The 133,112-nt window shown below is 52.8% G+C and overlaps 6 protein-coding genes and 1 long non-coding RNA gene across 24 annotated transcripts in view; 3 read left to right on the top strand and 4 right to left on the bottom strand.

The window, feature by feature from the left end:
• Positions 1 to 12,039: 12,039 nt before the first annotated feature.
• Positions 12,040 to 49,002, top strand: DTX1 (deltex E3 ubiquitin ligase 1). Its single transcript, XM_082416492.1, has 9 exons — positions 12,040 to 12,890; positions 29,594 to 30,272; positions 44,826 to 44,887; positions 45,261 to 45,422; positions 45,701 to 45,762; positions 46,393 to 46,551; positions 46,646 to 46,807; positions 46,898 to 46,987; positions 47,700 to 49,002. The coding sequence occupies exons 1-9, from the start codon at positions 12,632 to 12,634 to the stop codon at positions 47,922 to 47,924; spliced, it is 1,860 nt and encodes a 619-aa protein (XP_082272618.1). The 5' UTR covers positions 12,040 to 12,631; the 3' UTR covers positions 47,925 to 49,002.
• LOC309639381 lies at positions 19,331 to 29,959 on the bottom strand. Its single transcript, XR_014251626.1, has 3 exons — positions 29,874 to 29,959; positions 28,419 to 28,504; positions 19,331 to 20,062 (listed from the first exon to the last, which is right to left on the bottom strand). It is a non-coding gene; the product is annotated as an uncharacterized lncRNA (long non-coding RNA).
• A 1,001-nt stretch (positions 49,003 to 50,003) lies between the features above and the next one.
• On the bottom strand, positions 50,004 to 79,338 carry RASAL1 (RAS protein activator like 1). Of its 4 annotated transcripts, none has more exons than XM_082416477.1 (21): positions 79,132 to 79,338; positions 74,944 to 75,000; positions 72,297 to 72,410; positions 72,077 to 72,138; positions 67,617 to 67,746; positions 65,456 to 65,537; positions 65,179 to 65,310; positions 63,303 to 63,391; positions 62,926 to 63,043; positions 62,638 to 62,791; positions 62,195 to 62,259; positions 61,809 to 61,921; positions 59,549 to 59,741; positions 56,512 to 56,649; positions 55,807 to 55,951; positions 54,451 to 54,623; positions 53,175 to 53,312; positions 52,952 to 53,087; positions 52,100 to 52,220; positions 51,055 to 51,131; positions 50,004 to 50,793 (listed from the first exon to the last, which is right to left on the bottom strand). In XM_082416477.1, exons 1-21 carry the CDS (start codon positions 79,194 to 79,196, stop codon positions 50,654 to 50,656), a joined length of 2,442 nt encoding a protein of 813 aa, XP_082272603.1. In that variant the 5' UTR covers positions 79,197 to 79,338; the 3' UTR covers positions 50,004 to 50,653. The 4 variants fall into 4 exon arrangements, with proteins under 4 accessions (XP_082272603.1, XP_082272602.1, XP_082272605.1 ...); XM_082416476.1 differs by having other exon boundaries at positions 61,809 to 61,954; positions 79,132 to 79,233; XM_082416479.1 differs by lacking the exons at positions 67,617 to 67,746; positions 72,077 to 72,138; positions 72,297 to 72,410 and having other exon boundaries at positions 61,809 to 61,954.
• CFAP73 (cilia and flagella associated protein 73) lies at positions 79,335 to 100,708 on the top strand. 8 transcript variants are annotated; one of them, XM_082416500.1, is made up of 7 exons: positions 87,699 to 90,805; positions 92,364 to 92,568; positions 93,392 to 93,496; positions 93,826 to 94,026; positions 94,545 to 94,766; positions 95,051 to 95,209; positions 99,531 to 100,708. In XM_082416500.1, the coding sequence occupies exons 1-7, from the start codon at positions 90,750 to 90,752 to the stop codon at positions 99,606 to 99,608; spliced, it is 1,026 nt and encodes a 341-aa protein (XP_082272626.1). In that variant the 5' UTR covers positions 87,699 to 90,749; the 3' UTR covers positions 99,609 to 100,708. The 8 variants fall into 8 exon arrangements, with proteins under 8 accessions (XP_082272631.1, XP_082272626.1, XP_082272628.1 ...); XM_082416502.1 differs by having other exon boundaries at positions 87,701 to 90,805; positions 92,364 to 92,472; XM_082416505.1 differs by lacking the exons at positions 87,699 to 90,805; positions 92,364 to 92,568 and adding an exon at positions 79,335 to 79,413.
• Positions 100,709 to 100,849: 141 nt separating this feature from the next.
• DDX54 (DEAD-box helicase 54) lies at positions 100,850 to 121,591 on the bottom strand (the record flags this gene model as incomplete). 2 transcript variants are annotated; one of them, XM_082416474.1, is made up of 20 exons in its annotated part: positions 100,850 to 101,461; positions 103,486 to 103,598; positions 103,888 to 103,992; positions 104,569 to 104,682; positions 104,771 to 104,913; positions 106,041 to 106,244; positions 106,847 to 106,920; positions 107,007 to 107,237; positions 108,055 to 108,189; positions 110,351 to 110,561; positions 111,725 to 111,856; positions 111,935 to 111,996; positions 112,106 to 112,227; positions 112,915 to 113,010; positions 113,136 to 113,177; positions 114,294 to 114,343; positions 114,464 to 114,652; positions 115,254 to 115,324; positions 118,561 to 118,690; positions 121,381 to 121,591. In XM_082416474.1, 20 exons carry the CDS (start codon positions 121,552 to 121,554, stop codon positions 101,229 to 101,231), a joined length of 2,631 nt encoding a protein of 876 aa, XP_082272600.1. In that variant the 3' UTR covers positions 100,850 to 101,228. The 2 variants fall into 2 exon arrangements, with proteins under 2 accessions (XP_082272600.1, XP_082272601.1); XM_082416475.1 differs by having other exon boundaries at positions 103,507 to 103,598; positions 121,381 to 121,554.
• RITA1 (RBPJ interacting and tubulin associated 1) lies at positions 121,508 to 126,813 on the top strand. Of its 6 annotated transcripts, none has more exons than XM_082416512.1 (5): positions 121,508 to 121,597; positions 122,343 to 122,421; positions 122,837 to 123,202; positions 123,838 to 123,876; positions 125,738 to 126,813. In XM_082416512.1, exons 3-5 carry the CDS (start codon positions 122,892 to 122,894, stop codon positions 126,243 to 126,245), a joined length of 858 nt encoding a protein of 285 aa, XP_082272638.1. In that variant the 5' UTR covers positions 121,508 to 121,597; positions 122,343 to 122,421; positions 122,837 to 122,891; the 3' UTR covers positions 126,246 to 126,813. The 6 variants fall into 6 exon arrangements, with proteins under 6 accessions (XP_082272638.1, XP_082272634.1, XP_082272637.1 ...); XM_082416511.1 differs by lacking the exon at positions 121,508 to 121,597 and adding an exon at positions 121,615 to 122,106; XM_082416510.1 differs by lacking the exon at positions 121,508 to 121,597 and adding an exon at positions 121,615 to 122,106 and having other exon boundaries at positions 122,280 to 122,421.
• A 1,331-nt stretch (positions 126,814 to 128,144) lies between these two features.
• The window catches only part of DRC10 (dynein regulatory complex subunit 10), a 23,136-nt gene continuing 18,168 nt past the window's right edge, over positions 128,145 to 133,112 (bottom strand). For both annotated transcript variants that reach the window (XM_082416496.1, XM_082416497.1), the window contains exons 3-5: positions 132,171 to 132,404; positions 130,430 to 130,501; positions 128,145 to 129,072 (exon numbers count right to left, since the gene is read on the bottom strand). In XM_082416496.1, the coding sequence (XP_082272622.1) occupies positions 128,734 to 129,072; positions 130,430 to 130,501; positions 132,171 to 132,404 (645 nt within the window). In that variant the 3' untranslated portion in view covers positions 128,145 to 128,733. The remainder of the gene's footprint in view (positions 129,073 to 130,429; positions 130,502 to 132,170; positions 132,405 to 133,112) is intronic.

Below are 133,112 nucleotides of genomic sequence, written 5' to 3'. Positions count from 1 at the left end.
TAATAACTATCATGATTTCAAAGTAGTGATAAGTCAAAGATTATTGTGTTTAGCCACTGTGATTCCAGGTTTGTCTGTTGCGGCGGCTGGCATTAAATACCCTGACACCTTCAGACCCCAAAGTTAGAAGAGAGCAAAGCACACTGGTAGAGAGTAAATGATGGGCTGTCATGCCTTCAATTAAAAACAAAAAAGCGAGCTAACATGTACTGAAGTTATTATGAACCAGACATTGTTCGGAGCACTCAACATTCATTAAATCATTTAATCCTTGTACTCCACACCTAGGGGACAGGTATCTATTATCATCATTCCCATTTTACAGATGAGAAAACAGAGCTACAAAAAAGTAAGGTAACTTGCCCAACATCACACAACTAGGAAGAGCTGAAGCTAGGATTTCAACTCAGACAACCAAACTCCAGGGCCCATGTGTTCATTCCTTACCTAAAAATGGCAAATGCAGGATCCACTGAAATGCTGCCACTGGGGTGTGCAAGGCACAAACAGGATCTGTCAGTGACTGCAGCCACAGTGAAACTGCTGAGGAGAAGGGCAAAGGAGCAATGTAGGGGCTCAGAAGTTCTCAGTCACTCCTCGGCTGGGTAACTACGATAGGTTGAATAATGTCTTTCCAAAGATGTCCACATCCTGATCCCCACAAGCGACAAATATGTTACCGCACATGGCAGAAAGAACTTTGCAGATGTGATTAAGTTAAGGGTCTCGACATGAGGAGATTGTCCTGGATTATCCAGATGGTGGGCCCAATGTAATCACAAGCGTCCTTAGAAGAGGGAGGCAGGAGGTCAGAGTGAGGAAAGGCGGTGTGATTGGAAGATGCTACACTGCTGGCCTTGAATTCAGATACAGGAAGGGGCCACAAGCCAAGGAACGCAGTGGCCTTTAGGAGCTGGAAAAGGCACAGAAACAGATTCTCCCTTGAAGACTTCAGAATGAACACAGTCCTGCCGACACCTTGACTTTAGGATTTCTGACCTCCTGAACTGTAAGGTAATAAATTTGTATTGTTTAAAGCCACTAAGTCTGTGGTCATTTGTTACAGCAGCAATAGGAAATGCATATAGTGGCCTTGGGCAAGGCTTTTTGACTTTCTGGACCTCCAGAGCCTCATCCATATAATGAGAAGAATGGTATCTGTCTCCCTTGCCTGTGGGGATACTTAAACAAGACAATAAATGTGAAAAGGCTTGGAAAGTATCCTATAAATGAGGATTGAATTTTCCAACCCATTTCAGGATACCCTTGGCCTCTCTTACTGGCTTTTAGCTTTGGGGTTGAGAGCTCCTCCTCCTCCCTCTCTCCTTCCACCCCCACTCCCTGCTGGGGAAATCTGCATGGTCTCCCGCCTGCAGAGTCAGCTTCTAGAACAGCAGATGGCTGTCCCAGTGTCAGAGGGTTGGCCAGAGCCCAGGCTGGGAGGCCATGGGACGGAACCAGATTGTCACATCAGAGAGGACAAAGGCTGGTGGTGGCCACTTCCTCCTCTGCAACTGGGCTGCCCTGTCTACCTGACCAGCTAGGGTCTCCCAGTTAGCCTGTTAATCGTCAAGGGCACTGGGCAAGCCATGAAAGCTAAGCCTGCAAAGGAGACCCAAGCCAACTCTCTACACACTTGGTTTCCTTTATCGGACTCTTGCCTCTACCAAGTTTAAGTCATCCATTGGTTCACTCCTCAGCATTTAGGGAGCATCGAGTATACACCAGCGCTGTTGGTTGCCTACACAGCAGTAATTCCTCTATTTTCCCTTGCTACCCAAAATCATCCACCTGGTCCCAGGGGATGAGTCTTGATTGGTCTAAGCCAATTCTGGCATCCTGTGTCCCCTTTCCAGTGATTGGTCTAGAGGTGGACATGTGACCTTATTCTGGCCAATTAAACATAGAGAGAAGTCTGCTAAGGGATTCTGGGAAGACTGTCTTCCAGTCTATTCCCAGACTGTCTATTAAGAGAGAGATGGGCAAAGAAAAGACCTTTTTAATCTTCTTTTCCCTGGCCACTGCTCTGGACAGTATTGTTGTCTGAGATTGTGATTTCTGGAGTTCAGCAGCCATCTTGTAACCTTGAGGTGACAATGCTAAGGCTGAAATATCAACACATCTAGGACAGAAAAGCAGAAGGATGAAAGAACCCTGATAGCTGGGATGGGTAATTTTATGTGTTCCCTTGGCCTGGCTATAGTGCCCACATGTTTGGTTATACACCAGTCAAGATGTTGCTGTGAAGGTATTTTTAGATGTGATTAGCATTTAAATTGGAAGACTCTGAGTAAAGCAGATTACTTTCCATAATGAGGGTGGGCCTCATCCAATCAATTGGAGAGAGAGAGATAAAGAAAGCAAATATGGTAAAATGGTAATATTTGAAGACTCTGAGTGAAGGATATACAATAATTCATTGCATTCTTTGCAACTTCTCTTTAAGTCCAAAATGAATTTTTTTTTAAATAATTTTCTTTTTATTTATTTATTTATTTTTGGCTGCATTGGGTCTTCATTGCTGCGCATGGGCTTCCTCTAGTTGTGGCGAGCGGGGGCTACTCTTTGTTGCGGTGCGTGGGCTTCTTATTGCGGTGGCTTCTCTTGTTGCAGAGCACAGGCTCTAGGCGTGCGGGCTTCAGTAGTTGTGTCTCACGGGCTCTAGAGTGCAGGTTCAGTAGTTGTGGTGCACGGGCTTAGTTGCTCCACAGCATGTGGGATCTTCCCGGACTAGGGCTCGAACCCGTATCCCCTGCATTTGCCGGCGGATTCTTAACCACTGTGCCACCAGGGAAGCCCCCCAAAATGAATTTAAAATAAAAATTTAAACAAAAAAGAAAAAGAAAAAGGGAGCCAGGTACAAACTTGATTTGTTTGATACAAATGCCTGAGCTTTCCTTGGGAGCCCAGGGTTGGAGTACCAGCTCCCAGAAACCCAGAGATGATCTCAGGTCAGTCACGGGCCCTTTCATACTCAAAACCAGTCCTTTTTCAACAAAGGTGGCATGAGGATTAATCCCTCTGAGCCGTGAGAATCCTTCGCAAACTGTACAGCATCACATACACACCAGGAGGGAGAGTTGTGGTAGTGATGCTTTTATTACAGCAAATACTCCCTCCCTCATTTTTACTTTGGGAGGATTTGGATTTTCATAAACAGGATTTGCTGGAAGCTATGTGTGCCCATAGGAAGGCAGAATAGGACACTGGCTTCAAATCCCGGCCACTGTTTAGTGGCCATCTGACCTTGAGCATGCAACTTGAGTTTTCTGTGCTTCAGTTTCACCATCTGTTAAATGGGGATAATAATATTATATCTCATAGCATTGTTATAAAACTTAAATGGGTTAAAATATATGTTAAAAAGTGGAGGACAGCGCCTGGCACAGGCATAATGCTCTGTGACCACTAGCTGTCTTCATCACCACCACCATCACCAAGGTTAATAGGATTGCTGTCAAGATCCTGGGCTGTAGAGAGACACACAACTAAGTTCGAGCCCTTGATGTAAATATTACTGGCTGGTGACATTAAAGTTAGTTACTTGTCCCTCCAACCTCTGTGCCTCAGTTTCCTCATCTGTAAATGTGGATGATACTAACACTTTCACTTGCTAACATGAGGATTAAATGACGGCAAACGTGGAACCCACTTAGTCCGGTACTGGGCCCACGTAAGCCTTCACTGAATGGTCAGGAGGAAAATTACCTGCAACACCCATGAGGATGGTTACTATCAACAAAACAGGAAATAACAAGTGTTGGTGAGGCTGCAGAGAAATTGGAACCCTTGTGCACTGTTGGTGGAAGTGTAAAATGGTGCAGCTGCGGTGGAAAACAATACAGCGGTTCCTCAAAAACTGAAAGTAGATTTACCAATTGTATTAGTCAGTCCAGGCTGCCATAACAAAATACCATAGACTGGGGGGCTTAAACAACAGAAATGTGCGCCCGGAAGTCTAAGATCAGGGTGCCAGTTTGGTGAGGTTCTGGTGAGAGCTCTCTTCCTGGCTTGTAAAGGACCGCTTTCTCGTTGTGGCCTCATGTGGCCTTTCCTCAATGTGTGAATGAAGACCGGGAGAAGAGAGAGAGAACTCCGTCTCTTCCTCTTTTTATAAGGCCACCAGTCCTATCCGATCAGGACCCCAATATGGCCTCGTTCAACCTTAATTACCTCCTAAAAGCCATGTCTCCAAATAGAGTCACATTGTGGGGTTAGGGCTTCAACAAATGAATTGGGGGAGGGGGAGGAGACACAAGTCAGTCCATAGCACGTAAGATCCAGCAATTCCACTTCCGGGTATAGATTAGAAAGAATTGAAAGTTGGATCTCAGATATTTGCACACGCATGTTCATAGCAGTACTATTTACAATAACCAAGAGGTGGAAGCAAACAAAATGTGGTGTGTACGTACAGTGGAATATTACTCAGCCTTAAAAAGGAAGGAGATTCTGACACAGGCTACAGTGGGAAAGAATCCTGGGGAAATTATGCTAAGTGAAATAAGCCAGTCACAGAAAGACAAATACTGTATGAGGCCATTTATAGGAGGTCCCTAGAGCAGTCAAATTCATAGAGACAAAGTAAAACGGTGATTGCCAGGGCCCGGGGGGAGGGAGGAATGGGGAGTTGTTTAATGGGTATCGAATTTCAGTTTTATGAGATGAAAACGTTCTGAAGATTGGTTGAACAACAATTTGAATATGCTTAACACGACGGAGCTGTATGCTTACAAGTGGTTAAGATGATAAATTTTATGTTGTGCGTTTTTACCACAGCAAAAATAAAATGAATTACCTGGAAATCCCTCCAGCATTAGAGCAATGACCCAAAATAGGCCACCAGGGGGCGCTATGCTTCCATTTCAATTCACAGCCCTCCCCACCCTTCCCACCCCGGGACGAAACTGGCGGTTTCTAGAGGGGGGAAAAATGCACTAGGATCCTGGAGAAAGTCAGAGCTCCTCTCTGCTCCCCGCCTTCCCCAGATGGACCAGCTTTGCATAAACCCCAGAGCTGCACCGCATCCCTGCCACATGCCCGCCACAGCCGACTCTGAACCCCGTTCTTTCTCTGGGCCCCTTCCCTCCGTGCTAGAGACACAGCGGGTCCTGGATGGAGTGCGCCCACCACGCCTAGCTGCCCGCGGGCCTCCAGATTGCCCAGGGGCTGGAGAAGAGGCAGAAGTGACAAGGACTCGCCTGCCCCCAAGTTACCCAAAGATGAGGGGACACGCCAACGGAAATGAGTCAGAGACCTCCTATCCCAGGTGCAGGGGCTTCACCGTCAACCAGACATGGGGTTTTCCCACTCGGCTGCTCACTTTGTATGTCATAACCTCCCTGGGTCTCAGTCTCCTCATCTGTAAAATCTATATTAATACCCAGGAGGATGGAAAGAAGTTAATAAAATCCCTGATGCTTAAAAAGCACTCAGCGGATGGAGTAATTACCATTCCATGCCCCGTATCTGATGCCGGCCTGGGTCTCCTCCCATCTCCGGGTGGTTTTCTACTGCACAGCATCTACTTCCGAGTTTGCACTTATCTCTTGAGAAACTTCTCCTGGAGTAACCCTCACCATGGTCTTCTGGACCAGACAGGGTCAGTGATTTAACCAGGTAGGACTCACTGGGTTGCAAGTAATAGAAACCCAGTTAGTTAAACTACCTCAAGGAAACTGAAGTGTCTCATGGAATCCAAGAAAACTATCGAACAGCAAATTGCTGAGAAGAGCAGATCCAGGATCTGGGCTCTTCGGGGAACCCTGGACCATCCTCCCTGTCCCCTCCCCAAAGCCTGCTTTATTCTCTCTTCCATGCAGGACAAGTGCCCACACTCCCTCCCTCCAGCCCACGGACCCTGCTGCCATTCCTAGAGCATGCCAAGCACACTCCCACCTCAGGGCGTTTGCACTTGCTTTGCCCTCTGCCTAGGACACCCTTCCCTACATCTCTCCTGTGGTTCACTAACCCCTCCTTCAAGTCTTGGCGCAGATGTCACCCCAGTGGCGCCTTCCTTGATTAACTGATTGAAAATTGCAAACTGGGACTTCCCTGACGGTCCAGTGGTTAAGATTCTGCACTTCCACTGCAAGGGGCTCCACTGTAAGGGGCGCGGGTTCAATCCCTGGTTGGGGAACTAAGATCCCACATGCCAAAAAAAAAAAGAAAGAAAGAAAATTGCAATCCACCTCCCACCAGCAGCATGCTCTAGCCCCTCTCCTGCTTGCTTGCTTTTTTTCTTTAACCCAAGTTCACAAAAAATAAAGAGGGGGTAATCATAACCCTTGATTCATAGCCTACTCTCATCAGCATTTAATTATTAAATTTAATAATATAATAAACACCTGTGAAACCACCACTCGAAACAAAAACTATAGCCTGGACAATAACCTACATCTAACCAGATGGTTCCCCCTGCCCCATCATAATCCCCTCACCATAATCTTCTGGACAGCGCCCCTATTAATATTCTCCCATGTAATTCCTGGTGTATATGGGCCAGCATTTCTCCACGGTGCACACTTTGGAGTAGAATTGCTGGGTCGTAGGATACATACATGCTTGGCTTTAGGAGATAAAGCCAGACTGTTTTCCAACATGGTAGCACCAATTCACATCCCCACCAGCAATGTTAAGAAGGCTTTATTTTTCTCCACAGCACTTACACTTTCTGATATACTATGTATTTTACTTATGTCTTTGCTTACTGTCTATCTCTGCCCTCCACCCCACTAGAATGTCAGCACCAGGAGGGCAGAGGTTTTTGACTCTTTTGTTCATTATTGTATTCCCAGTGCCTAGATCAGTGTGTGGCACATAGTAGATGCTCAATAAACATCTTCTGATTGGATGAACAAGCGGATGGCCCAAAACGAGAGCTGAGAGCTCATACTATGTATTATCGGCCAAATTACCTGGGCTGATTTAACCCTCTCTCAGTTTCAATCGCCCCAATCCAGGAAAGGACCACTGGCCAAAAACTACTGATGCCAGGACCCCCAGTCCAACTAAATCAGAGTTCCTGAGGGTGGGGCTTGGGACATGGATAGTTTTTAACCACTCCCCAGGAGATTCTCCTGTGCATCCAGAGTTGAGGCCCAGAGCTCTAAAGTAAGCCATTTGTCTCACTCAGAGATACTCAGGCCCCACACAAGTCCTGCTGGATCCAAATTTTAGGGTGAGACTCAGGGATCTGTGTTCACCTGGCAGCAACCCCACAACCTGGACATGTGGCCATCAGAGCAGCTCCCACCCTGGCCACTGTGACTGTGGACGCTCCTCGCCCACCAGGGCCAGCTGTGTATGTTACCATTCTGGGGTTTCTCTAATTCCACCACCAGTTCTCAGCTGGCAGCGAATGACCTTGTACCACTCGCCACCCCACCTGCATCCTGCAGCCCGGAGGAAGTCCCCTGTTTTCAGCAGAACGCTCCGAGTTCCAGGGGCCCTGTTTCAGTCCCCAAGACACCCAAACAATCTTTCTTGCTCTGTTTCTTATTTCCCACTTAAACTTTCCCCCCGCTGCTGTAGGAAAGGTCACAGCTGGTCCACGCACCAGGATGTAGGGAGCTGGAGAGAAGAATTTGGAAAAGTCTTAACTCACTTGGCTCCTCGGGGTGGAGGGCAGGGGGGACATCTGCCTCCCAGGACCCATGCCCCGATTATACATGACCTTGGTATGGTCTTCAGGGTCACCCATCCTGTTCCATGTCCCAGAGAAAACGGTTCCCACATCTTCACTTCTCCCTCTGGGGCACTTAGCCCAGCACCGGGCATACAGTAGGTGCTCAATAAAGTCTAGTTACTGTCAGGCTCTTTCAGACACAACTCAGATTGCATTAAATCCCCTTCAGTAACTCCCCATGGTTCTCAGGATAAAAATCCCAAACCCATGCTAGGCTCTGCATGGTGGCCCTGCCCACCTCGACTTGCCCCACACTCACCCCTGATCCATTCTCAGTGGCCACTCCAGCCTCCTCTCTGTTGCTTTAACACACCAAGCTCTTTCCCTCCCCTGGGCCTTTGCACATTCCTGCTCCTCCTCCCACTGGCTTAGCCACATTAAGACTATGGATCCTTCGGGGAGTAGCTGAAATGTCACCTCCTCTGAGAAGCCCTCCCTGACTCCCTAGACCTGGTGGGACCCCTGGTAGAGGCCCTCACGATATCCTGAACTTCTTCATGGCTCTTGCAAAATTTTAATCATACTTTATGTGATTCTTTGATTCACAGCTCACTCTCCCACTAGACTCTGAGAAACAGGAGAGCAAGAACCATGCTATTTGGGTTATCTCTGTGTCTCCACAGATAACCTAGTGCCTGGCTCATGGGCTGGGTCTGGTATTTTTTGGGTGGATAGATGGACAGATAGATGAGTGGATAGATGGATGGAGGGATGGGTAGGTAGGAGAAAGGGAGGGAGGGAGGGAGGGTACTTGTACAGCTGAATGTACAGATGAATGGATGGATGGATGGACGGTTGGGTGGACAGATGGATGGACAGGAGAACAAAAAATGAGTCATCTCTTTCTGCTGTATTTCCGTGCTGCTATAATGGTGCACGTGAACATCCTGGCCAATGCTCTTAAGGGCATCAACAATGCTGAGAAGAAAGACAAACTCCAAGTTCCTTTAGGTCAGGCTCCAAAGTCATCGTCTGGTTTCTAATTGTGATGATGAAGCATGGCTACATCAGCAAATCTGAAATCACTGGTGATCACAGAGCAAGAAAGTCATTGTGAAACTCACACACAGGTTAAATAAGTGGGATCAGCCTCGGATTTGAAGTGTCACTCAAAGATCTAGAAAAGTGGCAGAATCATCTTCTCCCAACTCACTGTACTGATGACCTCAGCTAGTATCATGGCCTCGAGGAAGCAACACAGAAACACACAGAAGACAAAATCCTGGGATTCTTCTACTAGGGATGTCATACACACATACAATACATTTTAAAAAGAGTTCATGATGTTTTGCTTTTCTTCTATTGGCTTCTCCACTGGTGTCTGAGTATCTCCCCAGTGGATTGTGAGCTCCTTGGAGGCCAAATTCCTTTCCCCTCCTTGGAATCCCTTTCTCCCAGGATGCCTGGGGAGCAGGGCTTTGTACTTCCAGATGCTCCACAATCCAGATGAGAGGGGCCATTAGGGCCACGCTGCACCAGCTCCTCAGGTGGTTGCCATTCATTCGTCGCTGAACAAACACCATGGCAGTATGGTGATGTGGGTGGTGCAAAAGGGTTTGGGATTCAAATTCCAGCTCTGCCACTCACTCCCTGTGGGAACTTGGGCAAGCCACCTCACCCCTTTGAGCTCCAGGAGATTTTTTTCTACCTGTAAAATGAGGACAATATTACCTACCTGCAGGACAACTGTGAAGAGGCGCGAGCATTATGTAAGTGCCTTGGCACATAATAGGCACTCAATAAACGACAATGCTTATGTAATAAACACCAGCCAGACCACACAAAGATGAATAAGACACAGTCTCTGATCTCATGGATGTCTCACTCTAGCAGGGACAGATTCCACTGAAGCGGCTAGTTGTGATATAGGGTGTCACATCAAGGTATGTGCAAAGGAACACAGAGGAAGATGGGATGAGTTCAGAGAAGGTTTCCCGGAGGAGGTGACATTTAGTCAGACCTTAAATAGCATTATACAGTCTGGAGTCTTGGCGGCTTCTTTCCAACTTGCTGCTAAATTTCCATGTGACCTTGAGCCAGTTTCTTCTCTACCCTGAGGTCCAGATCCCCTTCTGTAAATAAGGTTGTTCAGCATCAGCTCCAAATCTTTTGGGTCACAGCCTCCTTTGAGAAAAATCTGATGAAAGCCAGAGCCCTTCTAGAAAAAATGCACAGACATATATGTTTGCCTGTAATGGGAGGACGGGGCTCGTGGACCCCTGGAAAGCCATCGGTGAACCCCAGGCTAAAATCCCAGAGCTCAGCCATCCTGTTGGAGCGGTAGCACTGCAGAGTTGGCTCTATACAGAGCCTCTGTCTTTAGCCTGCAGCAGGCAGAAGCAAACAGAGTCATGCCCAACCTGGAAAAGCCCCTTGAGCACTGGACAGCAGGAGATTGCAGGGGCCCTGGGGCGCAGTGTCGGGGGAAGATCACTCCAGCTGTCTGGGGAGCCAGAGTTCGGTTCTGGGAACGCTCCCCTGAGCAGTCTGCCCCTGACCTTGCCTAGTTTATCACCATCTGCCCTGGAGAGGAAGAGGAGCGTGGGCTGCTCTGGACAGGTTCCCAAACAGGCCACTGACCTCCGTCTGCCACCCAGGCTGGAGTTCCCGGACGTATCCTTCATCTTCCCTAATCTAAACACCCGCAGGCCCCGGGTGGTCCATCCCCCTCCAAGATGATGTGTGTTCTCAGTTGCATTCAGCCTGCCAGAGGAGGGAGAGCTGGTCATCCCATTAACACTTGAGCTGCTGCCACCACCTGCCTCCTTTTCCATCCAGCCAACCCTCACTGAGCATTTATCGAGCACCTGTTGTTTGCAGGCATCCCTTAATGAGATGACGGAGGGCCTACCCTTACCTTCCTCCAAGGTCTCTGCCTCCTGGCCCAGGTCCACCTCACCCTCCTGGAGGCAAGATGTTGTTGCCATCCCACTTACCTGGAGCGGGTTAGTTGCCTTGGGGAAGTGGGCTCTGGGCTGGCTAATTGGGTACTGGTAGGAGAATCAGCGCTGGGTGCTGTCTGGGCACTGCTCTAAGCTGCTGTGTGATCCTGGGCCTATTTCTTACCCTCTATGGGCCTCAGTTGTCCCATACTTACACTTCAGATTCTACGATTCCCTCTGCCAGCCCCACCTCACTCCTCTCCCCCAGAATAGTGGAAGGAGAGAAGAAGCCTACCCTAGAACGCTTTAAGATCTTTCTTTAAACAACCTCTAGATCTTATTCCATTCCTTCAAGCATTTATTGAGCATCTATTCTGTACCAGGCCCTGGACTGGGCAACTGGAATGTAAAGATGACTAAGATTCAAGCAGGCGTTCCAGTGGACACCCCACTCCATGCCTTGCACCCTGCTGGGGTCAGGAGGCCTCGTGGGGTCCCAGGTAGGCCTAGCCGAGGATATGGGGCGCCCGGGGACTCGCGTGTCAGCGCCGCTGGCGCTTAGGGCCGCGATCTGTCTCCTCCCCTTCCTCCTTCTCCGCCCCCTCCCCCTTCCCTCCCCTGAGCACGGCCGAGGCCGCCTCCCACCCGCGGGATCCCGGCGGCCGGCAGCAGGCTCACGCGTCCGTCGGTCGGCGGGGTAGTCTGTAAGCGTGCGGAAAGCCCAGCGCCCCGGCGCGCGGCCTGGGAGGGAAAGGGCACGGAGGGGGGACAGCGGCTCCCTCCCACTCCGGGGGGAGCCCAGGAGGCGGCGGTGCTGAAGCGTGAACCGGAGAACGAGGCAGAGCAGAGGAGAGGCGGTGAGAGCGCGGGGTGCTTAGGGACCCCACCCCCGGCTCCTCTGGGAGGCCCGCGCGCGCTCTGGGGAGGGAGGGCTGTTCCCCCAGGGAGGGAGGCATAGACGATCCAGCTCCCGGCTTCGCCTCCTCGGTGACGCGACCCCTGAGGGGCCCCGGGCCGCGCCTGCAGCGCCGCGCATCCTGGCACATCCCCGCGCACCCTGCATCCCTCGCCGGGAGCGGGCCCCGGGGGAGGGGAGCGCTCAGGGAGCTGAGGAGGGGGCGCAGCAGGCGAGGAGTTTCGGGAAATCGCGCCCCCGGCCCCAGCCCTCCCTTCAGGCCTGCCCCAAGGGAGCGCGACCAGGCGACCCCCTTTAGCCCCCCTTGCTGCCCCCCCCCATCGGTTCCCCATTGTTCTCAACCCATCGCTCTCCCGGGAAGGGGGGAGGGGGTGCCGCGCTCTATTCTTAAAGGGCCCTCTCCCCTTCTTGTCTCCTGGCAGGTCGCGAGCACGAGTGGGGTGGGGCGTGCCCACGGGCCCCCGCCCCCCTCGTCCCCCAGCCCAGCTCCGGAGCCAAAGCCCCGGCCGGAGGGCAGGGAGTACGCGCCGCACCCCTCCCCCGTGCGTTCTTCAGCCACCCAGGCCTTCCAGGACGCTGTGGATCGGGGACAACGGGGACAGGGACGCCCCCTTCAGCGGGAGCCGTCGGGGGGGCGGACCTGAGACAAGGCAAGCAGCCCCACTGGAGCCAGGCGCAGGGTCTGGGACGCAGTGGGGAGCGCAGAGGGCTGGCTGGGCGCTGCAGAGAGCGGCAGGCTGGGGCCGGGCCTCCTGGTGACAGGCCCTGCGCGGCCAGGAAGAACGGGAGACCAGCGGGAAAGAGCCCGGACCTAGAGTAGAGGCGGCTGCTTCACTCCCTTATCGGAGCCGAGGGAACCAAGGAATCTAGAGCACCGTTTTCCCCATCATAGGAAAGACACTTGCTCTCCAGAGCAGCACCTTTATCTGAGACGGCTCTGCCGGGAAGGGGTCTTGGAGCCTGGAACACCACCCCACACTCCTTTAACTGAGGCCTCTGGGCCTCAGAGAGGGCCGGGAGTTAGAAAGGAGGCCGGAGAGTCCTTGCTGCCCCCCTGGGGAGAGAGGAAGTTCCCCACCTGCTCCCAGGCCCAGGAGGAGCTGGGCCAGTAATAGTAGGGTCCTGGCCCCTGAGGCGGCAGCGGCCATGTCACGACCAGGCCAGGGTGTGATGATGCCTGTGAACGGGCTGGGCTTCCCACCGCAGAATGTGGCCCGGGTGGTGGTGTGGGAGTGGCTGAATGAGCACAGCCGCTGGCGGCCCTACACAGCCACCGTGTGCCACCACATCGAGAACGTGCTCAAGGAGGATGCCCGTGGTTCTGTGGTCCTGGGGCAGGTGGACGCCCAGCTGGTGCCCTACATCATCGACCTGCAGTCCATGCACCAGTTTCGCCAGGACACAGGTGAGTGGACTCGCTACCCTCCCCACCCCACCACCACCATCACCACCACAATACCACCTTTCATGGCGGGATGCTGAAATGCCCCCCGGCATCCCTGAAGAGGGAGCACAGAACTGCGGAAGGCCAATCTGCTGATCCAACCCCCTCCCCCCAAAAGGGACAGTCTAGCAAAGTCCTGCTGAAGACCTGGGTTCCAATCCAGCCTCTCATATTAGGAGTGGGGCTGTTGGCAAGTTACATCACCTCTCTGAGCCTCAGTTTCCTCATCTGCAAGATGGATGGGTCAATGTCTCTCACAGCTGTGTGAGGATTCAATAAAATTGTGCTCACTGAGCAAAGAACCTAGAAGATCATTAGCGCTCAATCATCATAGTAAAAAGGCTTTTCATGCACTTCCTCATTTGATTTTTTCCAACTGTTACAGCCAGTCTTACTATTATGTTAGTGGTAGTAGTGGTAGTAGTAGCCATCCCATTTTACAGATGAAGAAACTGAGTCTCACAGAAGTTGAGTGATTTAAACTTAAAGCTGGGATTTAAGCCCAATTGATTTCCAGAACCAAAACTCTTAACTGGTATCTTATATTGGCTCTAAGTATTGGTATTGTTGGGGTGATGTGATGGTGGTTGTAATGATGGGGGGGTGAGGGTGTTGGTGGTGTTGATGGTGGGGGGGGTAATGATGGAGAAGATAGTGTTGGTGGTGATGTCAGTGGTAGTATTGATTGTGGAATTTGTGGTGGTGGTGTTGATGGTTGTGTTGGTGGTGGTCTTGGGAGTGGTGTGATGGTAATGATGGAGAGGATGAGGTTGGTGGCAGTCTTGGTGCTGTGTGATAGGTGATGATGGTGATAAAAATGGGGAGGTCCCACTCTCAGCATTTTTGTTTGCCACCACTGCGGAGATCTCCCTGAGTCATTGTTGCCTGGTGGTCTCTACGACAATCTTGGTGGGCAGTGGGGAATGGTGAGGTCCTGCCTCATGGAAGCTGCCAAGGAATCCTTGGCATGTTCACCCCCAAGGACCAGCTGATGGAGGTTTGAGGGAATTACAGTGAATCCCTAGATGACAAAACTGCATGTAGCAACCTTGGGGACAGTAGGACACTTCCCTTCTCTCTTAGAGCTGGGCTGTCCAATATGGTAGCCACTAAGCCCATGTGACAATTTAAATTTACGTTTAATTAAAATTAAGTAAAATTTACTTCCTCGGTCCCACTAGCCACATTTCAAGTGCTCAATAGCCGCATGTGTCTTGTGGCTACTGTATTGGACAGCATAGATCCAGAACATCACCATCACCAAAGAAAGTTCTAGTGGATAGCTCTGCTCTAGAACATTGCTTGGTGCCTACAGGGTGGTCACCAAGTGTGGAAACACAGGCAAAATCATAACAGATGGTTTGTTGATGTTACTTTTCAGTACGTCTGTGTTCCAAAACACCAGGTATTGGCAGCAGTCACTGGTGGTACCAATCGTTCATTCACGCCATCATCGATTTACTGACCTCCTGTTGTGTGTCAGACCCCATAATAAGCCCTAGAATACTGCAAGGAGCAAGACAGCCAAGGTCAGGGAATTCCCTGGTGGTCCAGGGGTTAGGACTTGGCGCTTTCACTGCCGTGGCCCCGGTTCGATCCCTGGTCAAGGAACTAAGATCCTGCAAACCACGCAGCACGGCCAAAAGAAAAAAGAAAAAAAAGACAGCCAGGGTCCTTAGTAGCGGTCTATTTGTGGAGGACCTATGCTGGAGATTCCAATGTAGTTGTCAAGCAAGCAAACACATAACCACACAGATAATCAGTTGCAGATCTGAGAACATGAAATAAACTTGGTCTAGGAGTGGTCAAGAAGGCTAATCTGAGGAAGTCAGGTTTGAATAGAAATCTAAAGAATGAGTGTGGGAGACACTGTTCCCATCAGAGGGAACAGACAGTGCAAAGGCCCTGTGGTGGGAAGGAGCAGAGTACGTTCAAATCCATTGCGTTTGGAGTGCAGTGGATGAGGGGAAGGTGGTACAAGATGAGGCTGGAACAGGCACCAGACATACAGCACTGGACAGCCGTGAAAAAGGGCTTTGGATTTTATCCTGAGAGTAGAGGAAGTCACCATTGAGTCCTGGTGCCAATCCTTCCAGAGAGGCAGCGTCCCTGATGGTGAATTGCTAGGCGTCCCCTGCCCCATTCTCTCTGGTTTATCCCGGAACCGTCTCTGGTGGAGGGCAGGCGTGTGGCAGCAGGAGTGTGTTTTCTCCTTGGCTCGGTGGTCTGCATTCTGTAGGTTCAAAGCTAGCGGTGGGGGGGGGGGGGTGCGGATTTTCCAGGGCGTGACTTATGGTCCTCAGAAGCAGCGATAGCCCCACCCGAGGTTGCCAACTTGGCCACTTTGCCCTTGATCTCCACACCTCTGTTCGGGGCTCCTTTTCTATCCCCACACCCCCACTTGGGCTCCTAACTCCCCAAACTCCCTCCATTCCCCCTTTCAGCAGGTCCCTTGCTCTCAATGGCACCCCTCTTATGGGTCAGCCTCGCTGGATCCCCCAGAAGTTCAATTTCAGTCGTCTTCCCACTGCCCCCTCCGGGAGCTGCTCACTCCACACCTGCCCCCTGTTTGCCGGAAAAGGGAAAAAAAAATACTCATCCCTCCACAGGCTCCTGGGAGCCTGCCAAGACCCCCCAGCAAGGGAGGAAGGCCTGGAAACCTATGGGGCCGGCAGGGGACCTAGGATGCCTGGAAAACTGCTAGAGGGAGGGGCAAGATGTCTCCCACCAGATGTGTTATAATGTGATCGCCCACTTCTCCCAGGAGCAATACGAAGTCAAGGAAGGACATCTTGTCCTCATAGTTAATGGTCCAGGAAAGAGCCTCAAGCAGGCGTTGTCACCTGTCCAGACCTCAGTTTCCACATCTATGAAATGGGCAAGAGTATCGCTTTGCTAGCAGGACTGTTGAGTTGATGGAGAGAACCACACAAGTTATTTTATCCCACAGACCTTAACTAATTACCCACCATGTGCCTAGCATGTGCTGAACACTACAGATGCATGAAAGATGAGTCGGAGATCCTAAATCTTGAAGATGGTGGTACACAGACACACACACACACACAAACAATATAAAGTTGTAAAACCCAAAGCTCACGTGTATGTACTGAAATGAACACAACCTCTCTCTAGATTTTCTAATTGTAAAATTCTTGATAGGTTCATTGAAGCTGAACTTTAAGTTTTTGTGGGAGGTAGCAGCATGCCCCAGCACCCCGACTTTGGAGCTGCAGACTTGCTGATAAGGTCAGATAGTAAATAGTTTAGCCTCTGTGGGCCCTACAGTCTCTATTGTAACTGCTGCTATAGCTTAACTCTCCTGCTGTAGTTTGAAAGCAGCCAGACAGTATGCAAATGAATGAATGTGTCTGTGTTCTGATAAAACTAGTTGCAGCCACTGACATTTGAATTTCATATCATTTTCACGGGTCATGAAATCTTTTTTTTTCCCCAACCATTTGAAAATGTAAAAACCACTCAGCTCGTGAGCTGTGCAAAAGCAGGCAGCGGGTGGATTTGACCCGTGGGCTGCAGTTCACCAACCCCTGCCCTAATATGTTCTTAACCTGCCCATGGGGTAGGACAGCAGTGGTGCCACGGCATGCCCAGTGTGGCCTATACAGAAATACTCACCTCGTGGCGTGTGCCGAGGTGCACACGTGTGTGCATACACGCACACAGCACCAATCTGCTTGACCCACAAATGCCCTGTCTATATGCCTGTCATGCGGCCAGCGGAAGAAAGCCCAGATGTCAGGCTTGGACCACAAGGGAAGGGCCAGGCCTGGTCCCATGGGGGCTGCTGTTTGTTCAGCTGGTGCCCCGTCACCTCTCCCCTGCTGGGCTGTTTTCATCACTCTCTACAGGGGGTGAGGTTCCCTTTGAAGCCCAGCAGGTCTGGAACCCAAGTGGCAGGGATGCTGTGACCCTGGTGTTCCTTTCACAGGCATATGACCTAACCAATTCCTAGGCAATTTCCAGATTTCTCCCAGAGCTCACATGGCTGGGGGCAGGGGGAGGGCCACCTTTCGGACTGACTGGTGACGCCCATTCTCTTCTCCCACTGCTGCTGGGGGCACTTATGGCAGCCCTCTGCCCATTCTGTAGATGGGACAGCTGAGGCTGGGTGAGGCCAGGCTGGGGACCATCCACAACTGCTGTCCCCACAACTCAAAGCACAGTTGTGCCTGGCAAGCTGTCAGGCTGGAGTCACAGGTGGCAGCTGGTTTCAGCACCTTTCAAGCCTACATCATCCCTTCTCTGGGTAGCTGGGGCTCCACTCAGCCCTGGTGCCCTTATGGGAGCATCCTGTCTGAAGACACACTTAGGCTGTTGGAGACCAGGTGGGGCCACCCAGTGGGAAGAGCAGCCATCACTGGGGAAGGCACCGCCAGAATTTAGACTCCTAGGCAGGTCATTGTATCGATGGAGAGACAGAGGCCCAGAGAGGGTGAGTGACTTGCCCAAAGTCACACAGTCGATCACTCTTCTGGAACCCAGGCCTCTCAGACAGGTCTCAAGGTGGAGAATAAGGTGACATTCAATGCGCCAGCTGAGTCCCCTCCCCCTTCTCCCTTGAGAGCTCTGACTTGTTGCCAGATTGTGTACCAAAGCAGGAACAGCCTGTGCAACCCCAGAGGCCTCCAGGGCCCAGCTACCCGGTTACAGGACCCCTTGGGACCCTCTCGCAGACAACCTGGAGGGCCCCAGGGGGCTGGGCCTGACACCAGGGGCAAGAAGGATGATGTGCATTTGGACTGGGAGGGGTCCGTCCACTGGTGGCCGCAGGTCCAACTAGTCCGTACGTGGGTATCACGCCCTGGGCTGGTTCCTAGGAACTCAGAAAGAAGGACAAGACCCCTGCCAAACTGATTTCAGGGTCTAGTGAAGTCAAAGACAAATATCAATACGTATCATGGGAATGGAAGTTGAACTCTTGGATTCAGATATAGATCTGAATTCCAGCCTGGCCCCTTGCTGGCTGTGTGACCATGGGCAAGCCGCTTAACCTCTCTGAGCCTCAGATTCCTGCTCTGTAAAATGGGAATAAGAATAGTCCCTACCTGAGAGGATTATTACCGTGAGGACTGAATGAGGTAATGTAGCTAAAAGCATGGAGAATATTACTTTGCTCATAGCACTCACGTTCAAGCAGGAAAAAGATCTAAACACCTCATAGGAGAGGTACAGGCTGCCCTTGGCCAAGTGATGTGGGCAGTGTGTGCCTGGGGCTTCTGAGAGGGAGGACTTCCTGGAGGAGGAATCTTCCAAGAGTCTGTACGGTTTGAGGAACACTTCTGGCTGGAGGAAACCCAGGCCTGAGTGGAAAACGGAGGCAGTGACAGAAGTGGGAAGAGGTAAGGAGAGGAAGGGAGGCCTCTTGAGTCCCACCGGGCATGGCTGGGCTGCCAGCTGTCACCCTTTAGCGGCCAGGCCCCAGGGGACCCAGAGTCACACTGCGGGACCAGCCTCATTAATCATGGGCCCTTGGAGGCCAGAGCTGAAGCAGGCTGGGCAGGGGCTGACGCAGGCCCGTCCTGACCCATGTTATACATAGCAAAGGTGAGGCTCAGAGGGTGGGGATCCACCTGCCCAAGCTAGGAAGAGATAGATCAGAGAGTCAGATCTAGGTGGTCTGTGGCGCCCGCCCTGCGCCAGGCCCGGCTGCCCCAGCACCTTGGACAGCGCCACCCACGGCTGGACCACTCCTGTGGGGTGTGGGTGTGAGAGATCCTGGGTCAAATCCTCCTCATAGCCTCTTCTCTCTCCTCTCATGTACCCTGCCCCTCCTGCTCCCCTCTCCATCCTTTCCTGCTCTCTCCAACCACCCCCCTCCTCATCGGTCCAAGGGAGCTAGGGTGTGACCTAGAGACGAGGGAGGTGATGGAAGCTGTGATGCGGAAGTGTGGGGCTGGAACAGGGGAGGTGATAGGGAAGGTGATGAGAGCCGTGGAGGGGGGAGGGGCCGGGGAGGTGATGGGGCCTATGACTGGAGCTATTGATGGTGGGGTGGAGTTGCAGGTGTGATAAAGGGGACCGTGATGGGGAGGGTAATAACGGCTGTGATGGAGGGTAGTGAAGGGGGAGGCATGGGGGTTCTACAGAGGGGGTGATGGGGGATGTGATGGGAGGGTAATGAGGAGGGGCCAGGATGGGGAGGTGATGGGGGCAGGACTGGCCACAGTGGAGCTGCCCATTCAGGCTGTGGGCAGGGGGATCCCTAGCTCCCGCCTCAGTGTGGTATTTTCAGGGTATGGAAGGTGCCCAGGGCCCTCCCACGCCTCCCTCCCCCCACATCTGTGTCTCCCTGGGCCTCCCTCCTTCCTCTCACTCCTGCATCACACCCAGTGGTGGCCACTCCGCAGCACAGCCTCCAGGTCCCAAGACAGTTGCCCCCCCATGAGTCCCCCTGGCCTCCCAGTCCACAAAGGCACCCCACCAGCCGCCAGCTGCCCTTGGCTGATACCAGCTGAGAGCAAGGGGCCCCAAATCTGGAACTGGCTGCCTCAGGGAGCCTTGTTGGTGAGGCCCAGGCTCTAGATTCCCTTCTTCGCAGCTCTCTGGTAACTGTGGGGTGCGGTGAGGGTGTGACGGGGTGCTGGCTTTTGACTTTGGGTAAACCACACTCTCTCCATGGGCCTCAGTTTCCTCCTCTGTAATATGGGCCCAACAACAGGAGCTATCTCATGGGATTGTGGTCAGTATTAATTTGTTCATTCATTCAGCAGGAATTTAATGAGCACCTACTATGGGCCAGACACTGTCCTAGGCACTAGGGATGCAGCAGTGAACAGGACAGATACAAATCGCTGCCCTCAAAGCCCTTGTATTTTGGTAGGGGTGATGGGCATGATACAGGAGGCCAGACGCCGAGGAGGTCCGGGATATGGGGCTGTTCCTGATCTTTGGGCTCCAGGAGCAGGCAGGCTGGAGACTGAGTCCCCCCCCAGGTCCTGTGTAGCTGCATCCTTGCTCTGTCACCCTGGCCAAGCACCTCTCCCTCTCTGGGCTCCTCCCATCGTCCCTCTGGAGCTGCTCCAGGCTGCCACCTCCACCTGCCTGAATAGGAGTGGCAGGCGGGTGATGGGCGATGGGAGGGAGTCTGGCACCGGGCCGTGGAGCTGAACGCCCTGAAATGCAGAACAAAGGAGGAAGCAATCAAAGAAGGCAGCGCTGGTGACCGGGACAGTCCTGCCAGCAGCTGCAGTGTAACCACCTCTTCTGCCGATGACAGGCTGGGCCCCGCCGACACTGAGCCTTTGTCCCCTCTCCTGCCCACTGCAAACAGAGCACGCCAGGCAAAGCGTAGGGTTCACCTGAAATTGCACATTATGGAGCCCTCCCCAGGTTCCTCTCTTCTAGGGAACAAAGGTTCACTCATGCCAAGGTCTTAGTCACCTGGGGCTGTGAAAATAAGAGTCAAGGAGCCTGGGGTCAAGATCTATCTCTAAGTTGTAGGTGATTTGGACAAAGCCCCTTTCGCTTTCTGGGTTCCAATTTCCCCATCCAGAAAGAGGCTGAAAATTCAGATGCTTCCAGGGCCCGGGCAGCCAATAGAAGTGTGTGCAGTGGCTGGGAAGGCAACAGCGTTCAACTGTTGTTCTCTAGTGCCTGGTACACAGTAGGCACTCAGTAAACACTTGAAAACATGAATGGAGTGACTGTGACTCAGCTTCTGCTAACTGTTGCCAAGAAGACCAACCCTTGTGGCTGCCTCTTTGGATATTTGGTGATTTTTGAAATCCAGACTTGAGTGAGCCCACCCCAGTTTTTAAATGCCTGGTCATTATATTTACAAGATGTAAATAGCGTGGCGCCCAAGACAAAATCAAATTCACCCTCAACTTGCAATCTCCAGCCTAGTCATTTGTAGTACTCAGGTAGGTTCACTTGTGTGTATTTGGTCATTCATTCATTCACTCACTCATTCATTCATTTAGCTAGCATTTTCCAAGTACCTACTTCCCTGCGCTCCTGGCTACGGAGGGATGCTAAGGTGGCTGAAAGCCAGCCCAGCCTTTGAGAGGCTTCCAAGCTGGAGGGAAGAGACGCCTCAACACTTAGTGAGCTCTGGGCTTTAATGGCAGTACTGCAGGTGCAAGGTGCTATGTGAGTCCCAAGGAGGGAGTGACTCTCCCTGAGGATGGCAGAGAAGATTTCAAGAGGACAGTGCTTGAGCTGAACCATGACAAGTGTGTAGGAGCTCGGCAGGGAGGGAAGTGGGGTGGTGTGGGTTGAAGGACATTCCAGACAGAGGGAACAGCATGTGCAAATACACAGAGGCATAGCCATGCGTGATGTGTTCAGAGAATAACTAGAAGTTTGGTGTCGTTAGAGTGTGAGGCTGTGCGGACAGCTTGTAATGGGCCTTGAAGATGAGCTAAAGGGCTTAGGCTGATTCATTCCTAAGGGCACTAGGGAGCTATTGATGGGTGTTGGGCAGAGGAGTGATGTGGTGGTCAGACTTGAGTTTGTGAAAGATCCTCTGGCTGCCTTGGGAGAATGCATTACAGGGTGCGAAAGGTGGAAACTGGGACATAGGACGGAGTCTGCTGCAGTAGTCTAGGCAAGCAGTCATGGTGGCTTGGACCAGGGTGGTGGCAGTGGAAGGGGGGAGAAGTTCAAATCTGGCTGGCTTGAATCCTGGCTTAATAACTTAGCTGTGTGATTTGGGTAAATCACTTCACCTCTCTGTTTTGGCAATTGTACAAGGCAATGATAATAATGGTACCTGTTCTGCAGAGTGTAATGTGGATTAAGAATTAACATGTGAAACACTTAGAGCAGTACCTGGCACAGAGTAGACCCTCTGTGAGTGTTTACCATCATGATGAGGAGGAGGAAGAGGATGTCTATTTCACAGATGAGGAAGCAGAGGCTTGGTAGGATCAGGGCAGTTGCCCAACACCACTGAGGGCTCCAGGAGATAGAGGACTCTCTGCTCCTTCTGTTTCCTACCCTCTCATTTCCGTCTCTCAGCTGCTGCTGCCGTGCCTGGGGGTCTGAACCCGAGTGTGTTGGAAGCTAGGTGACTGGGAAGCCACACACACACAGCCCATAAAGTGGGCAAAGCCAGCTTGCAGCTGCCAGCGGCCTCCAGAACGAGGGCCTTTTGAAACCAATTTGAAGGTGGTAGCCTCTCCGAGTGCCGTGCAGCCCCTCAGCCTTCCCCAGGCAGGGCTGGAGAACCCCTCCCCTCTCCTGCCCAGCTGCCAGCAGACCCTGGGGAGCCTGGGCCAGCTTCAGATGTGCAGAAACCGCTAATGGGCCGTGGCTCTGTTGACAAGTCCCCTGGGAGAGTTTGGAGGGAAACAGAACACTGCGGGATTATTGATCACAGGGCGGGAGGGAGAGGGAGGTGCCCCGGGTCCACAGACTGCAGTTCGAATCCCAGCCCAGCCACCACCCCCAGGTGGACCTCCAAGTCCTCCCAAGGAGCCTCAGTTTCCCCATCTGCCAAATGGGGCTAACAATAGTGCACAAAACCTCTAGGGCTATCGCGAGGACTGGAGGGTGCACATAAGCCCTTGGCACGGTAGCTGGCACAGAAGAAATCGATAAAGCAGGATGGCTATTGTTACTGCTGTCAGGGAGTTGGCCAGCCACGCAGATAATCAGTCGAGGGGTTAAGGGAGAGGGTCGCTATTCCAGAAGGCCATATAACAGTCTGGGTTTGAACCTCAGCTGTGTCCCTTACTCACTGTGTAACCTCCGTGCCTCAGTTTCCTCCCCTGGAACATGGGCTAGTACAAGTGGAGCAGTGAAGGGAACGCCTGGAGCCGGGTGGCCTTGGGATGGCTTCTGGCTGGACCACTTCCTTGCAGATAACCTTGGACATGTTACTACCCTGCTCTGTGCCTCTATTTCCTTGCCTCTAGAATGGGATGGTGAATTCCCTGGCAGTCCAGTGGTTAAGACTCGGCGCTTTCACTGACGGGGCCTAAGTTCCATCCCTTGTCAGGGAACTAAGATCCCTCAAGCTCCGCAGCGCGGCCAAAAAAAATAAAATAAAATGGGATGGTAATATCCCTACCTCATAGGGCCATTGTGAGGATTAAATGAGTTCACATGAGCCTGGGCCACAAAAGTGTGTTCTCTGAGCGAGAATGATGGTTATGATGACTTCTGGGTTGGGGAAGGAATCAGGAAACTACCCCATTGGGGCCTGGCCTCCAGTGGGTGTTGAACTCATGCTTAACCCACTGCCCAGCCCCCAATCACAGGCCTCAGCCAGCAGCGGGACTCCCCCCACCTGACAGGATGTCCCATGACTGCCTCCCACGGGCCCCCCTTCCCGTCAGGGTCTGGGTGCCCCCAAACTGAGGTCACTTCCCTCCGGGAAGCCACCCCCAGAGGGAGTGGTTTGTTGCTGGGCCTTGGGACTGGCTCAGAGCAGGGAGGAACACTTTGGAGGCTAGAGGGGCAGAGAGGAGGGCTCAGAACCCTCCCGTCTCTCTACAGAGTCAGCTTTTTCTTAAAGCCAAAAGCTGGGGGGCTGAGACACCCACACACCCCACCTTCAGGCAGAGGGGTCAGATCAGGACCACGTTCTCCAGCCAGAAATCTCTCACAGTGAAACAACTGAGGGCAAAGCTGAGGTAGTGAGTTCCCCGTCGCTGGAGGTATCCTAGGCTGGGCTACCACTTGGCTGAGTTAAACCCCTTAGAACCAGTCTAACCTGGCCTTTCCTTTGTTCCGTGAATGAAGCATTATCCCCAACCCTCCCAAGATTTCACTCTTCTGGGACCTCAGTTGTCTCCTGTAAAACGGGAATAATTCTGGTCCCTCCCTAGAAGGAACCGTGTGAGGATATAATGAGATAGTGCAAGGAAAGTGCTGAACACAGTCTCTGGCACATAGTGGGGACTCAGTAAACGTTAGCTTTATTGGTATTGCTGTAGCTGTTGTCTTCCCCCCGCCCCCCGTCCCCCCTCTCTGCTCCTCCGTCTCTTGGCCTAGCTCTCTCGTTCTCCCTGACTGTCCCTGACTGTCTCAGTCTCTAAGCTTCAGGATTCTGTTTCTTTTTTTTTAATATTTATTTATTTATATATTTATTCTGGTTGCACTGGGTCTTAGTTGCGGCATGCCCGATCTAGTTCCCCGACCAGGGATCGAACCTGGGCCCCCTGCACTGGAAGCGTGGAGTCTTACCCACTGGACCACCAGGGAAGTCCCAGGATTCTGTTTCTTTAAGTCTCTCTGCCCCCGACTCTCCTGTATCTGCCTTAGCATTTCCCATTTTGATCTCGGCCCTCTGTGCATGTGTGTCTCTCTCTGTCTCTGTGCCTCTCTCTCCCTCTTTTTTTTTTTTTAAGATTTTTTTTTTTTATGTGGACCAGTTTTTTAAAGTCTTTATTGAATTTGTTACAATATTGCTTCTGTTTTATGTTTTGGTTTTTTTGGCTGTGAGGCATGTGGGATCTTAGCTCTCTGCATTGGAAAGTGAAGTCTTAACCACTGGACCGCCAGGGAGGTCCCCTCTCTCCCTGTCTCTTGCTCCCCCCACCTGTGTCTCGATCTCTCTTTGGTTGTCTCTGCCCCAGGCATGAACTGGTCACTGGCTGCAGTGGCTGCGGCCATCCCCACACCCGGTCCCCAGGGGCCCAGCTCCTGCAATCCTCCAGCTGACATTTGGCCAAAGCCCCTTTCCCCTCAGTTCAGCTGGAACAAGATTGGAATTTTTCAACCAAACATTCCTAAGAAACAAAGGAGGGGGTAGGGGGGACAGGGAACAAAAACAGACACAGAAACAGGCCCAGAAATAGTACGTGCTTGACACAGGTTCCTAACTGCCACGGGGACACCGACCCTGGTGGCCAGCGCAGCTGGGTGCCCGTGAGGCCAGAGAAGGGGAGTGGACCCAGCAGAGCCGGTCCACGTTAGAAAGACCAGCCGTGCATCCAGGCCACCAGTCTGAGGCCCTTCCCATCTCCCAGGCTGAGGAACCTCCAGCCTCATCTTAGACCCATTGTTCTGGCCGAAAATCTAGGCCAGGGCCACTGGGGAAGAGAAAAGAGTGTTTCCGCCGCTGCTCCCTTGGAAATCTCGAGATCGCAGCCCAGGCAGGTCACCAGGGAACCAGCTGGCCCCACTCGGCCTGGTGCACGGCCAGCGTGAGCTGGGAGGTGGACGGACAGGCAGGCAGGCAGCGCTGGGCGCTTCAGGGTGCAGGGCCCAGCGGGGAGGACGGCAGCTGCCCTAATTACTCCAGCTCGCCAGGTTCCGATCTCGTTTGAAAAGGACTCCAGGGACGCAGCCTTTAATAACTACCAGTAAACAGGCAGGAAAATCAATACCTGCTAAATAGAGCCCTGGAGAGAGGTACGCCTGGGCTGGCTGGCCCTGAGCTGGCTGGGAGGAGCTCCCAGAGTCCTTTGTTACAGAGCTGGCCAATGCTGACCTTTGGAACCCTGTCCCTCCTTCCCCGGGGACCCCTTGTGCACTTTGGCCTCTGCTCCAGTCTGCACTCCCTCTCTATCAAGACCAACCCCTCCTCTTTCCCACTCCCTCTGAGCCCTGACCTATGCCAAGTAGGTTGCCTGTTTCAGTTGCAGATGCCTCATTTGCGCCTTGTGCCTAGTGCTGGGAACAAAAACATAGATCTGACCTGGTCCTTGTCCTCCTGAAAGTCATCAACCAGTGAGGGAGATTAAGAACAAAAACAAAAAACAAAAAAACAAAAAACAAAACAAAACAAAAAGAACCAAAACAAATCACTTAATGATAGTGCAAAGATATACATGCAGTAAAAAGCTGCATGTGCTAGCTATAGCAGCAGAACGGAAAAGCACTTCCTGGAGGAGGTGGGCACGTAGAGGGTTTTGTTGGGTGAATAGGAGTTTGCCAAGTGACCAAGGGCTGGGAAAAGGTGAATGTGGGTAATGTATATAATAATAACAGCATCTTAGCTAACATTCCTCAAGCACTTACTGTAGCCAAGCACTCTGCCAAGCATCTATGACGTGCATTATCTTACTTTGCCCCACAGTAATTCCTTGGGGGTGGGTATTAATACCCCCATTTGACAGATGAGGACACTGAGGCTAAATGTGGAGCCAGGACTGGCACATGGCCTGTGAGACTTCTGAGCTGTCTCTCTCAACCACTTCACTCTGCCCCTCCCGCCCCTGACCCTGCCCTGCCCAGCTCAAGACTTGGCACACAGAGGTGACTAAATATAGCAAGTTCCCACCCCCTGCCTTCCTATTCAGGGGTTACACCTTCCATGTAACACAGCACCTCAACCCTTAACTGGGAGGCTAATGGTGGTACTTTGGACACATCGGACCTGAAGATCACCTGTCACGAGCCCTCATTTTGCAGATGAGGAAACTGAGGCTCTGAGAGGGGAAGACCAGGACTCAGGAGCAGAGTGGGAACAGGATCCCAGATTTTCCCTCTAACTAATCCCCTCTCAGGCCTGCCCTGGAAGAACACCGTTGTCAAGGAAAAAGTCAATATTCGCACGCTAAATTAAAATGATAAAAACAGACTGGAGAATGAGGCTGCCCTGGAGGCCTGGGAGGGGGGTAGTTTTCATTTGATTGACTGGCACATTACAGGAGCCCGGGGACTCCACGCCCACCACGCTTCTCTCATTACAGCTACAGCTCTGTGCCTCGACTTCCCCAGCTCTCGGAGTCTGGGTGGTTGACAGGGAGCAGGGGATAGCCCGTAGACCTTGGGATTCAAACAGAGGAGAGAGCAGAGGACTAGCTGTTTCAGCCCTGGGTCGGGACCCAAGTGAAGGTCAGATAGAGTCTGTGCCCAGGAGAGAGAAGCTTAAACAAGGCAGGGGAAGGAGGGGGTCCTCATCCATCTGGCTGCAGATTCCAGGGCCAGGCACCCTGGGGTCGTGCCAGTTGACAGTGGAAACACTCCCCATGTAGGGAGGGCCCACTGCATGCTAGGCACTGTGCTAGGCACAGGGCATAGAGTCAGGAGTGAAGCAGGCAAGATCCCTGACCTTGTACGGGGGAGACAGAGAGTAAAGCAAGTCTGCAGATGACTGTATCACGCAGGTAGCACTGAGTGCCAGGAAGAGAGATAGAGCAAGGGAAGAGGATGGCAATGGAGGGCAATGGAAGGGTGGCGCTTCCAATGAGGGGATGTTTGAACAGAGACCTAAAAGAAAGGAGGGAGAAAACTGTGAGAACGTCTGGGAGTGGCTAGGTCATATTCCAGGGGGAGGGGACAGCAAATGCAAAGGGCCTGAGGCTGGACATTGCTTCAGATGCTTGAGGAACAGCAATGGGGCCAGGGAGTGAGTGAGAGGTGGGCTTTATAGACCCGTGGGACTTTGTAGAGGCTTTATAGACAATGTGGTGCTTTGTAGGTCATGGCCAGGACTTTGACTCTGACTCCAAGTAAGCAGGGAACCATGGGAGAATTTTGAGCCGAAGGAGAACGTGATCTGACTTGCATTGAATGAGATCCCTCTGGCTGCCGTGTGGGGAAGAGACGACAGAAGGCAAGGACAGAAACAGTGACCAGTAATGAGTCTACTGCAATAGTCCAGGCAAGAGAAACACAGTGGCTTGGACCAGGTAGATTTGGTGCGATGGGGAGAGGGAGAAGTGGTCAGATGTGGGATGTATTTGAAGACAGAGACCACTGGATTTACTGATAGATTGGACGTGGGGTATGACATGAGAAGTCAGGGATGGGTCCAAGGATTGGGGGTTTGGGGCTTGAGCAAAAGGAAGGATGGAGCTGCCAGTAACTGAAACAAGGAAGGCTTCAGGAGGAGCAGGTTTGGAGTGGAGGAAGATCACAGCTCTGCTCTGGCAGAGCTGAGTTTGGGAAGCCCATTGGACCTGCATGGGAAGGTGCAGAGGGAGCAGCTAGATACACAAGTCTGGCTCTAAGGGGAGAGGATATTGGAATCATCAGAGTAGAGACACTATTTGTCTTGATGGATCCTTTTAGCAACCTTATAAGGAAGGTCTGCTTGTGCCCATTTTAGAGATGATAAAACTGAGGCTCGGAGCCATTGAGTCGCCTGACCACAGACACACAGCTGGAAAGTTGGGCAGGTGGGGCTTGAAATGAGGTCTGTCTGCCTCCCAGCCCTGGTGCCCCACCCAGACCCTGTGCTCTGTGGCCATTCTCACCAAATCCTCCCAGCAGCCCCGTGTGAGAGGGGAGGGGTGGCTCATGGATTATCATCACCTTCATTTTCGAGATGGGGCCACCGAGACTTAGGGAGACTTAAGGGACTTGCCCACAGTTGAGGAGCAGTCAAGTGTGCAGCCTTCCTGCCAGTGTGCCACGTGAACCAAAAGAATCTCTCCACACTGGCCCCAAGGCACAGAGCAGGCTAAAGGCACTGAGAAGTCTTGCAGCCTGGACCTTGTTCATCTCTTTTTAACCCAGTGTCCATGGAGCCTTGCTCTCAGGAAGCATCTAGAATTGGGAAGCATGGAGCAGAGGTTGGGAGCCAAACTTCAGGGCCCCTGTTTTTAAAATGGGAGCATGAATACCCACCTGGCTGGGGTCGTCACGTGGTTATGTTCATTTTGAATGACCGCTCAGCACGAAGCCCTCCACAGAGCAGACAGGCAGCATGTTTGCTAAAAGAAGGAACAGATAAATGAACAGATGCGTGAAAAAAGGAATAAATAAGTGGATGAAGGAATGGACCAATGCAAGGATAGCAAAAGGCGTGAAAGAATAAAATAACTGAACTCAGAATGGATCAATATCTGAACTAATGAATTCATTCACACATTCAGCAAATATCTAGTGAACACCTACTGTGTGCAGGCGCTGGGGATACAGCAGTGAATAAAACGAAGTCCTTGCCTTGTGGCAGTGACATTCTAGTGGGAGGAGACAGACAGAAAGGAAGATATATATGTAACATATAAAGTATACCAGATGGAACAGGGAAGGAGAGAGGGGAAAGGAGGAATGTGGAAGGGTGCACATTTTTATATAGGATGGTCGTAAGTGAAGGAATGACTGAAATCATGGATAAAGTTGCTGAAGGAGAATAAGTGCAGGTATGAATGATGGCAGGCATGGGTGAATGAGCTAATGAGAGAATTACTGAATGAATGAACTGAGGAATACATGAATGCACAAACCAAGGCATGAATAAAGGAATGCACGAATGAAAGAATTAAGGAATGCATAAATGAACTTGTGCTTGAAGTAATTAATGAATGGATGGACTGATGAATGGATTACTGAATGAGTGAACTAATGAAGGAAAGAAGGACCATCAGTGTCGGCACGGTCGTGGCCTCTGTTGATCCCGGCTCCCACCCCAGGCTCTGACTCTGCTTCCCACCCCCCTCCTAGTCTAAACAGCCCACACCCCCTTCTCCCTTCTCCCCCAGGGCCTGTGATGGACCACTGCTTCAGTGCCTGTGTTGACCCTTGAGTGGTGGAGGCAGCTTGCGTCCCCTGCCCCCCTTGCTGACTTGCATCCCCGTCCTGACACCCCGCTTCTTTGCCTTCCACGCCCCCCTCCCCGGGCCCGTGCTCCTCTCGCCCCAACCCATATGTGCTGACCCTCAAGCTCGCCCCTGCCCGTACTGACCCTCCACCCGTGCTGACCCCGGTGTTGTCCCCCGCCCCTCCGGCCTGTCCCGATACCCCTGGCCGCGGATGTTAACGGCCCTCCGTCCTGACTCCCGTCCCCCTTGTGAGCACAGGCACCATGCGGCCGGTGCGGCGCAACTTCTACGACCCGTCGTCGGCGCCGGGCAAGGGCATCGTGTGGGAGTGGGAGAACGACGGCGGCGCGTGGACGGCCTACGACATGGACATCTGCATCACCATCCAGAACGCCTACGAGAAGCAGCACCCGTGGCTCGACCTCTCGTCGCTCGGCTTCTGCTACCTCATCTACTTCAACAGCATGTCGCAGATGAACCGCCAGACGCGCCGGCGCCGCCGCCTGCGCCGCCGCCTGGACCTCGCCTACCCGCTCACCGTCGGCTCCATCCCCAAGTCGCAGTCGTGGCCCGTGGGCGCCAGCTCGGGCCAGCCCTGCTCGTGCCAGCAGTGCCTGCTGGTCAACAGCACGCGGGCCGCTTCCAACGCCATCTTGGCTTCGCAGCGCCGCAAGGCGCCCCCCGCGCCCCCGCCGCCCCAGCCGCCGCCCGGAGGACCAGCGGGCACGCTCGCCGTGCGCCCCAGCGCCACCTTCGCAGGCGCCGCGCTCTGGGCCGCGCCCGCCGCCGGCCCCGCCGAGCCCGCGCAGCCCCCCGGCGCGTCCCCGCGGAGCCCGAGCGCCCCCAGCGGCGCGCCCACCCCGGGGCAGAACAACCTCAACCGGCCCGGGCCCCAGCGCGCCACCAGCGTGAGCGCGCGCGCCGCCATCCCGCCGGGGTAAGCCGGGCCCTGGGCGCAGGGGTGGCTGCCCTCTGGGACAAGAATTACAGGAACAAAGAATTACAGTAATTATAATAATCACAAGTAATATCTAGCATCTATGAAGTATTCGCTTTGTGCCAAGCGTTAACTAAGCACCTTAACCCTCATTTATCTCCAGGCACAAGGACCATGTGAGGTAGGGAGCGCCGTCATCCCCAGTTTACAGATGAGGAAACTGAAGCATGGGGAGAGTTAGTAACATTTCCCAGATCACACAATTCACAGTGATGGGTCCATAGCAGCAACTATAATGGTGTACAGTCCATGTTTACTATTTACTAAACTCTTCATCTACACCACCTCATTTATTACACACACACACACCCCAAATTTCCACCATGCCCCTGTTACAGACGGGGAGGCTGAGGCTGGGAGAGGTATGGCACCTGCTGAGGGCCGCCCAGGTGGAGGGCAGGGTTTGGAATTCACACCAATTCCAGGATGCTGTGCTGTGCTGTCTTCGAATTTTTAGAGGGTTTCCACCCCTGCCCCAGTCCATACCCATGTCATGTGGAGGCTCAAGCAAGCATTAGGCCCTTGTCCAAAATATTTCCCCTATAGGCCACATCTAAATAGCACCGTCGCTTGGGGCTAATACTATGATTTTCAAGCTGGGCTTTAGGGACTCCTGGGGTGACCCGAGATAGTGGCAGGAGAGGGTGGTGCTTAAGAAGTCAGGCACACAAGAGCCAGCCTCTCTGCTCTTGTTTTAACCAGAGCAGCCCTTTTTGGAATCTCTTTTGTGGACTGGCTTTCCCAGCAGGATTTCACTGAGGGAGGGAACCCGGCTCATACCAGTTTTGGAAGTCCCTGGATTAAGGCATCCAGGCCCCCCCCACCGGGTTAGGGACCCAGTGAGGCTGTCAGCTCCCCACCCTGGAGCCCAGGTTCAGTTGATCTCAGCAGAGGACCAGGCCCTGAAGTGGTGGGAGAGAGAGGGAGGAGCAAAGACCTTGACCTTGAGATAGACCAGAGGGAAGAGAGCAGGTGGGGTGTGGGTCGTGGTGCCCAAAAGGAGGAACGGGCACCAAAAGTCAGCTCTGCTCTTATCCCTCTGGCATGGCCCAGGAGAGCGACCGTGCTGATCTGACCTCAGCAAAGGTCAGGCATGGAGACAACCTTTGAGGTCACCGTATCCAGGTCTCCCCTTTCACCAACAGAAACTGAGGCCTGGGGAAGGGAAGGGACCCTGAATTAGGCTGCCCTTCTGAACCTTTGAGAGTCTGACTGCTTGGGTTCAGATCCCCTCTTGGCAGCCACTTCTGAGCTGTGAGATCTGAGGCAAGTCCCTCCCCTTCACTGAGCCTCAGTTTCATCATCTGTCAAATGGAAGCTGTGTGCCTCATCATAGCACCTACATCGCAATAGTCCTGCAGTGGCAGCGGGACTACCACTGTTATCCAGGGGGCGGGCTGGTCTGGGGGGCGGGGGAGCTGTGACTTTCCATGGGAAGGACTGCAGCAGCCACCACCTGCCAGCCTCGTCCTCCCTCCCCCTCCTTGCCACTTTCCCCTCCAGGTCATTCCTCTATGGCCCGACCGTCCCAGTGCCCACAGAGAGGAGCCCTGAGGAGGTCAGGGAAAGCATCTTGGGGAAGCATTGCGGGAGGGACTCACCCATCTGGGGATCACAGACAGGTATTCACTGTGGCTCCCTGTAAATTGCGACCTGGCTCTGGCTCCCTTCTGGAAAGAGAGGGCTGGAGGGCCCCAGAATGACAAGAAGAGTAGAACAGCAAGTTGGAGTAGATGCAGGAGGGGGCAGAAGCGGGAAAGTCCCAGGGGCCTTTGCAGCAAGAATTCAAGAACCTTCTCTCCGGGGCTGTATTGTTGAAACCCACTAGTGGATTATGAAATCAGAAGGTTGTAACCAGAATTTTCCGGGAATGGAATGGAATAGAATCGAATAGAAAAGAAAATATTGGCATGTGTCATACATAGCAACAGTAAGAATTGTTCCATGAACCTTTTGCATGATTTCTACATGTGTTTAATGGGTCACCAGGTGAAATGAATTTCTTAGTCACTGGTGAAACTTTTGAAAGCCACTGTTTTAGGGCGAGCTGGGAATTACTCAGTTTTAATTGCTCAGTATCGGTTCTCCAAATGTGTACTGTGGGTGCATGTTTACAGAGACCAACAAGACAAACAGGGTCCAAACTGCCAGACATACAGTCAGCAAACGAGTAAATGAACACAATTGCTGGAGAGAGAGGGAAGTGCTGGGGAAGGTGGTGGGATGGGGTGGTGTGGTTGAGAGGGAACGGGATAGTCAAGGCAGACCCCACCGAGGAGGTAGGTAGCCGGACCTGGAGAAAGGCTGTTCCAGACAGAGGGAACAGCATGCACAACTTCAATGGGGCTTAAAGGACACGGCGTGTTTAGAGAAGGGCTAGAGGTGTGGGGAGGCTTGGAGTGTGAGGTGCCAGCGAGAACAGAAAAGGGCATCCCAGGCAGGGGCAGTGCAAGTGCAAAGGGTCAGGGGTGAGAATGAATCCAGCAGGTTCTGGAGACTGCGCAGGGATAGAGGTGGAACGGCAGGGGCTGAGATTTTTTCCATGTTGGGGGTACAGAGCCAGATTGCAGGGCCTGAGGTGGGGCCTGGGCTTGGTGCTGCCCGCAGTGGGGAGCTATAGAGTGTGCTTGAGCTCAAGAGGGCTCTGGAGAGAAGAAAGATTTCTCCCTGGGGGTGCTGATCATTAAACACGTCCTCCTCTGACCTGCCAGCACCCTGCTCTCCCCAGCCATGTGCCCTCTACCCAGTCTGTATCACTCCCCCTCCTCTTCCTGGGAGCTGTTTCTGACCCTCTCTGAGACCAGACATTGGCCTGGAAAGGGGACATGGGGGACTGATGGGGCTCCCTCGTCCCTCCCTGGCCATGTAGACCCTGCCCAGTCTCACCCCTGCCCCTCTAATAGACCCTCCCCAGCCAGACAAGCCTGGGTGGAGGCCCCCCCAACCCTCATCTCCAAGGAACTCCAGCTAAAAATACCCCTGGTTCAGAGTGGGGGGGTGGGCACAGGACACGTGGAGTCTCCTGCTGAGTGAGGGGAGTGGGAGGAAGGAGGCATGGGGATGGCAGACCCTGGTTCCTCCAGACTGAAGCTTCCCGTTGCCAAGGCAACTGAGGCCCTGGTGCAGCCTATGATGGGAAAGGGATGGGGTCTCTGAGGAGCTAGGCAGCCAGGCCCCCCACCTCCACCCTGATCCCCAAACCCCACAGAGCCCCTCATGGCCCTTCTCACGGTCTCTCTGCCTCTGTGTTTATGTCTGTCATTGTGCCTGGGCTGCCATAACAAAGTGCCACAGACTGGGGGGCCCAAGCAACAGAAATGTATTGTCTCGCACTCTGGAGGCTGGAGGTCTGAGATCAAGGTGTCGGTAGGGTGGGTTTCTTGTGAGGCCTCTCTCCTTTGGCTTACAGATGGGCACCTTCTCCCTGTGTCTTCATATCATCTACCCTCTGTACCTCTGTGTCCAGATTTCCTCTTTATAAGGACACCAGCCATATTGATTAGGGCCCAACCTAATGACCTTGTTTATAACTTGATCACCTCTTCAGAGATCCTGTCTCCAAAGTGTCCGGGGGTTTGGGGGGCGTTAGGACTTCAACACATGAGTTCTGGGGTGAACACAATTCAAGCCACAGCAGTGTGTCTGTGACTTTCCTGTTACAGCTTTCTGAGTCTCAGCCTCCCTTTCAATCTCTCTCTTTCTCCCTGTGACTGTGTCTCCTTGTCTCTGTCTGTCTGTCTGTCTCTTGTTCCTTCTCTCCTGCCTTTTTCTTTCCCTCTCATCAGCTCTCTCCCTCCCCTGCTCCCTTCTCTCCACCCTCCCTCTCCCCTGCCGAGAGAGGTGCATGGCTTCCCCTCCCTGGCCTCAGTTTCCCCATCTGCCAAATGGCGCTAAAATCACCCCAATCCACACGTTCTGACTCAGCAGAGCTGATGCGCGTGCAAATGCATTTCAAATCACCGCACATGATCGGTGTGCAAGGGAGGGGTGAACTCTGACATCATTCTTTGTCATCCTTCTCACCTCCCATCCTCATCTCAGGACGGAGGTCCAGAGAGGGGCACTGACTTGCCCCCAGGCCACACAGCCATTGGGCCAGAGTGTCCCCCTGGCCAGGGTTTTTTTCCACTCCCCCTGTGACGGGGCGGGAAGCCAGCTGGCGGCCGGGGCCTGGGGGACAGACACACAGGGGTGGGAAAGATCCGCCCTGTCACCTGAGAGGGCAGCATCCAGCACTTTGGAACACAGCTGTGGGACAGACTCAGAGTTTCCAGCCCACGTGGTGGAGGGGAGAGGGAGGGGGACAGCTGCAGGCCTGTTTCCGTTTACTGAGCGCTCAGTATGTCCCAGACTCCATCTCACGGCTTTTACATGCATCGCCTCTCTTGATGTACACAGAAACCCAAGGTGACAGGTCCTAGTATCCCCATTTTTCAGATGACGAAACTGAGGCTCTGAAAGCCTGGCACTTGCTCAAGGTCACGCGATTAGAACTCTGATTCAAAAACCCCAGTCGGCCACGGTACTGGGGTACCCCACCCCCCTGGCTGCCCACTCCATGTTTCCAGCCAGGGTCCCAGAGACCTGGCCCTGATTCCACAAGGTGTTGTGGAGTCCAGGGAGTAGATGGACCCACAGAGGCTGAGTTTGAGCCCAGCTTCTGTGTCTCCTCTCACTGTGTGACCCCAGTGGAGCTCATTGCCCTCTCTGGTCCTGTTTTTGCACCTATGAAGTGGGGCTGGCAACAAAGACCAACATGAGGGCAGATATCAGAGTGCCTGCATTTTCAAATCTGCCCCTAGCAGTGGGAGAGGCGGCTTTCCCCTGCCCCTGCCCGTACATCCCTATCAGACGAGTACGATGTTGCCAACCTAATCAGTGCCATCGAGATGCCATTTGAGTTTTTTTTTTTTTTAATATTTACTTATTTATTTATTTATTTTTGGCTGCGTCGGGTCTTAGTTGCAGCATGTGGGATCTTTTGTTTTGGTGCATGGGCTCTTGGTTGCGGTGCGCGGGCTTCTCTCTAGTTGTGGTGCGCAGGCTCCAGAGCGCATGGGCTCTGTAGTTGCGGCACATGGGCTCACTAGTTGTGGCGCATGGGCTCAGTTGCTCCGCGGCATGTGGGATCTTAGTTCCCCGACCAGGGATCGAACCCGCATCCCCTGCATTGGAAGGCAGATTCTTAACCACTGGACCAGCAGGAAAGTCCTGCCATTTGAGTTTTCATACCTCTGGTTCTTAGCCTGAGAACCTCTTCCTGTTTACTGGCCACCAGTGATTCCTTCTTTTACCGATCACTTGTTTATTTCTTTTGCTTCTCCTTCTCTTGGGCTCTTTACTGCTTCCTTATTGATTTGCAAGCGCTCCTCCTGCATTAAGGGTATTAACCCTCTAACTATCATCTTGCCCCAGTTTGCTGTTTCTTTTTACCTTCTTTATAGCCTATGTTTGTCTGCTTTTTAATTAGTTAATCTTTTTATGTTCAGCAACTACTGTGTGCCAGGCACTGTTTGGAGCCCTGGAGATACAACCATGAGCAAAACAGACAATCCCTGCCTTCCTGGAGCTCACATTCTAGTGAGAGACAAACAATAAACAAAATAAATAAATTCTAGAATATGGTAGAGAGTAGTAGTGATTACAGAGGTAAAATAAAGAAAAGAAGGGGTGTAGGGGGTGGTGGGAGGGATATAATTGTAAACAAAGAGTTCAGAAAAGGCCTCACTGAGAATATAACATTTGAGAAAGGATTGAAGGAGGTTGAGAAGCAAGCCACGCAGAGAACTGGGGGGAGAGCATTGCAGACGGAGAGACCAGCTTGTGCAAAGGCCCTGAGGCAGGAGCGGGCCTGGTATGTTCGAGGAGGCCAGTGTGGCTGGAGAGGCTACAGGGGATGTGGGGTGGGAGAAGAGGTCAAAGATGAAATGGGGCCAGTCCTGCAGGGCCCCGAAGGCTGTGCTGAGGACTTCGGCTTTTACTCTGCATGGGATGGTAGCCAGCGGGGTTGGGAGCTGGCGCCAGGCTGGCGTGACTTTGTTGTCACAGGTTCAATCTGGATACGGAGAATAGGTGGGGAGGTGGGCTTTGATGTGGTGGGTGTGTTTGGGTGTTTTCCTTCTTCTTTTTATTTCCTGCAGTGATTTTACATTTATGTTCTAAAGAATCCACATTTTGTTTCTCCGGCTCTTTCCTGGGTATTACGTTTAAATGCTTCAAAAGTAACAAAGTCCCGAAAGGCACAACATGCAAAGTCTCACCCTCACCATGTCCTCACGGGGCCCCTGGCCTGCCCACCCTCCCCCTTTTCCTGTCCTGGCTGGAGTGCCTTGGCTGTCACCCTGCCTCTCCTCTCGCTGGGCTCCCCCAGCGCCTCACCGCAAGGTCAAACCAAACTGCCCCATCCCCCCGCCCCCCAGACCTGAAGCACTTCCTGCCCTGCTCCCTGGGAGGCCAAACCACACACTTCTGTCTACGTGGCTGCTGCCCGGGCCGCCGTGGGAACCAACCGACAGCCCTCCCCTCCCCTCCCTTCCCTTGCCTGGGCTCCACCCCGCGCCGACGGAGCAGGGAGACCAGGAGGGTGGGGGGGGTGACACGGAGCCCCCAGGCCTCTGAATAAACCTGGGCCCTAAATGACAGCCACCCCTCAAAATATCGCTCTAGGGGGACTTTAGTACCGTCGAACCCCTAGGAGTGGACGGGGTCAGGGGTGAGAGGTCCCATTTGACAGAGGGGAAACTGAGGCCCATAGAAGCTCAGCAGCTTGTTCAGGTGGGCGGGGGGTGGGGGGTGGGGATGGCTGGAGCGAAGAAAGGGGAAGCGAGCCAGGCCACGGCAGCCGTTGATGGTTTGTGGCTTTTGCTGGACCCATGGGGCACCCTGTCTCCCCGGAGCTTGCCGTGACGTTCTCAGCCCTCAGGCTCTGCAGAGCGGTTGGGGGTGCAGACCTGGCTGACCCCGGACTGTGGGGGTCAGGGCTTCAGGTACAGGACGAGTGGGCACTGAATGGGGGCAGGTGACAGGAGTAGGCCCAAGGAACAGGGGAGGGGGGGCCCATGCGCTCTTCAACTTCCTTCTCCCCATGACATGGCGCTCTCACTTCTGCCCCCTCCTCACCCACTTGGACCCAAATGACTGAGGCCTGAGCCTCCAGAGGCTCCCCAAGGGGCCATGGGGTAAGTGCCAGGTGTCTGGAGAGCACCTGAGGCCAATCAGAGGACCTGAAACCACCATCAGAGAATGTGACATGCCTGGGGCCTGCCAGGGGCATGGAGGAGAGGGAGAGGACAGGGAGGCCAGCCTAGGTTGTGGCTTCCTGCGTTTCTGGGGTCCTGAACCCCCTTGTTGCTTGGGACAGAGAGGAGTGGCCAGAGCAGGCAAATGTATCCACTCATGAAGCCCTCCAGGCCTCCCAAACCTGAGCCAGCTCCAGGGTCCAGGTCAAAGGCTTTGGCCCACCTGTAGGGCACAGAGGGCTCAGAAGGCTGGCTCAACTCCAGATGTTGAGCACAGGTCTGCCTGGTGGGCTCAGCTCTGGCCTCTGACTCAGAAACTCCAGGCCCACTAACCAGCTGGTTGACCATCGTGAAGCCACTTCCCCTCTCTGGGCCTCATTCCGATCATTTGCAAGATAAATGACAAACAGATTTCAGTTCATGTGCTGGCTCTGCTTGAATGGAAATGACTTCCTGGAGCACTCTTGACAAGGATTCTGAAGTTGCATTTTAGCGTAGTGGAAAGGAGTGCTGGGATTTACTGGTGATGCCTGCCATGGGTGCTAGATAGGCAGTAATGGTACCCATGTCATGTATTTGCCATCCCTGCTCCAACCTTGCCTCTGGGCGCACATTTGGTGTTAGAACTACTGTTTCTTTTTCTTTTCCTTTTTTTCTTTTTTTTTATTAACTTTTATTGGAGTGTGGTTGCTTTACAATGTTGTGTTAGCCTCCACTGCACAACAAAATGAGTCAACCATACACATACAGATATCCCCTGCCTTTTGGACTTCCCTCCCATTTATGTTACCACAGTGCACTAGGTAGTTCTATACAGTATGTTCCCATCAGTTGTCTATTTTATACATAGTATCAATAATGTATATGTGTCAATCCCAGTCTCCCAATTCCTCCCACCCCACCCCTTTCCCCCTTGGTATCCATACATCTGTTGTCTACATCTGAGTCTCTATTTCTGCTTTGCAAATAAGATCATCTATACCATTTTTCTAGATTCCACATATATGCATTATTATACGATATTTGCTTTTCTCCTTCTGACTTACTTCACTCTGTATGACACTTTCTAGGTCCATCCACATCTCTACAAATGACCCAATTTCATTCCTTTTTATGGCTGAGTACTATCCATTGTATATATGTACCACATCTTCTTTATCCATTCCTCTGTTGATGGACGTTTAGGTTGCTTCCATGTCCTGGCTATTGTAAGTAGTGCTGCAATGAACATTGGGGTGCATGTGTTTGTTTTTTTTTAAATAAATTTATTTATTTATTTATTTATTTATTTATTTATTTATTTATTTTTGGCTGCATTGGGTCTTTGTTGCTGCACGCGGGCTTTCTCTAGTTGTGGCGAGCGGGGGCTACTCTTCGTTGCAGTGCGTGGGCTTCTCATTGCGGTGGCCTCTCTTGATTTTTTGAATTATGGTTTTCTCTGGATATATGCCCAGTAGTGGGATTGCTGGGTCATATGGTAGTTCTATTTTTAAGAACTACTGTTTCTAAGCACACCAGGCACCCCTCTGAAGAGACCAGAGAACTGGTAGACCGATTCCTTAATTGGCTCAACTCCTCCATTCAGTGCTAACTGAGTATCCATTTGCACCGAGTTTCATCCTCAATCCTGGGGTCAAAGGACTGGGTCAGAAGCTCACAGTCTGGTGGAAGAGATAAGAGTGGAACCCCACAACTAGGAAGCAAGACAGGAAATGTGTCCTCAAAAAAAAAAAAAAAAGATAAACACAGTCCCCTGGGAATTCAAAGAAGGTGTGGTTATGTATTTGCCTGAGGTCGATCAGAAAAAGCCTCATGAAGACAGTGACCTTTGAACCTGTCTTCAAAGGGAAGATGTGAATTAGGAATAGACAGTATGGATAGGCAGGGGAAACAATGTGACAAAGGTACACAGACAGGAAAGGGCAGGGAACAGTGTGAGGAACAGCAGCTAGGAAAATCTCCCCAAGTTATCTCATCCTGCCTTTGAACATTGCCTCCCAGCCAGGGCAGGTACAAGGCATCTCTCTTTGCTCTTCTGTGGCAAAGGAAAGAGAGGGGAGCCAAACACCCTAACCCTCTTTCCCAGACTTGTCCTGGGGAGATTTTTTTCCTCAGATAACAGCCTCCTGCCTCAGTCTCTGAGCCAGGGTGAGAGAACTTGGTTTCGTGTCACGTGGCTGAGAAAACAGACTCTGGAGTCTGACATCCTGGGCTCACATTTGGGCTCTACCACTTACTGGCAAGTTACTTCATCTCTCTGGGCCTCAGTTTCCCCCTCCGTAGAATGGGGTATCACAGACTTGTTGGGACGATTAGATGAGGGAGGGAAGGTCTACAACAGAGTCTGAGACATAGCAAGCTCTTGGAATTATTGACCCCTGGCCCATCTCTGTGTGGCACATTCACTGAGACAGTTTTCAGGAAATGTCTGGGTTCCCCCAAACCTTGCCATGGAATCTCTGCCTTGAGTTGGATGGGGAGCATTTCTAGGAACTTCTTAGAGAAGCTTTGCTCGTGCTATTCCCACGCATGCCCACTTAGTGTGCTCACTTTAGAATGAAAGTTGGCACAGAGTCTCCGAGGGCCTAAAGGCTACAGAGGGGCTTCTCTGGGGCAGCTGCTTCGAGGCTCATTTCCAATGTGTGCAAAAAATGCACGGGGAGACTGCGCCCGGGCACGTGAGCGTGAGTCATCGGCTTGGAACATCCCCGCAAAATCCAGTCTTCCTTCCTGCCTTCATGCAACAAGTGTTTCTTGACAATCTACTATGTGCCATGTACTCGCGGTGATGGCGGGTGGTGAGGAAGGTCTCTCTGCCGAGGCAGCGCTGAAGCAGACCTAAGGGAGCCACTCAGCATCTGCGGGAAAAGCCTTCAGGCGGAGGGCACAGCAAGTGCAAAGGCCTTGAAAGGGCTCAGCATTTTAGAGCAGAGGTGTGTGGAGTAGAGAGATGGAGGGGGTAGGAGATGAGGTCACAGAGGCAGGGAGGGCCTGGTCATGCTGAAGACTTTATAATATCAGGCTGTGATTAATGCAATGACAAAAAACATTAAGTAAGGTAAGGGCAAAGGCAGAGGGCTTCTCTAGAATAAAGTGGAAGGGAAGATCTCTGATAGGGTGATATTTGAGCAGAAACCTGTGTTAAGTGAGGGAGCAGAGCATGAGGATAATCTGGGGAAGAGCATTCTGGGAGAGGAATCAGCAAGTGCAAAGGCCCTGGGGTGAGGATGTGCCTGGTATGTTTGCAGAATGGCAGGGAGACCAGGGAGGCTGGGACGGAGTGGGTGAGGGGTGAGCACAGGAGAAACAGAGTTCAAGGGGTAGGTACTGGCTATACTGCATATGGTAAAGAGGTTGGATTTTACTCTAAGCAAGGTAAGAGCCACAGGGGATTGAGGGCAGCAGAGGAACAGGATCTGATGCAGGGGTGGGCAAGGCAGCGGGACCCATCCCTGCCCTGGGGCAGCCAGGGCTGGCTTCTGGTCAGAGCAGATTTCAAGACCTGAAGGATTCCTCTGACCCTTTGCCAGGCAGGGCCCCAAGAGGGTGGAGCAGGGAGTGAAGGCCGGCCCCACTTCCGGGAGGCCTGTGGGCAGCAGTCTCCTGTCCAGGGCAGGAAGATGTTCTCACTGACTCGGAGGAAACAGCGCATCCCACATCAAAAAGGGGCCTGGGTGGCTCCCACGCTCTGGTGTCGTGGGAACCCAGCTACCCTGGGTTCTCGCAGGGGGCCCGCAGATTGAGAGAGGCTGGGGGCCACCTGGGGACTGTCCCCCAGCTTGCCGATGGGTAAATAAAAAACAGCCCCACCATCACGCCCCACTCACAACCCTCCTCCCAGGAGCAAGACTGTCTTTTGTAACCCAGGGCTCCGTGGTTTTTAAAGCGTGCCAGAGATTGAAGGGCTGCTAAGATCTAAAATATTCCCTTTCTGGGGTCCCTCCTGCCTAACTCCCTGGCCAAAGGCTCAGCAAGACCAGTGTCATGAGCTGGACCAGACTTTGGGCATTATATAGACCTGGGGTAGCCAACTGTCCTTGCTGATTGGTAGAGGTTGCCTAGAGAGCTGTGCTGATGATTCTGCTTGGCTTGAGAAAGTGCTGTGATGGATTAGTGATGTCTGCCACAGGTAGGAGACAAGAAGTGGTGGTACTCCTACCAAATACTTTTCTTTCCACCATTTTACAGATAGCCCTGGAGAGAAGGAAGGATGGTTTCTCATGAGATAGATGGGAAGGAAGGAATGGGATGGGAAGACCTGGATATGTAGAGGACCTTAACAGTGTGTCTACACTAGAAGTGTTTTAGGGACTTCCCTGCTGGTCCAGTGGCTAGGACTCTGCATTTCCACTGCAGGGGGCATGGGTTCAAACCCTGGTCGGGGAACTAAGATCCTGCATGCCTAATAATAATAATAATAATACACTAGAAGTGTTTTGAAGGACAGTTCAGGAAGAGGAGAAGCTGGAGGTGCCTCCATGCTTTCCTGTAAGAAGATGGGGAGGGATGAGATTAGGGTGGTAATACCCCTGCAAGGAAGGTCCTGGAGGATTATGACAAACCCTGGGAAGGGGCAGATGGGTACTCAGCCCCCATCCCTTGGGTCCCAGCAGGCTGCTGGAAGGAGAAAATTAGGACACCTCCACTCTCACCCCTGCACCAAACTATGAACTTTATGTGTTTTAACTCATTGAACCTTCACAAGACTCTAGCCCCATTACAGATGGGGAAACCAAGGCACAGCATCTTTCCCGCCTCCCACACCTCAGCTGTCCAGCCCCTGGGGGCCCCCAGGGGTACCTGCCCTCCGCTGCACCTCCCTCAGGAGCTGTGTTCAGCAACTCTGGGTCACCAGAGTGTTTGGTGACCCCGATGTCTGCTCCAGATGCTGCCACCCCCAGTCAGAGGGGTCTGGGAGGAGTGCCCCGGCCGAGCAGGTGTAAGCCCGTGCCGCTGGCAGCCACAGAGTGGACGGCTGTGTGCAGTGCGTCTGTGTGTGTTACTGTGTGTGTAAAGTGTAAGTCCCCCAGCCGAGTGTCTACCTGTCAGTGTTGGGGAGCATGGGTCATGGTGTCTGTGTGTCCCCACGTGCAGGTGGCAGGGTCCCTTTGCAGGTTGCAGACTGTTGGGTGCTTGTGAGGACCAAGGTGCCTTTACCCCGAATTTGGGGGAGGGGCGGCTGTGGCCGGGCTGGACAAGTGTGCACGAGCTGGCTTCTCCTGTCCAATTCAGTGTCCTCATGGTGTGCGCACGTGGGTATCTCTGTGTGTGCTGTGTTCCCTGGAGTGTGTGTGTACATGTTTGTATGGTGTTCTCCATGCAGAGGTGTGTGTATCTGTCTGAACCTGTGTGTGTTCATGGGGTGTTTTCCCTGAGGTGTGTCTCTGTGTACCTTTGTATGTATGCGTGCATGGTGTGTATTGCCTGGTGTGTGTGTGTTTGCATGCAAGTGTGTGTGGCACGCTCCCGAAGTATATGTGTGCCTGTGTCTGTATCTACGTACAGGGAGGGGGCTTCCTGGATTGTGTGTGCATGCCTGTGTGTGCGTGTATCTGTCGTGTGTTCCCTGGAACATGTGTGTACATACGTGGGGGGCATGTTTTCAGGAGTGTGTGCCTGTTTGAGCAGTGTTCTCCGTCTATGTGTGTGTGTGTGTGTCCTTGTGCATTTGGCGTGTTCCCCAAGTATACATGTGCATGTATATATAGCCCATATTCCCCAGGGGTATGTGTGTGTGTGTTTCTGGACCCACTGCAGCAGCATGAAAACCTGCCAAACGTACCATTTGCTTAAAGACACTTTCCAGCCAGCTTCCTGGTGCCGACTGTACCTGCTGGGGCAGGTGTCCAGGCAGCACTGGCCAGGCTCAGACCTGAGCAGGCAGGCAAAGGGGGCTGCAGCAGCTCCTTCCCCAGCTGTCACTGCCCGCATCCCTTCCTGCACTTGCTCCTGGCACATCCCCAAGCCCCTCAGGCTGCCCCGTGGCTTTTATTACACTCCTTCTCTTCATCAAAACTTACCCATCCGGGGTTCCATGCCCATCAACAGGAAGATACCAGTTCATCCACAAAACTAAGCCCTGAAGTCTAGACTCAGGCGGGCACACTGTACAGATCACAACAAGATTTCTCCTTCAGCCCTCCCGACAATTTTATAGGTGAGGTATTATTGTCATCCCCATTTTACAGATAAGAAAACTGAGGATCACAGAGGTCAAGTGACTCTCCCAAGCTTATCACTGCAATACTTTCATGGTTTCCTATCCAAGATGGAGAGAAGTTACACCGTAACTTAGTGGGTTCAGGTGCAAGAGAGGTGAAATTAGCCAGGATTACACAGCGATGGTAATGATGGTGGTGATGACGGTTAAAGCTATTAGAGTCTTTATTAGGTACCAGGAATTGTGCTCAGCCCTTGACATGTAGAATTTCATTGACTCTTCACAGCAAACTTAAGGAAGGTGCCATATTATCCCCATTTTACCGATGGGGAAACAGGTTTATGAGAGGTGTGATGATGCGTCACGTGTCATCCAGCTGCTTAACGGTGGAGCTGAAATATGAAAGTAGCTCCGGATGATTCCAAAAACCAGACCTCTTTGGAGGGAAGGGCAAAGAGGGGAAGCAGGCTACATTTTCCTAGGGCCTCTTCATTTGAAGAGGTGACAGCGCCTTAGTCACAGGAACTGACATCAGTAAATATTCCAGAGGGGGGAAATGTTCATCATCAAATGTCTTTGGGAAACCTGGATTTACCATTGCTAACCATATTTCCTTATGCAGGACTTATCAGAGCCTTTAATATGCCCATATGTGTTGTGAATTTCCAAGTGGGAGACAGGGAAGTGTTTCCTAACTGATTCCTAAATCCTTCTTTCCCAGAACCTTTTCTCAGTGCTCCATATAGCAAAGTTTGAGAGCAGCTAGAATGGCTCAATCACAAATAGTTGGGTTTCAGGCATAGTGGCCAATGAAAGGGGGCAGTTGGGAGCCAAGTGCTCTCACCAGGGACGAGGCCAGCTGTGGAGCAGGGGAGGGTCAGTACTAAGTCTAGGGGTTCATTCCATCATCACAGGGGCGCATCCCATAATAGAAGGATGTCAGAGTAGGAATGGAGTTCCCTGGTGGTCGTTCTAGATAACTGGGATAGGCACAAACGGGTCAGAGTACGGCCAGGAGCCAGAGCCAGAAGGCAAAGCAGAGTCCCCTGATCTTCTGGTGCGGGGGGGCTGCAGCCTCTTCTCTTCTCCCCTCAGGGTCCCTGCGCTCCCGGTGAAGAACTTGAATGGCACGGGACCAGTCCACCCGGCCCTGGCAGGTGAGTCCAGTCCAGGACGGGAAAGAAGGGCGGGGCCCACAAGGTGGCAGCCCCACCTCTCGGCCCCTTGGCTTCGGCCCCTTGGCTTCGTCCCCTTGGAGGGCGTGGCCAAGAGGACACACCCCCTGCCTTTGGGCCATAACACTGGGGTCCATGGGGCCCGCAGAAGGGACTCCACTTGGCTTCAACCTTGGGTGGGGGCTAAGTGGGCGGGGCCCATCGGGCACCCCACCCACCCATCTGAGGATTCCTGGGCTTACCAGGTGGGCGGAGTCTGGGGAGAGACCCCATGGGTCCACGCGACGTTGGGAGAGCAGGGCGGGCGGGGCCTGGATGAGCATCCCGCGCCCTGACTGTCGCCGCCGCCCCCCAGGGATGACCGGGATCCTGCTCTGCGCTGCGGGGCTGCCCGTGTGCCTGACGCGGGCCCCCAAGCCCATCCTGCACCCACCGCCCGTGAGCAAGAGCGACGTCAAGCCCGTGCCAGGCGTGCCCGGGGTGTGCCGCAAGACCAAGAAGAAGCACCTCAAGAAGAGTATGCCTCCCGCGCCCGATCCTGACCCCTGAACTTGACCCCACTAACCCTTGACCGCAACCCCTCTGGCCCTTCAACTCCAATTTGGTCTAAAGACTTGTGACCCCATTCGCCATCAACTCCGATTACATCAAACCTCAAGCAACCCTTGACATGTGACTCCTGCCAGCCCTTACAGCTTCTGACCCCACCCCTCTGACCCCTGACCCTGTCCTCAGCCAAGCCCTCAGGACTAGACTCTGGGTACCCTCAAGCCCACCCCCACTCTGTCCTTGCAGGTAAGAACCCTGAGGATGTGGTTCGAAGGTACATGCAGAAGGTGAAGAACCCACCTGATGAGGTGAGCCCCTAGGGGAGGGTACCTGTGCGGAGGACAGGCAGCCTCACCTCCAGAGATGGAGAGCCCAGCCCTCACCTCCTCACCTGGTTCTAGCGTTACAGTCTCTTCTCCCGGTTTGTGGGTTTGCCTTCTCACTTTCTTTACAGCGTCTTTTGATGAACAGAAATGCTACGTTTAACAGAATCACATTGATCAATCTTAGTTTTTGCAGCTTTTTTTTTTTTTTTTTTTTTTTGGCTGCTTTGGGTCTTTGTTGCTACGCGTGGGTCCTCTCCAGCCGCAGCGAGCGGGGGCCACTCCTCGCCTCGGTGCGCGGGCCTCTCACCGCAGCAGCCCCTCCCGTTTGCAGCTTATTTTTACCCATATTTTCCACCAAATGTGTTTAAGTTTTGCTTTTGATAGTTAAGCCTTTAATCCGTCTGGAGGGGGGTGTGAGCAAGCCGTCTCTTCCTCTGCATGTATCTGAATTCAGTACCTGGGGGTGTCCTTGATAGATGGGGACCAGAGAGGGGGCGGTCTCTTGCCCTTGGGGGATAGGGGGTCTGGCCCCCGCCCAGGAGCAGCGCTGACTGGGGAGGGGTGTCCCGCCCTCCCCAGTCCTCAGTCTCCCGTCTGTGCCTCCTCCCCCAGGACTGTACCATCTGCATGGAGCGGCTGGCCACGGCCTCCGGCTACGAGGGCGTGCTTCGGCACAAGGGCGTGCGCCCTGAGCTCGTGGGCCGCCTGGGCCGCTGTGGCCACATGTACCACCTGCTGTGCCTCGTGGCCATGTACTCCAATGGCAACAAGGTGGGCTGGGTGGGGCAGTGGGTGGGGAGTAGGCAGGGGGGCCGGGCGGGGCCAGGACACCTGGGGACCTCACAGCCACTCTCCCCCACCCCAGGATGGCAGCCTGCAGTGCCCCACCTGCAAGGCCATCTACGGGGAGAAGACGGGCACTCAGCCACCCGGGAAGATGGAGTTTCACCTCATCCCCCACTCGCTGCCCGGCTTCGCTGACACCCAGACCATCCGCATCGTCTACGACATCCCCACAGGCATCCAGGTGAGCCCCCAGGCCCCTGGCTTTGAGCCCTCCAAAGGCCACCGCCACCGCCGCTGTCTGTGGTTCAAGCCCCTGCTGCCTCTCCCACAGGGCCCCGAGCACCCCAACCCAGGCAAGAAGTTCACTGCAAGAGGCTTCCCGCGCCACTGCTATCTGCCCAACAACGAGAAGGGCCGGAAGGTGGGTGCCGTGAGGGCGCGGGGCTGTGGGAGCAGGCTGGGCCCCCAGCCGCCATCAGCCGGACCTGTGGTCCCCGTTCTCCCCAGTCCCTGCACCAGCACTGACCATAACCACCCAGTGTGTGTGTGTGCGTGTGTGTGTGTGTGTGTGTGTGTGTGTGTCTAGCCCTGCCAGTCGCCTCACACACCTCATCTCATTCACCAGCCCGCTGAAGTCAAGGTCTTGACCTCATTTCAGAGATAAAGAAATGAAGCCTCAGAGAGAGCAAGTAACTTGCCCAAGGTCACACAGCTAGTAAATGGTGGAGCCTGGATTTGAACCCAAGCAGTCTAGGTTCTTCACTGCCACGCTAGAGACTGTCTGCTTTTACTTTTTGTCTTTCAAGAGAAGCCAGAAATTCTGATTTTCACGTGAAATCCCCAGGTTTTTGAATATTGCCAACGAAGTCACAAAGTGGCTGTTTGATGCAGCATGAGGTCCAAACCAAACACAGCTGAGGGCCATCAGTTTGAGACCCTTCACCCCAAAGAAACAGGCTGATAACATGGAAAGTGCTTTTACTGGGGGAGCTCAGAGTGGGAGTCAGTCTAGGGAAGGAAGTGGCCACGCTGGGCAGCCACAGGGAATCCTGCAGGGGAACCACAGTGTGGTCAGGGAGGGACTCAAGCTGTGGGTGGGGCTGGCTGTGACCCTTGCCTGCCCCGCCCTCCAGGTGCTGAGGCTGCTTATCACCGCCTGGGAGCGGAGACTTATCTTCACCATCGGCACATCCAACACCACGGGCGAGTCGGACACCGTGGTGTGGAACGAGATCCACCACAAGACCGAGTTTGGATCCAACCTCACGGGCCACGGCTACCCGGACGCTAGCTACCTAGACAACGTGCTGGCAGAGCTCACAGCCCAGGGTGTGTCCGAGGCTGTGGCCAAGGCCTGAGGCCCAAGGCTGCCCACCTTCCCTCCTGCTTTGCCCCTGGTCCAGCACATGCAGCACATGCCTCCCTCTGCCAGGTGTGTCCTGGCGGCCCAGGTTCAGGGCTGGGGAAGAACCTGCAGGAGGAGCCAGAAGCGTTCCCGGGATTTGGCTGGTAGCAGTTGGCATGATGGGAGGATGGCAGGCCAGCCGGCTTCGACCCTAGCTACCTGAGAGGGTCGCAAGGGTGTACCGGAAACCACAGCAACCTCCCTACCAAAAAGACAGAGCCCCACCCCCTCACACAAACACACGTGTCCTGTTGAACACATGCACGCACACCCACGTGCCTCTACTTACCCCCAGACTGGGGGGGAAGAGACAGAAAGACCCCTGTGATACTCCCTGTGGATTCCCATCGGTGTCTCTATCGCATCTGTACAGGCTTGTCTGCAAACAGAAGGACTCGGGTCAAGCACGTGGGGGCCTGGTGAGGCTCCGGGAGAAAAGGGGGCGCTTGGGAGCCTCAGCCGCCCCCCATCTCTGCCACCCACTGATGGGCAATTGTGGGCCCACAGGGTGGAAGCTCCCAGAATATTCAGCAGTTTTGCAAAGGGGCGGGCCAGGGAGACAGATGAGGAGAATCTTATTTTGTGCTTGTGTCTCTTCATCCTTCTGGGACCCTGACCTCCTTCTTCTCCCCTGCCATCCCCAGGCCTTATGTCTGCCCCTGATAAAGGCACTGTTTTCCTTTCCTCCCCACCCCATCCTCTCCACCAAATCGCTCCCCATGTCAAGATCCAAAGGCTGGAGCTTCTGGCTTCAGGAGTGAGACAAGGAGGCCTGGCTTAGGCCAGCAGGTTTAAAAAGCAGACCGGACAGCAAAGAGTCCATTTCCCTTTCCTTGGGAGTGGGCAGTGGGGTGGCTGATGGTCTCAGCCAACCAGGGGCCTGTTGCCCAGGCAACTCACCAGCTCTGCCTCTGTTGATTGGCTGCCACGGCGGAAGTCAGCCAAGATTTAAAGGGACGCCAGTGATTGCTCTTTTGAAAATCTACCAGTCCCACTGTGGGTGGAGAAATAAATGGTCTTTCTCCTCCTCAGCTGGGTCTTTTCCTGTCAAGAAGGGGTGTGCGTGGCTCTGTTTCTGGGGGCTTTCGGTCCATCCCATGGGGGAGCTTGCAACAAAATGATGACCCAGGACCATTGCCTCGTCAGCCTTGGGCAGCTGGAGATGGAGGGGCCCCATACTTCTCTTGTCCTGGGGCAGGCAGGGGGTGTGATGGTGGCAGAGGCAGACCCTCCCAATCCTACTCCCCAAGAGGGCACAGGTGAAAGCTCTGTTCTCAAGCACGGGCACGGCAATGCATACAGCTGCTCCCCGGTACAATTACTAGGAATGAGGAACTTGGGCTGGGAGCTGCGAGCCTCCTGGAAAATATGGAGGAGCAGGGAGATGCCGTGATCGGCTCGTTGGAACCTCAGAGCCCCAGCCTCTGCCCTCAGGGAGGAGGACCAGGTTCTGTCGGGAGAGACGGGGACGTATCCCTGGATCTGCAGCAAGTCTCCTGTCAGTCTCTGCAACATCCCAGGATGCTAGGAGGCTGTGGTGGATGCCGCGGCTCCAGGCGACCCCTTCCGGCCACCCTCAGGATAGCACTGCATCTTTCCTGCAGTGGTCCATGTCACCACCACCCCACCCCACTCCCCCAGCCAGATAGGCTTAGGTTTCTGTCCTACCCTCTAGTCACACAAAACTGGAAATGAGGTTTTGGAGGCCCAATTCTGCCAGTTTGGTGTTCCCAAACATTTTACCTTCTGTGATTAATTCTCAAACAAAATCTCACCTCAATATACAAAATCACCCAGCCCCATGGTCCTCAAATCTCATGTGCATCCACACCACCTGTGGAACTTGTTTAAAACCCTGATTCCTGCCCTCACGCTCCCTCAGATTCTGATTCAGGAGATCTGGGGGCGGTCGCAGGAATCTGCATTTCTAGCAGACAACCTGAGGGTGGGCTTTGAACCACAGTCTGAGAAATCCCTCCCTGGCTCCCTCGCTACCCCCATGGAACCCATTTTGAAAACCACACATCTAGACTCACTCCCTCCTCATTTTATACAGGGTAAACTGAGGCTCAAAGAGAGGGAAAGAGCCTGCTCCAAAGTCTCCCAAGGGTCTGGGTCACGCACGCTGGGCTCTCAGCCTCAGTTATTCCTGAGGGCACCTGATTCTGGAGGCTTGTGGTTAGGATATTCAGCCAAGGACAGGGTTCAGGAGGATCAATGTGGCTACAGGGATTGGCAGACATGAAAACAGGAAGGGCTGAGCCTGTTTAGTGCCTATCTGGGGCAACAAGGCTACAAGGGCGTCAGGGATTCAGGTACAGCTGTATCCAGCAGCTCAGGGCCAGCAGCTCAGGGCTGGCCATGTCAGTGTGGGTAGAGGCCAGTCCTGTGAAGCAGAAACCTCAGGCTGAGACAAGTGGGTCAGGTTCCTTATTCCATCTACTCCAGAGTGCCTCAACCCAGAGGGTAAGACCCATTCAGTGCAAGGCTGGTCCCCTGCCCAAGGGTTTCCACGCCTGGGTTCTGGGCTTAGGACACATGGGATTAGGATATCTCCAGGAGCCTGCAAGCCACAGCATCAACGAGGTACCAGACAGCCACGAGGAGACTCCTGGGCCAGGGGACACTGAGAAGGGCCCACCGGCTCTTTCTGCCTCCCTCCAGGCTGGCTCTGGCATGTCCTCAGGGCCTCAGGGGGCCTGGGGCCACCTTCTGCTGCTCCTGATGCTGGAACTCCTCGTGGGCTTGATCCAGGTCTGCGAGCACCTCCAGCAGACGGGCAGCTGCCTCTCTCTGGTGAGCCAGGGCATCAGGACAGGCCCCTGGGAGAAAGAAAAGGAGGCCACAGGGGCTCAGCGAGGTCAGGGCAGGCTGCTGTAATTCAGATCCAGTGGCTTCCTCGGGCTCCATATGTGGCTGGTGCCCTGAGATCCTAAAATGTGCCAGGGCCGCATACACACAGCCCTCTGGCCTGCTGGTGGACTGGAAAGAGGAGAGTGGGAGGGGAGGAGAGGGCGGGGTGCTTAGCAAGTTGTGGGAGGTATCAGAGAGGGCAAAGAAAAGGGACCTCCTTATCCCCTTACCTTCCGTGGCACTGGAGCCCTTCTCTGTGTCTGCCTCGGGAGTCGTAACCAGGTTGGAATCCTCCAGGAATTTCATCCTGAAAGTTAAGAGGGAGAAAACCAAGCTGGTTCCTGAGTCCCAATGCTGCTCTCGAACCCAGAGATTCTGCTGGTTGAAGGAGACGTTACAGGTTCCCACTAAACCATCAACATCATCACAGCAAACATTTATAGCATGTCAGATCCTATTCTAAGCTCTTTACATGTATAAACTCATTTAATTAGCACAAAACACATGTAGGTACTTACTATTAGCTCCATTATACAGATGATCACTGAGACACAGAGAAGTAATGTAACTTACCTAAGGTCACACAGCATAATAATAATTGTTACCCTTTATTGAAAGCTAATTATGTGGCCAGGCACCTACAAAGTGCTTTACCTGTATTAGCTCATTTGTTCCTTAGGACAACCCCATGAGGTATGTACAGTTGGTACCCTTATTTTCCAGATGAGGAAACTGAGGTAGAGAAGGTAAGCAACTCGCCCAAGATCACACAGCCAGTGAGTAGCCAGTCCAGGATTTGAACCCAGGCAAGCCAGCTTCAGAACCCACACTATGAGTTGGAACAAATCTCCGTCACTGAATGACAGTGATCCTGAGGCCAGCCAGCAAGGTGGAGGGACACATCCAAGCTCTGTGCCCTGTGTCTCTGGAGTCCTGGGTATCAAAAGATCCCAAGATCCATGGGACTTCCCTGGCAGTCCAGTGGTTAAGATTCTGTGCTTCCAATGCAGTGGGTGCGGGTTCGATCCCTGGTCAGGGAACTAAGACCCCACATGCTGCGCAGCATGACCAAAAAGTAAAAATTAAAAAAAAAAAAAGATCCCAAGATCCAGTTCCACATTAGGGTCCACCTGAGGATGCTTCCCTGGAACGTGGGCCCCCAGAAGCTCATCAGATGCACATGGAAAGAAAGAACATGTGGACATGGGGAGGGCACAGTGGGTAGCTGCCCCAGCTGGTCATAGTGAAGTGGGTTGGGTGGTGGGGAGGACGCACCTGAGCCGGTCCCGCCCTAGAAGCAACTGCCGATACACCATTTGGGTCTCAGCATCGGGATCCAGCGGGTCACTCCAGTCGCCCAGGGTGACGGCTGAGTGCGTGCGGCTGCAACCGGCAGCTGAGGGGGACACGGCATCATCATTAACTTCCCATTCCCCTTTCAGAAGCCCCATGGCCAGGCCCTGCCCCTTCTGCCTCTAAAATCACCCTTCAAACCTACTACTTCCCTCAAGCCCCACTGCCTCAACCTTCGCCCAGAAGAGCCACAGTCTCACTTCTCTCCATCCCCCTCCCACATTCTAGGCTCCAGCCACAGACTTTTCTCAATCCTTCAGCCCACGTTTGCTCTGCCTGAAACACTCTTCCTTCCTCCAACTTCACTACTTAACTCTTATCCTTCTCAGGTCACATTTAAGCAGCAGCTACTCCAGGAAGCCCTATTGCTGTCCTACCCTGGGGCTGGGTCAGAGGCGTTCTCTGGAGTCTCAAAAGCCACACCTTGGCACTTGTAACACTGTATTACAATGGTCTGGTTATTCACTTGTTTTCCTTGAGAGCAAGCCTGATGTCTGTGTACCACTAGACGCCTGGCGTTTAGTGGGCGCTTAAAAGATATCTGTGTGCCAGGCAGTGTTCCAATCGCTTTGCATATGTCAACTTATTTACTCCTCACAGCAATCCTACAAGGTGGACACTATTATCAACCCCATTTCACACTTGCGGAGACTTTAAAGCAAGAGAGAGGTTAAGGAACTTGCCCAAGGTTGCAGCGCCAACCCAGGCGGAGGTGGGACACTCTCTGATTGACAGGTGTGGAGGGCGGGGCCTGAGTCCGCCCCGCCCCCTCACCTGAGCGCTCGGCCTGGAGGCAGCAGGTCCAGTGCGCGCTGCGGAACGCACCGGGGTGGCAGGCGGCCAGCTTGTCCGGATTGGGGGCGCTGGCCTTGCGCAGGGCCGATAGCCACTGGTTGAGCTCGTTCACGTTCTTCAGGGAGTTGGTAGGGGGCGGTCAGAGGTGGGGTGGGACCCAAGGGGCTCCCTCCGCTCCTCCCTCATATTCGCGGCGCCTCACCTTGCACTGGAGGTAGGTGGTGTGCAGCGCTCCCGCGCCGTCCTGCGTCACCACCTGCATCACGTGCGGCAGCTGGAAGGCGCCCTCGTCCACGCGCTCCACGGCGCGGATGTGCGACACCGGGATGGAGGAGCGCGTCTGTGAGAGAGGACTGTCGCTGCCGGGCGGGCCGGGGGCTGGGGCTGGGGTGGCTGTGCCCAGGGACAGCTTTCCTGTGGGGTGTGCCCTGGCGTGGGGACATTCACCCCGTGCATCTGTGCTATGTGCGTGTCCACTTGGCAGTTCCATGAGTCCTGCAGTCCTGGCCCATCACCCTCTAAGTGACAACGTCTCTGGACATCAGCTTCCACCATCTTCATCCTCATCCTCCTCCTCCTCATCGCAACCCCTGACACAGCACTTGAGATGTAGTTTAAGCACGATACATTTCTCAATTTATTTCATCATTACAACAAATTTCTGAGGCTGGGTCTATTATTCCTCCCAATTTATAGATGAGGAAACTGAGGCACAAGAGGATTAAAGGACCCTCCTGAGGTCACTCAGCTGGTGGAGCCAGAATTGGAACCCAGGGAGTTGAACTCTAGAATCTACACTGCTGATAAAGTAGAAAGAATAAGTTGTGGGCACCCTCTCCTGTGTTAGCTATTATGATCTGTAGATGTGCAGACACAGAAATGGGTAGATCCAGTGTGTGTCTCAGTTTGTGCTAGACTTGAATGGCAGCCCCATGAGAGCAGGGAGTTTATGTCTTGTTTACTGTGGTATCTCCAGTGACTAGAACACTGCGTGGTACATAGTAGGTGCTCAAATAAATGCTTGATGGATGAATGAATGAGTGAACAAATGCCTGGATGTGAGTGCCCGTCCAGCCGGGCATGTACCTCTGGGTGAACAGATCCAATTTTCTGTGAGTCTCTATGGTATGTGGGCAGAGACCTGGGTGGGCACATCTGAGTGGGGTTAAGCAGTGTCCATGCCCTGTGCGTGTCCACATCTGGGAGGACACGTCCCCGCCACCATAGGTGCACGTGCTGAAGAATGTTTGATGCTATGTGTAGGTGTTTGCCTGTCTGTGTCCTGTGCCCACACTGACCCAAAGATAGGAGCAGAGCCTGGCCTCAGACTTGCTGGACTTGCTAAGCTGCTAAGCTGCCACGGGGCTTTGGGCAGTCCTTGTCCCCTCCTGGACCTCAGCATCTCCCTGGGTACAAAGAGGCAGCTCTATGAGGGCGGCCACCCCTGGAAAACCCTCCACAGTGGGCTGGAGCCCCACCTGCCACTCAGGATTCCTGGAGTAGGAGAGCATCTCCCCGCTGAGCCGGAAGTAGCGCTTCTTGAACGCAAAGCGTGTGGCCAGGCCGGAGGGCTCTTCCTTGCGCTTGAGCAGGTAGCCTTCTCGAACGGTCACCGAGGGCGGGACCAGGGCCCTGGCTGGGCCCCCAGGCTCTGGGAAATGGGGAGGGGGGACTGTGAACCCTTCCCACCCAGGCTCAACCTGCCGAGGGCCTCATGGAGGAGCGTGATTCTTGGCTCCCCTAGAGGCAGGAGGATGGAGAAGATGACTTTGGACTCCACTTTCTCCATAAGGAAGGGGGGGTGGGGGTGGCAGGGAGTGGGGGGCCCAAAGTTGGCCTTGGCGATCCCTTTCCAACTTGAGGGATGTGCAGGCAGCCAGCAGGGGGAGCCACGCCTTATGGAGTCAGTCCAGGGAGTGCCCTGGATCTAGCCACCCTTAGGGGGTCCAGACACAGGCCCTCCCCAGCACACAGGGACTCACCAGGCCACCACCAGGCCTCCACATTTCAACAGGTTGCTCCTATGTGACTTGGACCCAACTGTCTCATGACCCAGGCCCCACACTGTGATATAGACTCATCCCCAACTCCTCTGCTTAAAACTACCCCATAGTTCCATTTCACTCCAGGTGAAAGCCAAAATCCTTCCAGCGACCCCACATGATCTGCCCCTCCCCACCTCTCTTTCACTCCCTCTCATTCATTCTTCTTCACTGGCCCCTTCACTGTCACTCTCTGTCCCCACCTCAGGGCCTTTGCACATGCTGTGCCCAGCCTGGAACACTTCCCCAGGATCCTCATGGGTTGCTCTCTGTCCTCTTTCAGGTCTCTATTCTAATATCACCCTAGTGAGGCCATTCCTGGCCACCCTCTCTGCCACCCCCAGCCCAATATTCCCTTCCCTCTTTTATTTTTTCTCCTAAGCACTTATCACTCCGTTAACACATGTGATTTGGTAATTAATCTTGTTTACAGCTTGTTGTCTCCACTAGAATAAAACTTCCACGAGAGCAGGAGTTTCTTCTGTCTCGTCCACTGCTGTTTCCCCAGCACCTGGAACAGTGTCTATTACAAAGTAGGCACCTAATAGATATTTGTCAATTGCACGAGTACCATGCCACGATTCCCGCTCACATCTCCACACGGGCTGTAATGGTCTGGAGGGCCTGAGTCTGTTCGTCTGTGGAACCTAGCACGGTATGTGCCAGGAAATGTTAGTTGACTGACTAGCTGACCCACAGGTCCACGGTCTCAGTGCTAGGGGTGGTAGAAGGGCAGGTCCCGAGGGTCCAGTGGAATGACAAGCTGGCTGTGGCAGGGCCACAGGAACTCACCCTCCTTCCCATCCACATCCACCAGCTGGTCCAGGAAGTCTCTCACACGCGAAATACTCTGCAGCAGGAAGGGGTGTAGGGGGGCCATCCACAGCTCCTTGCCCTGGCCCAGCTGCTGGCCCAGGTTTCCAATGCTCTGCACAGCCTGGAGCAAAGAAGCAGGGGATGCCAGGGCCAAGGTCACTGCAGTGAGGAAGGCCCTCTGTAGACCCAGAACAGAGCCCCAGGGTCCTGGCTCCCAAATCGGTGCTCAACAAAAGGAGAAAACTCCTAGCAGCACCTGCTTTAGACGATATCTGTCCCTCTCTGTGCACAGATATGTATCCCCAGTGCTTTTATTTTGTCCCCTCCTGAACCCAGATAACCCCATTCAGGACTGCTTGATCCCATCGTGCATACTCGAGCCCATCAGAACCTCAGAATGGGACCCCTTTGCAAAGGATGGTCTGATTCATACTAAGGCATAAATGACTGCTAGCCTGCTTCCTGCTTTCCCCCTGGAAGGGTAGGGGTTTTGTTCCAAAGAGGGAATTAGAAAGAGAAATGAATGCTTTCACATTCAGGATGGAAAGCTAATGGTGCCATTTCAAACAGAGGTTTCTCTGGGTCTCATTTCGGTCTTCCACGGGTCTGGCCTCCGCTCTGTTCCTCCCATGCTTCTCACTGGCTAAGGGCACCCAAGATGGGGGGCTCCACTGCCGGCACCTTGGCAAGCAGCAGCAGGGAACGGCTGGTCTGGGGATCTGCGTGCTGGTCCCGGAGGTCAAACAGCTTCGGGGTGAGGATGGCAGGAGCGAAGAATCGCAGGAAGAGAAAGCCACTTATGGCCAGGTTCTTCACATCCTGCGGAGAGGAGCAGCAGGTGAGAGGGGTCCCTCAAATCCACTTCCCAGCTGGGGAAACTGAGGCAGCAAGGACTAAAGATTGGTGGTACAAGGGGAAGTAGAATGGGAGACAGGTCAGGAGGCCATCCTGGTCTGCCGAGGAGGCTTTTCCTCTCTGGGCCTCAGTTTCCCCACCTGGAAAATGGAGTAATAATACCAATCCTGCACGATCAGACTTAGCCAAACATCCTCAGAGTGTGCTTTGTGCCAAGCACTGTGCTAAGGGCACAGCCCTATGAAAGAGGCATCATCATTATTCCCATTTTACAGCTGAGGAACCAGAGGCTCAGAGATGTCAAGTGACTTGCCCAAGGTCACACAGCTGCTGAGTAGAAGAGGCAGGATTCAAACCCAGATCTACAATTTCTGATAATGAATAGCAACAGGCCAAATACTTCTCCATACATTCGCTTATTTAATATTCACCCTAGGAGGTGCTGTATCTCCATTTTTGAGAGGAAGCAACTGAGACCCAGAGAGGGAAGGTCACTTGCCCAAGGCCACACAGCTATAAGTGGCAGAGCCAGGATTTGAACCCAGGCAGGATTTGAACTCTGCTCTTCACCACACTCTCCTGCATTCAACACTAGCTACTGAGTGTCAAAAACTAAGCCTGAACTGTCACATTTACTCCTAAAGCAATCCCATGGGGGTAGATACTATTATCTCTGTTTTCCAGATGAAGAAACCGAGGCTCAGTAGTGGACCCAGTTCAGCTGGCTCCCTTGCACATCCCCCAGCCCCAGCCTCTGCCCCCTACACACTGTAAAGTATGGCGCCCCTCTGTGTGAGACCCAGGCCTGGTCCACCTGCATGCACGTAAGGCTGGTTCCCCCAGCTCCAGCAGAGGGGACCTGGGGAGAAGGCGTCTCTCTATCCTGGGTGCTGGCTCCCCCAGGTGGCTCCTCACCGACCCCTCACACTCACCAAGCTATACGTAGCCCGAGAATGTGCTGCAGTGTTTATTTAGGGGCTGTATTCACACATAAGACAATACCCTCTCTGGGTGTGTGCCAACTTCCCGGGGGCACCTCTGCGTTGACAGTGAGCCCTGCCGGGAGCTGGGCACCTGGAGCTGCCCAGAGGTGAGGGTGGAGGTCCCACTCATCGGGAACCCTGAACCGCCCCCAAGGCTGCGCCCCCAGCCCACCATGTTCCAGGGTAATTTTAGCCTTTGACATCAGCTCGTTAACTTCCTCCTTTCTTGAGAAAGTGTCAGAGCGGCAAGGAAAGGGGCTCCCTTGGGTTCCCGCGACCCCATCCATCCTCGTGGGCCTGAGGAAGTCTCTGCTCCCTGCCCGTGGCCTCTGCCTACCGCGGAGGCTGAGAACTGGGGGACACTTGGGTGTCATTGATCTTGGCTCCTCCCACAAGGGCCAGGCTGTCTGGGGCGCTGGCCTCCCGCTTCCCTCCCTTCCCCCCTGCCTTGGCTGTGTCCCACTTAGCACCTCCACTGGCAACCCAGGCAAGAGCCCTGCAGCTGGGGGGTAGATCACCCATGTCCCAGTTTGGAGGCCCAGAGCTCACTCCTCAGGCGGGGATGAGGGAAGAAGGAACAGATTCCCACTGCGAGTCTGGAGGCCTAGCCTTGAGTCCATGACTCTTGGCCAAGGTGCCTCACCTCTCTGGGCCTCAGTTTCCCCATCTGTAAGTGGGGAGAGGTGTGGCATAAATAGGGACCTCTTAACCCAGGCTCTAGGGGTTGGGCCATTACATCTCCAACATTTAGTGGGTCCTAGATCTTTCTGCAAAGCGAACCCCAGTCTGCATTTCTATTATGTCAGAGCTGTGTAAGACCTAGCCTCACTCGGTGTCATTTGTAAGCAAGGACCGTGACGACCACCTCGGAAGGCATGCTGAGCATTAAACCTGGGGGTCTCAAACTGGTAACCCACAGGCCAGTCCAGCTGCAAACGTGTAATGATTGGCTCAAAGTATTATTGTTGTGTTATTGCTGTTAGGTAAATTAGTGCCAACATTTAAAAAATAAGATTCCACACATAAAATCCAGACTGTTGGATTAAAAAACAAAAAAACAAAAAAACTCTGAAGATCTGGCAATATTGGGTCCCCATTCCTACGTGGCAATAATTGATTGTCTGGATCTGCCCCTTTAAGACAAGCTGTGGGAGCTCCAGTTTGCCACAGTCCCTACCACTCCCTACTGTACGACACCTTGACTGCTCTGTTCATTTACCTCACCTGCCTGAACCCTACAGTACCTGGAGTTCAACTTTTGTATCAGTATTAGAAAAGCACTAGCATGTGCAGGGATTTATTTTTAGACTTTATTTTAGGTGTCTGCTACTGAGTACTCTGTGCCAGCCATCTCTGTCTCTCTGTCTCTCTGTCTGTCTCTCTCTCTCTAATAGCTGGAATTTAAGAAGCACTTGCTTTGGGCCAGACTGTATTATTTGTTGGTTATGAGCACAGATTCAGGAGTCTGCCTGGGTGGGTGTCTATCCCATCACTACCCCCTCCTAGCTGTGTAACTTAACCTCTCTGGGCCTCAGTTTCTTCCTCTGTAAAATGGAATAATACTGGCACCCGGCTCGTAGGATGGAAGTGAAGACTAGACGAGGTAATAAATATGTAAAACAAGGTCTGACTCCTAGAAAGGGCTACATATAGTGTTAACTGCTATTATTATCATCATCACGATCATCATCATCATCACCCCTGGGTCCCAGATCCTATCAGAACACTGTCCCCACTTCTGCCAAGACACACAGCACTTCAGCGTGGGCAGCCCAGGTTTTGTCCCGCCCCTGCCCTTCCTCTCCCTGTGACCCTGAACAAGCTACTGCCCCTCCCCAGCCTCAGTCTCCCCGTCTGCCCAATGGGAGTGCCTGGCCCACCTCGTGCTCTGCCTGGGGAAAGCGCTCCTCCACGCAATGGCGCAGCTGCTTGAAGGCGAGGCGGATGGCGGGCGGGCAGCGCCCCACGGAGCCCACAATGGCATCCATGATGGGCCCCAGGTAGCCCGTCAGCAGCCCCAGGCTGACCTCCCGCACGTGCTCCTCGGACGGCGCACCCTTGAAGGAGATTCTCCTGGGGGAGCAGGTGGAGGGCTCCGCCTCAGAGCCTGGCATCTGCCTGCTCAGAACCCTCCCACTGAGCTCAGAGAGCACCCACCTTCCCATCCCATCTCCACGGCCTCCCCTCCTACCATTCCACTGCAGCTGCTTAAACACACGGAGCTTATTTCTGTCTTGGAGCCTCTGTACCTGCTGCTCCCCCTGCTGGGAATCACCTCCTCAAAGAGGCCATCCCTCCCCCACTGCTCATCATCACGGACCCTGGTTCAGTGCATTTTCAGTGTGGACCTGCCAGACACACACTCCCGCCCCAGGGCCTTTGCACTTGCTGTTCCCCTTGCCTGGAACACTCTTCCAGCAGATCTGTGCACGACTCCCTCCCTCAACTCCTCCAAGTCTTTGATTCCATGTCCCCTTCTCTGGGAGGCTGTCCCTGTGACCACCCTACGGAATATCGCAAGCCCCTCCCCTGCTCCTGGCTCTTCCCAGGACCCTCCCTCACTTTATCTCCCTCCATTCCACTGATCGCCTGCAATAACCTTCTTCTTTAGTTTATTATCTGTCTCCCCCGAGAAGAGGGATTTGTGTCCATTTGCTCCCTGCTACGAACTCAGCATTCAGCCCAGTGCCTGGCACATAGTAGGTGCTTAACAATTGTTTCGTTGAATGGACAATGGAATAGCAGTTTTCTATCTGCAATGATCTTGTTCCCTTCCTTCCTGTCCCCATGCAGGTTTAGGGTCTGTCTTGCCTACCCTCAGATTGTGAATTCCATGGAAGCCAGGCTGGGGGTTCTCAGCCCCACTGTGCCCTGGACCCAACAAGCTAAGCCCTGAACTAATTGTCTCTGGCATTGAATCATTTAATCCTAGTGGCAACCCAATGTTAGATTAAGTAGGCTGATTGTTCCCATTTAACAGATGAGGAAACTGAGGCTCAGAGAGTTCCCCTTGCAAATAGGTGGCAGAACAGAGATTATAACTCAAGACTGCCAGTTCCAGAGTCTGTCTGCAACTCTTCCCTGCCCAGGTTCCTGGATGCTCCTGCTCCCTGCGGGCGCCCACTGACTCCCACCATTCTTGCCAAGTGTGCTGGGAAAAGCCCTGGCCTAGGGGTTTCACAGATGGACTCTGCCCTTCTGCTCAGGGCCTGGATTCAAATCCCCACTTTGCAACTTCCCAACTGTGCAACCTTAGGCAGGTGACCTCCCCTCTCTGAGCCTCAGTTTCCTCATCTGTAAAAAGGGATCCTAATACCTGCCTCCGGGGTAGTCGGAAGGTGTGGGCAGCACTTGCTGGGCAAGGCCCAAAGTGAAGGAAAGACCCTCTCCTGCCTGCACCATGGTCCCCAATGGACTGCCCAGCAACCGGCTCGGATGGCTTGGCAGGAACAAGCCCGCCCACCCTGGCTGGAGGAGGAAAGTCCTGGAAAGAAAGGAGGAGGCCATGGGCTTCCCTGGCGGTCCAGTGGTTAAGACTCTGCGCTTCCACTGCAGGGGGTGCGGGTTCGATCCCTGGTCAGGGAACTAAGATCCCGTATGCTGCACAGCGCGGCCAAAACAAAAAAAGAAAGGAGGAGCCCAGGGAGGCATGAACTGACTCCCCCGACCCCGTCACTGCCCGGCTCCCTAACCCCATGTCATCAAGCGCTGCAGGATGCCACCTCTGCTCAGAGACCCACGCAGGGCCCTCCCCCAAGGGCCTCAGCCACCACCACCATGATCACAGAAATAACTAGTACTTATGGAGTATTAGTTAATGCTGGGCTTTGTGCATATAACTCAGTTAATTCTCATGACAATCCATCAGGTAGATATTCACGGGGGTTTAAGTAACTTGCCCAGCAGGTGTGGCAGAGCTGGGATTTGGACCCAGGGAGCTCATGTCTCAGAGTCCTGCCCATAACCACTGCACCGTCTAAGGGGCTGGGCGCTTGCAGGGGAGGCTTTGAGGTAGAATGCGGGGCTCCTGAGCAGTCGTGCTGGAGGGAGGGGTGGGGGGCAGTCGGCAGAGACCCGGCCTGCCAAGGCTGCAGGCAGACAAGGGGGCCGTGGAGGGTTCACCCCTCAGGCTCGGCTCACCTGGTGCGGCCCAGGTCCATCTTGCACGGGTCCAGCTCCATGTACTTCCTCTCCTCGAAGACACGGTTAATCACCGGCCTCAGGACCTCGTGCAGGTAGGGCATGCCCACGAGCTGGGGGCAGGGGGGGCACCACACGGGGCAGGGCTGAGGGTGAGGCCAGGGTGTGCCCGTGAGCGAGGGGCAGGGGGACCACGCATGGAGAGGTTCAGAGCGAGGCAGGGGCCTGCCCAAGGGCTGGGGTCGGGGTGCAACTCAGGGCTAGGCCAGCCACCAGCCACCAGAACCCCAGCTCCGCCACCAAGTGCCACCTGAGGCTGGCCACGCTCTGGGGTCCGAGTAAAGCACTGGGAAGGGAGTTCCCTTGAGGAAGTTTCACCTACTCACCTTCAGAAACTGTTCCATTGACTTGGATGCCAGGGAGTTAGAACGGAAGAGGGTGTTGGGGTCAGCTGGGCGGACAGAGGGAAATGTTTGCTGGGATTTGGGGGGCTGAATCCACCTCACCCCACCCACCCAAGGTGGGGGGTCATGATTCTTCCAGCCTCAGGAATTGAGGAGATTTGCAACGTCAACTCCGTTCACAGTACAAAGGCCCAGAGTGGTTAAGTGAGCTGCCTAAGGTCACACAGTTCATGAGTAGCAAAACCAGGGCCTGAACCCAGGACCATGCTGCCAGGTGACTGGGAGTGCACAGCCTGTGCCACCTCCGACACATACAGACACAGCAGCCCCTGCCCTCTGCCTGAGGCCCCCCCGTTTCTCTCCCAGAGACGCGCTGCAGACTCATCCCTGGGGAGTGATGCCTGAGGGTCATGCAGGCAACTCACTGGTCCGTGCCACCTCACGCCGGGTGAGATAGTCCAGAAAGGGCCCAGCCAGGCCCTGGCCAAGAAAGAGCTTCACCAGCTTGGTGGCAAGCTCCTGGCGGCAGTCGCCCGAGGTCAGCTCCTCCAGGACAGCCAGGGGGCTGGCAGCATCTTCCTGCACAAGGACAGGAGGCGGGAGAGGTGGCCTGGGGCCCTGGGACCCCCAAAGCAGAAAAACCCAGCTAGACATCCCTGAAGCAAGGGGAGGCCATGATCCAGATCCCTGCCCGCCCGCAGTGATGCACCCACCTCTGCCGGCCCCAGCACAGACTCCATGAGCAACTCCCTGAGTGGCTGGTAGTACTGGGAGGGCAGGACGCGGTCCTCGGTCAGGCGTACCTTCAGCCGCAGGGCACCCAGGCTTCCCCTGGCCAGGGCCAGATCACAGGTGAAGGAACGTAAGTATGTATGGGCCAGCGCGGTGAGCCAAGGTAGGCAGGTGTGAGTACGGGTAAAGAGCATAGATATTTGTAAAACAAGACAGGTGTGGACAGGTGTGGGCAGGTGTGGCCAGTATAAACAGGTGTGAACAGATATCGACCGGTAGAAATATTGTAATAATACAAGCTGAAGGTGGTACCCAACATGGTTCCAGCCCAGCCTCCTCCCTCTGCACCCACGTTTACCCAGAATCCTCCTCCACTCTGGGAAAGGGCAGGAGGTGGAACCAGCCATTGGGCGGGTTCTGCTGTAGGACCTGCGGGGGGAACTCCACCTGTAGGGGGGACACACAGACCCTCAGCAGAGCTCTGCCCCACCCAGCCTTGGAAGAAGAGGTCGGGCTGCCCACCCAAGGAGGGGCGGCAAAGCCCGCCAAGGGCTACCTCCTCCTCCCATACCGTATCCTGAGGGCCTCCAGGGGACACTTAATTTACAATTGAGGAAACTGAGGTTCAGAGAAGTGGAGTGACTTGCCCAAGGTCACACAGCTGCTAGAGACAGCATGTCTGGACTGAGTGTATTTTCAGCTCTGTTTAGGGACGAAACTTGCATCTATCAAAAGGCATAAAGGGAATTCCCTGGTGGTCCAGTGGCGCGGCCAAAAGTAAATAAATAAATAAATAATAAAGACAGTCCAGAATGCCCACAAGCCCCACCTCCCTCTCTTTTTAAATAACAACTTTACAGAGATATAATTCACATCCCATACAATTCACTGATTTAAAGCGTATAATTCAGTGGTTTTTAGTATATTCACAGAGTTGTGTGGCCATCACCACTAATTTCAGTCCATTTTCTATCAGTTCCCCCACCAAAAAAAAGCCTATACCCATTAGCAATCACTCCCCATCCCCCAGCCCCTGGCAACGACTAATCTACTTTACGTCTTTACAGATTTGCTCGTATTAGACATCTCACATAAATTAAATCATATAAGATGTGGGAGGTTTTGAGCTGACTTCTTTCACTTAGCATTGTGTTTTCAAAATTCATCCACGTTGTAGCATGTGTCAGTACTTTGTTCCTTTTCATGGCTGAATAATATTCCATTGTGTGGATATACTACATTTTGTTTATTTGTTCATCTGTTGATAGACATTTGGGCTGTTTCTACTTTTGGCTATTATGAACAATGCTGCTATGAACATTAATGTAACCTTTTTGGTGTGGTTATAAGTTTTCATTTCTCTTTGGTACACACCTAGGAGTAGAACTGCTGGATCATGTGGTAACTCTATCTTTAATCATTTGAGGAACTGCCAGACCATTTTCCAAAGCCGCTGCACCATTTTACAGTCCCACCAGGAGTGTATAACCAAGTCTTCCTCTTATTTGCTCTAACCTTGCCTCCTTTTAAAAACTGTCAGCCTTTGGAGTTCCCTGGTGGCCTAGTGGTTAGGATTTAGTGTTTTCACTGCCATGGCCCAGGTTCAACCCCTGATGACGCAGTGCAGCCAAAAAAAAACCAAAAACTGTCAGGCTTGAGTATACATCCACTACTACTGAGAGGCAAGAAAAAAATCACATGCGTTTTACAGATGGGGAGACTGAGGTTCCAAGAGAAAGACCTTGAGCCCAGTGCTTCCAGGAGTAAGAGTTAGACTTAGATTCTGGAATCAGAGACACCTGAACTCAAATCTTGACTCTGCCATTTCTTAATCATATGACCTTGGGAAAGCCACTTAATCTCTCTGAACCTTTGTTTTCCCATCTGTAAAATGGGGACAATGGTCCTAGCCTCTTAACAGTGGCCATCAGGGTTACATAAATGAGGCGATGCTGGAGAAGCACTTAGCACAGGGCTAGCACACAGTCATCCTGGGTACTCTCATCCTAGAATAAGAATCTGGGCCCACCCTGTGACCTTGGACAGGTTCCTGCACCAGTGGAACAATGGCACTCCATCACCCAGGCCTGGCCAGGGGACCTGATGAGGCAGCCTTCACATCTACCCTTCCAAGCAAGCCCGAAGATGCCCAGCCCATCTCCCCCTTCCCCCTCGGAGGCAGTGGGAAGCCATGGAGGGTGTCAGGGGAGGGGGGTGTTGGGGGGGTTGCTCACCATGCCCAAGAAGTCATTCTTGCCAACCATGTCCCAGTCCCAGAGCTCCACCCGCAGCGGGGATGGGGAACCTGGCATCTCCCGCAGCTCCAGCACCTCATCCCAGTGTGGGAAGCGAGTCTTCTTGATGGTCTGGGAGAGGAGGGAGTGAGAGAGAGAGAGCTAATGGGACCACTGTCCCCATTTTACAGATGGTAAAACTGAGGTTCAGAGAGGTTAAGTGGCTTTCCCAAGGTCACCTGATGCCTCACTCTCCCGGCTCCGCTACACCACTTACCGAAGTCTCCAAGCTCTGGCTGCCCCAAAACACACGTGCAAATGGGTCAGATGTGCCGGAGATGTCTCGGGGGGCCAGGTCCCTGGGGACAGATGAAGTAAGGGGTGAGGGGTCACAGGACCCTTGAGGACCAAGACCCAAGCTGGACCTTGGAAAGGGGGTTCAGGGTAGACCATTCAAATGTTGCTGGTTTCCAAGGCAACGAGCTACCCCATTGTAGGGATCCAGCGAGGAGCATCCCTCACCAGGCCCATCCAAACCCAGTATCCTCCTATGGACTAATGCTACCCTACGAGGACACGCTACTATGTCCCTATTTTCTAGGGAAGGAAACTGAGGCACAGAAAGGTCAAGCTGAACATCACAAAGCAGCAGGTGAAGGTGCAGTGAGGAGGGGGAAGGGAGCCTCAGTTTCCCTGGAGCCCCTGGATGGGAGACCAGATGCCAGATGCCAGGGTTCAAAGCCTGACTCTCCCATTCACTGGCTGGGTGACACTGGGAAAATTCACTTCACCTCCCTGAGTCTCAGTTTCTTCATCTGGAAAATCAGAGTAATAACAGACCAACCTCACAGGGCCAAGGGTTAAATGTGACAATATGTGTAAAGGGCTCAGCATAGCAGCCGGCAGGTGGTAAGTGCTCAGCTCACTCATTCACTCAACAAACACTCATGCCCACACCGTGCCTAGGACGAAGAAAAGGCGTGAAGCAGGGACCCCTGCCTCTGGTTGCCATGACAACTCAAAGGCTCACCCCAGTCAGCCTCCCCCACCCCTCCTTCCCAAGGTCCCCCAAATCCAGGGACATTCCCCCACACACACACACCCAGGGGCTGCTTGTTTCCTCCCGCTGCTCCTCTCCCACCCCTGCTCGGCACCCAAAGCCTTCTTTGGTTTCCTAGGAGCCAGCCTAGTTGCTAAGCGACTGCACTCAGTCCCTCTCCTGCTTGCAAGGATCCTGCACAGCTTTGTGGCTGGGGAGCAGGCCATGGGCACAGAGCAGATGAGGGGTCCCTGCCCCATACGGAGTCCTTTTGTTTGTCCTATGCCTGCCTGCTACTCCATCCAGACTCCAGGGAGCCCCAGCTGGGGACAGAAATCTGGAGGTCGTAGGAGAGGCACAGAGAGGGCAAGAAAGGGCTTTAAGGTCACAGAGCAAACTAGAACTAGAGATCCAGCCCAACCTGGGCGAGGATTGGCCTAAAAGTAAGGGTTGAGGGAGTAAGGTGTTGAAAAAAAATTCAGAAAACAAGATAGGAGATGGGAGGGAAAAGAGGAGTGGAAGTATTTAAGGAAAAAAGAGTGATGGGGGAGCTGAGAAACAGAGAGGAGGGATAAATAGGCAAGAAGGAAGATGAATATCCCAGGAGCTGGTGCCCCTGGAGGTTCATCTGTGGGTTTTACTGGTCCTGCATCCATCTTCTTTCTTATGTTTCTTTGGGACAGGACCTACCCCTCCCTCTCTCCCAGCCCACATGACTTATGTGGGTTGATCCCTCCTTCCACTGCAGGAATGGGCTTGGAACTCAGGCCTGACCAATCACAGTCAGTGTAATTGGTTTAGTGATAGGCATGTACCCCAGACTGGGTCAATAAGAATTAGTCCCAGGATATTGGTTGGAAATGGTGAAAGACAGAAGTTCTTTTTCCATTGGAGCTGCCAAGTTGATACGATGCCAGTCTGGGGCTTCTGGGGTCATCTGTGCCCCTACCTGGGGAGAGACTGTCTGAGGATGAAGTTAATACAAAAGACATCCAAGGAATCTATGTCTATAGATTCCTGATGTCACTGTTTGAGCACCTGGATCCAGCCATGCCTGAAGCTACATGTCATTCATACAAGCCAATCTGCTTAAGCCAGTATGAATCGGGTGTCTATCACTTACAATTTGATTAATACACCTCCACACTCATCTGTCTGGTCATCCTGAGTATCTGGCCTTTGGTTGCTGGTCACTGGGGCCCCAACAAAGATTTTGCTTGTACTTTAATCCAAGAAATTTGCAACCTGGTGAGCTTGGACCATTTGCCTGCCAGGGATCCTGGTTGTGAGCCCAGAAGTGTGACAGGAGAGAGGTGGTCTCAAGGCAGCTGGGAGGACCCAGTGGATTTCTGCTCATTCTCAGACCATCCCCGCATCCAATCCCCCATCATGACCATACCTGGCCTGGAGCACGTGACAGCGAAGACAACGGCCCCTCACATCCTCCAGCATCTGCACAGCCAGGCAGATCTCACCCTGCACCTCTGCATCAGGGTCCACATGGCTCAGGTTGATCCAGCTATCAATTCCTGGAGGGCACAGGCACTAACATTCATTAAGCACCTACCGTCGTCTAGACATTGTATTAACTTAAAAATTCAATTAACATTAAAAAGGTATTGAGTCTTGGACCTCTCATGTTAGCCTTCTGTTGTAGGTACTGTAATTATCCCTACTTCCAGATGAGGAAAATGAGGCACAGCGAGGAAAGAGCTTTGCCCATGATCCCACAGCTAGTAAACAGCAGAGCTAGGATTTAAACACGGGCAGTATAGTTCTAGGGCCAATGCCCCTAACCATGTACTATCACACTCTTCATCCTGGTATATAAAGCCCTGCATCATTTAGTCCCAATATACTCTCCCCTCAAAAAAAACCTTGGACATTCCTATCTCTGAGCCTTCATTCAGGCTCTCTGCTTCAATCAATCAAGTCAGTCTTAGTCTCAGTCTTAACCTCTCCCTCTCTCCTTCTCCCTCTCTGTCTCTCATTTCTCTCAACACTTTAGAGATATTGTTCCACTGACTTCCAGCGTTGATTGTAGTTATTGGGAAGTCATTTCAGCCTAATAATTGATCTTGTGTGAATGGTCTATCTTTTCCAAGTTTAAGGACTATGTCCTTGATGTTTGCTGCAGTTTCCCCACAATGTGTCTAGGTAAGGATTTTTTTTTTTTTTAATCCTGCTTAGTACAGGTTGTGCTTATTCTACTTATGGACTCATGCCCTTCCTTGAGTTTTGGAAAATTCCAGGTCGTCAATTTTTTTTATCATTTCCTCTCCCCAGCTTTTTCTATTTTCTACTTCTAGGACTCCAATTAAACGAATGTTAGACCTTCTCATAGAAAATGTTATTTTCTATGCCTTGAACTTCTCTTTTATACTTTCCTTCTCATTTCTCTGGGCTAAGGTTTAAATAATTTCTTTCTGAATGAACGATCTGCTGTTGAACTCAGCCACTTAGTTTTCAATGTCAACAATTGTACTTTTTATCTCTAAAAGTTTGATTTGGTTCTTTTCCAAGTCAGTCTATTTTTTTAATGTATTGCTTAAATTTATCGTGGTTATTGCTGGCCCTTTCTGGTGATTAGTTTATTTATTGAATTTTTTAAAATTTCTATAATCATAAATACAAAATCTAAAGTCTTTATGGGTCTAAATCTGATGGCCATTGTTTCTGCTGACTCTCGCTCATGGTGGTATGGCACACTTCCTTGAGTGTGTAGTGTTCTTTGATTGTGAAGTCATGCTTGTTGGAGCTCACTCTGTGGGAAATTCAACATGAAGATGCTTATCCCTGGAGAGCAGTGGTGCTTGCTTATTCTGGAACCTTTTAAGGGTCTCAATCTAATGGGGAATTCTCAGATTCAGTAATACCTGCCTTCCCCCTAGCCTAAGATTTAGTCTGTTTGCTGACTGTGAATTTGATATTGACATTTACTTTCAGGGAAATCCTTCCCTACTCCCTTGCTTGTTGCTCACCACTCCCTGTTAGGTTTTAGCTCACGATTTGCAGGAGGCAGGGGGAGGAACACTGAGGGTTTTTTCCTTCTTTACATCCTTCCAACAATGTATTAGGAATTGCATCTAATTCAGGATCTCACTGTTATGTGGCAAGAGGGCCCTTCTGATGATCTAGTTCCCTCATGCTGCTGGAAGTGTAAGTTGCATCTCACCTCTCTAGCTCCACTGCTACCCCCAAGTCCAGGATGCCATCAGTTTTTCTCACTTGATTATTGCAACAGATACCTAATTGATCTCCCACATCTACTTCTGTCCCACTGTGATCCAATATCTACAAGGCAGCACAGAAACCTTCTGAAAATGTATCTAATCTCTTCTGTCAGTGCATCCTCTGATATTATGGCTCCAATCTCTTCACTGTCTTACTCAGGGACCATCGATGACTCCCTAGTGTCTCCAGAAGAAAGTCCAGACTCTGGCCTCCTCCCCAATCAACCCCCATCAAGTATTCCATCTGGCCTGGCTTACACCTGACCTTAGAAGAGAATCTATGGAGATATGCCTTAGCATCTTTGCCAAAGCACCTTTAAGAACCAACACATTCCCCTTCCTCCAGGAAGGCTTCCTTGACCACACTAGCCCTCACTGCCCTCTATCATGCCAGTGATGCCTCACATACCTCCACCCCCATATTGCGGTCATTGTAAAAAATAAAAGGCACCCACAGACACATGACAGTTTTGTTTTTTTTTTTCCTCCCTGTTCTGGGTAAATGTGTTTTATTTTTCTATCTGTCCATAAGTTCCTTGAAGTTAAGCCTTATATGTCATTAATTTAATTCCACTCCCTTGGGTGGATGTTTGAGGCACACTGGGGACAGCTCAGTGGACAGGTTAAGAACACAGACTTAGGAGGCAGGCACAGCCTGGTGTCAATTCCCACCTCTGCAACTTCTAGGAGGGACAAGTCACCCCACCTCTCCGAGCCTCACTTCCCATCAGCTGTGAATTTGAGATCATTCTGGTGCACACTTCATTTGGTGTTGTGAGGACTAAATATAAAGTACTTAGCATTGTGCCTGGCACATAATAAGCCCTCATTAAATAGGAGTGATGATTATGATGATTGGCACATAGGCTGTCAACTAACGCTCACTTATGAAAAAATATATTATTATATTATTCAGTAAATGGTGTCAAGACAAGTAGTAGTCATCTAGACAAAAAGTAGTAAAGTTTAATCCCTACCCCATACTTTGTATCTGGGTAAGTTCCAAATATATGAAAGACTTAACTGGAAAAAAAAAATGGAAACAAATTGTTGCTTGAAAGAATCATGTAAAAAAAAATTGTCTTAATCTTAGGGTTGAGAAGGCCTTTTTAGGTATCACAGAAAATCAAGAGCCAAAAAAAAATTTCTGACTACAGAAAAAGAAACAAATTTTCTTCTGAAAAAAATTGTAAGCAAAGTCAAAATATAAGCCACAAAGGGAGAAAAACATTTTGCAGCTAATATGACAAAGTTCATTTTCTTCACATGTAAAGGGCTCCTACAAATCAGTAAGAAAAGGCAACAACCCAGTGGGTGAAAAATACACATACAATGTGAATAGACAATAGACAAAAAAGGAAATAAAGTGACTCTTGAATATATAAAAAGGTCTTCAATCTCACTCATAGAGAAATGCAAAATAACCCACACTAAGAGGCAATTTTTTTTACCTATCCGATACAAGATCCAAAAGTTTGGTATTTGTTGGCAAGGGTACAGGATGGGTTAAACTGTTAACTCCTCCAGGGAGGGTAACTTAATTACTATAATAACTATCAAATGTGCTAATGTGGGTACTCTTTGATCCAGCAAATCCACCTCTAGGAATTTATCAAGCTGATTGATGTAACTTGCATATATGTGTGCAGTCACGTTTGTACAAGGCTAGGCATTGCAGCATTGTTTGAACTAGGAAAAGACTGTCAAGAACCAAAGTGTTCATCAAGAGGGAACAAGCCAAATAAATGATGGCACATCCACACAATGGAGTGCCATGAAGTCATACGAAGATCAAAGAATGAGGAAGCTCTGGGGACACCAATATGGAAAGATCTCCAAGGTACATGGTGAAGTGAAAAGACAGGGTACAGAACCAATGAGTTTAATGGGCTACCATTCCTATAAGCAGAGAACAAAAACACATATAGTATAGTGTTAAGATCACAGACTCTGGAACTAGACAACTTGGTTCAAATCCCAGCTGTCCCACTTAATAACATTGTGATCTTGGGCAAGTTATTTAACCCCCTGTGCCTCAGTTTGTTCACCTATAGAGTGGGCATAACAAGAGTACCTATCTCTTAGGGTTATTACGATAATTAAGTGAATTGATAAGTGTAAAGCACTTAGAAAGTGTTCAGCATACAGTAAGCACTATATAAGTGTTTGCTGCTATTACTATTGTTACTTGCTTGCATATGTTTAAAATGTCCCTAGAAGGACATACAAGAAATTGACAACACTGGGGATGAGAATGGAGTAGCTGGGGGGACTTCCCCGGCAGTCCAGTGGTTAAGACTCCCCGCTTCCACTGCAGGGGGCGCGGGCTGGATCCCTGGTTGGGGAACTAAGATCCCGCATGCCGTGCAGTGCGGCCAAAAAAAAAAAGAATGGAGTAGCTGGGATAAGAGGGACAGTTTCACTGCTAATTGTACCTTTTGAATATTGACCTATGTAAATAAGCTAACTGGTCAATAAACGAACTAAATTAAAATGAAAAACAAAAGCAACAACCAAAATAATTTTCCCCTGAAGGCTCTGTGCTGCCCCGTGTTGCTGGCTATGCCCTTACAACTGCCACCCCCTCTGCCCTCTGCCCGGCTGGGGGCCAGTGCCCCTCACCCACCTCGGGGGTCAGCTGCAATGGCCTCCCTGCTCAGTGAGATCTTGCCTATGATGTCGTCGTGCCTGCAGAAAGGCAGGCAGATGAGGGTCCAACTTAGGGACCCCTGCCCCGCCCGTGGAGAGGTGGAGGCAAGGCGTCAACGGCTGGGTGGGTGGGTACTGTGTATCGGGGTGTCCCGCCTTCCCTCAGACGCCCAGGCTTGGGTCCCCAGCACACACACCCCACGGTATCCTCGTCCAGCACATAGAAGGCCAGCTGGTGGAAATCCAGGGGCAGGTGCACTGTGTACTCCTCCCCCCAGAAGGGGCTCAGGCTTCGCCAGATGGTGGCTGTCCTGCAAAAGGGGACACGGGGGGCTGGGGGCCTTTGGGCCACACAGGCAGCAGGTACCTGGGGACACAAACACACACACACAGGGATCCAGACACATACACACCCAGAGCTACTCAAATACACTCAAATACAGCTACACACACACACTCATACACTCAAGAATCCAGGCATGGAGACACACACAAATACACACACAAACCCTGACCCTCACACACCCAGGGACCTCAACACACACACACACACACACACACACACACACACACACACACACACACCCCGCACACTCCCATGGGGATACACACTGAAACAGAGATATTCACAGATATACCAAGGAAGCCAGAGACACAAAGAGACACATTCACACATATGCAGATATACATATGCATCCTCAAAAATTTCTAGAAACACACATCTGTGTGTTTCTACATATAGACACGTGCAGACACACAGAGAGAAAACAGAAACGTTCACACAGAGACACAGACAAAAGAAATGCCCAAACATGGAGACACACATAGACCCACAGACACACACTCACATACATAGGGTGATACGCAGCAGAGATACACACACAGAATCACACTGACACACAGCAACTGTGTGTCAGGTACTGTCACACAGTAACTGACAAGACACACAATTCCATCCATCCATTCATTCATTCACTCCATAAACACTCACCCTGACCTATGTGCCAAGTCTCGGGGGCTCTGGGGAATCAGAGGAAGAGGTGCCGAGGTCCCCACCCCCACAGAGCCTCGCTCAGCAGACTGCTGCTCCTTCCTGAGCCCTTGTGACACAGTGAGAGAAGTTCTGTGATTGGTTAGCTCAGTGGCGCCCACTGGCGTGAGGATAGGAGGGGTCAGGAAAGGCTTCCTGCAGGAGCTAGTCAGGCAAAGCGGGGAAAAAGGATGAGAACAAGTATTCCACATGGCTGGAAGAGCACGTGCAAAGGCCCTGCGGCAGGAATGGTGAGTTTGAGGAACAAGAAGATGGTGGTTGGGAGGCAGGGAAGTGTGAGGGGCCAGGAGACCATGAAGTCAGCAGGGGCCAGATCACTCAGTAAGCAAGGGGAACCCCAGGAGGGTCAGGGACCAAGACAAACCCAGAAACAGACACACATACATCTTCACCCCAACACCCCTGCAGATGCACTTCCCTTTACGCAATGGGGAAAAAAGAACCTACTTTGCCCGGTGAAGACACACCAAAATTTACGGTTGCAAAATTTGGTCTGCACACCTGCCACTGCCTTCCTCCTTCCTTCCACACACTCTTCCCCAACAAAGAATATGAACATGGACACACACACACACACACACACACACACACACACACACACACACACACAGCCCAGGGCCCCACCATCAGACAGACTCTTCTTTCCAAACAGTCTCTTCCCGCTACCCTGACCTCTTCCCAGCTGGAAGTCCCCTCAGGCTCCCCAGCCCCCAAGCTGAGAGGCTCCTCAGAGCCCAGAGGGGGTGACAGCCTGGGGTCACATGGAAAATCAGTCTGTGGGTTTGGGGGTGGTGTCACAGAATGTGATAAGGGGCAGCACAAGCACAGAGAGAATGATGGGATGGGGGGTGGTTGGCTGGTGTGCTGCAGGCTACCCTCCCCCACACGGGCTCCCTGCCCCCAGCTCCCGGCCCATCTGGACCAGAACTGGTGCCAGGAGGATCCTGAATCCTGCTGTCTCCATAGGAACCGAGGCCTCAGCCGCCGGCCCACCCACACCCTTCAGGCCTGCGGGGGCTGAGAGCTGCCCTTCAGCCTGCAGGGCTGGCAACCAAGCCCAGCCCAGCACAGCCCAGCCCGATGTCTCCCCGGCCCGAGACTCGCTCACACACACCAAACATCTTCACGTCCTCACATGTGTTCACAGTGGCGCCTGTGTACCCAAATAAGCAGGCATTGGTGCGCACATGCGTGTACACGGCAGCCCACGTGTGCACACACACGTATACCCCCCCAGGCTGGTACACAACGTGAACCTCTGAGCCTGCACACCCCCAGGGACACGCACCAGTGGTTGCAGGCATTCACACCAGCCCTCCGACACCCCGACACACACTCACAAGCAGGCCCAGCCGGGCGCACATGCACGCCCACACACACACACGCACACACACGTACACACCCAGGTGCGCACAGCACCCAGCAGGCCCGGAACCAGCCAGCCCAGCCAAGCGTGAGATGCCCGTCCCTGGGGAGGCCACTGCGGAAGGTACAATCTGGCCGCCACTGAGTCAGCCCCAGGACGCCAGCAGGGGCATCATCGGGACAAGGGGGAAGGGGGAAGATGTCGGCCAGTTGGTGGGACCAGATGGAGAGGGGAGCCGGCGCCCCCTCTGTCTGGGCCCATGGCCAGGGCACAAAGCACCCACCATCAGGCCTGCAAGTCCCCCGCTTGGGGTAAATGTTGCCCTCCCCTAGGTCCTCTTTTCAGCGTGAATTCTTGTGCCTGGACTCCCCAGATCAAGACGGAGCCCCGTCCCCCAGCGCTGCTCCCTTTGCCCTCCCCTCCTCACCTGGCCACCACTTCGTCGTCCACTTTCACTAGGCAGTAGGGGTCACTGCTCCCAGACCTGCGGAAGGAGGAGGTTTGGGGAGCAGGCTTGAGAGAGCAGCCCTGGGTGGGGATCCCAATCTGCCTTCATTTTATAGATGGGGGCAACTAAGGCCCAGAGAGGGGAGGGGATTTGCCCAGGGTCACACAGCAAGTTCAGTGGAGGCAGACCTCTGGGGACCAGCAGACAATGTCATGGTTGCCCAGCCCACCCACTGCGGACCTCCTTGAATGGGCCCTGGGCTTCCACCCAAACAAATAGAACATTGAGACATGAAGCCAGAAAATCTGGAGTCCCGGTCCCAGGAAGCCCGAAGCGGTGGTTCAGAGCACATGCTCTGCTGGGGAGTCATCCCTGGCCTCAAGGTAACTAACTGTGGAACCCTGGCAAGTCCCCTTCCCTCTGTGGGCCTCAGTTTCTCTGCTCTGTAAGTTGGGTGTAATATTTTCACATACCCCTAGGGCGGTTGGAGGAGCTGAAGAAGCTAATGCACGGTGTGATGCATCCTGGCCGACCCCAGAGCTTTCCCCACAGGTGCCTGAATGCCACCCTCAGGGTAAGCATTGCCCTCTCCATTGGGAGTTCCCTGGGAGGGGACTCCCCACTGCTCAGCCTTCAGCGGGGATGGACCTCAGCAGCCGCTCTCACTGCAGGCACAGACCAGGGCACCCAGACCTCAAAACTCAACCAGTAGGAGAAACGGGCTGCATCCCCTTGAGTAGCCATGAGCCATAGGCCAACCAAAGCCAGTTCCATCCCCGCTTCATAATAAGAGTTACTAGTCCATCCCAAGCTATCGATCAGGGGCCCTCATCTCTTTCCCCCACCCCCGCCCCCATCCCATTGCACAGGCTTCCTTTGTCTTCCACTAAGCTCAGTCCAGCCTCAGGGCCTTTGCACTTGCTGTTCCACCTAACTAAGACACCCGCTCTGTTCCTGATCTTGTCATGGCTGGCTCCATCCTATTATTCAAACCTCAGCCCAAAAGTCACCGCCTCAGAGAGGTGGTCCTTGATCACCACCATCCTCCAACAGTAGACAGTGTAAAATTGATCTCTGATCCCTCTGAGCATGTGAAATCATCGTGCTCCATTTCTCTGTGTTTAGTGTCTGTCTCCATGGCTCCCTGCAACTTCGGAAATCTGATTTCCTTGGGGGAGGAGCTTTATCTCCCCACCCCCGTCTCCCCCCACCACCGCAGAGCCAGAATTCGAACCCAGGTCTGTGGGGCTCAGCACACATGTTCTTAACCAATGCCTGCACCCCAACTCACGATCCCTTGCCCAAATGGCCCCCTCCCCTGACACCCCAGCCCCCGACCTCTCTCTGCCACCCTCTCTCAGTTCAGTTTGTCACTGATCCACAAATGCTTCGGGGATTCCCAGGAAGAGGGACGCTGGCACCAGGAGCTGCTCCAACCTCGTCTGCTGGCTGAGCCCTCCCCATGCCTCGGCTCCCTCTGTGGACTCCTCGCCCTAGTTCCCTCCGCTGGGTGTGCCTCCATTTCCCCATCTGCTCTCCATCCCTGAACACCTCAGGCTGGTTGGTGTCTTGTGTCTCTGAACTCCTCTCTGGGTTCTACCTCTGACCTCCCTTCTGCGTAATGCCCCAGGCCTCAGTTTTCCCATCTGATCTATCCCAAACCCTTTGGGCTGAGTAACCCTGGGAGCCTCAGTTTTCCCATCGGGCTCCACCCCCGTGGATGCCCATGGCTGGAAACCCCCTCTGTCTCATTTCTCTCTCTGGGTCCTCTCTCCCTGAGCTTCTTTTAGGTGGGCTCCAATCCCCCAGTTTCCCCAGCAGCAGATGTGGGGCAGACGGGCTGGGATCCATAGAAAAGGGCTGGGAGCCACGTCCCCTCCCGTCTACCCGGCCTGACCCCTGGGCCCCTCATGGGAGCCAAGCACGTCAGCTCCAGGACTCTGACGCACAAGGGCCTTATCAGGCTCCTATCAGGCAGGGGCAGCAGTGGCGGAAGGGGGCTGCCCCTTCCAGACCCTCAATCTCTCTAGACCCTTAGCCTCTCCCACGGCTCCTGCCCCACCTCAAGCATGGGAAAGCAGGCCCATCGGCCATTGCCTGCCCAGTCTGGTTGGGGCATGGGGCAGTCAGGGTTCAAATCCCAGCTGTGTGACCTTGGGCAAGTGACTTTCCCTCTCTGAGCCTCCGTTTGCCCATTTGTAAAATGGAAATGCTAATAGGACTACAGGAAGTGTTAAGCACAGGACCTGGCCCATAGGAAGCCGTCAAAGACATACAGCTGCTATTATTAATGACAGAAATAACTCTCAAATTATCAGCTGAGGCCTCCTCCCAAGCCAGGCCAAAACCCCCTCAAACCTGGTGAGGCTTCAGGAAGAATCTGGGCCCTCTCCCTTAGGAGAGAGGAGAGAGGACACACCCATCTAAGAGTCCCCACGGGCATGGAGATCCCACACGCTCTGAGGGAGCCCCTCTGAAGAAGGGCACCAACAGCCAGGGAAACTGAGGCAGTGTGGCTGAATCCCCCACTGGGGCTTAGTCACTCTCCTCCCTACCCTGGTTCTGGGGCGTGGCCCACCTCAGAGCTCACCTTGGCCCGGGAACTTGGTGGAGGAGGGGTGGCCGAGAGAGACGCAGGAACGAGGTATGAGTCAACTCCCTCCCCAGCAGAGGCAGAGGGAGCCCTGCGAGCCATGTCCGGGTCCAAGGACAACATCCGTCACTCCCTCATGGCCCTCACCCAGGACTGGTGGAGGGGCCAGAGCACCGTGAGATGGAAACCTGGTTTCTGGAAGGTTCTCCCCCTCAGCCCCCCAGCAGCTGCCAGGTCCCCACTCTTGACCTCACTGCCTCGACAGTTCCAGAATCGCTAATTCTCGGGTGCTCTGAGAGGGCATCTCATAAGGGGGGAATCAGGGGGCTCGTCCAGATGCTGCATTTGCACAGCAAGCGAGCTCTCTGCTTTCCTCAGGTGCGTGTTTTTTGGGGGTCGCTGATGAGGATGGGGGGTGCTAGAACTGCTCTATGCAGCTTCCCCCTTGACATAGCTGCAGGGTTGGGGAGGGGGGATGTTCATGAAGTCAAAGGCAGGATACTCCTCACAGGGGGCCCACAGCTGGGAGAGTTAGAGCATAGCTAAGCCCCAGCCTGTGCGAAGGCTCAGAATCCACGTTCCTGCTCACCCTGGCCAGCGGGCAAATGCTAAGAGGTTCTCCACCCTCAGCTGCATGCGGCTTGGAGACTCCTGTCCAGGGTTCCCATTGCCCAGACGGGAAATCCAAACCCAGAGAGGACTAGGTTCAAGGTCACACAGCCAATGTCCTGCCAAGGATCCCACACCTGTTTCAGGTGCTGACACCCTTAGATCCCCTTCTGGGCTCCAGGCCAGGCAGGAGGGGGGACCCCTCCCCCCATTCTGCTGATTCGGCAACTGCTGACTCAGCCCTGAAGGAAGCACAGCTGAGGACTGGTACTGAGGGGAAGGTGAGGGTCCTCCAGCCCCATCACACCTGGCTAGGGAGGGGGCTGCAGGGGGAAGTTGGCTCTTCAAGCGGCTTAGCATCCAGGGAAGGTCCCCACTGGGCGGGGAGCTGCTGGCTGGGGAGCTTAGGGTTTTGGGTCAAGAGGACCCCAGTTTCCCCCAGACCTGGCCGGTGGGCCACCTGGTGACACTCTGCAAACCTCAGTACCAGAGGCACACAGAGGAATCCTGGGGCCACCTGGATGCCAGGCCCTCTGGGGCTCCTCCCCAGGGTTCTCTTAACAGATGCCCACCCAGGCTTGGAGAAATCCCACCTCCAACACCTGCCTGGACTAAGAAAGAGAGCCCCCCACCCCTAAACCCCCTCCCCAGCTCTGACAGAATCCGACCCTCTAATCCCCAGGGCTGAAGCCCTGGAAGACCCCCTTTAGTAAGTCCCAGGAACAAAGACACCCCCTTCCTGGGGGCGGGGCGGGGCATCTGCTAAGTCTTGGTGTCCCCTCCCACCAGGAAGCGATGGGCGTGGGGCCTCTCGCCCCATGAAGGTGGATCTGCCCCAGTACTCGGTCTCAGACAAGAACCCCCGCCCACTTCACCGACCTTCCCTGGCACGCGGAATGGGCGACCCCCGCCCCATCCCATGCCCGGCACGCCCCCCATCCCCGACCGGCCCCGGGGGTACTCACACGTCCTTGGCGGGCAGCGCCCGGCCCTCCACGACGCGGACGTTCAGGGAGCTGCTCTTGGCCATGGCGCCCAGCCCCAAACTTTCCGGCCAGGAGGGCGTCCAGGTTCCGAGGCTGTACCGCGGCGGGGAGGGCGTCTACATGTCGCCAACAGCGAGCCTGGCACCCTGTCCCGGGATCCCAGCGCCGCCTGTCCGACACGCGGGTAGCTGAGCGAGAGGTTTCCGAAGGAGGAGAAAGGATAGGTGTCCGGGGAGGGGGCGCCCCCGCCAGACTCTACAGGTAGGAGCTGGGCGCCGAGCCGGCTGAGCGCGCGGGGGACACCGCCAGCCCTTGCCTTCTCGTCTAGCGCTCCGGGTGGGCAGGCGGGGAGGGCAGGGGGCGGGAGGGGCGGCCCAGGGCCCTCCCCGCAATCCCGCCTCCCGCGGGGCCCCCCACCCGCCAGTTCCCGGGGCCCCTCGCGCGCCCTCTGCCGGCACCCCAGCCAAGCGTGCCAGAGCGCACCGGCCTCGGAGCCCCGGGCGCATGGAGACTGGGACTGCCAGGTGGAGAGCCGCCCACGGCCATGATGGGCGTGGCCGCAGGCTCCTAGTGAGTTGGCATCGGGCTCAGAAGACACAGTATGTCCCCTGCCTGCCCTGCCTCCAACACGTTCACACCTCCCCGGCTCTCCCCTGCCTACCATCCCGGCGCCGCCTTCTTGGTCCGATCTCCTTGCCCCACCTCGGAGCAGTATCGGAGATCGCGGGAGGCGTCGCTAGAGAGAGTCACACCCTCCCTGGGGGTCCTTTTCAGAGTCAAGGGAGGGGCCGCGAACATCCCCTTCCATCTCTTTTAGTTTCCAATTAAACCCAGACTGTGCGTGCGGCAGATCCCGCGTCACTGGCTGGCACTGCGGGGGAGGAAGCCGCGGCCGGAGGGGGAGGGGAGGGCTTGAAGATCACCACCACAACGATTATAAAAGTCATCTACAATTGTTTGAACGCTTACTGTGTGCCGGGCACTGTTCTAAGCGTTTTACAGGGATTATCTCACCTTCGTCCTCACAATAATTCTATGCGTTACTTACTATTGTACTAGTTCCCCCCCACCTTGTATGGACACACAAACTGAGGTTCAGAGGAATTAAATAGCACTCGGAAGGTCTTACAGTCAGTCATTGATTTGCCTTTCTGGATTTGAATGCTGACTCCGCCACTTGGTAGCTGTGTGGTCTTGGGCAAGTCTCTTAACCTCTCTGTGCCCTGGTTTGGTTTTCTCATCGGTTCATATGTTATTATAGTATCTCGCTCACAGGGTTTTGAGAGAATTAGATGAGATAAAACAGATATGAAGGAAGCAGATGCAGATCTCAGAACACCGACAGGCACATAAGTTTTCAGAAAGTGTTTGCTATTACTATTATTGTTCTTCAAGGCATAGCTCAAATATCACCTCTCCTAGGAAGTCTTCCGGGATGTCCTCCCATGCCAGGCAGAGGTTTTCTCCCCTTTTTCTCTGCTCCCACAGCTCCAGGTTTGCACAGTTTTTGAGTTTTAAATGTGATAATGTGACCGGAAAGGCCTGTCCCAGGACAGATACACACACACTATCTCTCCCCATGAGTTTGTTGTTTACCTGCCTAAGAGTTATCAGAAGGGACTCATTCCGGTCAGGTCAGCCCAGGGCTGGGCACCAATGTGAAGGCTCTACTTATTGAGTTCGGGAGTCAACGCCCAGACCAGCAATTCCAGAGGGCCCTGCCCAGCCACAGGAGCAGCCCCGTGATCTGCTTCCCCGTCTTCCTCCTTGACTTCCCACCCAGCACCCCAGCCAGGCTGGTGAGGAATTCAGATCCCTGGAATTCTCTCCCTGGCTGGCCTCCATCTGGTGAGTCCTTCCAAAGTCTGGGCCTCAGTTACCCCATCTGGGAAATGGGCCTAGCAGGGCTGGCCCCAAGGCTTAGAAGTATTGCAACATCCTTCAACAGGGTATGAGGGGTGATGCGGCGTTGATTCCAGAGCAGTGGTAGCCCCGAGGGAGTAGTTAAAGCCCTCCCATAATCTTTATCAGTTACCCCCAGATCCTCAGGAGGGGAAAATGGTACTTGTTATGCGACTGCTACTTCAAGACAAGTGTCCTGTCTCTCCCCGCCCCCACTCACCTAGGTGGGAGCTTGTGGCGAAACCTTTTTCTTCTGAAAAAGAGACCTCAGATAGGCTATCCAGCCCCCAGGGACCCTTGATGGAACCTGGGGGCCTTGTCCTAGGGCCACCTGAGATGCCAGCCAAACCACCACTAGCTATCTTGGCCCAACTTCCATAGCTGAGCAGGAAGTCACATTCCCAGACCCCCCCCTCCCCAGGCTCCCAGGGGGGTTACAAAGGCCATAGCCTGTGCCAGCCAGGCCTCCAGGGAGCTAGCTCTGTCACCTATCCAATATCCAGCGCCTGCCCCTGCAATTTGCCTGGAGTTGTGGCCACAGTCTCCATACTTTCCAAATGGCCTGGCTACCTCCTGTTGTTCTGAGAAGATTTGACCTGAAACTGGCAGAGGGTTTGAGGTCTCCTAGGGCAGCTCCTGTCAAGGAACCAGAGGGGGAAATGTGGCCCAGAGGAGTGTGACCTGCTAGAGGCCATTTGGGAAAGAAGAAGGCAGGCTCCTGAGAGCCCAGGCCTGGGCTGTCATGTGGAAAGGGTCTCACCTTTCTCGTGAGATTGTTGTAGAGTTAATCAAGACGGCTGTGTAAGGCACCTGGCATCATTCCTGGCACATAGTAGGTGCTCAAGAAATGGTTAGCTGCCTCCCCTTCCCCATCCTCTAAGCCTCTTCAAGACAAACCCACTATCATCTTCTTGTCAACTCTGTACATAGTCTACCGCCCATGGGATGCACATAGCAGGTGCTTTGTAAAGCCAAGTGGGAGGAGATACTGGGCTGAGGATTTAAGAGCAGAGGTTTTAGCGTTCAGCCAACCTGGGATTGAATCCTGGCACCTACAGGTATGAACTGAATGCTCTTGGGCAAGTGAGTTACCCTCTCAGTGCCTCAGTTTCCTCATCGGTAAATTGGGAATAAAACTAGCGCCCACCTCATAGGCTGGGTGTGAGGATGGGATGAATTAAACGTCAAACGTTCAGCACAGCCTGGCATACAGCAAGCGCTCGTAAGTGTCACGGCCATAATGGAACATCCTGATCCCATCACTGTGCCTGACATCGAGCCACACTGGGTGACTGAGCTCTGAGGCTGGGTCCTAAAGACTCTGTGGCTGGGGCAGAGCGCCAGGCCCAGCCCTGAATTCCAGGGATGGATGGAGCGGCCACACTTCAGTGGAGCCAGTGCGGCTCCGAGTTGCTGAGCTGGGGGAATCTGGGGGTTTGCATCCCAGCTGTGAAATCTGATAGCAAGATCTCAAGATTGGGCTCCTGCACCCCGATGGGCCTCACTACCCAGGACGAGTCCCACCCCCTTCGTCTGAGATGCTGGGCCTGGGGCCCAGGGAGGGCTCACAGACACAGAGTGGAGAGGGCTCCTCATCCCAGAGTGGGGCTCAGGCCTGGGCACTGACAGGGGTGTGCTGAAGCCTGCTCCTACTGGTTCCTGAGAGCCGGCTGTGCCCATGCCTTTCCGACCCTGTGTTCAGCAATGCCGCATCAGGAACTTGAAATCAACCACAGGAGGAGAATTTGCACCATGGAAATCAGCAAATAAACACTACAATTTTTTTTGGAGAGAGGCAATTTAACAACACACCACTGGGTCCAGGATTCCCTGGCCGCATGGCCCTCTCGACCCCATTCCTGAATTCAACACCTTTAAGATTTGATTCATATTCCCCCCACACCACCCCCTGATACTACCTTTGCCCTATCCTTCCACCAGGAAAGCCTTTACATTCCTTTATCTACCTATTTTCTGGTTTAAGTCCCACAGATACAATTAAATAAAGATTAGGAGGGGTGGGGTGAAATAAAGTGCAGATAATGTGAGAGCAGTGCCATGGAACACTAGGTAGCTGTGTGGGTTTTTTTCAATATTTGTTTATTTATTTATTTGTTTGGCTGCTCGAGGTCTTACTTGCGGCACGTGGGATCTTCTCTGTGGCATGCAGGATCTTTAGTTGCGGCATGCGAGATCTAGTTCCCTGACCGGGGATCGAACCCAGGCCCCTGCATTGGGAGCACAGAGTCTTAGACCACCAGGGAAGTCCCAGCTATATATAGCTGCAAATGGCATTATGTTCTTGAAGACTATTTAATGACAGGAAAAGTGCTTTAAAAAAAAAAGCAGGTCATAGGGAATTCCCTGGTGGTTTAGTGGTTAGGTCTCCATGCTTTCACTGCCGAGGGCATGGGTTTGATCCCTGGTCTGGGAACTAAGATCCCGCTAGCAGTGTGGCGCAGCCAAAAAGAAATGCAAGTCGTGGGGAAAACACAGTATATACAACCATATATAGGCATGATACTGATGCCATAAAGTATTATATATATATAAAATTCTTTTCTTATATTATTCTTTTCATATATATAAAATGTTTACATATTATATATAAAATTCTTTTCTTGCTTAACAAATGTGTATTGAGCACCTACTATGTACTAGGCAGTGGGGATACAGTGAGGTACACACAGCCCAGCCCTGCTCTCATGGGCTCTCAGGAGGGTGATACAGACAGAAGTAATGGGCAGCTAGGAACAGACTCTCAGTGGGAAGTACGAAGTGATATGTAGACAATAAAGCAAGCACAGAACTGGAGGGCTTTCTCTGACGTAATGGCACGTGCTTCTTTTTAATCAGAAGTTATAATCAGAAAACAATTCGTACTTCCTCTGGTCTCTGAAAGCCCCGCTGCCCTTGCTTCGTAGCTCTGCTCACAGCCTCCGGGGAAGCCTGGAAGGTGGCAGGGAAGGCGGTGATGACCGCCCCCCACTGTCCGCCTGTTGGCACCGCTCTCTGACCTTGGTCTCTTGTTCCCTTGTTTTGTGGGGATTTACATGCTTGTCTTATCTCCTAAATGTCAGGGACAATGTCTGATTCATGCGGTGCCTCCCACGCCAGTTGGCACATAAGAAGGACTCAAAAGACACTCTCTGGGTTAAATAGAATCCAGTTCCCCTCGAGGGCTGGAATCTGGCCTCTCTCCTTGTGGCAATGGTCATATTCTTTTTTACTTCCTTTCTCCCCACGGTGCCTTAACATTGCCAACTCACCACCTCTCCGCTACACCTTCACCCCCAAAGCGGGAGACAGACCCCTCCTCTGGCTCCGCAGACCTGTGCATCTCTAGACGTCAGTTTCCCCTGCTGAGAAGTGGCACCATCCCTTCTGAGACCACCAAGATGGGGCAAGACAGACCAGCCCGGAACCAGGTTGGGGGTGAGGAGCGTGATCTTTATCTCGGGAACACAAAGCCTCGTTTGTGAGTGCCAGGCACGATTCCGGGCAGGAAGCCACATGGGACAGACAGGAGGCGGCGGTGGGAGGAGTGGGCAGGATTTCCAAAGCCCCTCTTGCGGGCTGGCTGCCGAGGAAGCAGGGCCTGTAAGTCCCTGCCTCCCACAGCCTGAAGACAAGGTGTGCGTCTGCAGGCTGCACCCCGGCTTCCTCCTTCCTCAGCCCAACTCCGCAAAGTGCCCTCCCCTGCCCCCGCTTTGGAATGGAGAAGTAGGAAGGGGGAAGCTGCCCAAGCGTGAGACTGGGGGTTGAGGGAATGGGGGGGGGTGGGGAGAGTGGATATTTCCAGAGCTTGTGGCTTTGTGGCCAAGGGCAAGGCCAGCTGAGAAGTTGTGTCTTGCTGTCACTTAGCAGCTCCACCCACCCCATCCCCCAGGACGTGGAGACAGAGACAGGGGGGAGGCCCTGCCTCAGCAGCTTGGCAGGGGAGCCCCGGAAGCATTTGGAAGCAATGCCCCATTTAACAGAGAGGAATGCTGAGGCGTGGGGTGGGGGTGGGGGGTAGATCCACTGGCCACAGAGCTAAAGCCACAGCTCCAGCCTTCTGAAGACAAGTGTGTAGGGACCTCGCCTCCTCCAAGCCATGAGCAGTTCCACAGCAGGGATGGGTTATCTCTATATAAACAAACCCCAGGGCCCAGCACCTCTCAGCCTGTGTGTTCTTGGAGGAGTCACTTAACCCCCCCTGAACCTCCATTCCCTGTTTGTCACTTCTAGCCCGGGTATTGCCCTTCCTTGGCCCTGTGCAGTCCTGACCTGCACCCTCATCCTAGAATTCTGCACACCTACCTACAGACCTTTGTTCTCTTCTAGGAGGGGCCATATCCTCTTGCCTCAGGGCCTTTGCACATGCTGTTCCCAATACTTGGAATCCCCCTTCTCTCCTCTACTCACCACCCCGCCCCCACCCTTCAGGTCTGGGTTTACATGTCACTTCCTCAAGGAGACCTCCCTGACTCCCTCCTTGCACTTCTGCACCTCCCCTGGCAATCCTATCAGCATGTAATGACATATTTGCAGGGTGATTTGATTCACCTGGCCTCCCCATTAGCCTCTAAGACCCATGAAGGCAGGTTTTGTCTTATCCACTGCTGTATCCTCACACAGTGCCTGGCACATAGAAGGTGCTCAATAAACATTGTCAAAAAAACCACCTCTAAAAGAAGAGAAATTAAGAAGGGAAGATTCACACCAGCTTCAAGATGATGGTATTCTCTAGGGATGGAAGGAAGGGAATGGGTCTAAGGAGGAAAAGATCCAAAAAGGGCTCAACTCTATCTGGAGTGTTGTGGTTAAGAGGGTGGACTCCACACCCAGATGGCCTGAGTTCAAAACCCGCCTTAGACTTGACACCAAAAGCACAATCCACAGAGGAAAAAGTGGCAAATTGGATCTCATCACAATTTAAAACTTTGCAAAAGACCATGTGAAGAGAATAAAAAGACAAGCTACAGACTGGGAGAAAATATTCAACAGAGGGCTATCTGGAACATCCAGACATATATCTAGAATATTCAGAGAAGGCTCAAAACTCAACAGTTAAAAAAATCCAGTTAGGACATAGGCAACAGATACGACAGATATTTTGCTGAAAAGGATATACAGATGGCAAATAAGCACATAAAAAGATGTTCATCATCATTAGCCAGTAGAGACATGCAACGTAAAACCACAAAGATAATGCTACACACTGATCAGAATGGCTAAAACAAAAAATAGTGATGGGGGCCTCTCTGGTGGCGCAGTGGTTGAGAATCTGCCTGCTAATGCAGGGGACACGGGTTCGAGCCCTGGTCTGGGAAGATCCCACATGCCGCGGGGCAACTAGGCCTGTGAGCCACAACTACTGAGCCTGCACGTCTGGAGCCTGTGCTCCGCAACAAGAAAGGCCGCGATAGTGAGAGGCCCGCACACAGCGATGAAGAGTGGCCCCCGCTTGCCGCAACTAGAGAAAGTCCTCGCACAGAAACGAAGACCCAACATAGCAATCAATCAGTCAATCAATAAATCTTTAAAAGAAAAAAAATAGTGATGGCAGTGAGGATGTAGAAAAAAACTGGATCACTTATACATTGCTAGTGGGAATATAAAATGGTACAGCCATTCTGGAGAAGAATATGGCAGTTTCTTAATTTAAAAAAACCCAAAAAACAAAAACCCTAAATGGCACTTACCATGTGACCCAGCAATTGCGCTCTTGGGCTTCTATAGCAGAGAAATGAAAACTTATGTTCGCTCAAAAACCAGGACAGGAATCTTCACAGTGGCCTTATTCACAATAGCCAATGATAGGAAACAACACAAATATCCTCCAACATGAGTGATTAAACAAACTGAGGTATATCCATCCCATGGAATGCTACTCAGCAATCAAAAAAAAACAAACACCTGTAACAACCAGCATGGATCTCAAGAGAATGATGTTGAGGGACTTCCCTGGTGGTCCAGTGGGTAAGACTCCATGCCCCCCAGTGCAAGGGCTCCGGGTTCATTCCCTGGTCAAGGAACTAGATCCCACATGCATGCCGCAACTAAGAGTCCACATGCCACAACTAAAAGATCCCACATGCTGCAGTGAAGATCCTGCGTGCCACAATGAAGACCCGGCACAGCCATAATAAATAAATTAATTAAATAAATTTTTTTTTAATAAAAAATAAAATTTCTTCATCCATAAAAAAAAAGAGAGAGAATGATGCTGAGTGAAAAAACCCAATCTCAGAAGGTTACATAGTATATGATTCCTGGGGGAAACTGGGTAAAGCAGTATGGAACCTCTCTTTTTATTTCTTAAACTGCACAGGAATCTACAATTATCTGTAAATAAAAAAGCTGGGGCTTCCCTGGTGGCACAGTGGTTAAGAATCCACCTGCCAATGGAGAGGATACGGGTTCGAGCCCTGGTCTGGGAAGATCCCACATGCCGTGGAGCAACTAAGCCCGCGCACCACAACTACTGAGCCAGAGTGCCACAACTACTGAAGCTGGCGCGCCTAGAGCCCGTGCTCTGCAACAAAGAGAAGCCACCACAATGAGAAGCCAGCGCACTGCAACGAAGTGGCCCCCGCTCTCCGCAACTAGGGAAAGCCCACGTGCAACGAAGACCCAACACAGCCATAAATAAATTAAAAAAAAAAAAAAAAGCCGTATCCATACAGCTACCCATCTTTTAGAATGACTTTTACAAAAACTGACAGTACCAACTGCTGGTGAGGAGATGGAGCAATCAGAACTCTTGTGCGTTGCTAGTGTGAATATAAAAACTTTGAAAAACAGGTTTGCAGTTTTTTATACAGTTAAACATGCACTTACTATATGACCCATCAATCGTACTCTTACGTAAATATGCAAGTGAAATGAAAGCTTCTGTTCACAAAGAAAAACTGCACATGAAACAGGCTATATTTATAACTGCCCAGAATTAGAAATAACCCAAGTGGAGGATAAATAAACTATAGTATATTATCAAATACTACTCAGCAGTGAAAAATACATGTCAATATACACACGTCAATATTAATCTCAAATGAATATTGCTCAGTAAAGGAAGCCAGACTCGAAAGGCTATAAAGTATATAAATTCCATGGATGATGGTCTAGAAAAGGCAAATCTATAGGGATAGAGAACAGGTCAGTGGTTGCCAGGGGCTAGGTGGGGACAAGGGTTGATTACAAAGGGACATGAGGACTTTTTGGGGTGATGGAAATATTTTGCATCTTAACTGTGATGCATTTGCTAAAACCCATAGAACTGCATGTGGAAAAAACTGAATTTTACTCTATGTGAATTCTACCTCAGTATTTTTTAAATCAAGAAAACTTAGCTCATGAATCTTGTAACTTTGCATCAATTTATGCAGAAAAAAATAGTATGTACAACTTAATGCAAAATGCTCAAAGACAAAATGTACATTATTTTAGCTCCATCATTCTTTTTTTTAATATGCTCTAACAAAATGCTTGGGGGTTGTTTTAAACGATGTAGTCATTACAGTAACTATAGTATTTTTAAATAGTGTTACTCTAACCCCCTCACACCGGTCAGAATGGCCATTTTAAAAGTCTACAACTAACAAATGCTGGGGGCTTCCTTGGTGGCACAGTGGTTGGGAATCAGCCTGCCAATGCAGGGGACATGGGTTCGAGCCCTGATCCAGGAAGATCCCACATGCCGCGGAGCAACGAAGCCCATGCACCACAACTACTGAGCCTGCGCTCTAGAGCCCGCACGCCACAACTACCGAGCCTGCGTGCCACAACTACTGAAGCCTGCACACCTAGAGCCCGTGCTCTGCAACGAGAGAAGCCACCACAATGAGAAGCCCGCGTGCCACAATGAAGAGTAGCCCCTGCTCGCTGCAGCTAGAGAAAGCCCGTGTGCAGCAATGAAGACCCAATGCAGCCAAAAATAAATAAATAAATAAAATAAATTTATGGAAAAAAACACAAACAAATGCTGGAGAGGGTGTGGAGAAGAGGGAACCCTCCTACACTGTTGGTAGGAACGTAAATTGGTGCAGCCACTGTGGAAAACAGTATGGAGAGTCCTCATAAAACTAAAAATAGAGTTACCATATGATCCAGCAATTCTACTCCTGGGCATATATCCAGACAAAACTCTAATTTGAAAAGATACATGCACTCCAGTGTTCATAGCAGCACTATTTACAATAGTCAAGACATGGAAACAACCTAAATGTCCATCAGCAGATGAATGGATAAAGAAGATGTGGTGTACATATATACAGTGGAATACTACTCAGCCATAAAAAAGAATGAAATAATGCCATTTGCAGCAACATGGATGGACGTAGAGATTATCACACTAAGTGAAGTAAGTCAGAAAGGGAAAGACAAATACCATATGATATCACATATATGTGGAATCTAAAATATGACACAAGTGAACTTATCTATGAAACAGAAACAGACCCACAGATATAGAGAACAGACTTATGGTTGCCAAAGGGAAGGGGGGTAGGGGAGGGATGGATTAGGAGTTTGGGATTAGCAGATGCAAACTATTATGTATAGAATGGATAAACAACAAAGTCCTACTTTGTTCCCCTACCACAGGGAACTATATTCAATATCCTGTGATAAACCATAATGGAAAAGAGTATGAAAAAGAATACATATATATGTATAACTGAATCATATATAACTGAATCACTTTGCTGTACAGAAGAAATTAACACAGCAGTGTAAATCAATTATACCTCAATAAAAATTTTTTTGAAAGTGTTACTCTACGAAAAGGAAATACATTTCCTTACATGAAAAAACAAATTATTTAAAATGGAAAAATAAAACGATTGGAAACAAAGAGGACAAGACGCTCATGTTTGTTATTTCCAGTTGGAGGACCCATGAGTATTTGTAATATTACTCTGGGTACTTTTCCCTATTACCACTCCCGGCAGTTCTGTTTTAAAGATTAAATTAGATACCGTAAGTAGAGTACTCAGGGCAGTGTCTGACCCACTGTAATTGTGCAAACTATGTCACCTCCTCCCCTACCCCCCATCCTCCAAATGCAGATTATGGGTCCCTTCCAAGTTGGTTTCCACCAGGTAGTGCTGATGGCCCCTCTGCTTTATCTCCCTAACCAGGCTGGGGGCTCCATGAGACAAGGCTAGGGTAGTGCCATCTCCAGCAATGGGAGTGGACCATCAAACGGCTGGAACATAGTAGGACCTCAGCACCTTGCCAGGGAGTGAATGCCTGCCCCCCCAAGGACCTGGCAAACAGTGGGTGCCCAATAATTACTCATTTGAACAGACATCTGAGCACACAACCACATTAGTGAGGCCCCATCCCACCCATCCAGGAAGAGGTTTGACCAGACATGGGGCACCAAGAGGGGCAAATTCTTGGCCAAGAGACCCACGTCCTGTTCACTGCACCCCAATTTAGATTGGGAGTTCAAGCCTCCTCCAGAACGGGCAGAAGATGTTCCCCTCCCTGCAGCCCCCTCTCTCTCCCTCTCCGGGTGGATTCTCCAGGCCTCAGGCAGGCAATGGAATGTTGTGTCGTTGGTTGCCCGGGCGACCGAGGCTGGCTGGGTGGCTGCCTTCCGGGAATACTGAGCGTGCAACCCCTCCATCAGAACCCTCCAGGGCCTCCTCTAGGCTAGTGCAAAACTCCAGAAAGCAAGCAAGCCTGGGGCAATTGCCAGGAGAATGGCTGTGCCCTGGGAGAAATATTTCCGACTGGCCTTGCAAGAGAAACTGTCTACGTGAGTGGCGTGGAGTGGCAGGGAGGGCTGAAAGGAGGGCAGGAGCAGGTGGGATGATCCCTCCCTTCCCCCTACCCCTGGGTTCTGGCTTCCTCGGGCAGTTCTTGGTGGGGGATTATTGTCCCCCACTTCATAGAGGAAGAAACTGAAGCTCCGAAGGAAATGGCGATTTCCACAAGGTCTCAGGGGTAGTTAGGGCAGAGCTGGGTCAATGGCTCAGGTCTCTAATCTGTTCCTGATCCCCATCCCTAGTTGATATCCAGCTGAGATTATATCATTTGATCCAAGGTGGGAGGGAATTATTCTTTGAGCTCTTGCCCCCTCTCACTGCAAACTGCATTTTAAAGGAAGGGTGGAGGAAGCTTGTCCGGTGCCTGCCTTGTTTCAGCAGTGTGGCCGGGGGCCCCATCTTCAGTCTCAGAATCAGTAAAATGGGAGGGTTTCCCCTGGACCAGAGCTGGGAAAGCCTTGCCTAGTGGAATGGTAGTGCATCCCTTCTGCTCCCTACACAGCCGACCCTGCGGAGCTGTGTCCAGCCCCTCCTCTCCCCCGTCAGCCTGGCTCCAGATCCCAGCCTCCCTCTGGATCCTCCCCGCAGAGGTCAATAGGCAGCTCAGTCTCAACTTGGCCTTAGCGAAGAGCTGATCTCCCTGCTCCCCACTCAGCCCACTATCAGCAACATCCTTCCAGCATCTAGGTTCCCCTTCGACTCCTTTCTCACCCTCTCGTCACCCCATCAGCTCTGCTCTCCAGTGGTATCCAGAACCGACCCCTCCTTACCTCTCTACTGCACCCACCCAGATCAGAGCCCCATCCTCTCCGCATTATCCTGTGACCCGTCCCTGGTCCCCTGCAGCTGCCCTGCCCCTCCTATTGTCCTTGCTCCCCACAGTAGCCAGAGGGGGTTCCCTCCTCTGCTCCAAACCCTCCCATGCCTCCCACCTCACTCAGAGTCAAGGCCAAAGTCTCCCCTCATCACGGCCCACCGCAGTCTCACCCTCACAACTTCCCTGGTCTCACTTCCCTTCTCTCTGTTCCTCCCTCCCCTCCAACTGCCCTGGCCTCCTGGCAGCTCCTTCTACACACCAAGGTCCTTCCCTTGGGGTTTGGCATTGGCCATTCCCTCGGCCTAGACTCTGTTCCCTGCGGTATCCACATGGCTCCCTCCCTCTTCCCCTTCAAGCTTCTGCTCAGATGTCCCCCCCATAGAGACTTTTCTATCTCCCTATTGAGAGATTTTCTTCAGTCTGCTGAATTTTTCATCTTAGCACCTGCCATGTCCTAGCATTATTTATTATTATTTGCTAGCTTTTTTCTGTGGCCCCCAGCGGGATGGCAGCTCCTGGAGGGCAGGGATCTGTCTGTCTTGATCAGGGCTGCATCCCCAGTGCCTAGAACAGTGCCTGGTACAGAGTAGGTGCTCGGGACAATTTGTTGAATGAATGAAAAATTCAACAGCCAGGAGGTGGCTAATGGGGGTATGTCAGGCACCAGTGGGGAGTTTGGGGGCCCTGAGTCTTGCCTCCTTCACCTTTACCTCTTCCTTGAACCCCTCCAGGAAGATCCAGGGGCGGAATGTGGACCACGTCCCACCGCCACTGCTGCGTCTCTTGGAGAAGAGGCAGGAACTAGTGGATGCGGACCAGGGCCTTCAGGCCCAGAAGGAGGTGAGCCACTCAGTGCAGTCCCTGAAACTTTTTGGGACACTCCCCCTTAAAAAAAAAAAAGAGGGGAAAGTGATGGAGCCAACTTATTACTACAAGGTCTGAGACAAATCATCACCGTCCTGAGCCTTGGTTTCCTCGTCTGTCAAATGGGGATCAAATGAGATCAGTGGTTCGTGCAAATAAATGTGCATTGGGCAGCTACTGCATGCAGGGCACTGCACTGGGATCTAGAGGTCTCACCACAGTCCCTGCCCTCATGGGCTCACAGCTTAGAGAAGGGGACAGACAAGTGTCCAGGTGGTGATGGCTGTGAGGGGGGAAGCACTGAGCAGGGGCTGTGGGAGCCCAGAGAAAGCCCCTATCTCTACACAGGGGTGGTCATGGAGGACTTCCTGGAGGAAGTGATGTCTTAGGGAACGCTGAAGGGCAAGCTGGCTTATCCAGCAAAGGGGGACAGGGTTAGGAGGGAGAAACAGGCAGAGGGAGCAGCATATACAAAGACAGGAAGGCAAGGACAAAACACAGGTGGGTAAGAGGCTAGAAGACAGTATCGGAGGAGAGAGGGTAAGATAAGGCCCCAAGGAAGAGCAGGAATGCTGACACGCAGGGGCTACAGGAGGGAATTTGGGCTTCATCGTGGGTGGTGGGAGCGACAGGTGGATTTGAGCAAGGGTGCAGTGACAAGATTAAGGGCAAAAGGGACTTCCCTGGTGGTCCAGTGGTTAGGACTCCACGCTTCCACTGCAGGGGGCATGCGTTTGATCCCTGGTCGGGGAACTAAGACGCCACATGCCGCAAGCGCAGCCAAAAAAAAAAAAAAAGATTAAGGGCAAAGGATGAGCGAGGTTAAGTGTGAATGTGAAAGCACTGGATGACTTGAAACCCCAAACACCACGGACACCCACTCCTTACCCCCCAGGTGTTCCAGACTATGAAGGCATCCCTGAAACAGCGGTGGGAACAATTGGAACAGAAAGAGCAGGAGTTAAAGGGGTCCTTTGTCCGCTTTGAAAAGTTTTTGCAGGTAGGTGGAGCCTGCTGGGGGGAGGCAGGGCAGAGGGTCACAAAGTCACAATCCTAAAGGAGCCAGACCGCTCACATAAACTTAAAAAGTGGGCTTACCAATACAAAAGGGAGTGGTGGGAAATACACACTCACTGCCTGAAGCATTCTAAAAAGAGTGGGAGAGGAGTGAGGGACCAAAATCCGAGATTCTGGCTGGATTTGGCCCGCGGGCCATCTGTCTGCAACCCGTGACTCAGCGTGCGAATGTTGGGGCGGAGTGGATGCGGCAAGCTCCGCAGGCTCCCAAGTCCTGGGGGTCGTCGCCTCCTCTCCATCCCTCCTTCCCAGGATGCCGAGGCCCGGCGCAGCCGCGCACTGCGGAGGGCGGCGGAGGAGCGGCAACTGGCCGGCCGCCGGGAGGCGGAGGCGCTGCGGCTTCGGGCTCAGCTGGAGGAGCTGCAGCGGGAGCGCGCGCGGCTTCAGCGCCGGCTTCGGCGCCTCGAGCCCTGCGCGCGCCTGCTGGGGCAAGTACTGGAGCAGCTGCCCGAGGTGAGCGCCCTGCAGGAGGTTTTGGTGTTCAGCGCCACGTGCAGCCCCAGGCAGCCTCAGGGACGGCTTTGGAAGTGTGCACTACTGGAGCGCTGAGTGTATGCCAGGAGTCACCACTTATTGAGCACTAACTGTATGTCAGGAACACGCTTTGTTCTTGAATTCTCCCCAAGGTCCAGTGAAGTGAGTCTTGTTATTGCCAATCCCATTTTACAGATGGGGCAACTGAGGCTCAGAAAGATAACTTACTCAAGGACACACTGGCAGGTGGGGGGAGGGGGAATCCAAACACTCATATTAGTTGAATGAAACAGTGACTTAGTATTAATCACAGGCAGTGAAGCTTAGCTAGGCTTGATGGTGGAGGTGGGGAGGGGCCTGAGTAATCACACTTCTGGGGCAGGGGCTGTGTGATGCCCCCATTTCACAGTTGGGCTGAGGAGGCGCGGGGGGTGGTAGGGCGGGGAAGGGCAGGGGGGCTGCAGTCCCAGTGAGTCCCCCTCCCGACCCCATCCCAGTTCCAAGAGGTCCCCGAGCTGGTGGCGCGCTTCGACTGCCTGGCCGACACACAGGCGGCGCTGAGGCTCACGGAGCGCCAGCGGCTCGCGGAGCTGGGGGAGGCGCGCGCGCGCCTGCAGCGGCTGCGGGACGCCTGGCAGGACGAGCTGCTGAGGCAGGGCCAGCGGCGAGCGCAACTGCTGGAGCAACTGGAGGCGGCGCGGGAGCGCACGCTGCACTGGGTACCGCCGCCGGGAGGAGGTGGGCGCCAGGGACCCCAGCCTCCCACCGCCGGGAGGAGTGCCATATGGGGCAACGCTTCGTTCATGGGCAGGTTTCAGGCATCGGAAAGAACTTTAGGGCGCAGGAGGCCCTTCCTATGAGAACTTGACACCCGAGTCCAGCACTCCTCTCCCTGATAGCACCTAGGGGCATCTATGACTGGTGGGAAGTGGACGCGAATGTGGCCCCAGCCCTCCTCAGGCCAGCTCACACCTTAATGGGGAAGGGGGCGGGTGTTCTCCAGGAATCCAAGTGTATTCAGATCCAGAACACCGCGGCTGAGAAGACCCTGCTCCTGGGACGCGCCAGGATGGCAGCACTCAACCTGTTCCAGCTAGTGTGCCAGCACCAGAGGCGGCCACCTGCCCTGGACATCGAGGACACCGAGGGGCATCTGGAGCAGGTGAGGATCCCTCTTTATGCCACCTCCAGCCCCCTAACCGTTGGGGACATCATGGTGCCTGAAATCCCGCCTTCTCTGCGTTAAGCATGACCCTCTGCGATCAGAGCCCAGTCTCCTAGCTCCGTGGCCGCCTAGCCCCCTGCCCGGGAGCCCTGGATTGGTCTTGGCTCTGCTGGTCACCTGCTATGAGGTCAGAAGGAAGTTGGATCCTCTCTGGGTCTCAGTGCCCTCACTGTGCAGGAGGCCGGGGTATATACTGATGGGTACAATACAGTTATGCCAAGAGTTCTTCTGTCTCAGGATCTAAAACGCAAACGAGACATCGATAAGAAACCAGGAGATGGAGACTCACTTTTAATTAGTCCCTGACCCTCTGGCTCCCGCATGGTCAGGCCTTGGCTTCCCTGGGGAGCGTGAGGGCAGCGTTGTACAGTGCTTTTTCTTTCTGCACAATGGCATTACAAATGTCATTGTGTACCAAGTATGCCCGGCTTTTCTATTCACTTGGGTTTGCAAGGTGGTAGAACATGTGACATGGTTTACAACAGAGGGAGGGGGTTTCTGACTTTGGACACTTCTGATTCTAGTGGGTCCCCAAAGCATGGCTCCTTTGAGAAGTGGAGGAAACACCCTCGCCTTTGCCCCATCCCATCCCCACTCCTGTCCTGCAGCCAGAATTCCAACCAAATGCCAAGAACTGGGTCCCCGGAGCCTACCTTTGTGCCACATCCTGAGTCGTGTGGATTCATGTGTACACCACTGTTCTCTCAAGTGTGGCCCGGGTACCCCAAGGTACAAAAGACGACTCTAGGAGGGACAGAGGCTCGATATGAAGCAACAGGCAAAAGCCAGTCCTTTTATTTTATTTTATTTTAATAGATCTTTATTGGAGTATAACTGCTTTATTGGAGTATAATCTTTATTGGAGTATAATTGCTTTATTGGAGTATAATTGGAGTATAATTGCAATACTGTGTTAGTTTCTGTTGCACAACAAAGCGAATCAGCCATATGCATACACATGTCCCCATATCCCCTCCCTCTTGAGCCTCCCTCCCATCCTACCTATCCCACCCCTCTAGGTCATCGCAAAGCACCGAGCCGATTTCCCTGTGCTATGCTGCTGCTTCCCATCAGCCAGCTATTTCACATTCCATAGTGTGTATATGTCGATGCTACTCTCACTTCGCCCCAGCTTCGCCCTCCCACCCCATGTCCTCAAGTCCATTTTCTATGTCTACCTCTTTATTCCTGCCTTGCAACTAGGTTCATCAGTACCATTTTTTTTTTTTTTAGATTCCATATATATCCATTAGCGTATGGTATTTCTTTTTCTCTTTCTGACTTACTTCACTCTGTATGACAGATTCTAGGTCCATCCACCTCACTACAAATAACTCAATTTTGTTTCTTTTTATGGCTGAGTAATATTCCATTGTATGTATGTGCCACATCTTCTTTATCCAGTCATCTGTTGATGGACATTTAGGCTGGTTCCATGTCCTGGCTATTGTAAACAGCGCTGCAGTGAACATTGTGGTACATGACTCTTTTTGAATTATGTTTTTCTCAGGGTATATGCCCAGTAGTGGGATTGCTGGGTCATATGGTAGTTCTATTTTTAGTTTTTTAAGGAACCTCCATACTGTTTTCCATAGTGGCTGTATCAATTTACATTCCCACCAACAGTGCAGGAGGGTTCCCTTTTCACCACACCCTTTCCAGCATTTATTGTTTCTAGATTTTTTGATAATGGCTATTCTGACCAGCGTGAGGGGATATCTCATTGTAGTTTTGATTTGCATTTCTCTAATAATTAGTGATGTTGAGCATCTTTTCATGTATGTCTTCTTTGATGAAATGTCTGTTTAGGTCTTCCGCCCATTTTTTAACTGGATTGTTTGTTTTTTTGATATTGAGCTCCAGGAGCTGTTTGTATATTTTGGAGATTAATCCTTTGTCTATTGTTTCATTTGCAAATATTTTCTCCCATTCTGTGGGTTGTATTTTTGTCTTGTTTATGGTTTCCTTTGCTGTGCAAAAGCTCTTAAGTTTAATTAAGTCCCATTTGTTTATTTTTGTTTTTATTTCCATTACTCTAGGAGGTGGGTCAAACAAGATCTTGCTGTGGTTTATGTCAAGGAGTGTTTTTCCTATGTTTTCCTCTAAGAGTTTTATAGTGTCTGGTCTTACATTTAAGTCTTTAATCCATTTGGAGTTTATTTTTGTGTATGGTGTTAGGTAGTGTTCTAATTTCATTCTTTTACATGTAGCTGTCCAGTTTTCCCAGCACCACTTATTGAAGAGGCTGTCTTTTCTCCATTGAATGTTCTTGTAATTTGTCATAAATTAGGTGCCCATATGTGCGTGGATTTATCTCTGGGCGTTCTATCCTGTACCGTTGACCTATATCTCTGTTTTTGTGCCAGTACCATACTGTCTTGATTACTGTAGCTTTGTGGTATAGTTTGAAGTCAGGGAGCCTGATTCCTCCTACTCCGTTTTCCTTTCTCAAGATTGTTTTGGCTATTCGGGGTCTTTTGTGTTTCCATACGAATTGTAAAATTTTTTGTTCTAATTCTGTGAAGAATGCCATTGGCAGTTTGCTAGGGATTGCATTCAATCTGTAGATTGCATTGGGCAGTATAGTCATTTTCACAATATTGATTCTTCCAAGAACATGGTGTATTTCTCCATCTGTTTATGTCATCTTTTATTTCTTTCATCAGTGTTTTATAGTTTTCTGAGTACAAGTCTTTCACCTCCTTAGGCAAGTTTATTCCTAGGTATTTTATTCTTTTTGTTGCAATGGTAAATGGGAATGTTTCCTTAACTTCTCTAACTTTTCATTGTTGGTGTATGGGAATGCCAGAGATTTCTGTGCATTAATTTTGTATTCTGCAACCTTACCAAATTCATTGATTAGCTCTAGTAGTTTTCTGGTGGCATCTTTAGGATTTTCTATGTATAGTATCATGTCATCGGCAAACAGTGACAGTTTTACTTCTTCTTTTCCAATTTGTATTCCTTTTATTTCTTTCTCTTCTCTGACTGCTGTGACTAGGACTTCAGAAACTATGTTGAATAAGAGTGGTTGAGAGTGGACAGCCTTGTCTTGTTCCTAATCTTAGTGGAAATGCTGTGTTTTTCACCATTGAGTACAATGCTTGCTGTGGGTTTGTCATATATGGCCTTTATTATGTTGAGGTAGGTTCCCTCTATGCCCATTTTCTGGAGAGTTTTTATCATAAATGGGTCTTGAATTTTGTCAAAAGCTTTTTCTGCATCTATTGAGAGGATCATATGGTTTTTATTCCGTAATTTGCTAATATGGTGTATCACACTGATTGATTTGTGTATATTGAAGAATCCTTGCATCCCTGGGATAAATTCCTCTTGATCATGGTGTATGATCCTTTTAATGTGCTGTTGGATTCTGTCTGCTAGTATTTTGTTCAAGATTTTTGCATCTATGTTCATCAGTGATATTGGTCTATAATTTTTTTTTGTGATATCTTTTTCTGGTTTTGGTATCAGGGTGATGGAAAGCCAGTGCTTTTTCAGCCAACCATCTGATCTTACCAAGGAGAAAGGTTCAATGCCAGGGGGGTGGGGAGGGGGGGCGGCAACTATGCCTTTAACCCCCATAATACTCCCTGGTCTCCAGGGCCTGGGGGCTCACACCCTCTGTGGGCAATGGTAGCTGCCAGAATTGAGTAACCAGGTTTCATTTTCATTTTGTTATTTTTCCGGTTACCCCCTACTTATGGCAAGGAGTAATTTAATCTCTTTCCACTTTTGGTAGAGAGAGAGTTTCCTTGTCAGATGTTTATTTCGGTGACAAATGTGAAGGAAGAGCCCAAGGATAAGTTTGCCATCAAGTTCTAGGTCTTGGCAGTGGATCCGTGGGTGTTCATTAAGTTTATATCAATAAATAGATTAAAACAAAATAAAGGAGGGCCCCCAATGGAGAAGATAAGAGTAGGTCATACACCAGTGAATACGACTGATCCAATTAAAAGAAAAAAATAAAAAAAGAATTGATGCAAGTGAAAATACTAATTCAACTATAATACAGGTGATTGATAGCCAGCTAGAAAACTGAAGGTGCCCGCGAATCAACTGTTTGGGAGGCTTGGACTGAGGCTTTAAAAACCAGAATGGTTTAGGCCAAGTTCACTGCCCCAGGGAACCACCATCATTGCTGTCTAATAAGGGTCTCTACCCCCCACCCCTGCTTTGCAGCCTCTGGGGTTTTGGGGGGTGGGGACCAGACACCCAAGAGGCTGGGATGTGACTCTGGCTGTGTCGGAACCCCCAGGTGAAGCTCTTCATCCTGGACCTCTCCACCATGCTGGCCGGCCTCCATCAGGCCAAGCCCTCCATCCCCGCTTCCTAACACTGACCCAGGTGAGCAGTGGGGGAGGGGCCCCCAGGAGGTACACAATTCCTGCGGGGTACAGGCTGAGTGGCTCTCACCAGAAAGATGGGAGGGCTGTGCCCGCTCAGATTGCAGTGGGGTGGGCATGAGGGGCACACAGCAAATACTAAATAAATGTGGGCTACATAGGGGGCATCAATCCCACATCCACCATGTGGCCTGGGACCTGGTCCTCCCACCCAGGGCAGATGGGGGATTTTTTTTTTTTTATAAATTTATTTATTTATTTCTGGCTGCGTTGGGTCTTTGTTGCTGCACAGGCTTTCTCTAGTTGTGGCGAGCGCGGGCTACTCTTCGTTGCAGTATGCAGGCTTCTCATTGCGGTGGCTTCTCTTGTTGCGGAGCACGGGTTCTAGGTGCACGAGCTTCAGTAGTTGTGGCACGTGGGCTTCAGTAGTTGTGGCTCATGGGCTCTAGAGCACAAGCTCAGTAGTTGTGGCACACGGGCTCAGTTGCTCTGCGGCATGTGGGATCTTCCTGGACCAGGGATCAAACCCGTGTCCCCTGCATTGGCAGGCGGATTCTTAACCACTGCGCCACCAGGGTAGTCCCCAGTTGGGGGCATTTAAACAAGCTGATGTTTGTCAGGTGCTTGGAATGGGGCCTGGCACAAAATTTCTGGTAAATTCTAGATGAGTGTTTGGTAAGTAAAGTAAAATAAAGGAGGACCAGCAAGAGGGTCACACGGCAGACACCCATTCCCAGGGCGCTTGCTCACAAAGGCTCCTCCATCGTGGACTGGCGCTGAGTGATGGCCATTCTGAGAATCCAGCTACCAGAGGCTGCCCTTGACCTTCCCAGGACCCCCAACAGGGGCTGAGGAGCACAGGGCTTAAAGCAGGACAGAGGCCAGGACAGGTTTTGACCTCTGGGTGTGTGGGGATAGTGTGAACTCCTTCACAGCCGGGGAGCGCACTGCACCCTCTGCCCACAGACTCTACGTGCTGTCTCCCTCCCACCGTCCAGTCCCAGCTGCAAGCCCATCCTGGTGGGAGGAAGGGGACCGACTGCCAGCTTTGGGGCGTTCCCATCTCAGCAAACGACCCATCCTCTGAGCCTGACTTTCCTCATCTGCAAAATGGAGATTCCAGCAGAACCCACTCGGGTCTTGCCCACACGCTCTCGGCTCATCTGCACACTAGCTGGGATTCTAGTACCCGGGCCTGTCCCTTCCAACTCAGTGCTCCTGGTCCACTGGAGGAGCTCAATAAAGGTTTATTACATTAAAAATACATCATTGGGCCTCAGGCACTCAGGGCTCACACCCATGTGGCCACCACCCCTGAATCCAGAACACACAGAAGCAGCAACAGCCGAGTAGCCAACTCAGGTCATGCCCTTGCCTGGCCTTGCTGGCAAACTCCTATGAACCCTTCAACACCCTGCTCAAATGTGCCCTGTCTTAGGCAGAGGCAGCTGCTGCCCCTTTGTGGCCGTATAGCCTTTGCACAGACCACAGCTTCTGCAGGGAGCTCCCCCAGCGTCCAGCTCAGGGCCAGGCACACAATGGTACACGGGGAACATTGCTGATGTCCACGCTTGGACCAGGTGAGGAACCACAGGGCTGTATCACCTTCCTTACAGGCTCTTCCTCATCTTGCCCTTCTTGGAGTGGGCGCCCCGGCCGAAGGCGCCCTGCTGCAGCTCCCGGGCGTGGCGCCGGTTGCGGGCAGAGAGCTGCTTGAGGCCCCCACGCTGCAGGAAGCGCAGCTTCTGGGCTCGGCACCGCTGCTTCAGGATCTGCTGCTTGGTCTTGAGCTCTGAGCGCACGCGGCCTGCGGGGGCACCAGGGGTGCGGGGCTGGGATGCACCTGCCAGGATGGAGATTCAGGGAGTTCAGGCTTTGGGTCGACTCCCAATGTCTTCTCCTCCCAGAAGCCTCCGGGATGCTCCCCTGTCCCCGCTCTTGTTCTGTGTTCACTGCTGTGGCCCCAACATGTGGCAGATGGTAATTGCTTAATAAAGCTTAAGTAGTCTACTGTAATGGGCAATAGCATGGACCCTCTAGCCCAAACTGCCAGGGATCAAGTCCCAGCTGTGACCTCTTGGACCTTGGGCAAACTACTTTACTTCTCTGTGCCTCAGTTTCCTCTCCGATGAATTACGAATAAGAGCACCTACCTCATAAGTCCTAATGTGGAGGAAATGGGTTACTATGTGTGCAGGGTTCAGAACAAGGCCTAGTCCACAGTACGGCCTCATAAGTGTAACTATTACAATCATAAATCATTCAACAAAGGCTTTTCAGTGCCTCCTCTATTCCAGGCACTGGGGACCCAGACAGACTCCAAACCCTATCTCTGTGGACTACATGCTCTAGGCTTGTTAGATGAAAACAGGCTGTAGCTTAACCCCCCTCTGGCAGGAGACAAATCAGAGAAGGCCAGTGAGGGGAAGGGACTTATCCAAGGTCACCCAGCAAAGCGGCAGCAGCAGCAGCAGTGGTTGGTGGCCCCGCCCGCCACCTCCCAGGTCTCTGGGAGGGCAGGTCTCTCCCCTGCCCCCTGGCTCCCCACTAAGGCCTGGCCCCTCCTCTTCTGTACTCACCCACCTCACCCAGCTCCTCCCCTCCCACAGCAGTGACCTTGCAGGGCTCCCACGCAAATGATCGTTAAGGCGGCCCCAGATGTCTCCACAGGGGCCAGGCCACCTGACAGGGACCCACCACCCCCAGTGAGGACAAAGCACAGGGGGAGAACAGGTGCTTTTTCCCGAAGCTCACAGGCCACCCTCACCACCCCGGGTCCAGCAAGCCCACAGCGGCAGCCGGCTTCACTCCAGATAAAATCGGGAGCTGAGGAGTGAGGGATGAGGGAGTCCGGGGGAGGCAGGGACACGCCCGCAGAGAGACAAAGAGAGGAGGAGAGACAGAGACGGGGAGGGGTGTGTGTGTGTGTGTGTGGAGAGAAAGGAACAGGAACAATGAGAGACAGATGGAGAGAGATACAGAAAGACAGAGACAGACGGGGAGAAACAGAGACAAAGAAAAGAGACACAGAGATGGACAGGGACACAGAGTCAGAGGCAGAAAGAGAAACAGACACGTGGAGAGAAAGACACCTACAGAACAACAGAGAGGATGCAGCGGAGAAAATCCAAGACAGAAACAGGGAGAAACAGAAGAGGTATCCACCGTCAGAGAGGAAATGTCAACGAGGACAGAGGGAATGAGCAGAGAACAGAGGAGGCCCTGGGTGAGGCAGAGAAGAGGGGCACCTGGAGCCGTGACAGACGGCGTCCCCAGGCTGAAGGACACAGACTCGGACGCTGAAGAGGCAGTGAGCAGCCCTGCGGGCTCAGGGGAAACAAGCAGGGCCAGGGCCCAGTGGAGAGAGGCCCAGGACAGGTTCAAGCTCCCCACTCCCTGGCGGGGGGCCCTGGGGGAGGCAGCAGGCAGCCGGGGGACCCAGGGCCAGTCACTGCGACTTGTTTCCTGGCCTGAAAACCGGCCATTCTCAGTCTTCTCGCCCCCAGGTCATGTGCGGCGAGGCTCCAGCACACAGCCTGGCCCCAGACAGCAAGCTCGGCCCCAAAGGTGGGGCTGCAGTGGGACGGGGCCCAGGCTCCAGTCTCCTCCCTTCAAAGTCACGAGCGTCACCACTCCCAAGGTGCTCCTCTGCCCTGAGGGGCTGACCAAGGTCCTGGCACGCGGGGCAGCCGGCCCAAGCCGAGGTCACTGAGCACAAGCTCCTGCAGCAGAGCCGAGTTCAAATCCCACCTTAGCGTGTCACCCACTGAGGGACCCAGGCCAGATCAAGAGGACCAAGTCCCCAACATGACCAAATGTACTACTTGGCAACCTGCGTTTTAAGGACGATCCTACCCCGGCTCTCACCTTGCCCTCGGCCGCGCTTACCACCTCTTCGCTCTGGGCCACGCCGGTCAAATGTCCCTTCTTCTTCTGAGTCACGATCATCAATTTTCTGCTTCTGTTTCCACTTTTGGTAGCTGGGAGGCTGCGTTAAGGAGGCTGCGCGCAGCACCGGGAGAGAGGCCCTAGACAACCGCGGGCTGGGAGCGGGGGTCCCCGCCCCCCCAGAGGATACAGGCCTTACCTACAGGGGGTTTGGTGGCTGAATCCGCTCGACCCCGCCCCCCCTCTAGCCCCCACCTGTAGGAGCTGGGGTGGTTGAGCCAGACCCCGCCCCTTCCTGACCCCACCCCCCACCCACAGTAGATGCGGATGTAGAAGGCGCTTGGCCCCGCCCCCTCTGCCCCCCACCCCCCTCCAGGATACAGGTCCCTCTTGTAGGAGCTGCTGATGTAGCGGCCACTCTCCGTCTTGATCTTTTTCTTGTCCTCCTGTCCCGACTGTCCCACAAACCGCTTCTTCTTCCGGTCCCTGTGGGAAGAGTTGGGAGGTGTGCTGTGGAGGGAGGTGGCCCGCTTCCCCTCTGGGCCTGTTTCCCCCTGACCCTCTCATTGGGTTGTTGGAGGATTCAAGGAAAGCAGCGTGCCGGGCGTCTGGCAGGCAGCAGGTGTCCCATAAAGGCCCGTTCCCTGGCCCTCCTCACCACTCCCTGGCAGCCCAGGTCAAAAGGCAGTGTGGCGGTCAGGGGATTAGCTCCAACCTGGGGGCCTGGGTCAGGGACAGGGGACCCTGGGGGGTTCCCAACCCCCACCTGCACCTCCTGGCTCTGTGACCCTGGGTTGAGTCACATCACTTCTCCAGAACCAGAGTCCAAATGGGCAAACTGGGTCATGAGGCCCTGTCTAGCAAGACTAGCCCCCCCCCAAGAGGACAGATGGAGTCAAGATCCCTGTTGTGCATGACCACGTGGGGGCAGGACAGGGTGGGCGTCATAATTCCTGCTCTAGGGGATCAAACGGGAGTCAGGATAGGAGGGGGGTCACCTTTTGTGGGGACCAAGTGGCAGACAGGTGGGCATGGAAGAGGTGTGCCCACTGGCTCACTCACCACTTGAGCTGCTGCTGGCCCCGGGTCAGGCTCTGGGCTTCGTCCCCCATCAGGTCCAAGACCGCGCCAGCCACCTGCTGCTCGAAGGCACCCCCGTCCCCACCGATGCTCAGGCTGCAGAGGGAGGGTGGGGAGATACCATGGGGTTGGGAGGGGGGACCATCAGGCCCGCCTGCCCCACCCGGGACCAGCGGCCACTCACCCCCGCTCGCTGTCGAAGTCCTTGGGCCGGTAGGGGATGTAGAACGCCTGGTCCTGCTGCCGGACCTCTTCCCTCCGCCTCTTGGCTCCTCGGTCGGGTCCTGGCTGCTGCCGCTTCCGGCCCACAACCTCTGTGAAGAGGTCCTGGTGGACCGGGGCCCACTGTCACCTGTAGCCCCGGGAGTGGACTGGCTTCCCCACCCACCAGCCCAGCTAGGGTTGAGGGTCAGGGGCTGCTGGGACTTTGAAAGCTTGGTGTTGCCATTGAGACCCTCTGTTTCCTCATCTGCACATGCAGCACACAACCCCTGCCTCAAGCACCAGCAGACGCAGGACAGGTGGGAGTCGGGGAGGGCAGGGTGCCAACTAGGATGAGACCCACCACGTTCCAGTCCCAGCTTGGTCCCCCAGGTCATTTGACCAAGGCAAGGCCCTGTCCCTCTCTGGGTCTGGACTTGCTCTCTATGACGTGGACTAGTCCAAGGGTTTTCAAGTGCATTTTTTGGCCTACTGTACCCTCTGTCCAAATCAAACATTAAGATGAGCAGGCCCAGGGCCCTATCCACCAGGTGAATGGGACACTCTGGCCCCCCAGCCCTGCTTTTCGCCACGAAGACCCAGTGCCTGACCCTGCCTGAGTCATGCCCCCACTGCTGCCAACACTCCCGGCTCTGCCCCTTCCCACCTGCCGGACCCCAGGCTGAGGCAAGGCGATGATGGTAATGCCAGGGCTACCTAGGCCTGTGGGAATCCTCCACGTACCATCCTGAACCTGCCCACGGACCCGGGAGCGGGTACCGCAGTCACCTGGCTGCAGAGCCCTAGTCCACAGCATTCTGAAAACGGACTTTCCTGAGATTCACTTGGTGGCAAAAGCTGACCTGAGCTGACAAGAGGCTTTGTCCATCCTCTCGGTGTGGGTCTCACTGTGGAAACTGATGCATTTGCCGACCGTGACACCCCAGACCCTGCTGAGAGTGTTACATCATACACAGTGGACCCACCGTAAAGATTCTGAATCCCGAATCACATCTGGCCCCCAGGGCTTCAGGCAAGGAATGGTGGACGAGACTATGACCCCACTCCGCAGATGGGGAGGCTGAGGCCGGGTCACTGATTTCCACAAGTGTCGGAGGTGGGACTGGAATCACTGCATCCACCCCCAGTGACTGCTCAAAGCCCTGAGGTCAGCCCCATGGGCTGCTGGGACTTGACCCACTGCTTCCGCAACCCCAGGCCAGACTCCAGGGTCCCCAGAGTGGGGCCTGCACCTCCACACTCTCTCCTGCCGCCGCCTCCTTCTCAGGCTGCTCCTCCTGCGGTGCTGGGAGGCTCGGGGCTGGGACGGCCAGGCTCTCCTGCCGCTCCTGCCGCTCCTGCCGGAAGCTGGCGATGGATTTGCGATCCTTCTGCCGCTTGGCTCGCATCACCTGGCTGCTCAGGTCCCGGCTGGAAGCGTTGATCTCAAAGATGGTCTGTGGAGGGGACACCCACGGCCTTCACCCACTGGCCGCTTCTTCCCCAGCTCTACCCTCCCCAGCTTGGTGTGCTCTCTCCAGCATTCCTCCCAATTCCCTTCCACTAGTTACCTGCTTTTCACAATTACAAAGGGAGGCCCAGAGAAGGCGAGTAACCTGCCTAAGGTCACACAGCTGGGACAAGCCAGATCTGGGATTTCAACCCAGGTTCACTGGCTCCAAAACCAGTGCCCTTAACCACAACAGGCTCCAGCCCCTCTTTCCTGACGCTGGTTGGCAGGCCTTTCCTGCTTTTGGGTACACCTCCCAGAGGCACAAGACGGGGCACCCGACAGGAATCAGGAGGAGAGGAGAGGCTATCGAAAGCCAGCTCCTCAGGCCTCTGACAGCCTAGGGTGTGTCACTGCTCCCTGTGAGCCTCAGTCTACCCAAATGTATGGAAGGGGTGGGAAACCTGCTATGGACCAGCAGGGATGGTTCCAGAACAAGGGGTGGCTGTAGAGGTGCTGACACAGCCAGAGCCGCGGGTTGAGAAAATCCCTGCTGGGGTCCTGCTGGGGGTCAGGAGCTCAACCGGAGCCCCGAGGCCCCGCACTCACCGCCCGGGAGCGGTAGTTCCTGATGCTGTCCACCAGCCGCAGCTGCTGTAGCTCCTCCTCCTGGAAGCACGAGCCTGGCGGGGAGGGAGGGACGCGTGAGGCCGCAGCGGGCTCCAGGGGGCCTGCCGCCAGCCCCCGCCCGCCCGACGCAGGGACTCACTGAAGAGGGGGTGCAGGCCCAGGCCCGAGAGGTCCAGCTCCTTGGCCCTCTTGATGGACTCGGGCGAGGGCGCGGGCCGCGAGCGCACATACTGCTGCTGGGCGTTGTCGGCCACGCGGCCCAGGCCCCGAAGCTCCAGCGACGCCTCCAGGCTGGTCCGCAGACCGCAGTCCTCATCGTCCACCACGCCCTGTGGCACCCGGCCCAGCACGCCGTCCCCGCGGCCCGCGCCTGCCTCCCCGCCAGGAGCTCGGTCAGAGGCCTGGTCAGAGGCCTTCCGGCCCGGCTGCCTGCCCAGGGCCCCACCTCCCCTCCCCAGCCCCACTCTGGGTCTTGAATCACAAAATAATCCCCACAAGAGAAACCATCACTTATCGAGCAGCTCCTACTGTTTTTACAAGTACAGTTTTATGGAACATGGCCCCATCGACTCATTTCTGTGTTGTCTGTGACTAATTTTGCACTACAAGGGCACGGGTGAGGAGCTGCCGTGGATCACGTGACCTGCAGAGCCTAAGATATTTACTATCTGGCTCTTCACTGACTTTAAAATACAGGGATCTTGGGCTTCCCTGGTGGCGCAGTGGTTAAGAATCCGCCTGCCAATGCAGGGGACAAGGGTTTGAGCCCTGGTCCAGGAAGATTCCCACATGCCGTGGAGCAACTAAGCCCGTGAGCCACAACCACTGAGCCTGCGCTCCAGAGCACGTGAGCCACAACTACTGAGCCTGTGCACCACAACTCCTGAAGCCCGGGCGCCTAGAGCCCGTGCTCTGCAACAAGAGAAGCCACCGCAATGAGAAGGCCGCGCACCGCAACGAAGAGTTAGCCCCTGCTCGCCGCAACTAGAGAAAGCCCGCGCGCACAGCAACAAAGACAATGCAGCCAAAAATAAATGAATAAAATAAATAAATTAAAAAAAAACAAACAAACAGGGATCTTCCCCTAGGGTCAAGTTCCCAAGCCAGGACAGCTTGGCCCACCTCCGACCCCCATCCATACCATGAACTCCAGGGGGGACCCCAGCCCCTCCCCAGCCTCCACTCACCGGAGGGTTCCTCGTGGGGACGGGCGAGGGTCAGGGCACGGCCCAGGAACAGGTGCAGGTCCAGCAGGTAGGGGACCTCATCTGGGGCCACCAAGGAGTAGGCCGTGCCGCTTCGACCAGCCCGGGCCACACGGCCTGCAGGAGGAGGTAGTCAAGCGTGAGCAAAGGCAAAGGACCCCACAGCCCAGCACGAGTCCCACGTGCCAGACCCTAAAGGTGCAAGCCAGGCCACAGCCCCACCTCCTTGAGCAGTGTCCCACCTACAAAAGGGGGCAAGGCAGTGACAGTCACCAGGGCTACCTGCCTGAGAGTACGTGAACCCACATGGTGCTCTGGGAGGTTAGCAGGAATAGAGGCAAGACACTGCTCTTTATCAGTATCACAAGTCTTCAGCATCCCCACTTTGGGGGGTTTTTACCCAGAGAAATAACACAGGGTGCAAAGATCCACCCACAGATCACCTACTCCAGCTCTGCGCGGAACAGCCCCCAAATGGAAACCACTTAAAGACTTAAGGACAGAGGGTTAGTTAACTAGCTGATGACCACATGGTGGGAATTACACAGCTGAGGAAAGGAGTTGCAAGCTGTGGCCCCTGCCCAAATCCAGCCCCCCACCAGCCTGTCTGTGTAAATAAAGTTTTATTGGCACACGGCTGTGCTCCTTCATTTACATATTGCCTGTGGCTGCTTTCATGCTCCCAGGGCTGAGATCTGTAAGAGACTAAATGGCTCCAAAGCCTAAAATATTTACCATCTGGCCCTTTACAAAAACAATTTGCTGACCCCTGTTATAGAATGATGCTTAAATGGTGAATGAAAAACATGCATGATGTATACAGAGGCAAGAAGAATGTCCAGTGTGATTCTAATTTTGTGGTAAGTCAGTCCATGAATAGCATTACGCTTTGGCTTGCTTCTGCATCTTGCAGAAACCAAGTGTCGCCACATGCGGAAGATTCGTTTGCGGTAGTCCGGTTCACGCTGCTGGTCACGCGGCACATGAGAAATTCCCTTTGGGGGTTCTGAGGACGCCTCAAGGGATGTGCAGGGCCAGCCCTCCCAAAGCAACGGAACCGAGGGCACAGCATGCAACTGCCAACAGGGAGAAGAGGCTGGAGACCCAGGTGGAGGCCTCCCTCGCACCCCGAAGGTCTGCCCACGGGCAGCCCACCGTGGGCAGCCAGAATTTACTCATTTGACGATGTTCAATCATATGCAGAACAATTCCAAGGAACCTGCCCACCAGATGCTTCTCTCACACGCACTTATTTAACTTACTTGTATTTATAAACATGACACGCGCGTTTATGAGTTAAAAGAAGACAAAGAAAGTAGACTGGTGGTTACCAGAGGCTGGGGGAGGGGCAAGAGGGAATGAGTTTAACAGGTACAGGGTTTCAGTTTGTTAAGACGAAAATGTTCTAGAGATGGAAGCTGGGTGATTGTTGCACATCAGTGTGACCGTACTTAATGCCACTGAACTTACACCTGAAAGTGGTTAAAATGGTAATTGTATGTTATGTGTATTTCACCACAATTGAAAAAAAGAATGCCAGTGGCCCCACTTTGCTACGTCTGAGACACCTGACCAGTTCTTAACCTCCCTGCTTCGGTTTCCTCATCTGTAAAATGGAGCTGATGCCGCTGGTACCCACTGCACAGGGTTGTTGTGAAGACAAAAAGAGCAAGTAGAACACTTGGACCAGGGCCCACCAGGAGTGCTGGGTGAGCACCTGTGGCCGTCACATCACCAGTGAGGGGAGGGTGACTTCCTGCCTTCTCGGTGCTTTGCTCCACTTTCAAATTTTCCTACTACGTGCGGGCCTTACTTTTATAACTGAAAAATAAAATGGAGTGAGCTGGCCTGGGTGGGCTGAGGGGAAGGTGGGGCCCGACAGGCTGACTGGACAAGGCCGGGAGTCAGGAGACTCTGTCTGCAGTGGATGGAGCAGGAGGCAGAGGGGGGTCGGGATGCTGTTTAAAGGCTGCTCCCAGGAGAGGAGCTAGAAAGACGGAGCTTTAGGGAGAGGACTGTGGGGAGGAGGGGCCGTGTCATCAAGTACCTGATGGGAAAGAGAAGCACAAGACTGGGGAATCCAGAAAGTGGGAGCATCACCTCCTTAGAGTCTAGGGCTGCCCACCAGCTCCGGCCTGGGCTACGCTCCCCAGAGATTCTGATTTACTGGTGCCCTCCCTGGGCCTCAGTTCCCCACCTGCAGCGGCAGGAGTTGAGCCCTGTGCCCTCAGCTCCCGCTGGGACTCCCCGGTGCCCAGTGCAGCCACAGGCTCCTTACCCACGCGGTGCAAGAAGAGCTTGCCCCTGGCGGGGAAGCTGTAGTTGATGACGTTGTCCAGCAGTGGGATGTCCAGGCCCCGGGCTGCCAGGTCAGTCACGATGAGGGCCGAGCACTTGCCGTGCATGAACTTGGCCAGGTTGATCTTGCGGGCCGTCTGGTCCAGGGCGCTGTAGATGTGGGCGCAGCTCACCCGCTGGGTCGTCAGCAGCTGCCCAGAGTGAAGACCAGAGGGAGGGAAAGGGGTGAGGAGGAGAGGGGCAGGGGAGAGGAGAGGAGGCTGGGCCGTGGCAGAGGGCGCCATGACATGGCAGTAAGACCACGGGCTCTGGAGTCGGGCGCCCTCGGTATAAACCCCAGCTCAGCTGGGTGACCTCGGTTTGGTGTCTTCATCAGTATAAATGGGGCTCATATCACCTCTCACCTCTGCAGGGTTGTCTGAATGTCAAGAAAAGATGGCACGTGCAGAGGTCTCCCTCAGGGAGGCTACAAGTGCCACCCCAAGACACAAGTCTCATGCTGACTCTGTCTCTAACAGGCTTTGTGACCTTGCCCAAGTTCCCTAACCTCTCTGTGCCTTCACTTTCCTTGTCTGTAGAACAGGGAGAATAACAGTTCCCTCTCTGTAGCTTTGTTATGAGAATTAAATGAGCCAATACACATACAGTGCTGAGAATAGGGCCCGGAAAACAGGAAGCACCGTGAAAGTGTTAACTGCTCTTTAAAAACTACTATTTTGGTTTTATTCATCAGTGACCCCAGCAGCTACACAGAGGAAGCACCGGTAAATGTGTGTCATATAAGTGAAACCCAGCGAACTGTGTCCTCAGATAACAGAACTCAGGTGTGGTTGACCCGAGGCGGCCGCATTGACTCAGGAGGGGCCCTGGCAGCCTTGGGGGTTCGTGGACCTCTTCCCAGGAGGGTCACAGATATACACGTGTGGTAGCGCTCATCAAGCTGCTCATGTAAGATTAGGGCACTTTACACAGATTACAGCATGCAGGCTATTCCTCAATTTAAAAAACTGAAACACATGGGACACTAAATATCTACAGAAAAATGATAGGACAGCTGGGATACACTTCAAAATACCCTGGATGGAACGGGGAATATTAGATGAATCAAGACTGGATGTGAGTTAATAACTGAGTACCTGAGAGTTCACTATGCTACTTTCTGACTTTGCTACATGTCTGAAATTTTTTATAAGAAAAACTTAAAAGAATAAAAAAGTACAGAGCTCTGGCCAGGCCTCAGTCCTGCTCTGGCGCTGCCCTCTGGTGGCTGAACATGGAACCGCAGCTCTGAGGTGGCGATGGAGTAGGTGCTGGGCCCCAGGACTCGGGCAGGTGGGGGCACCCCGCAGCTCACCTCACTGAGGTACTCCGCGTGGTGCTTGGTGGCCACAAATACCACCGTGTGGTCCTGGGGCCGCACCACGTTGCGCAGCAGGTGGAGCAGCACAGCAGCCTTCGCATCCTCCCGTACGAGGAAGAAGGAGGTCTGCAGGGAGAAGGGTCACTGCGGTTGGCTCACAGGGTCCAGGCCGTGGGCCGGGAAGGGGCACGGGTGGAGCCTCACCTTGAGCTGCTCGTTGAGTTTGGAGTCCACGTCCAGCCGGATGAGCACGGGCTCCATGAGGCCTGCGGTGGGCAAGAGAGGAGGACGGGAGGGGGAGTCGCTGAGGGACAAGCCCCTCCCAGGCGCTGACATGCGTCCCAGCCCCCAGCCCCACTCCTGTGGCTCCCTCACCAGCCCGGGCGAACTCCACCAGCAGCTTGGGCAGCGTGGCAGAGAACAGGACAGTCTGGTGGCCCCCAGGGAGGCGACCGATGATTTCCTGCAGCTGCTCTGCGAACCCCATTTCAAAGAGCCTGGGAGGGCAGAGGGCAGCACAGGGTCAGGAGAGGGGTCTTCCATTCCAGTGAGTTCCAAACCTGTCACCCTTGCCCCCATCACACTTGCTGTTACGTGGACAGGTGCTTCCTTAACTCAGCTCACTTTTTCTCTATTCAACAACCTCATCCTACGCAATGACCTTGAAATCTTAGGTCTGGTCTCAGTCATGTTTCTTACAAATTCATGTTGAAATAAATGACAGCAGCCCTCACTCTGGGCCAGGCATGGTTCTAAGTACTTTATAAAATATCAACCCCTTCAGTCCTCACGGCACCCCTGTGAGGTACATGCTATTTCATCCCCACTTTGTAGTTGAGGCCACCAAGGCCCGCAGACCCTCAGGGATTTACCCAAGTTCACAGAGCTGGGATTTGATCCCACCTGTCTGGCTCCAGTCTGTGCTTTCAACCTTGTGCTATTTTTTATCTCTTTCAAATCATGTGTTTGTTGTTTTACTATTCTTTTCAATATTCCTAAAAGTAATACAAAAGAAAAACTGTTGGTCCAGGGAGCCCCATCAGCTCTGGCACTGCCTACAGTCTGTGGCCCACTTTGGGGAAATGTTGCTTTGATCTCGACTGCATAGGTAGGTCTCTTCTGGCAGAGCCCTTCCTCCTGGCCAACCCTGACACCAGTGCCCGGGGATGCACCTGCAGCCTTACCTGTCAGCCTCATCAAATACCACATATTCCACGCTCTGCAGCTTTAGGTTCATCTCCACAGCCACATGCACCAAGCGCCCAGGGGTAGCAATGATTCTGGAAGTGGTTGTGCAGGCCAGGTCACCCAGGGCCAGGGCACCAGCATAGCCCTCCTCTCACTCCCCAGACCCTGGCCATCTGGGAAGGGACCCCAGAGCATCACCCCCAGTCCACAAACTCACATGTCGGGATTTTCGTGCAGGGCTGCAAATTGGTCTTCCATCCTAGGAAGAAGAAGAGGTGTCAGCCTGATAGAACAGGTCTCTTCTGTCTCTCTCCCTTCCCATCACCAAACGCTCAGCTGAGTCCCACACCTTGACCCCAGGCTCGGAACTGGGGAAAAACGATTGCTGAGCTACTAGGCAAAAGCATTGCCCTGACAAGAACTACAAGTTCAAACATACAAAAGGACTGATAACAACAAAGTTCTCCAAAGATAGACAGCCACGGAACCCATCTCATTCACTCTGTTCGTATTGCAGCAAAACCGCCTTTGACCCACAGCGCCACCTAGCAACTAACCCTGGAACTGCCAGCTCCACCTAGAATCAGGTTTCCTGGATCTCTATGTCCTTGCTCCCAAACCGTCTGAGTACACATCCCTAACTTTAGTTCTCCTCTGAAAACACTCCTGGGACACCTGTAGGAACCAGGAGTCAGAATTCTGGGCCAGGTCCAGCTTATGGAGGTATTTCTGACAATCACAACAATAGAAATAATAAATTATAATGTAGGCAAAAGAGCAATGAAAAGCAAAACACTCTCAGTGAGAATCAAAAGTGACTGGTGACAGTGACATTCTGAGAGAAGAATGAGGAAGGGGCTGCCCTTTGAGGGAGAAACTGTGGGACGGGGGGCAGGGGTTCTAATCTTAGCTCTACTACCAGACCGCTGTGCGGCTCTCTGAGCCCATCACTTCCTCAGTTAGCTCATCTGTAAAACAGGTGTGGTGCCTGCTACCTTAGAAGGATGGTGCAAGCACATCAGGAAAAATATAGTATTTTGCAGATTTGAGCTATTACAAACATCCTCTATTTGTGTGCATTCCACTTTAAATAGCCCCAAATCAAGCATATTAAAACATATACAACTAAGTGACCCATTTGGGTGACCCAGTGCACTGCCAGCTCTCTTTTAGAAGCATCAGAACCTGTGTCTGAGTTGTGTGTGTGAAATTCCTTTCGGTATTTTACTGTATATTTCCCCTTGGTGGTGTTTTAAGAATGTGCAGAGAAGTTGCTGTTATTAATGAGCAGCGCAAGCTCAGTCCATCTGATGAGGAGGCACGGGGCACATTTGCTTTGGGGGACCACTGCACAGGGCACCGAGGGAGCTCTTACTTGTCCCCGCCCAGTATCAGGGCAGTCTTGAGGCCAGTGAACTTGCCCAGCTGTGGAGAGAGAAAAAGAGAGAGATTGAGAGCCAATGATGGGAGCTGACTCAGCCCACTCGGGCCTCACTGACTGGTCCCAGCTCAGCCCAGCCACGCCGTCCCTGCGCCCAGACATACCTCCTTGGTGAACTTCATGGTCTGCAGGGCCAGCTCTCGGGTGGGTGAGAGGATGAGGGCGCGGGCCCCGGTCTGGGCGATGTGGGTCTTGAGCCTCTCGAACATGGGGATGAGGAAGCAGGCCGTCTTGCCACTGCCTGTCCGGGCCATGGCTACCACATCCTTGCCATCCAGGATCACTGGGATGGTCTGCAGGGGAATGAGCGGGAGAGGGGAGGGGTCAGCTCTTGCACCCAAGCACCACGTGATCCAGAGCTTCAAGTCTGCAGGGAGTGGGCAAACCAGAGCATCTCAGCAAAAGGCATGGGGCCTGTCCCCCAGCCCTGATCCCACTCTTGCTAAAGCCTGTTTGCACACCTCCAGGGATGAGCAGCCCATTACCCCCAACTCTTTCCACGGTTGGAACAACCTTCTTCAGGTTAAACCAGACTCTATCTCCCCATCTAGTCATCCTCCTCAGGATCCCAGAGAAACGTTATCTCCCTCTTGGCTAAATGTCTGAGGACAACAAACATGAGACCCAGGTGATGATGCGGGGCCTGCGAGCTGCCCGGGCAGGGACTCAGCAGTGGGCAGCTTAAGTGGCAAATAGGCACAGGGTCGAACCTTTGCTCTGCCGGGCCCGACTTTCTCCACTTGTGAAATGGGCAGGCTCATGGGGCTTCGGCCAGAGTAAGAGGGGACGACAGATATGACAGATGGGACAAGGGGTGGAGGTCAAGAGGCCAGGCAGGAGGGCCAGGTTGGCCATCCCCACCTCCCAACCCGCATCAGCTTCCCCGCCCCGTACCTTCCTCTGGATGGGTGTTGGCACCTTGTAGCCCTTCTTCATGATGCCTTTGAACACTGGGTAGCTCAAGCCTGGGAAAGACATGGGAATGGCCAGGGGGCTAGAGGAGCCCCTGTGACACATGACAGAAAACTACACAGGACAAATGACAGTTTCATCCACAAATAAATAGCAAGAAAAAAAGAAAAGTGAGAGAGCAAAGCTGATCGGTTAATTGAGACTTAGAAAACAAATCTACTGATTGTGGGGTATGAACCACATTTGGATTCTGATTTGAAAGCTTTTTTTTTTCACTGACATAACAATTTTAATGGACAAAACAAACCAAAAACAACCCACCTTAATAAGCATTTTACAAAGGAAGATGTATAAATGGCTAATAAGTATATGAAAAGGTGATCAACATCATTAGTCACTAGAGAACTATCAATACAAATGAAAACCACAATGAGCTACCACTATGCACTCAGCAAAGTAGCTAAAATGAAAAAAGATCACAATTTTAGGTATTAGCACCTGGAATTTTCATTCACTGTGTTGAGAAATAAATTGTGGTATGTTCATAAAACGAAATATTATACGTCAATGAAATTGAACAGTTTGGAAAAGCTAATAACATGGTTAGATTTCACAAACCTAATTTTGAAAGAGACACGCAACACGTAAATTATCACATATTGAATGAGTCATTTTATATAAAGTTACAAATATAGGCAAAACAAATCTATGGTGATAGAAGTTGAACTAGTGGTTACATCTGATGGAAAGTAGTAACTGGAAGGGCCAGGGAAATTCTGGGGTGCTGGCAATGCTCTTTATCTTGATCTGGATAGTGGTTACACAAGTGCATTCACTTCGTAAAAATTCACTGAGCTGGACACTTATGATTTGTGCATTTTTTGTCAGTATGTTATATTCAATTCAAAAGTTTACATTAAAAAAAAAGCCCATCTTTTTTTTTTTAGAATATTCAAATTTTAGTGTCATTTTATTTAATAATTTTTTTAACATCTTTATTGGAGTACAATTGCTTTACAATGGTGTGTTAGTTTCTGCTGTATAACAAAGTGAATCAGCTATACATATACATATATCCCCATATCTCCTCCCTCTTGCATCTCCCTCCCTCCCACCCTCCCTATCCCACCCCTCTAGGTGATCACAAAGCACCGAGCTGATCTCCCTGTGCTATGCGGCTGCTTCCCACTAGCTATCTATTTTACATTTGGTAGTATATATAAGTCCATGCCACTCTCTCACTTCGTCCCAGCTTACCCTTCCCCCTCCCCGTGTCCTCAAGTCCATTCTCTACGTCTGCGTCTTTATTCCTGTGATTTGAAAGCTCTTAATGCCATGAGACAATGGGGGTCTGAACACTGACGGGACCTTGGATGATACCGAGGAACTGGGTTTGTTTTAGGTGTAGGAGGGTCCTGCATCTCTTGGAGGCTGGTGGGAAGTATTTGGGCATAGAAGGAGGGGATGCCTGGGATTCGCTTCAGAATCCTCTGGGATGGTGGTCAGGAGTGGGTAGGGTGCGGATAAAACAACACCAGTGGTTAAAACTGCTGAAGCCAGTGATAGGTATGTGGAGACTCACTATTTTCTAATTTTTATATGTTTGAAATTTTTCATAATTAAAAGAAAAGGGGGCTTCCCTGGTGGCGCAGTGGTTGAGAGTCTGCCTGCCAATGCAGGGCACACGGGTTCGAGCCCTGGTCTGGGAAGATCCCACATGCCGCGGAGCAACTGGGCCCGTGAGCCACAGTTACTGAGCCTGCGCGTCTGGAGCCTGTGCTCCGCAACAAGAGAGGCCGCGATGGTGAGAGGCCCGCGCACCGCGATGAAGAGTGGTCCCCGCTTGCCGCAACTAGAGAAAGCCCTCGCACAGAAACGAAGACTCAACATAGTCATAAATAAATAAATAAATAAATAAAAGAACGTGAATTTCTTTAAAAAAAAAAAAAGAAAAGGGTGCCGGAAACTCCCTGGCGGTCCAGTGGTTAGAGCTCCGTGCTTCCACTGCAGGGGGCACAGGTTTGACCCCTGGTCGGGGAACTGAGATCCCACATGCCGCGCAGCGTGGCCAAAAGAAAAAAAAGTTGAAAGAAAGAAAGGAAGGAAGGGAGGGAGGGAGGGAGGGAGGGAGGGAGAGAGAGAGAGAGAGAGAGAGAGAGAGAGAGAAAGAGAGAGAGAAAGAAAGAAAGAGAGAAAAAGAAAGAGAAAAAAGAAAGAAAGAAACAAAGAAAGAAAGAAAGAAAGAGAGAGAGAGAAAGAAAGAAAGAAAGGAGGGAGGGAGGGAGGGAGGGAGGGAAGGAAGGAAGGAAGGAAGGAAGGAAGGAAGGAAGGGAGGAAAGAGGAAGAAAAGGGTCTTAAGTGACAAGGGCCTGTGATGGGTGCAGGCACGGGTGTGACAGCTGAAGCACATGGTACTGGGAGGGGGAGAAGGTAGCCTTTGGAGCCTCCATGTGACCTGGGCTTGTGGAGATGGGAGGACAGTGGGAGGCCTGGAGACAGGAAAGCACCACGGTTTTAGCTGCTTTTTGGTCAATCCTTCATCTTAGAGATTCAGAAAAGCCAAAAATAGCCACATGGAGCTGTTTTGGCTTTTTCCTTTGATTTTGATGAATTTTAGCACATTTAGCTGTCTAGATTCCTTTTGTGAGCTATTTTCTTTGCCCAGTTCTCTATTGGACTTTCTGTCTTTTTCTTCTTGATTTGTAAAAGCTCTTTGTATATTAGGGTTATCAGCCCTTTGTCCCATAGTTGCAAATATATTCCTGGTACAGTGTTTACTTTAACTTAAGTCTCCAGTGTTTTTTTGGCATACACACGTCTAAATAGAAAAATAGTCAAATAAAACAGTGCTCAAGTCACATTTAGGCTTCTTTTCCTTTCAGGTTATACAACTATTCACCTTGATGTTTCAATCTTTGCTCCAGATGCTACTGATATGTAAAGAGCCAAGAAAGAGTCCGGCTTTCCTTCCGGCTGGCCAGGTGTACCAACAGCACCCAACTATCTCATCTCTTGCCCTCGGCTCTGAAATGTGGCTCTGTCACGCCGCTCAATCCCCGGACGTCTGTACCTGTTCCTGCACCAGCATCGCCCTGAGTCCTGCCCTAACTGCTCTCGCACCGTGTCAGGCCCGTTGCCCCCACGAGAAGGCCGTGAGTGGCTTGGAGACTATCTGCTGCCTCCATCCCCCCAAACCCATCACAGTGTTGGGTCCAGAGCAGAGCACAGGAGGCCATAACCCCCCTGCTGCTCCCCCCACACAAAGTCCCCGGATGCCTGGCTCACCCACCCATGGACTGGAAGCCTCCCGACTTCTTCTTTTTCTTGTTCTGGGCTCGAACCATCTCCCGCGTGTCCGGCTCCACGTCCGAGGTGCATTCCGAGGTGGGGAAGGTGGGTAGGGGTCTGCCGGGTCCCAGCTGGGAGGGAGCAACAGAGAGGCAGCATCATTCCAGGTACAGTGAGACCACTGGGGGCAAGGAAGGGGGCTGTCCTGTTGCCAGTGCCCGCCCCCAACCTTGCCCCATTCAAGATGATGCGCCTGCCAGATCACATGACTTCTCTGCTAAAGGGCTCTCCTTTGACGGGACCAGGACAGGGCACAGGGTCAGAGAGCAGGCTCTGCAGATAGACGGCCTGCGTTTCAATCCCAAGTCTGTCACCTCCAGCCGTGAGACCTCAGACCAGGGACTTCGTCTCCCAGAGCCTGTGTTCCCACATTGGGAAAATGGGGATGACGAGAGCATATGCCTCATAGGGCGTTGTGAAGACTAAATGGGTGCGTGTAAAGCTTAGAACTGTGCCCAGGTGGTGGTATCATCATAATTATCATCCTGGCCTGTCATTCAAAGCCCTCAAAACTTTAGGGAGCCAATCAAAACATCTACTATGTGTGAGATACTAGACCTTTCCAATCTGCCCAGCTCCCCTCTCCCCAATCCCCTTTCTGATCCATCATCCCTCCCCAGCTCTGGTCTCTCTCATTCCCGGCCTCGTCTCTGTCACCCACTTGTTCTAGCACAGCTAAATCAAACTCAGACACCGCTTCTGGGGAGTCTTCTTGGACTACAGCGCTGTCCCTTTCTTCTCAGAAATAACATTTATAAAAGCACTAATTCATAATAATGGCTAAAACTTACCTGACACTTACTATAAGCCAGGTGCTGTGCTAAGCATTCATATAAATTAACCCACTTAGGGCTTCCCTGGTGTCACAGTGGTTAAGAATCTGCCTGCCAATGCAGGGGACACGGGTTTGAGCTCTGGTCCGGGAAGATCCCACATGCCGTGGAGCAACTAAGCCCATGCCCCACAGCTACTGAGCCTGCACTCTAGAGCCCGTGAGCCACAACTATTGAGCCCACGAGCCACAACTACTGAGCCCACGAGCCACAACTACTGAAGCCCGTACGCCTGGAGCCCGTGCTCTGCAACAAGAGAAGCCACCGCAATGAGAAGCCCACGCACTGCAACAAAGAGTAGCCACGGCTCGCCACAACTAGAGAAAGCCCGCACGCAGCAACAAAGACCCAATGCAGCCAAAATAAAATTAAATTAAATTAAATTTAAAAATTTAAAAAAATAAATTAACCCACTTAATCCTCAAAACAACTCTGTGAAGTAGGTGCTATTACTTAGTCCCTTTTACAGAGAAGGAAACTGAAGCATGAGAGGTGAAGTGACCTGCCAAAGTCACACGGCCAGCAAGGGATTTGAACCCTGGCTTCAGAGTCTATTTTCTTTCCTATGAGACCCTCTATGGTCCCCCACCAACCCTCTAGGTCAGAGCTGCACCTGTCTTGTACAGTCTGTGAGCTAAGAACGGTTTTTAAATTTTAAAAGATTGTAAAAAGTCAAACAAAGAAGACAGTGACCTTATATGGCCCTGCAAAGCCAAAATATTTACCATCTGGTCCTTTATAGGAAAAGCTTGCCAACCCCCGTTCTAGACACATGATAACAAAGTGCCTGGAACACACTGGTGCCCCAGCAATATTTACTGTAGAGTAGAATGTGTGCACACTGTCATTTCATCCTTTCCAGTTTTGGAGGCATACATAATCAACAGCTTTCTACACATGTGGAAACTGAGGCACAGAGAGGTTAAGCAACTTCTCCCATGTCCCACAGCCAGTACAAGGTTGGGTTGAACTTGAACACAGGGCTGCGCCTTGGTCCATATTTACAGAGCACCTACTGTGTGAGGCTCGGATGGTGTGCAATAAGGTCCCCATCTGGTCCCTGCCTCAGAGGAGTGTAGACCTCTCTCTTCATATAAAGCCCCACTCATTCATCTACTTACCCAGAGTCTTCTGTGCCAGGTACCCGCCAAGCACAAGGCTGTGAGAAATAATGGGCTACAGCTCTTTTGCCTCCTTGGTGCTCATACCTGACCCCCCATGTGCATACAGTTGGCATTCAGTAGTGGAAACAGCACAGGGCCTGGAACCATACAGTACGGGATTTGAATCCTGGCTCTCCCACTCACAAGCTGTGAGGTCTTGGTCAAGTCCCTTCACCCCTCCAGGCTTGTTTCCTCCTCTGGAAAATGAGTGTGACTACTTAGCTCACAGGGTTGGTGTGGGGATTAAATGATAAGGCTTGTAAAAGCTCTTAGCACGGAGGATAGCACACTGTAAGCTATCTACAAACGCAAGTTTAACTTATTATTATCAGTTTCCCAGAGGTTTGGGGGCGTCACTGTCTCAAGCCAAGAGGTGCAGCCTTCTCTTAATTCATCCTCCCAAGAATGCCCCTCTCAAAGTCTGATCTTCATCACCCGCACTTTTCCTTGGACGAATGGGAACCGGGACCCGCCCCCTGGCCAGGAAGTAGCCAATGAGAAGCGCGAGACCAAGAGCCGGCCCGGAAGGCCGGAAGGCCCTCAGGCCCCAGCCTCCCTAGCACAGAGGCTCGGGACGTCAGGACCCTGGGCGTGTCGGACACCGAAACACGTGCTTAGGCCGGAGGTCCTGCCCCGACCCCCGGCCAGCCGACCTCTCCCCACCCTCAGCCGTGCCCACTCCCCAGTTGGGGAAACTGAGGCCGCGGGACGCTGCGCGGAGCCGGGACTCGGGCTCTGACGTATGTCCAAGCCCAGCGCTACTACCTTCTGGGCCCGGGCGTCATCTTCTGCCTGAATCTCAAACTCGCCGTCCTCCGAGTCGCTGTTGCGGGACTGAGAGGCCGCGCCCCGGCGCTTCCGGAGCCCCTTCTTCTTCCTCCACTGGGCCATGGCAGCTCGGGACCGCGATGCGGCCGCCGGGCGCGTTCCGGCAGCCATGCGGGCCGGGACGCAGGAAAACGGGAGGGGGCGGAGTTTGCGGGTACGTACCAACGGCGCGGCAGGGCGTGGGGGGGGGCGCCTTTACGCGGCCCAGGCTGCGTTCCCTCACCTTCTGGAGCTTCCGGAGGCTTGGCATGCATACACACATACGCACACACACACTCCCCTCATTGGCGCGGGAGACCCCTCTCCGAGGCTTTGGGGAGCTCCGGGGGCGTCCGGAACAGGGTGACCTAATCCCCCCACCCGGGAGCGAATGGTTCTGGCCGCCCCGCCCCGCCTTACCGCTCGCGGGTTGCTGTTTGATGCGCGCGCGGAGCATACATCGCTAGGGCTTGGCTTCCCGGGTTGAGTCTGCCCGCGCGGTCCCCCAGGCGGGGGCCGGGGGCGGCCTGAGCTGCCGGGGGTCGCGTGCTCCTGGGGTTCAGAGCTGCAGATCTCGGATGAACCGCGCGCCAGAGGTGCCCAAGCGTCCCCGCAAAGGAGTCCAGGCCTGGGGGAAGGGGGCGCTGTGGGTTGCGGCCGACGTCAGCCAGCCAAGATGCTCAGGTAGGAAAATAACTCCAGAATGCGGGCACCTCGAACATCAGCCGGGACATTGACTTGGGGATCGGTGAATGTGGGGCAGTTGGCGGGCTGGGTGTAATCCCCCAGTAGTAGAATGGTTAAGTACACAAGCTCTAGACTCCTATCGGGTTCAAATTCTATTTCCACTGTTTTAGCTTTGTAGGTGGGACTTACACTTGTGACTTCATCTTTTGAAGCCTCAGTTTTGTCATCTGTAGAATGGACATAATGGAAGCTACCTCACAGGACTGCTGAGAAGATTAAATGAGACAATGCTTGTAGAGCTCTTTGCAGGAGGTAGGCATGGGATCTATGCTGGTTATTATTCCTGCCCCATAGATATGTACAGGATAGAGGAGCCTGCCCTGTCTGCCCCCCGCCACCATAGTTTGTTTTCTGGTTGGTGCTAAAGTAGGCACAGGCCCAATCTATTCTTCACCCCCTTAGCATTCTACAAATATCTACTGAGTACACACTGTATGCTAGAAATGCATATTTACTCATTAAATATTTGCCAGTAGCACCCTCCTCCCCGTCATTACAACAACTCAAAAAAAGTCCATTTTCCGAAATGTCCCCTGGGATTGGCAGCTCCCCTTTGAGGAGGACTGGTTGAGGGAGAACGTGACCTTTTTGCCCTGGGGACGGGGACTTAAGAGATTGCCAGTCTTTGCTGATGACAGATGGTTGCCACCGTGACCACTTTTCATAGGGAGACCTGGAGGCAGGGACTGGCAAGCAGAGCACACCTGCTGTCACCCAGGACCATGAGCAGCGTGAAGACCCCGGTGGATCTGGCCATCAGTGGGATGCAGACCCTCCACGTTCAGCAACGCTGCCGGGGCAGCTGCCGGGTCAAGGTTAGGCCGTCATACGTGGATGAGACTTTGTTTGGCGGTCCTGCAGGCACCCAGCCCACACCACCAGTCTTTGACCCACCCTGGATGAGGAAGGCCAGCAGAACCAGAGGAGTGGGTACAGGGGCGTCACAGGCCTCAGGGGCCAACGGGAGCTGTGAGACTACCTCCTCCAGGGACAAGACCCTGACCCTCGCACCAAGGAAGAAGAACAAATACAGGTAACAGGATGGGAAGATGCCCTGTTGTTCACATGCCGTGTGATTTTGGGCAAGCACTTTGACCTCTCTGAGCCACAGTTTCCTCACAGTGGAAGGTGGGACCTAATGGGATTATTGAGAGGTTAAATGGGATGAGACATGTACAGTGCTGGGCACGGTAACCTGACACTTAGGAAGCTCTCAGTAAATGGTAGTGATAATGGTTGTGACGGTGGAATACCCATCCCCAAATGTCTTAGAATGGGCTTCTGAGGCCCAGAGGGGTCAGGTGATTTGCCCAAGATCACACAGCAATTTGCATGAAATTATTAGTGTGGTTGATCCATGAAATGACATAAATGTGATGATTCTGAACTTCAGCAAGTCATTTTGAAAATGGTCCTTGCTGCATTTTCACGAACAATTTAGAAAAACAGGATCTAATGCCAGTGGTTATTATTGTAGGTTCGAATTAGATTATTTGGATTATTTCGATTAATATCAGCCTGGAGGGAGGCCTGAGGGCTCTATCTTATTTACTGTCATCAGTGTCTTGAACAAAGACATGAAAGACTAGTATATTAGTCAATCAGGGTTGTTATAACAAAATACCATAGACTGGGGGGCTTAAACAACAGAAATTTATTTTTTCACAGTTCTGGAGGCTTGAAGTCCAAGGTCAAGACGCCAGCAGGGTTGGTTTCTCCTGAAGCCTACCTATCCTTGGGTTGCAGATGGCCACCTAGTCACGGGGTCCTCCCATGGGCTTTTCTCTGTGAGCGTGTACACTCCTGGTGCCTCTTCCTCTTCTTATAAGGACACAAATACTATTGGATTAGGGCCTCACCTTTATGGCCTCATTTAACCTTAATTACCTCTTTAAAATTCAGCATGAATTTTGGGAGGATGCAATTCAGTCCATAATAACTAGCCAATCATATTTAGGATCCATTCTGAGCCAAGAGTCACATATATTAGTTGAGAATGGGAATAGTGTTTATTTAAGGAGATAAAATTCAACAGAGATAAAAGCAAGTCCCCATTATTATCATGTCCACCTGACAATTGCCATGGACCACAAGGCAGGCTCAGGTTGACATTAGCAGCACTGACAGCTACAACATGGCTGAAAATGCTGGTGTCAGCGTAGGCTGCATTAACAGAAGTATGGTGTCCAAAACAAGGGAGACAACAGTCAACCCTATGCTCTCCTGGAGGATGGAATTTTATGCTGGATGCTGACAAGTAGAGGGTGTCAAGTTAGAAGGTACATAAGAGTTAGAGATGCTATTGAGCAGCAACTTTGGTACCAGACAGACATAGGTATCAACCAGGTATGGTTTTGAACAGCTAAATCAAGTGGCAAAAGGTTGACATTTCAAAGACTTGCAGTTTGGGAATGGAAGCACTTTTAGTCCTGGCCAAAAACCATGGACCTGATACCTCATAGGTATGCCATGAATATTTGTGGAACTAATAAAAAAAAAATTGCTGAATGAATCTAATTAAAGGTGAGAGGCCTAGAAGGCACTTAAGTCTGACTGAGTGATCAAGAGCTTGGGTCCTTGAGCAGGGGGCTGGATTTGAATCTTGTCTGTACCCTCCTTTTTACCCTCCCTATGCCTCAGTTTTCTTGTCTGTAAAATGGGATTATATTGCCCTCCTGTGGGTGTTGTGAGAAATGAGATGACACACAAGTGACATGCTGAGTCCTGGACCTACACATGAAAAGCCCTGAGTAAATATGCAAAAATTTTAAAAGCTGCTCTGGTGATGAGGCCAGATCACAGAGGTTCAAACTGAGAACCCTCTACATGCCAGGTCCTGGGCTGTGCAATTTCAAATATATAGTTGGAAGGGCCGCATGACTGCAGAGGGTTCGGCTGACAAGGCCGCTACAAAAAGGGAAAAGTGGTGGGTTAAGAGAAAAAGTGAAGGCTATAAAGACTAAGGTTGTATTAATCAGGACTCTTGGTTGCAAGTGACAGAAGACTTACCCAAACTGGCTTCAGCAGAAAAAGGGCATTTGGGGCTCATATAACAGGGACTCAAAACGTTCTTGGGATTTTGTCTCTGTTTTCGTGCAGCTTTCCCCTGCACATCCCAGGTGAGGTAGCCACCAGCCATTTAGCCCTTGTATCCTGCCAGTTCTTCAGGGCTAGGTGGAAGAAAAACATTTCTCTCCTAGTAGTTTCTGCAAAGGTCCTAAGGCAGACCCTTATTGTGCAGAATGGGTCATGTGGTTATTCCTGAGCCAATCAGTGTGGTCAGGAGGATGGGATATGCAAACTGGCCTGGCCTGGGGCACATGCCAGGGAGTGGGGGTGGGGTGGGGCAGGATGCAGGGGGACTGGATACTTGGCAGGGGAAAAATAGCAGAGATGGGGGTAGTGGTACATGAGGGCTGTGGCCTCACTGCGGGTGCCAGGCTGGGAGACTGGGACTTCTGGGACCTATAAGCAACCCTCTGCTGCTGCAGCTGCCTGGCAGGGGGTGGGGGTGGGCAAGGTTTTTAGGGTTTATTTCCCCAGCTCACTGTTTCTCTTCCCTTACCAGACTGATTGGCCACACTCCTTCTTACTGCGATGAGTCGCTCTTTGGCTCCCGACCTGAGGGCGCCGGCTGGGAGGCCCCGTGGATGGCGAAGGGGGATGCTGCAAAGCTCCATGCCCTCTTCTGGACACCCCCGGCTACCCCTAGGGACAGCCACTCACCCCGCCCCAGGGAGACTCCAGTGCGAGCCATTCACCCAGCTGGTCCCTCGAACACAGAGTGCAGGGTGGTGGCAGACGCCCGGAGGTTGTCCGTGGATGGGTTAGACTCTCCACGCCCTCCGAGGCGGGAGCGTTCCTATTCCCTCACCCACCTTAATGTCCCCAGCACAAGTCACCCACCCACCAGTACCCCCTGCACAAATGGGCCTCGAGATCCCAGACCTTCCCCGTCAGGAGTGACCTTCCGGAGCCCCCTGGTGACTCCCAGGGCTCATTCAGTCAGTGTTTCAGTGCCAGTTACCCCCCGACGAGGCGGGGCCACCCAGAAACCAAAGCCACCTTGGAAATGAATTTCTTGGTCCTTTCTTCTGCAGGTTTGCCCATGGGGTCACAGCAAAGGGCAGAGTTTCAGAGGATGGCACTGGTGGGCGGGCCTTTGGGGAGACCACCAGGCCTTGGCAGAGCACTCCTGGGAGCAGACAGGGCGAGGGTGGGCAGTGCCGCCCTTTCTTCTGACAACCTCTGGTTGCTCCCTGCTTTTGCCACTGATGTGGATATGAGGGCCGCCTCTTGAGATCCCTGTCTCAAGTTCTGTCATAGCCACACAGCATATCAGTGCCAACCCAGGGGTGTCCCCCAGGAGGGTCCCCCCACCCCCTCCATCACACCCACAACATTGTCTCGCCACCAAGTGTGAATAAATGGTATGATCGCCAACCCGGAGGGTTCCTTCTCCCTCCCTTCAAGCCAAGCTCCTGCTCAGGATGAGTTTCCAGCTGAGTCTGGACGCCTCAGGAATTTTCCCAGGCACAGTATGTGGACCAGCAGGGAACACAAGGTGATATGTGGGTGGACATTTAAAATTTTAATAGTCATGTATTTATTTTCATGTATTAAATATATCAGTAGCTCATCAAAGCCGTGAGTTTTGCTAATTTCTTTTTCCTTAGGATAAAGGCCAGTGTTAGGCCTGAGTTGATTTAAATGACAAAGTTAAATAACATAGCAATCATGACAGTGGCAGGTGGGTAACTAATCCTCCTCCCGTTGGTTTCTAGCTAATACCACTAATTGGGGGGTTAGCTGATTCTTCCTGAGCTCAGAATATGGGCTATAGTCGTTTTGTTTTGAAATCATATGTGTGTGTGTGTGTGTATATGTGTATATATATATATATATATATATATATATATATATGATATATATTTCCTACCTTAAAAAAAAAAAAAACACACAGTGACTAGGACTTTGCTAAATTGAGGGGTCCAAGAAGACCAGAAAGTTCCACATGGCACCTGGAGAGCACTCGGGAAGGAAGCGTAAGTGGTCAGGGCCCAGCTGCCTCCTGCCCCGCACCATCCTGGGTCAGGCCCCTCAGGAAGAACAGCAAAGCCTTTGCTCTGATGGAGCTGCACCCAGAATCCCAGCGTCCTGGTGGGTTGGGTGGAGGCCATGCCTTGGGCCGCTCCTTGTCCTGATGCACCTCCAGGAAGCACCGGGATTCCGGAGAGGCCAGCTGGAAGCCACATCTTTGGTTCCGTGCCTCCACCTTTGGGGAAGGGAAGAGCAGACACTCCTGGGGAACAGTCTGGGAGGGACCAACAGTGCCCAGGACCAGGGGCGCACGTTCAGACGCCTACACGGCTCCGGTGGGCCGTGAGGGACGCAAGCGAGCCACGCTCTTGGCACAAACAGTATTTTAAACATGTAGGGTGTTTAAATTTCCTAGATACTCTCGCAAAGAATTAGTTCCCTCCCTCCTCAGTTTTACTTGAAATTCAGCTCTCATTTGCCTTTATCCCTTCCCCCTATGTTTTAGTAGACATTGGCCACAAATACCTCTTTCTTCCAAACTGTACTAAAAAAAGGAAGCAACCGCCCAAGTATGATGATAAGGGGCGACTGACACTGAGGGCACAGTGGCTGGAAGACAGTTGGGAGTGGTGGGGACTGGGACCACCTGTCTCTGCCATCTAAAGGGGGCGTTCCTGCTCACCTTTAGAAGACATGCAGGCCCGGGCTATCTGGATGATGAGATTTTTCCTGAACAGGCATTTTTAAGCAGTAGCCTCTGATTTTTTAAATGCCAGCAGTGGGGATTTCCCTGGTGGTCCAGTGCAGGGAGTGTGGGTTGGATCCCTGGTCAGGGAGCTAAGACCCCACATGGCTCACGGCCAAAGAACCAAAACATAAAACAGAAGCAATATTGTAACAAATTCAACAAAGACTTAAAAAAAAAACGCCAGTAGTGAATTAAAAAATATATTCTTCAACTACCTGGACACCCGAATAAGGCTAATGTGAGGTTGCTGGTTTATGACCTCAGGACCCCTGAGCTTTCACGGTGCTAAACCAGGGAGAAGTTGTGGGCAAATTGATACCCAGAGCAGGGGCAGAGTGCAGCCTGAAACCCTCCCTCTTCCTCCTGGAGTTCTCTGCCTGCCCCGCCCTCCCCTGTGGGCAGCTATGACCCTCACCCAGCTGTCCTGGTGGGTGATGTGTCCATCGCAGTCATGGCAGCTTCTGGGCTGGGGCCGAGGGGGCTGCAGCCCGGGGTCTGGCTTCCCACCGAGGCTAAACGAAGGAATGGTTACGTGCTGACACCCAGCCTGTGTGTTCCCCTCGTGGAAACGGCATCTGCAGCATGGACACGCACCCAATGGCCCTGGGTAAAGTGAAGTTTATTTGTAGGCTGTGGTTTAGAAGGGTTTTTAATTTTGAAAAAGTGTTACAGCCATGAATCGCAGGGCTCCACATCCCAGGGGCTTCCAGGCCGGCTCTCGAGTGAGAGGTAAGATCATGGTGAGGGCAGGGGTCTGGGCAGGCTGGGGGAAGGACTCATTTCTTACCCTTGCCCTTGCCCTTCCCCTTGCCCTTGCCCTTCTCCTTGCCCTTGCCCTTGCCCTTCTCCTCCTTCACTTTGCTCTTGCTCCGCTTCCTCTTCTTGGACCTGAGCATGGAGCGGACCAGGTAGCCCTTCCACAGGGCCTGGATGAGCGTGGCAGCCCGCACCATGTGCACCATCTCCTGCTCGGCTTCCAGCCTCTTCTTGGCGTTGATCTCCTGCTCAGCCTGGATCTGGGAGAACTCTTCCACCAGCACGTCATGCCGTCTCTTCAGCTCCTCCAGCTGGAGCTTCTCCTCTTTGTGGATGACATCCAGCTCCTCGTACTCATCCTGGGGTGAGAGGCAGGGGGTGGGGGTCTCCAGGCACAGAGCACCGCCTGCCACCCTCTTCTGTTCCCACTCTTCCCGAAGACGCTTCCACCCCAGCAGTGCCGCCTACGCTAAGCCTTTCTGCATCTGAGGCCCAGATGAGAATGGGAGAGTTGATGCGGTCCATCTGAGTTTGCGGTGGGACCCAGCTGAAATAGTTTCAGGAAGGAGGAAAGAACACGGCTCATGGGCTGGGCAGGCTGGGCTTCCAATCTCAGCTCAGCTGCATCTTGAGGGGCTTCACCTTTAAAGCCGTCATTTTTCCTCATCTGAAACATGGGGACAATTCCAAACCCAGGAGCAGGGGTGGGAGCTATTTCCAGGATTAAATGACGGGATGGATGCAACGTCCGTCCCCCCCCTCCCCGCCTCCCAGCAGGCATCTACCAGAAGAAAAGTACTTCCAGAGGACACAGAGCTAAGTGGACTCGGTCTCTGCCATCATTAACCCACCACCCTCACTGGGAACAGGGAAACAAGAGCACAGCCTCCAAAGTCTCCCCCTTCGTAGAGCACTCAGGATCAGACAGCACACCCGACATTGACCACTCAGAGGCTGACGTCACTTCCAGTGCTCACCAGGCCTCCCTGCCCCAAAGTCGGGGCTGTGGGCCACCAATGTTATCACAGAGCTAGGTGCAGGCTTAAGGGCACCCTGTTTTTAGGCTACTATTCCCTGAGCACCTTCTCCAGGCCAGATCCTGTGCTGTACAAGCACCTGTGACAACAGTGACTCATTAAATCCCCACCGTGTTTCCAGCATGGGTGTTACTGTGATCACATGCAGAAATGGGCTCAGAAAGGTCAAGTCCCTTGCTTAGGGTCACACAGCGAGTAAGTGCCACTAGAGTAGAACCTCCAGATGACAATGGGGACTTTCTTGACCGCTGGAGTGCAGCACCTGGCACATCTAAGCACTCGGTAGAAACTTCCTGAGTGACTGAGTGAAGTGGTGGAGGTGAATGCTTGAATCCCGTGGGGATGAGTCCTGGCTTAGGAGGCTGCTAGCAGGAGCTGAGCAGGAGGGAACAGGGAGTCTGGGATATTGACAGTAGATGGAGCCAAGATCTTTGGGCCTGGTGTCAAGCACATCTTAGTGGCTCGCAGCTTCTGGCTCCTTCCTTTCCCACCGCTCCCCTCACTGCCCCAAGCTAGACAAACCCTTGAGCCTAAGAAAGGGGCAGGGAAACCACTCTGGAGAGGCCCAGAACTTGGCATAGACCATGGACCATACTAGGGTTTCTCTACTCCACCCCTCACCCCCATTCCTAGAGGATCTTGGGAAACACACTTGAGAGAGACTTAGGCAGACAAATACCTGCTTTTCACTCATCTCCAAATCGTATTTCTGGATCCAGTTCTCTATTTCCGTTTCCACTTTATATTTTTTCTAAAAAAAATTCAATTAATCATTGTGTGATGGACTAATATTAACAATAAAAAGCACTCAGCCCGCTCTGCATCAGCAGGCCCTGCACCACGCCTCGCCTCCTGAATCCACATCACAAGGTACGTTCTCCATTTCACAGGCGAGGACACAGAGGACCAGATGTGCTAACACACTTGGCCCAAGATCACAGAGCTAATGGGTGGTGGAGCTTGGATGTGAAGCCAGCAGTCCGGCTCCAGAACATTGTAGGCAGAGGGAGCAGCAGGTGCAAAGGCCCTGAGGTGGGAACAAGCTGGTGATGTTTAAAGAGTAGGAACTGAGCCAGTGTGGCTGGAATGGCGTGGCCGGGGAGGAGAATGGTCCCGTTGAGCTCAGAGTGCAAAGCTGTGTCACAGAGAGTGTGTCAGCAGTGGAAGGAGTTTGGTTTCTAACGTAAGGGAGAGTGGAAGCTGTTGGGTGGATTTAGATAGACAGTGGAGGAACATGATCTAATTTTGTTTTTAAAAGATCAGCTCCTGTACATACAATGGAATGCTATTCTGCCATAAAAAGGAGTGAAGTATTGATCAATGCTCCGTGGATGAACCTTGAAAGTGCAATGCTAAGTGAAAGAAGCCAGACACGAAAGACCACATATTGTATGATTCCATTTACATGAGGAGTCCAGAATAGGCAAATCCATAGAGACAAAAAAGTAGATTAGTGGTTGCCAGGGACTGGGGCGGGGCGGGGTGGGGGGGAGAAGCTACTTAATGAGTACAGGGTTTTATCTGGAGGTGATGAAAATATTTTGGAACTAGATAAAGGTTGTGGTTGTACGACATTGTGAATATACTAAGTGCCACTGAATAACTTTAAACGGTTATATTTTATGTTATGTGAATTTCACCTCAATTAAAAAAAAAATCAGCTCCTTAGTCCTACAGTGCAAGAGTTCGTAACTTGGGCACCATGGATGGGCTGGCTTCAGGTGGCCTGGGACCCAAGAATTGGCCCCCCCAACCATGGGTATGTGCTTCTGTGCCTTTTTGTGGGGGAGAGGCCCAGTGCTTCCATCAGATGCTCAAAAGTGTAGTGAAACAAAAACGAATCTGAGAACAAGTGTTAGAAAGGGTGCCCTTTGTGAGGAAAGGGATTCGGAAGCAAACTGGGTACATGCTGGGCCTGGGTCCTGGCTGAGACGTTGGAGAAGGCAGATGAAAAAAGGATATTTATTGAGCACCTACTAGGTGCTACCAGCTGTCTACCCATCATCCCATCTAATTCTCATAGCAACTCATTAAGGCCTATTCAATCACTTTCATTTTAAAAATGTGAAAACTAAGGCTCGGAGGGAGTTAAGAGATTTGCCAGAGGTTTCTGTGCGCCTTCATTTCCTTTGCAGGACAGGTGGGTGTCATCCTCCTTGTGGGGCTCAGAGGAGTTCAGGAACTTGCCCAAGGTCACAGAGCTGGCGTGCAGCAGGACCTGATCTCTCTGCCCCCAGCCCCTGGGCCTGTGTGCTGCTCCCTCCGGCCTCCCGAGGGATACAGCGTCCATCCTGGGCTTCCCTGCCCCCTTCTCCCCAGGGAGCTGCTCCCCACCCCAAGCCCTGTGCCTGGCCCTCCCTTCACCCCCTCCCCTGCCCCAGGGGCCCCGTTGCCCCCACCGCCCCGCTTCCCCGGGGCACCTTCCTCAGCGCCTGCTCCGCCTGCCGGTTCTCCATGACCAGGCTGTTGAACTGCGACCGCAGCAGCAGGATCTCCTGCTGGATCTTGGCCACCCGGGCCTGCGAGGCCCGGAAGTCTGCCTTCTGCCGCCTCTCCGCCTCCTGCTTGGTGCGAAGGAGGCTGTTCTCTGAGAACCTGAGCACCTGGTGCAGGTGGTTTTTCAGTTCTTGGATCACGAAGTTCTCCTTCTCCACCTGGGCCAGGAAGAAGAGAGGCTCCAGAGTACCTCCGCCATCATCAGCTGTCGCAGGAGAGGCTGGCGTGCCTGCAGCCCCCTCAGGACGGGGCGCTACTACCTCACCAAATCCCAGACCTGGCCCCGGAGGACAGACGGGGACAGCCTGCCTAGAGACCGGGAAATTGAGGCTCAGGGGGGTTGAGTCTGGCTGGGGTTGTGCAGCTGAGATGGAATTTGAAGCCAGGTCTGTCTGATGCAGAGCCCACGTGGCCACCATCCTCTGTTTCCCGGCGTGAGTGAAGTGCACAGGCGCGCCTGAGCGGGGTCACAGGAGGAGAGGTCTGCGACAGCGCGACCCTCCTGCCCGGGGCACAGCAGGGGAGTGCCTAGTTGCCAGGGACACTTGGCGCGATGCATGAAAGTGTGAGCTAAACACACACTGCAGGGATTGACCCCCCCACTCTCCCCTTGAGGGCCTGGCTTGGCTCCTGCCCCTCAGTCGGTTCTAAAACAGGAATTGGTTGTAGTGAGGTGGATGGACCTAGAGTCTGCCGTACAGAGTGAAGTAAGTCAGAAAGAGAAAAACAAATACGGTATGCTAACACATGTATATGGAATCTAAAAAAAAAAAAAAGGTTCTGAAGAACCTAGGGGCAGGACAGGAATAAAGACGCAGACGGAGAGAATGGACTTGAGGACACGGGGAGGGGGAAGGGTAAGCTGG

The sequence above is a fragment of the Balaenoptera physalus genome (assembly GCF_965194825.1).
Source record: "Balaenoptera physalus genome assembly, chromosome: 12".
Lineage (NCBI taxonomy): Eukaryota > Metazoa > Chordata > Mammalia > Artiodactyla > Balaenopteridae > Balaenoptera > Balaenoptera physalus.
The sequence above is the reverse complement of the archived record's forward strand: the minus strand, read 5'-3'. Positions and strand labels throughout refer to the sequence as shown.

What these genes read in the sequence shown, in the direction of transcription:
- DTX1 (XM_082416492.1), top strand. Translation starts at nt 12,632, where the DNA reads ATGTCACGACCAGGCCAGGGTGTGATGATGCCTGTGAACGGGCTGGGC. An exon ending in TGAAGAACCCACCTGATGAG is followed by an intron (nt 45,763 to 46,392) that starts GTGAGCCCCTAG and finishes CTCCTCCCCCAG; the next exon opens with GACTGTACCATCTGCATGGA. An exon ending in TGTACTCCAATGGCAACAAG is followed by an intron (nt 46,552 to 46,645) that starts GTGGGCTGGGTG and finishes CCCCCACCCCAG; the next exon opens with GATGGCAGCCTGCAGTGCCC.
- RASAL1 (XM_082416476.1), bottom strand. Translation starts at nt 79,196, where the DNA reads ATGGCCAAGAGCAGCTCCCTGAACGTCCGCGTCGTGGAGGGCCGGGCG. An exon ending in CATTGCAGCTGACCCCCGAG is followed by an intron (nt 67,747 to 72,076) that starts GTGGGTGAGGGG and finishes TGTGCCCTCCAG; the next exon opens with GAATTGATAGCTGGATCAAC. An exon ending in TTCCCCAGGCAGAGCACGAG is followed by an intron (nt 56,650 to 59,548) that starts GTGGGCCAGGCA and finishes TCCTCTCCGCAG; the next exon opens with GATGTGAAGAACCTGGCCAT.
- CFAP73 (XM_082416498.1), top strand. Translation starts at nt 92,248, where the DNA reads ATGAAAAATTCAACAGCCAGGAGGTGGCTAATGGGGGTATGTCAGGCA. An exon ending in AGCCAACTTATTACTACAAG is followed by an intron (nt 92,569 to 93,391) that starts GTCTGAGACAAA and finishes CTTACCCCCCAG; the next exon opens with GTGTTCCAGACTATGAAGGC. An exon ending in GCTTTGAAAAGTTTTTGCAG is followed by an intron (nt 93,497 to 93,825) that starts GTAGGTGGAGCC and finishes CCTCCTTCCCAG; the next exon opens with GATGCCGAGGCCCGGCGCAG.
- RITA1 (XM_082416508.1), top strand. An exon ending in AGGAAGAAGAACAAATACAG is followed by an intron (nt 123,203 to 123,837) that starts GTAACAGGATGG and finishes ATTTTTTCACAG; the next exon opens with TTCTGGAGGCTTGAAGTCCA. An exon ending in AAGGTCAAGACGCCAGCAGG is followed by an intron (nt 123,877 to 125,737) that starts GTTGGTTTCTCC and finishes TTCCCTTACCAG; the next exon opens with ACTGATTGGCCACACTCCTT.